Raw genomic sequence first — 129,111 nt, 5'->3', positions numbered from 1 at the left:
GGAGCCTCCCTGTGACGGGTTGGCCCTTTAAAGTCAATAACTAATGGTCAGTAGACCCATTGTCTTAGTGTACCTTGTTCTCTCTACTTAGGTACAGAAAAGAGAATATTTTTGGATATTCATCAGGCATCCTGTATAGAAATTCAGCATTTTTCTGATTTAACATACTGATGAAAAAGATATTTACTAACTTGTATTTTACTGACATAGACCTATTAACTTTTTTCAGAAAGTTTGTGTCTCCTCAGTAAAATTGCACATTTATTATGCATTCTTTTTTCCACACTGAGACTATTTTAATGTTTTAATTTAAATGCTCTTAAAATTAGTACAGAAATCGTGTGGATTTTTACCAAAGCCTGCTTTGTAATAGTTATATTCAAAAGGAGCCCTTATTAGCAATTATCTAATTCCATAAAGAATGGGATCATGGCTTTTACTGATCCCTGAAAAAGTCTGTGATCTATAGTCAGAAAGATTCTGGGTTTAGAGACTTACTGTCCTGATAATTCTCAGATTTTATGAAGAGTAGGTGAAGATTGGAAATGGATTACAGAAATTAAAGTTCACACTTCCTCATAGACCAGTTGTTTAATAGAATGGCACAGATAAACAATCCCAATGCAAAAATCTTCTTGTTGAAAGCAAAGCGAGGAGAAACAGTACTGATATAATTTAAACTTTCAGTAACATGATGGTCAGAATGATCCCTGGCATGCTATTTGCTCCCTTGGGATGCAAGCACAGTATTTAAGCCATTGGAAACGGTAATTGATCAGGTTTCTTTTCAATTTTTGGTTAATAATTAGCAGAATTCACGCTCATGCAAACAATATAAAATGCTGGGTCTGATACAAAGAAATTCCATTGTGCACATAACCTGTGGTGAAACAGAGCCATCTAAATGGTCATGTAAAATTATGTTATCTACCACTTACCTAATTATTTCAAAGTTATTTGCGGTGTTTTGGCTAGGACAAAAATAACTTTCAACCAGTACTAGAGAGGCACCATTTCCTCTGCACCAGTTGGTGAAACGGTACTAGTAGAGAGAGATAAAAAAGTACATAAAGTAGATTTCAAGATGGCTGTTGTAGACTGTTCAGCAACATTGGAATTTACAGCAACTATATTTTTCTACCCTAAATGTAGTTAAAAGTCCCACCATGGTTAAATAATTGGCAGCTTGGATGCAAGTTGTTTGCCAAGTAATAGGAAAAAATCCCAGCTCTTTGATAAAATAGACTGGGCAGCTGGTTTGGCTGCTGCTTTGCAGATTCATTCTCTTTGTGAAGGTTGTTGCTTTAATGACTTCTTAGAATATTTTCTCTTTCTATGAGTAAGTCTTCTAGTCTTCTCTTTTTTCTTTTCCTTAATCCCTTTTGTGATATGTCAGGAGATTGAGTGTTTGGCTCCAGAAAAATTTAGATTAAACTGCATTTTTATACAGTCTTTATTTTTTACTGAGGTTTGTTTGCATTTAGCAGTCTCTCATGGGGAGCTGTATTCTCTAAAAAGTAGTGTTTTCATTATGTTATTTTTTTCTAAAAAATAAAGAGCTTTCAAAAGTGCTTGAACTGCTTCACCAGAATAATTTCACATTTGGAAATCAGCTTTTTTTGGTCTCTTCACAGGCACTGGCTGTATTGTAACTACTTGTAAATACAGCATGGAGCTTGTGATACAGTGAGTGCAATTTTAGGTGTCTGGTATATCAGGAGAATGTGTGACCAGTATTAGGAAAGTGTCTTAAATTGGGAAATTTTCAAATGTCTGTTTTCCAGGTATGAATTTGCAGCACAATCCCTAAGCGTCTGGGACCACGGGTCTGGTTCTGGACCAGATGGTACCTCACAGCCCACCTCCCATCTACAAAACTGTATGTACTCAATTCCTTACCATGTTTCCCTGCAGCAACAGGCCTACAAAGGACCTGGATCACCTGGCTGTATTGCCAGAATATTTTTTTCTGGTGAGAAATACACAAGATTGCTGCAACAGGGAGTTAAAAAATCAGGAGCACTTTGGTTGGAGGAAAGCAAGCTCTGAGTAGCCATGAGGAAAGCACTGTGGCAGCTCTTGCCTTGTCAGTAACTAGTTTTGATTTTCCAAGTTTCTCAGGTGTGTGAAAACTACATATCGTGAGATTGCTTTGCTTTAAATTCAGTGAAATACAGTAATTCAGACAACTCTGGAGGTGTAGGTACTTTGAGTTATTTCCTCTGAATGACTGTAACAAACTAGGACTTGGAATGTTAATATTGGGTTTGCAAAAAACTTTGGAAGGGCCTCTTTGTAATGTGCTAGCCTATGTTTTTCTCTTAGAAGAATCATAGTTTTGAAGATTAAAAAAAAAAACCAACAAACCTTTACAAAATTGTCATGTTAACTAACAGAGCTTTATTCTCTGTACTGATGCAGAGCAGCCTCTTAGGACAAAGAAATGCCACTGACAGACAGTAGGAGCTGTCCAAGAGGTATCAAGTTTTTTTTCTCTGGAGATTCACATTCTACTAAGAAATCAAAAAGTACTTGAAATTTATTTGACTCACTTAAGTTATTTGCAAGTGTATTTGTAGATGTTACAGACGTTCTCAGAGAAGGATGATAGCTTTAAAATGTCACAAAACTAATGGCAAAAAGGCGTCGCTGCAGCAAAGGTTGTGTGTAGCCCTAGGTTCTTCACCTTTCATTGGTAAACAGCAGTGAAATAGGCGAGGGCTAGGTGCTTGTATACATCTGTCCACCAATCCCTGCTACCAGTTTCCTTCTGAGCAGATTTCTCAGTACAGGCACAGATTTCTTCCACAGCTTTTCTTAATCTGCCTACCCAGGTCCAATCTTGATAGTTCAAGAGGTGAATTCAGAACAATTTTCATTAAAGTTGCTCTAATTTGAATTAATTAGATGTGTTCAACAGCCTCCTTCCTGGCTCTTCAGTCTGGTGGGTAACCTGTTAGTATTAAAACAGTTAACATCATTTGATACACTTTTTGTTTTTCCATAGGTGAGGAGACCTGGCTACCACTTGTTAATGGTTTGGCTTTCAGCAGTTTGGTTCTGTCAAGCAGCTGACAGCCATTGAGATGTATCTGTGGTCTCTTGGTATTATTCATGATTTCATATATATTGCCACTTTTAATTCTTTGTATCACAACATTTTGTTTGACACCAATTATTTTGGAACATACACGTTCTCACTTGTAAGCTTCATGCATTGGAAACATCAAAATTATATTCTTCATTTTCAGTGGGGCAACAAATGATGACATTTAGAATAAATGTTGTCTTGAATTTAAGGCAATGAGTATTATCTTTTATGAAGACATTTTATTAGGAAATCCTACTTAATTAAATGTCTACTTAATTAAATTGCACTTATTACCTATTCTTCTTTTTCCACCCCTAGCCAGCAACTAATTATATTAAGCAAAGAAATAAAAGAACTCTTGATTGAGGTTAGTAAACTGCTAAGGCATCTTCTTTGCTAGTTTTCCTTTTGCCATTATGATCTGAAAGCATGAAATACAGCATTGCACTAATTTAACATTGTTAATTTACAAGATGAAAATAACTTGGCTATAACATGAATATTTTTTTAAATTCTATAAACGCAGCTCTTAAAAGTTCAGTGTTTCTTTATTTTTCCATTTGTGATTTAAATGCAAATGTGTTCTGAATATCTTGTTTTGCTTTTAGACAGACCCTTTTAGCACAGAAGTGGACTTCAGTGAAGTATTTATTACATGTAAAAGGAAAGGCTTTATTGGAGCATTTGGAAACTAAAATCTGCTGGCATGCTGATGAGCTTTTGGTCTTCCTGGTAGCAGCTGGAGTGGTATTGCTGTTGTTACTCTGTTTGAACCATCGAAGGATTCCTGGTAAATCTTGATGCAAAACATGTCTTTGCTTTTTGCCTTAATTTTCCCTGCTCTGGATTGCAGAGGAGGGTATATTCACCCTACTGCATTTTGTGAAATCTTAAAGCAAGTTGTGAGCATTTATAACAAATCCATTTTTACCTTTCAGGGTACTTGAAACTTCCCTGGTATTAACTTAATATCTTTAATTTGGATGAAGACGATAATCTCTTGTCAACAATTAATCCTGAGCAAACATTATGAAAACATTATAAAAAGCTCTGCCAGACCATTTTAAAAGTGATGGTGATAATCTGCTGTCTCTGGCTCGCTGCCACGCTTTCCTCTGGAGACGTGCTAGGACTTTTCTCTGATAAGGACAAAATGGCTTCACATGCAGTGGTTGCCTGCTGACAAACTCATTTTTCTCTTTACTCTGAGTGTTAAACTGATGATCTCTACCTAGGAAGTAAGATAAGTTCTTGTTGATACTTGACAGTGTTACAGATACAGCTGCCTGTTTGGGTAAAAGCAATCCCAGTATGCAAGGCTGGAGAGGGCAGGTGCTGATCTCCCCAGACAGCACAGAGTGGCAGATACGATGCCTCACTGCAGGGAAACTGGTGTTATCTGGGGATCTCAGATTTTTCTTTTCCTGTTTCCTGTAAAATTATCCTAAGGTCTTTTTCCAGAGAGAAGTTCCATATATGCTTATATTTCCTCTGTTAAAATGCAGGAGGATTTGGGGTTTCTTACTAAAATGCAATCCAAAGATGAGTATCTGCAACATTATTTATTAGGATATGGTACTGGGGGTGATTGTGACACTTTCAGTTAAATTACTGCTCTGACTTGTTATAACGGCTTTACTCATCCAAAAATGCTAAAGCTTGAAAAAAACCTACCCTTAACTGATCAAGAAATAGTTCAGAGGGTTTGCTATAACAAGAAAGGAAACAAAATCTGTAACCTTAGTTCTTCTTTTTTTAAATTCTAATTCATTTTCTAAGAGAAAATGGAAAAGAAAAATTTATATTGTAAGGACTGATGAAAATATGAACATTTTTCCACCTTGGGTCAAGTAAGTGAGAGGTGATATTTCAACCTTAAGCTGTTGAGGCAGTCAAAAGTACACTTTCTGCTGGTCTTTGAGCTTTTTAGCCTATGCATGGTGAAGACTACAAATCACCAAATTTAATGATTAAAAGATTTTTATCGAAATCATAAGGTGTTGCTTTAATGGTGGGCTGGGTGAAGCCTGTGTTACAATGGTATCATTGCAGTTCTTTTTTCAATAAGGTGTCTGTGCTTCAAGAGAAATTAAAGAGCTTTATCACCTTGACCTCACCTGGAAACCTCACAGTGGATACTCAACACGGAGTGAAAAGACAGCTACTCCAGAGATACAGTTGCAGCTGTAAACCTCTTATTCCCTTGGATTCTTAAGATAAAATGTGCGGGATTTAAGTGTAATGATGTAATAATGACAGGCAGAGGAATAAAAGTCCTTTAGATGCCCCAGTGCATTGTTTTATATTCCCAGAACAAAACACTTAATGTATTTGCATAATAAGAAGCCACCAGTTTACTCAGGATAATCATGAGTTGTGAAAGCTTGTGAGTTAGTAAGTTAATAGTTTTCTTGGAATTGCCATTGCAAGCAATAGATGATCTTGTGGGATTCCCTTCTCTGTTTGGATTCACACTGGCCCTGAGAGCTGTGCTGCTGTTTATCAGCGGGGAGATATTTCCAGCTCATCTGTGTTCTCACTGTCAGGGCCCTGGATGCGGGAATAGACCTTAATAGTCCTGAGCAGACACTGTGAGACCTTCACCCACTGCTGCCAGGTGCTGTTCCCGAGCTCACAAGGCTGTGCTCAGGCCGGAGAGGTCCCTGCCCTGCTGCCTGTGTCGCTGTGTTGAGCTCCCAGCTCCCTCCTCCAGGGACCTCATGCTCCGTGCCCCTTGTTGCTCGAGTCTAATTCACTGGCTGCTGTCATTGTCCAGAGGGTCTGTTTGCCTCCGCTTGCGTATCTGTGGTGAAGCTCTCCTCGCGTCTTTGGACTAGCTTTGCAGGGATATGTTAAGTCCCAAGCTGAATGCCTTGTGCATTACCACAACAGGCAGTAGAAATTGGTCAAAACCAGTAAACTTAAGTAACTTTTATTGAACTCATTCCCCTTCATAAAAGTTATATTTAAAAATAATATCCAGTGTAATCTGGGAAATCTCTTAGCTGAACACAGCTTCGTGATCCAATTAAAACACTCCCTGAATCCACACATCCCATTGCAAAAAATTTCTTGTGCTTTAAACCTTTGTACATCACGTAACAATTTGTCTTCAGTTGCATCTTCTATTTGTACTTCTGAAATAGGTGTAAGCTTGCCTGATGTTTTTTTAATCAGGAAATGGTGTAAATTGACAGCCTTAAGCTGTTACTGCACACAGAAACACTGAGACATGTATCTATTAATTCTACAGAAGGAGCACCTTAAATTCCCACTGTTCATAATCTCCTTTTGGAACCAATATTGGCTAATGACTTTAATGGTATCACACTTGGCAAAAATTAAACACATCTTTCATTCTTTCCTAAAGCTATTTCTGTTTTAAAGCATTGCAGAAGAGGAGACAAATTGGACAAAGAGTGATATTTTGTGTTGAATTTAAGACAATACAGTAAAAATGAATGAGCTTACGCTGGCAAATCTGATGGAGATTGTCCAGTGTTTCTTCACTGGCAAAAAGTCATTCACTCAAGTCTGACAACCTAATGGTTTTGATGATACCATGATAGTTTTTTGAGCTTGGGCACAATAAGGGGTGCTGAAAAGCTGTTGTTCTTATACTGTTGACCATGAAAATTTGCTGGATTTTAAGGCCAGTGCAACTTTGCCAACAAATGAAGCCTTATATCTTCAGAGGTAGAAGCAATTCTGTGTTTTTTTTCCCAGACAAATGACTACTTTGCATGGAGGTATGGATAACAGGCAGTATGCCATCAGACTTTCTTTACAGAAATGATGGAACTCCTGGCCTTCAGAGTCATTGCACTTGCTTCCTCTTTCTGACAATCCTCCCAGCCTAAGGCAGAGGTTCTGATTTAGGAAAGCTAGCTTTCTGTAATGTCTGAGTTAGGTAGATCCTTTTGGGCAAGGGCAAATCATTTGAATGCCATTTAGTAGACAGGGGGTTGGTTTAATTGTCTGTGTCTCTATCTGAAGCAAGAAGCAGCTTAGCCTTGCTATGGGGTAAGTGGTGCCATCTCACAGAGAGACAGAAATAGAAACAGCTACTGAGGATGTGCATGGGTGAGAGGCCTCTGCTCTCTGGACTGGCTGCTCACGAGGAGACAGGGCAATACTTAGATTCCCCAGCTGCACAGTTTCAACTTGCTCTCTTAAGTGTGTCCAGTGTGCTGAAATGTCCCTGAAATTTAGGCTTTCTATCTTGCTAACCTCAGTATTCCCTTGTGATAGTGTAGAAGAGCGCTAATGGTGGTGGTTTATTGTGGCTTCTTCAAGCCACAAGCAAACACAAGGTATGAACTATCTTATAAAGAAAGAATATTTTTTGCCTTTATGCTTTAAGAATATGCATACAGTAAATATTACTATTTATCCATAAATAGGATTTATGTTCTGGAAAATTTCCTTCCGTAAGTGGCCTGCCTGCGCAGGTCCTGTTTGCCAGTGTTCTGTAGCTGTGCCTCAAGGCTGCTGTTTTTCATGCTTTGAAGTTGTCCCCTCCCATTTCAGTTTGCTGAAGATTCTCAAAAACATCTTGCCAAGTCTGGAAAAAGCAACAAGTTTGGGCAGCCACCAATTGATTCAATGCTCAGGAAAATACATTCTTGGTCCTTTAACACGCTGATCTGCATACAGTCTCTGATTTGTTGTTCTGTTTGTGAGTGGAACTCTGCTGGATGAAAGCAGCAAGTCCAAAGAAGCCTCTAAGTACTTCTTTACTTCTGGTTGTGTGCATTCTGCTTGGCTGCTGACACTTACGGCTGGTCCAGCTTGTTCCATTTAAAGTAGTACCCTATCCTGGATTTCTAATGAATACCTCAAAGCTCAGTTCTAACTGAACCTGACAGCTCTTTCAAAATGCAGTTCTTCAAGGTCTTTCATCATCTGAACACTAGAACTTTCAAGACTGAAGTTTTACAGCTTTTAGCCCTTTGCTAGTAATGAGTTTTACACCTTAATAAATGCTTCAGCAAAGTAAGTTCTATCTGCAGTTTCTGTAAAGTCACTGAAGAGTCTCTGATTTCATTTGGGCATTGTCAGCAGCACAAAAGCATCTTCTCAACATTCTCAACATTCTAGTATAAATGACCTGTTACCTTAAGAAACAGCTTCCCATTACTTGTTCTTACATAGCTACTTTTCTGTCCAATCCTCCCACAACCAAAATATAACTTGAACTCTATCAGCACACTGCTCTGCTGTTCTCAAATGCTGCTGGTCAGAGTGATTTGCAAGTGCCTTTAGAAATCTGTGTTATGGCTTAAGTTTTAATTTATATTCATTACAATTTTTATCTGGGCACAGTTTAGCCTAGCATTGTAAATGTTATTAGCTGCTGGATTTAATTGTCAGGATTTGTACAAAAATGTTGCTGTGTCACTAATTAAACTCTGTCCAAGTGCACAGCATCAAGCTTTGGGCACTTCTGCTAACTGCACTGAGCTTTCTACCTGTTTGTTTATTTGGATAAATATTACCAAAAGGCTTTGATTGCAACTGTTCACAAAATGTGCTTGTCACATTACATACATATACTCTCAGATTGCATGTTTTCTGACCAAGAGGTTGAAGTGTTATTCCTTATAACAGCATATTAACATGATAAGCAGGGCAACTGAAAGAGGGAAAAATGAAGCTGAAGATTTTGGAACTCTAGAAGTAAAGCAGAATCATGGCATAGCCAGAGCACTGGGCTGGCTCTGGGTGGAAGTGTGTTCAGATCTCAGCTCTTCAGCCATGTCCTTATGTGATGTATGGATCACTTTGGTTCTGTGTAAGAAAAATCAAGGTAGTTTCACTTCTTTGCTTTGTTCAGTGGTGCAGAACCAAGGGCTTAAGGGCAGTGTGTTTTTTCTGAAACCTTTGAGCATAGCTCAGAGGTGACAAGAAAGAAAAGCTTGAAGTGAGACCAAGAGAGATAGTAGTGTGATGCTGGGGTGTAATGTATGGTTGCAGATTGCTACTCTCAACTCTGAGGTCATATATTTGTTTTACTGTGCAATGAGGTTAAAAACTCTAGACTGCACTGGAATGCAGGTACAATCCTACACCGAGGTGTCTGCACCCCTGTTGTGTGATTACAACATTCTCTATACACAGCGTTTGACAAGAAATGCACTTCATGTAGTGCAGATGGGGACTGAGCTTTCCCAGTGCCAGAGATTCTGTATTAAGACTTCTCTAACCTTTTCTAGAGCTTAGCTTACCCAATTTCCAGCTGTATCCTACCACTAAAATTGCCTTTGGACTTACTTTTAAATAGATTAAATGCTTGGCTTTTGAAATCTGAACAGTAAACGGACATAATATGGCACAGCAGTTTTCTTTGGTTCTGCATCTTAAATACCCTCACACAGATAAGGAGATAAGTTTATACTTTGATTAACAAAACAAGCTCAGTGATGATGGATGAAGAAACTTTTCCTGCCTGATTCCTTCTGATCTCTGTGTGCCTTTTCTTCTTCCCAACATCACAAGTGCTGAAGGCTTCCTTGACTGATGGGTTCATTCAGGACATCTCGGAGATAGGTAGGGAAGATAACTATTGACTTAAGAGATTATGGTGGTTGATGTGAACCAAAAAGATGAATGCATAGCTAAAAATGACATCTCAGGTCTTGAAACGTGGAGTTTTGGGGGCTGTAAATAGTGTCTATTTAAAAAAAAAAAGTGAAAGCTGAGCCTTAGTAATCATTCTTTCTTCAGCAGCAATCGGTCCGTGCTGGGATATTTTTATAATCCTACCTCTTGATCTTTTGAAGAGCTGTTGTGTTTGAAATAATTATTTCAAAGAAAGATGGAAGAAAAAAAGCAAGATCATCTTTGCACAGGAGTTTTTTTTTTTGTCACCTAAATATATTCATTGTAGAAACATCTCCTTCAAAAGAGGTAAACATCATACCCAGCATCCCAGGCTGCTATTTTTCTAGTCCATCTGCCAGAAGTTTTGCAGCTGGCACAATTCATTAATTCTGTTCAACTTGTGTTCTCTCAAACCAGCAATGAATTTGATAATCAGCAGGCTGGGCTTTAAACATATGGTTTTCTTTTTATTCTAAGCTACTCACTGAGGAACACAACAGCTTTTTCCAGGGCTTTCTCTGGAGAGACACAGCTGCATATGGATGGTGTGATGGAATCTCCATCTCCTTGGTAGTAAACTGGTTAGTGCTTGGAGCTTGTTGGAATATGGCTCAGCATTTAGCCATTATTATGAACATCAGCACAATATCTCTGCTTGTACCCCAAACTTTTCCACTAGGAAAGTCAGCATGAGCAACTGTGCTCTGTTTTTGCAGACTCTTGAGTCATAAGAAGCCTGTTAACATCCAGAAAGCTGATACTGGGAGGTAGTAGCCCTAAGTGGTGGTAAGAGGAGGTGGTGCCGTGCTTGAGACACCTTTTGAGCAATGAATTTGAGTGTTCCAGCTCTGTTCTTGGCTACTCAGTTTTAATTCTGTTGATCAAGTAGCACTAAGAACCTTCTTGAAGGGAAAACCCTACACTTGCCAAAATAGCCCAGAGCAGACAGGGAAAGAGATCAAAAGGAGGGAGGAATTTGTAACAGACAGATAGGGGTGTGTCGCTGTTGAGCAGGACGGGAACAGAGAACTCCAGATCAGAAGGCAAAGAGAATGAGCTCTGATTTATTTCAAATGTACCGCTCTAGATATAGAGAACATCGAGAAGACTAATTTCATTGGTCTTAGAGTGAAAACATGTCACACCATTGGTGTGCAGTGAATGACGCACAGTAGCAGAACATATCTATAAACAATGTGAATAACAAGATAGATTAGAGAATTATTTACATTCTTTCTCAACTGTTTCCCAGGCTCTTGCCTGGTTAGAAAACCTTTCTCTTTCTCTCTGACTGAGCTGAGAATATCCACAAGGGGTGCAGCGATGAGAAGAAGTTACAGGGACAGTGGGATCAGGAACAGGGAAACTTGAGACATCCAAGGAGAAAAAAAGCATTGCTAGGGAAAAGCTTGCATAAATTTTCATGGATGCAAGAGTGGATGTGTATAAACAAGAAAATAAAGGCAGTCATGACTATCCCCATAGCACTTTATACCGTTGTTACAACCTTCAAAAGCTTACTGCCTGCCTGTTCTTATTCTCATGAAAGTTAACTGTTTTCTGACAAAGCTCTTTGTATACATGATTCATGTAAGTCCAGGAGTCTGTGCTTATTTTACTCTTGCAGACCTTACTGGAACGCTCCAGGGACATCCATTTATCAGGTCCAAAGCAGAGCTTTGTTTTTCCCTCTCCTCCGTGATGAAAACTTGTCAGTAGGTGCCAGTCTGCAGAATCTGATGTTCTCAGGACCCCATTGTTCTGTCACATTCCTGACAGCTTTCAGTGAGCGGCAAACGGCTGCCACCTTCATCTCCACACATATGTGATATTAACAGCCGATCTGATGACCCTCATATCTTCTTTCAATGTGTCTCTCTATAATTGAAGCAATATACACATTTTTTTCCAGGAGAGATAACAGATGAGTGACTCAATGGAGAAATTCACCCACTCCCCTGTACAAATACTTCTGTAGGTGCTGGTAAATTCACATAGGCTGATGAACTGAGAGCAGTGTGCCAGGACAGAAGCCTGATTCAGTGGTTTAAGCATTCTCCAAATGCTTCTATCTGAGCAAAGCCAAAGACAAAACCAGTGCCCCTCTCGGTGCTTGCTGTGACCTGGCACACCTGGCACATTCCTGGCTGCTGGAGGCCACCTGAGCAGTTCAAGTGCCTTTTTATCACACTTTCTTTTCTTGTAAAGGAGATGACATCTGACTCTTTCTCAGTAATAAAATCCCCTCCAGAGCTCCAGGGATTCACTGAAATTGCTGGCGGGTTTTCATGAGACCAAAATGCTTGGAGAGTGGTAGCTGGTGGTGATGTGACTGCAGTCCCTGCTGGCCTACCCAGTAACATCCATCACAACATTTGTGTTGAGGCCCAGAGAGAGATACTGATGGAGGGCAGGGAGGGAGCAAAGTTCCCAGCTCTTTTTCTGCAAGTATTTTGCACCAGGAACGGTTGGGTTTCTTTCTGTATTACGAGATTTGGGGTGTGTAGGAGAGAAATCAAGGGATGGTGATGCTCATAGGCAACTCTGCTGCTCGTGCCAGCAGTCAGAGCTGAGCTAAGGGACTTGGCGTGGCATGGGGGCAAGGAGACTGAGTGGATGTGCAGTCAAGCCCAGTGTGTGAAGGCAGGGAGGGGAACTGTGGTGGTGCCTAATGGATTGTCGCTCAGAAACGCAGCGTTTGCCTCTGGGAATGACACTTGCACAGCTGAGCCAGGGGTGCTTGAAGTGAATTAGGCTGTATAATTTCAGGTTGCCTGTGAGTCAAAGAAAGTTTTTGGAAATTCATTCTTTATTGATTGCTTCAGAGACAGAAAAGGAAATTCCCTGCAAGATGGAAAAAGAAAAACCAGCTACTTTCCATCTTGCCTGCAAAAAGTGCCTCAAGATTTTTATGAATTCTTTGTTACAGATTGCCAGCAAAGTTAATTGAAAGACTGGACAAAAACCCAGACTTTTTTCTTTATCTGAATTCTTGCCTGTGCTTTGCCTAAGAGCACTCAGTGCCTGCACTATTGAATGTGTCCACGTGCAAAATGAAAATGGATTGCTGCTGGAAAGTTGAAGAAAAAAGCAACAAAAACTAACCTTGAATTGCTCAAAATAATTCTTGCACGATATCTTGTTGGCTTAAGGCTGACAGTACCTCAGATGTACAAAACCAACAATGCACTCCTTCTTTCTCTGGTAAATCAGAGAAGTAAGTGAAGAGAAGCTTTTGTTGCGCCCTCAGCCCCGGCTGGCACTGAACATGCCCAATGTTCTGTACTTTCCTGTTGCTAATTGGGGTGGCCTCTTCCTGCTGGGGATCTGTTCCACACCAGCAACAGGAAGTCCTGAAGCCTTTAAGAGCCTTTGATGCTAGTTTGTGCCTGCATCTCCTCATGGCAGAGTTGTAAATTTATGAAACACCTCTGCTGGGAAACCACTGGCTTTTCTTTTGGTCTGGCTCTCGCAGTGCTGGAAGGAGCAATGATCCATGTTGAGAACAAACGTGAGGGAACAGCTTCCAACATGCTTCACTGCATGGGAATGACAATGGCACAGCAGCTGTTATTCACTGAAGGCACAGAGGCTGGCTCTGTGGGGGGATACTGCTGAGGTGAAATCTGCTCCATTATTTTCAATAAGAGATGTGCAGAGCATAAACAGGTCGGTATCTTTGACATGATCGGCAAAACAGCACTGGATTAACTCCTGTGTAATGCTCTGCTTTATTTACAGCAGCTCTGGATGTGTGCTCGTGTAATAGATGTCCCCATGTTTAACAGGTGTCCCCACCTGCAGCATGGCCAGTGGCCCTGACCTGCTCACACGGCGGCAGGAGAATTGCAGGTTCGGCAGTAAATCAGCATCATTCCTCAGGCTTCTCTCTTGGCTCACCTCAAGGTTTGTGCAATTGATGTCATCCTTTGTCAAACAGCTTCCACACTGATAAACCAGAGCAAAAATAACTCCTGTCTCCTGCCTGCTACCTGATTACAGTTTTTAAGGTCAGGATTCTTTCTTAGTAGCTGTCCTGTAACTGCGATGGTACACTCTGGTCTCAGTCAAGCTCTTTCAGGGCTGTTTTTGTACCAGTGAGTACAATCCAGGTTGCTTTGGGGCTGGATGCTACCATTACATCCCAGTCACACTCCTGAATGGCAGCCAAGGTTCCCTGCCTGGTAAAGAAAATATATAGCAGCAAGTTTTATGACTTACTGAGGCTACAGATAGAATGCAAGGTGGCACATCTTTCTTAAGGTACATTCATTTTCATCAGAGTGAACTGCATTTTGAAGTAAAAATGTTGTCAATTTTCCTTACGTGCTGGAAAGCACAGAGAATCAGAGGATATCTGCATTGGAAGGGACCCATCAGGATCATTGAGTCCTACTCCTGGGCTTACATAGGATACCTCAAAAATCCCACCATGTGCCTGAGACCATTGTCCAAATGCTTCTTAAACTCAGGCTTGGTGCTTTGACCACTTATCTGGAGACCCTGTTCCAGAGGCTTTACCTCCCAGAGAGGCTGTGTTTTGTAGCATGAGGGGACTCTCTCATCTGCTGCTGTGTCACTGCTGGGCCTGACAGCTCACTGACTCAGACCTGAGTTCAGTAGCCAGACCCTGTTAATGTACCCAGCACACCCCAAGCTGCTCCTGCTCCCCCCCAGGCAGCAATGCTGCCGGCAGGGCCTGGATGGAAGCGTGGGACTCTCATGGGAAAACACATTTGGAGAGAGGGGCAGAAAAGGAGGCGGACACATGGAAGGTGGAGGGCTCAGTATCACAGTCTAGCAGCCACAGGATTAATGCTCAGCTGCTTTTTGTCTTGCATGAAATACCCAAGAGATGGGAGTTAAGGGAACTGAACTGTGACTGTGAGTGAGTGGTACTGGCACAGTGAAATCAGTTGTATCAGTGGTTTTTGGGCACGACTGGAGCCATCAGCTGGGCACTGGGGAAAGGGAAGGAGAAGAAACATGGGTCTGATCATGCTCCTGGGGACACTGCCCTGAGCCCTGTGCTGATGTGCAGGGGACAGGGAGGCAGTGGGATGGGCACAGCCTGCCAGCACAGTGTCTTCAGAGCATAGGGACACCAGTGTGCAAGGGCTGAAAGCCAGCCTGCATCCTGCCCAGTCTGGAGAGAGCAGATACCACTGTCTTCTGTTACGGATCTGCTCCTTTACCTCTGGACTCATGGATTGGCCTGGACTGGACACACCACATGAGATGAAGTGCCTTGTTTGATATTAACACAGTTGGGTCTTGGAATAACTTCAGACATTTATCATCTGTGTGCTGATTGCTGTTACCTCCCTTAGACCCAAGCAAGGTACAAGAAGCCTGTAATCCTTTTCTCTCAGCACATTAGTGTAAAGCCTCATGAATCTCTATTAAATTTGAGAGAGAACATGAAGCTAGGTTGCAGCTGCCTTGTTGATTTTATACTTCCTCTCATTTCAGTGCCTTGCCATGAAGCTGAGAATTAAATGGCTAATAAGGCATCTGCTCCAAGCAGGAGTCTCAAGATTGTGACAAAAGCATCTTACATCAAGGCTTGGGTTATTGGTTTTTCTTGCCATCACATATCACATTATTGAAATAATTAGGGATATCTGATTAGGGCTAGTGACTGTCAAGGGCAGCCTAGCTGGCAGAGTAGGTAAGTAGGTGTTTCCTGGACTTAGCTGGGTGCTGGAGCTGTATCTGGGAGGTGGCTGGAGCTGTGGGGCTGGGCAGCATCCATGGGAAGAGGACTGTGGAGGTACAGGGGCCGGGCTGGCTGCTGGTCTCTGCACAACCTGTGATGGATAAGCTGAAATCCTTGAGGAAATGGACTCTGAAACAAACACGAGTGTGCTCTGTTTTGGGGTGGCAGATGGAAAATGCACTAAAACATCTCCCAGTCTCCATCTGGAAGAGCGGTGCCCAAAGGGAAAGGAACCCTCTCTGGGAGCAGGAGGTAGGGTCAGGGTCAGACTTACTGTCAGACAGGGAGTTGGCTGTGGGCCTGGGAAGTGGCAGTAGTCCTGTGACATTCTTCACTCATCCCATAAGAACCCCTAAGCTCTGCACAGGCCTGAGCCTGTCTGCTCATGGGCAGAAGATAAGGCTGAGCCAGCTGATCTGGGGACAGAGAGACTTGTTGGCAAAACAGAGCTGATGGAGCAGGAACTACAAAGCCGCAGAGACTGCTCCAGTGATGGGCCTAAGAAAAACAAAACTTTTTTCTTACTAATTAAATACTGAATATTTTCATTAAAATATTATTTTTTTTTTCTTTATGGAAATTTGTTATAGGCCAGTGAGACACATTTTTAAAGATGAGGTGCAGGCACTGACACACTCAACTGCCGTTACAGGCCAAATGGACCTTGGCTCATGGCTGTCAGAAATGAGGATGCTTTGGCTCTCTGTGTTGAAAAACCCATTAGCAACAGAGCAACGATCATCCCATATATGAAGCACAGCTGGTTCCATTCTGCACTGTAAGTGGTTTTGTACAAAGACCTGTCTGCTGGGGATTTCCAAATTTGGATGTTCCTTGTCACGTTCAACTCTCTTCCCAATTTCTTGGCTGCGGTACCCAGAGATGCAGAAATGTCCCTGCTGCTGCAGAGGCCCTGCAGACAAAGAACTTCACAGTCATTCTAGTGATTAAACCTTCATTAAAGTTCACCTTTACCAATCTTCAGCCCCTATGTTTTTCAGTACTGTTATAATTAACTTTTAAATGAAGACTTATCTTTAATAAGTAACTGTGTTTGCTGGGTCTTTGGCTGAATTGAAATCAAATTGAAGCATATGGATATTTATATTCTTTGCTTTCCCACCTCCTCAGGCTTAGCAGGCAGGCTCATTTCAAGTGTAATGTCACCAGTTTCAGGGATTAATTAGACTCACATTTTGTGGTATAGTTAAAATATTATTAAAAAAAAAAAAAAAACAACAAAACAACCAAAACAAAAAAACTCCGCAAGAGATTTTCTGCTCTGCTCTAAACCTCTAGCACTGTATGAATGAGAGAGACACATTTGTACCAGCAAAGACAATTATGACTGATGGATTGGTGTGATTTGGCGCTTACTTGCTTTTTTTTTTTCTTCCCTGTAGATGAAGTTCACAGTTAAAATTGGGATTTGCTGTGTTAAGAAATCATTCCAAGGCACCTGGAAGTCATTAGCCCCTGCTTTTGAATTTTTCCATGTGAACAGCAATAGAAGGAGACTGGTGGTGACTGATTTTGGGGAGGACTTGCCTGCCTTCTGGGTCCTGCAGAAGGGTTCAATGCCTTCTTCTCTGTAAGTTCCTACTCCTCCTTCTCCCCCCTAGCAGTTACCACAGACTGATGTAAGTGCTGTCCAGCCTTGGGTGCATTATACAGATACATTTCACCCCTATAAAATGCTCAGGATGGAAAAAAAAAGTGTGCTTGTCCTCTCTCAGCCACTCAAACACTTCTGCCTCTGTTTGCTGAATGCTCCAGCTCTTCCTCTGGACTTTTCTTCCCCCTCTCCTTGGAAAGGGAGATCCTTGTTTCCAAGATGTAGGACATTGTAGGATCATTTTCAGCACACTTCAGAGCACGAGCTTCAGGTGAATTTGTTTGTTTCAAGCCCCTTGGCATCAGCACCAGGCTGAGAACTTCTACATGCAGGGCTGGTCCACCCTTCATCTTCATTTGAGGCAGTCCTGCCATAACCTGACCCTCAAATGCTGCTTATGCAAATCCTCCTTTGCATAGCTAGTGGCTGTTTATTGATGCTAACCTGGCCAAAATAAGTCATTGCTTATTAAAACTGCCTTCCCCTGGCCTTGAATTTATCCTTGAAGTCTAACTTTAAAACATGCTAAGAGTCCCTGAGTGACTGTTGCCTTGACTCAAAGTGGCTACAAAGAGTTTTCCCAGTGACCTGACAGTACTGTGCAAGCTGCCTTTGCTGGGTTTTTACTCTGAATCTCCCACTTTTACCCATGTGAACATGTTGTCATGTTTCTCAGGCTGCTGTTAATTCCTCCTGACCAGTGGCTGTCTGTGTGTTCTCAGTCAAGTCTTTGTTGTATCCCAGTTGTGTTCTGGGATATGGAGGCAGGTACCACATGTCTAAGACAGGTACTCACTTCACTTCCATTTTAAATATCTAATTCTACCTTCAGTGAGGTTGGTCTTCACCCCTTCTCCTTTGCTCCCATCAAGTTAGCGTTAAACACCTTCCATGTCTTGTCCCTTTTAGTTTTAACATGCTCAGATTAGCAATGACCATGTTCAGTGGGTGAGAAAGAATATATATATTCCACTTGACTTTGCTAGTGCTCTTCAGGTCAATAGGAAGAAATTTTTCTGGTGATAAAGGGCAAGGCCATTTAAAAATAAAGCTGTGACAGCCTGTGCTGCTAGTACATGAACTGAAAGGATGAGTTCATTTGGGGAATGTTACCTCCCCTCCTGAAATACTTTGCTATCTCTTTCTAGTCACAGCAGGTACATTTGGCCCCAGCAAGCCTCAGAGAGCAGGGTGATGTTGATGGCCAAGATGAAGAGCAATGGAGAGGCTCTAAAGATCAGGAGAACTCAGTTTCCAGCTCTGCTACACAACCCTGGGCTGATACCTCACTTTGAATGAGTCTTGTGTTCTGCAGGCAATGGCCCCAGGAAGAGAACATCTGGTTCAGAGGAACACAGAGACTTCCAGAGCTGACTCTGCTGTGTGGGCAGCCAAGACAAGTCTGGGGCTGCAAAGGCTACAGGACACCTGTGGTGGGGCAAAGAGCTGAGCTGCTTTACATTGGTAAAGATACAGCTTCTTCTTCTAAATCTGCCAAATCTTCTTCTAAAACTGCCATAAAGACAGGTGACAGATGATCTCCTCACAGAGTTTGGGATCCCTCCCTTGCTGCTCCTTGTAGACATTTCTCTTTCCTCTTCCCCTCCCCACACTTATATTTTTGTGGGATAGGATGCTAATTAGGGAGAAAAAAATCATGATGTGGCTGGAGCAGGGGTAGCGACATCAGGACAAAGCTCCAACAAAGGGCTGAAACCAGTGCAATTCTGCCTGCTGGCCTTATGAGAACATCCTGACAGCATCAGGTGAGGGGAGAGAATGGAGTGAGGTGTGAAATCCATGTCTGGCATGGCCAAGAGCCAGAGGTGGGGCTGACTTGAACTGGGACAAAATGCTGTGTGACTGTCTGGGGGGTGGTAAAATCAGGAGCCCTCTGCTCCACTGTATCCCTGGGATCTGCTCTCAGGTGTGCTGGAGAAAACAGGAGAAAAGGCACAATTCAACCCTACTCCATATCACCGGAACAATGATAAAATGCCTGTCAGGAACACTTCTCCCAGTGTTGGGGCTCAGGAGAGCAGCTGGATGCTGCAGTCTGCTGTCGTGCTGGGATAGGGACCGATTCCGCTCCCTGCTGCACTGCAGAGTTGTTTGCTCAGGCTCTGCAAGGTGGCGATTGCTGGAACTCTGGGGTGTTGCAGGAGCTTGTAAAGGTCAAGACGAAATCTCTCAGCCGTGTGTTTGGTTTGCTTGTCGCTGCCTGGGCTGCCAGGGCTGCCCTGCATGGGGCATGGGGGCCTCTGTGTAAACTCCCAGGGTGATGTCCTGGCTGTGCTGCATTGCTGTTTGAGAGGGCAGAGGCTGAGACATTTTTTTCAGAGGTACAAAACACAGCTCTTAAAACCCACAGAGTCACCCTAAATCCCTACTAAGCCCATAAAGCAAGACTAGAAGAACCCCCAATACAGTTAAGCTCCACTTTTGCCTCACTGCCAGTGCTCAAGTTTAGCACAGTACCCACAGCTCCACGCCCGTTGCTCACATCGGAAGCAGAGATATTGCAGTACCTGGAAGATGCTCAGGATAACTGAAGATAGAAGAAGGTACTTCAGTATGGGGCCAGCTGAGTCCTGTAGTCATCATACAATTAAATGAGACTTGTACCTTAAGCACCTGAAAGTCTCATCAAACAGAACCTGCTCATGAAGGATTTGCAATTTATGTTGAAGTCTCTGAATGTAGCCCTTAAACTTTTGGGGATCAGCCTGATGTGCCCACTCTAAGGCTATCTAAATGACATGTCACATACCAGCTTTACTCACTGCATTACAATAGCATTCAACAGGATTTAAATTAGCTTCAGCACTCTAATCGTGTTGCTACTATAACAGCAGCAAGATAACTCCCACGCGTTGGTTATGTAGCCTCTGAGGGAAAGAGATTTCAGATGTGTTCAGCAGAAATGCACCGTGTGAGCCATGGTTATAATTTCATTAACAGGATGCTACTCGGCTCCTACTGGGAGTTGGAGGAGATTAGCATTATAATGGGGATCAGGCACCTTTCCTTGTATTCACACCGCTCTCCAGCCTGCAGGAGGATGAGCTGTCAGAAGGCGGCGTGATCCTCAGACCTTTAGCCCTGTATTTGATACAAACTTGAAGCTTCTTAGAACATGCTGGGCTCTGCATAGCCCCTGCCTGGGGAGGCAGTGCTGCTGGGGGTTGGGACATTTGCTGTGCTACCCTACAGACTCTGGCATCCCATGCTCCATAAAGCTCCTCCTTCTTCTCTGGCAGCATCTGGCCCTGCTGCGACTTGCTCCTCTGGGACACTGCCAGCTTCAAATCCTGCCTTTTCAGCCCACCTACATGGATTTCTTGGAGTTCAAGTATGGGAATAACCTGGATTTGAGAGAGTTCTGGGGCAGATTTGAGCATCCAACACAGACTGGCACAACCAAAATGTACTTTTCACCTGGGCTAAGCTTGGGGAGAATGGGTGTGTTAACCATGTCAAATGTGTGATCACCTGCCTAACTCCAAAATGTTATATTAATGCTGCAAAGGTACTCAGCTTGTCATCTTATCTAGATTTCCTCCTTGTGGCAGAAATGTGTTACCTGAAGCTCTAGAGCTGCTCTCACCACCTTGTGCTTGGGTCATCTGGTGGTGTATTCCCACCTGTCACTGACTGGGAAGGGCAGCAGCCCCTTTCCAGCAGGGTGAGGGGCATGTTTTTTGACTTGTGCTGCCTGAGGAGCACACTCCGCTGTGTCTGTTGTGTGCACCTCTCTTCCCTTGGTGCAGTGTTTGAGAACAGAAAATGTATTGTGCTCAGTGAGGGTTTGGTACCAAATAACCACACTACCCCTGAGCAGATAAGGAAGTGCCCCTGTCCTCAAGCCATAGGAGCTGTGGGGTGCTTTTGGGGGCATTACCTGGCGAACGCCAGCCCTGTGGCATTTGGGAAGGCACAAAACCTTTGCCCAAAGTGCCTGGCTGTAACCCAGCTGTACTCCCATTGCTGAGACAGGCTGTCCCTTCCCTTTCCTCAGTGACACTGTTCATCCTGTCTTCTGGTCACATGCTGGCTAAAGGCACAGTATTGATATTTTGGGGTGTGATAATGCCTCTGCTCCTAGTTAGCTGGTGTAAGTTTTTCCAAGTGTTTCACTTGCTGTCCAGATGGAACAGGCTGATGAGACTCAGCCAGGTCCCTGGGAGCTCCTGGGCTCAGGTGTGCAAAAAAAACCAACCCCTGCAAATCTGCGGCACACCGCATGTGTGCCAGGGAGTGATTCAAGATGGAGAAGAGGAAAATTAGCACCAAAGGCTAATATTTAGGCAAACTGTATGGGTTTCGTTGCTGGATATCTAAATTTACCCACCTAGCACTGCCTAAGGAGGCCAAAGCTTGTACTGGTGTCAGCTTCCATTATAGGGCTAATCAGTGTGACTGTGGTGTCTATAAAACAGCACTTCGACTTATCTGTTCCTCTAAAGCATCTTTAGGGCTCCAGTGAGCCTCCTACTTCGTATTTTGCTACCTAAGGGAAATATTCTTGCTTTTTAGTTGGCTGCAGTCAGTCACTTCAGTTTATGGCCCATTTGCGAAGGTGAATGTCTTCTAGCTCTCCCCTTTAAACTCTCTTCAGTCTCTTGGCTGATGGCACATTCAGCAGCTCTTCCCACTGCCTACTGGCAATTACTGATGAAATTACAGATATAACAATCTAACAACAATATAGGTTGTTACTACAACCTTTTGAAATAAATGGGTCTGTTGTAACTTTTAAATCTTCATGGCTGTCCTTTAAGAATCAGAATGAAAGTGTTTTGTTTTGGTAAGATAATTTAAATGGAGGGGAAATGTAATTTATTTTTTTATTTTCTCTAATTATTGTGGATGGTGGGTTGTTTGGGGTTATTTTTGCTAGTTTCTACAAATAAAACACTGTCTTATTCTCTGTAGATGCCTTTCTCCCTTCAAGGGACCACTTGCATCTAGGCACTAAAGGGGTCTTTTAAAGTCTCTGCAGATTCCCCTATGATCCATGGCTCTTGAAGCAAATATCAGCGTAAAAGAGGCAGGACATGACTAAGTTTGAGAATATTTTTATATGTTCTGCGTTACCTGTCTTTAGGCATGTCTCTGGATCAGGAAGTGTGATGGTGTGCTGCATTTCAAATCAGCCCTCCACGTCTCCTGTTTGGCGAATAGTTTGGGGTGGGGTTTTTTGAAGCCTAAGGAAATAGTGTAACTTTTTCCATACTAAAAGCTTGTGAGAGGGATATAATGTTATCTGTGTGCAGAGCCAGGAATGTCAGGAGATCTTATTTAGTCAAGAACTGGTACCTAAGATGTTCCTGATCCCACAAGGCATATAAAGAGTCACCTCAGTCTTGTAGGCCAGCAAACCTCCTGGGTAGGGGCCCCTGGGCTGGTTGCCATGGTGTTGTCCGTGTCAGGCTTCTTTTGGCAGCTTTTCCCATTTTTTTTTTTTTTAATTCCTTTGGCTTTTCTCCAGTCTCTTGTGCCACCCACCTCTAACTAGCCCTTGCCTCTGCCCTTGGAGCAAGAGCAACCAGAGGGCTCCTGGCTGTGACCTCAGATGCCAGGCAGGGTCATGACAGAGCTGGCTGATCCCAAATGTCCTGCCTTGCCCAATATCCTGAACAGATTCCCCCAGGGCAGGGCTGGGCATGTCCCGGTTCCTGGTGCCCTTGGAGCAGTGTTCCAGGAGGGATGAGACAGACCCCTGTCACTGCCATTGTCTGAGTGTCTACAAAGTGCCACTCGTGGAAGGAGACACAAACACAGGTGAATTCCTGTGCTGAGCCAGCAGTCCCATATAAATCGTATTACAAGTAGGAATAAGCCTAATTGTCCCAGACAGCAATTAGTATGTTTTACTGTCAGGAGACAGTCCACTTGTCCTGGGCAGGGAAAGTTGCTCCTGTCCCAAGTGAGGACTTGTGCTCACTGAGAGCTCCTGAGGGATGGCTCTGTCAAGGGTGAGGGGTTGGTATTTGGTACAATGTGCATGGGGCAGAGGGTGGGTGTTGAGGTGCTGGAAGCAGCACACCCCTCACTGAGCCCCCCACACCCCTGTCCATGCACACTCTGGCTGCTCTCACACTCAGGCCAGCTGAGCAGAGCACAATCATCGTGCTCTGGGGTGGTCAGTTCTAGGGTGTTTCCTGAAAGCTGGTGGATCTGGGACCCCAGACCTTTGCTGTAGCAGCCTCCTTCCTTCCCACAGACACAGGACCACGTCAACCAAACATCTTGAGCTCTGTCCTATACCTTCCTCAGGGAGCCCCTTAGAGACACGATGCTGCTATCAGACTGGGGTGATTGGGCACTGCTGGTTCTGCCCAATCTCCAGGCCAAAGTGCCTGGAGACATGACATCTCTAGGCCAAAGTACCACCTGCTAACCCACCTTCTTCATCCTGCTCCCAAATCATGTAGCTGTCCATGCCCAGGACAAAATAGGGTTAATAATGAGCAGAGCAGGGAAGTTTTGACTCCACTGGCTGTTCAGATGTGATGAGTTCAGGTCTGGATCATTCAGCACTGAGGCTTTAGAAATCCCAAACTCAATTGACTGAGGATTTGCAGAAGCTAGACCCTAGTCTCCTTGTTCAAGCTTTAATAGCACAGGGAATTAGTGGGTAAAGTATTAGATTACTTAAAAATAATAAAACAGTTCTCTAGTGAACCTTTAATATTAAAAAGGCATTTTGTTGTGCTTTGATTAAGAGAGAGGCTGTATAAAAACCATCCCTTAGAACACCTTGTGTTCAAATAATAATAAAAGTTTGGTTTATGTAACAGCTTTTATTGTATATGATGCACTTTAGTCTGTGGTGTAGACACAGAGCTGAGCTGTGCTGTGAGTGATGGGAGCTGTGGTAATCTGTTTTTCTTAGGACACAGGGGGCAAATAAGAGCTTTTCTGTAAAACTTTTCAGTAAGACCTTTAATAGAGCAGAGAGATTTTGTGCTGTATATAACTGGCCATCATTGCAAACAGGGATATTTACTGGTAGCTTCAAGCCAGAAGGTTCCTGAGCAATTTACTTCCAAAGCAAAGCACTGTGCTACCACACATTTGTTCTTGGGAAAACCATTCAGAGGTTTATTTTTATTTTTATTTTTTTCTCTTGTCGTGCTGCCATTCTGCCTGCTGCAACTTCAGCTTCTAATGCAACACGACACCAGTAGCTGCTTAAAATCCATGGAATAGAGAGGAGTCATTAAAATTGTATCCTGAGAAATAATTAAGTTCCCATGGTTGCTCCACAAATTATGATGTTTATTTCACATGACTTTGACATACAGAAGCATAATCCTTCCAGTCCAAATGGAGCTTGGACTGGAAGCTCCTCACATTCAACTGGAATGTTCCTCACATTCATTAGTCCAGGGGAGAGCAAAGTAAGAGAAGGATGTTCTTCCTGGGACTTGGTCTCGAATTTCCAGTGGTGAATCCTTCCTCTTCCAAGAGAATCCACTTAACTTTCAAGCTTAGTGGAAACTGCCATGGCTGAAAATAGCTGCAAAGGCAAAATGAGTTTTGCCACCGAGAACAGTTTTCATAGTAAGGATTTAACTGATGTTCTTCCTTCAGGCTTCAAGCAGGGAGGACTGACTAAGGGTGTGAAACTTTCCTTTGGTTGTAGCTTTGCTGAGAAGGCAGGCAATGATTTGTCTGGATTTGATGCATTGAAATATCTTTGTCTGAGAAATGCAGGGTTTTCCCATTAGGGCATTATCACAGAAGCTGGACAGCGCTAGCAGCTGTCCTTAGGCTGTGCTTAGATTTGCTAAGGGCCACATTAACTTCATGGGCACTGTATTTCCAATACATTAATTGTTTATAGCAAGAAAGAGCCCTGAATTTGCAACACTAGCTCCAAAATATCCCTGGGTTTTTGCTGATGTTTCAAAACAGGTTCCATGGTTGCCAACTGGGCTTTATAAGCAACTGGTCTGGGAAAAACACGTGGACATGTCATTTGGTAAGTGTTTAGCTCTGAATCCAGACCTGTGGCTCAAACATATCTTAAATGTTGTTTGCTTACTGAAGAAAAGGTTGAATTTATAAACTCAGACTCCAAAATCCCATTATATGGGGGAAGCAGCTTGGACTGTATCTGTGTGAGTGCAGTAATGGCTTTAGGCTAATGGCTGATTTTCCTCACCTTTTGAACTTCTTCATGAAAATCTTAAAGGCAAGAAGATCCAGGTCAGGTGAGGAACATAAGAAATTAAATGTAAAACAAGATTAGGAAGGCCATCAGGAGACTGTTCTCCATTCTCCTGCATCAGATTTGCCCGAGATGGTCCTGAGAGCCTCTTGGTCTGGTGGTGGGGATCACACAGCCCTTCCAGGAAATTTGGTTAAATACTTTACTATTTTTAGCTTTTTTGGCTTTCTATATGTTAGCTTTCCATAACATTTATCTCACATCTTCTGTTTTGATCTCCTCTCTGCCTCCCATCTTCATGAATGATTTCTGCCCTTTTTCTGGTAACATTTTCCCTAAGAATGCTAGGTATGGTCAGTCTGAAGTTCTTGCCCATGACATGTCTGAATGCTTTTTGTTGCTGTCTGTTAACCCCAAGTAATCCTTGCCTCAGGGAGATTCACAGAACTGGAAGGGGAAGGACACCAGAATTTATCCAGAGCTCAAACCCAGGGATCTCAGCACCCTAAAGTGTTGTTGCCTCCAAAAAAATGAACTCAGTGGGCAGCAGGGTATGGTCAAAAACCATTTAAGAAGAACTTCACAGATCTGGTAGGATATATATAAGAAGGACTGAGCACAGGAAGATTTTGGAGGTAAAGCAGGAAGAGCAGAGCAAGGAGCTAAGGCCAGGGGTGTGCTGTTTGCAGGAGGGTCCCACAGCACAGAGTGCAGGTGAGGTCTGTTAACGTGTCCCCCAGGGCTCCATGATGGAAATTGCATTGCAGAAGCTTTCCTGACCTTGCTGGCAAAATCCCCTAGTTGTCTGGGCTAGGCCTCCAGATAGGCTGTCAATCAACATGTCACAAGCCAAAAAAAGATATATGGCCAGATTTAATTGACAAGCCATTCTGACATTGCTAAAGTGGGTATCTGCCTCTGTAGGGTACAGAGTACGTGTGCACGTAACAGATTCCTGGCTTTTGATGTAGGCCACATAATTTGGTGTCTTCCTGACTGACAGAAAGCACAAACATGTATTAATGCATTATTAAAAAACAGGTCAGAGGACTTGTGGTTCTCCCTGGCCAAAGGACAGTCTGTAGTGTCTAAATAGTGTTAAAATTAGTACTGTTTTCTACTGGAAAAGGCAATCTAATGATATAGCTTTAAAAATTTTTGTTTGTTTTTTTCTTGGACTTTTTCTCAGTAAAGTGACTGTGTTCTACTTCTCATTAATTAACCTCTGAACTTATGATCATTGCTTAAACAAGACATCAACATCCTTTCACAGAGTGTTATTGAAAAGCAATGGGAACAAGGATAGGAATGCTGCTAGTGAAGAGAAAATTACGCTTTGGTTTGCATTTAACATGGCAGTTCTGACCCATCCTTCTGCCTGGCTCATTATTACAAGACCTTGATGGAGGCTTTTCTGTATTGGGGACACTGCAGCAAAGCTAAGCCTGCAGAACATGAGCTTCTTTTGTATTGTTTTATAATTCATGGGTGTTAATGCCTTAAACACTGTTCTGTGAGAAAAACATGATGCAGCAGGGAGGCAGAAGTGGCCAGTGTTGTTCCAGATGGTCTGTGCTGATGTCTACTCAGTAGCAACATGGCCTTGAGCTGAGGCTGTGGGTGTTGTTGGGCTGCCACCAACGTTCCTGTAGTGCCAAGGGATTCCAGCAGCAGAGTGAGATGACCTTGTGCTGGGTGCATCACAAACCTGGAATAAAGAGAAGATGGAAAACGAGACATGTTACAAGCACGGGAGATAGAGGAAATTACAGAAAAATATAATTCATATTCTTGGAGTACAGTTGTACTGGAAAAAATATACTGGGATTGGATGGTGGTGTCCTGGTGTACAGTGTATTTATAAGAGGCAAAGGGAGGATAGCATGGCTGCCTTGAGCTTGCTTAGAAGGAAATATTCCCATGCAGAAAGGGCAGCATGGAAGAATGGGAACACGGGTGTTTGAGCAAAGGAAGAAAGAGGTGGATTTCATGGCCAGGTGGACAAAGGAGCTGATTTCTTAGTGCTAAATGAGCAACAAAAGACAAAGCAGGGTTGTCTGTGAAAATCTTTGAAATAAAGAGGTTTTATCTGTTTTATCTGATATAAAGAATTCCACAGAGAACTGCTTGAGAGCAGTGCTGACGGATTTCCAAGTGTTAGACTTGGGAAAAGACCTCTGAAACAGGATTTGCTATGGGTACCTGCAGGAATGTAGCTGGCAGGGGGATAAAAGAGTTTTCCAGAAGAGGAGAAGCAGGCCAGGAAGAGCTGCAGCTTCAGGGGAAGCCAAGAAGGCTGCATTTTTCAGGTGTTATGGGAGAGAAATCGGCAAGATTTAGACATTAGAGTGAGTTAGAGAGGACTAAGATGTGCTGATAGTGGGTGCTGGTAGAATAACAGTTAGTGCTGTCTCAGCCCATGAAGCTGGAGCTGGCAGACGGGCATCCATGAGATGCTGGAGGTTCTTTGCGCCAGTGTGTGATTATTCAAGAACAAAAGTCCTATGGCCAAGAGCACTGTGAGCATCTCTGCAGCATCACTCCAGAGCCCCAGCCTGCAGGAAAATACTGGTTTCCATACCCCTTCCAACTTTGGTTTCCCTCCTTTAGTATAAGCTATGAAAAAATGTCAGGTTGATTTTTCAATTGGAGGACAAGGAAGTAAAAATAGTGTATACTCCATAAGCCATCTCTAAATGCCCTGAACCACTTTGGCTTTACTCAGGGAAAACAAAAATTTCTAAACTTCCCATGAGTAGTACTTAACATAGTAGTACTTAACTGGGTGTCTACCACTGGTCTCAGAAAAATAATTGCTTGCTTTTCCAATTTCATTGGTCACCCATCAATCTTAAAAGTTGGAACGCAAATAAATAGTTTCTGGATTATATTAATTACAAGTAAGCAAATTATACTCCAGCAACTGTTTTATCCCATGGCCACCAAATCTTCTAGAGAACAGCAGGATAATATCACAAATGTCCTCATTCTCAGACTTTGCAGGGTCTGAGATTCACCACTTGGACTCGGGAGGAAGTCCTTGTTGCCCCTTGAGAATTCTGCGTGTGTTGTTGGAGCAGCTGCTCAGAGAGGGACAATGGCAGCAGCCTGACTCCCACTCTGCACAGCAGTTTCTGTCTCCCTGGTTGATATGGCAGAAATTTCTCATTTCTGAACCTGCTAAAATACAAGCATCTGCAGTGATGTAACAGGGCAGAAAAAGTTGTATAGTATCTACTGATAAGAACTCCTGCATATTTAATGCAAAAGATATTTTCCGTATAACTGTGTAATTGGGAAATTAAATTGTCTGGATGTTGTCATACATTCTAATTATGCTAAAGACACTAAGAAAAAATCTTCATCTTCTGCATGGCATGTATCGCTAGAAGATAACGACATTTTAGATTCATACTCGTCATCTTGGTGCACAAAGGTGAAAATATTTTATGTGCATTTGGCTGGAATGTATGTGGAAGGAAAACAAACTGTGTACTTGTTTACAGGTTTTTCCAAACACTGACAATAATGGGCAGATCAGGGAAATGTGAACATGCAAATCAGCTTTACTAGCATTTCTTGTTTAGCATGGAAGTTTTGTGCTAAAACAGACCATAGGCATCACTACTAATAGCTCTCTGCTCTGGGTGCCTATTTGCTTGCTCTTACTTACAGCTACTTGCAGTTATCTCTATTGTATTGTTATGCGAAGCAAATATTTTGGCTAAAGTGTCTTGAAATGCTGTTTTAACTGAGTCATTCATTTGCAATAAATGAAATATAAAGAATGTGTTTTGGAAACTGTGCTTAACAGAATTAAAATCATCATGCTGTTCCCTCCTTAAATAAATTCTATTCAGCAACTCACCTGGGTAATGAATGGCAAGAAAACTCCATCTACCCTCATATAGCTCTTATGACATATATGCAGAGTGAAACCTGTGCCATTGAAGCAGGGTTTTTTTGTTTACTGAAAAGGAAAGAGAGGAAGAATATTCACAGCTCAGTTTGTTACAACCAGGTCCTTTTTATTGCCCAGCTCTGCTCTCTGTAGCTGTAAGGAGCTGATGGCATTCACACAATGTGTTGCATTATGTTGGGCACAGCTTCCACTTTCCCAGGGAGAGTTGCTCTTCTATTACATTTGTTATGGTAAAGTGAAGTTAGCATGATTACTTAACATCTTAAATTTGATGCTTAACTTTGAGTATTTATACTATATACATTCAAATACAGTGTTTAGAGCCTCTCTGATATTTCTTTGGGTCTTGATGGTCAAGCAGTGTTTTATTAAAAGAGGAAGACTCATGCAATGAAATTAAACTATTAAAGATTCTCTCCCGGCTCTTTGCACCTGACATGGCTGTGGACTCTTTTGGTCTTGTATTTTATGGCAGAAATCTGCCATCTTGCCTCTTGTAAGTGCTTGCTAAAGATGTTTATAAATATGTTGGGAATTACTTTCAACGGAGTAGGGACAAAGCAACTACTCATCCACTGTAAGTAATCCTTCACATTGCAGGTTCTTGTGGTGCAAAACTGATTGAGCTGCTGACACAGCACAGGTGCCAATAACTAATACCTGAGCAGACAGGGAAACAGGGCATTGAGATCAACAGAGGTCAGAGGTTGGGAAATTCATTGACATTTGGCCCCCTAACAACTCTGAGGCTTTTGTGGGGTGAGAAACACATGTGGAAATAATATTCTCTTGCAATATGCAAGTTCAGCACATTCTACATTTGTTGAAAATGGATATGCTATTGCATTTAATGCCACAGGAAATAATCTAAAAAGATTAAAGCACATTTGACATGGACCAGCATCTTCCGTTTGGCCTGCTGTGAATCGGCTTAAAACAACTACTCGGACAGAAACTGAAGATTTTTGTCCCTGATGTGCTGCTGGAAGAGAATGACTTAGAAGGGGAACATAAAATGGTAGCATGTGCCCTAAACTTGTGACTCCTTGAAGTTAAGAGCAAAACTCTTCCAGCTGGAGTGGGCTCAAGCCTTTATCTTTGGTCCATCAGCTCAGCCACTGCCCATGATGAACATGTATTCTTCATTGCCTGCTTTTGAAAAATGGGATGAAAGGTCAGTGTGGATCATGCAGCATCTTTCAGAACTGCAAGGAAGGCAGCTGAGGTAACCTTGCAGCTACAGCCTGATGGGGCCAGCACAAGAGAGGGGGCACTGTGGATGTGGGATAGGGCCAAGCCCTGGAGCTGCAGGCTGCCTAGCACAAGGGCCCGTCTGCCAGACAAACTGTGCCCTGCAGAGTGGCAGAGTGTTCTGAGTTTGTGCTGAGCGGTTCTCAGAGGACCCAAAATCCCTGGAAAGCATTTTAAGGTGCTGCTGAAGCCTTTGTCAGCAATAACTGCAAGCCCATTACATGTCAGCGAATTTGTGCTGTCAGTTTTCACCCTGCCAAGACTGCCAGCACAGAAGCTGCCCATCCCGAGGGGAGAGCTGCAGATTTGTCCCAAACTCGAGGATTCTGCCACACTGCTGCGCACTCCTCCCAGCCCTGTCCGGCTATGCTCCCTCTGCCTTCCTCCCGAGGATGGCTCTGATCTGCCCACAGTCATGTCAACTCTTGAAAGAAGTGGTTCCTAATAAGAAGAGATTCCAGAGCTGCTTAGCAGGAAATTACAACATGTGATGTTGCTAAGCAATCTCAGACCGGCTTGACTGTCTGGAAAAACGCTTCTCTGTTGGAAAACCCGGAAAAAGTTGAGGGGTGGTCGGTGGCTGCTGCTTTCCCTGCTCAGAGTAGAGGAGTCGAGAATAGAGCAAATAACGGTCGCGACTAGTGTGATGGTTATTGAAAGTGAGAAGGAGCTCTCCCTCGAGAGCAGCAGCAGCTGCGGGCTGCAGGGGAGGAGGCGATGCACAGGTTGGATCGAGTCCTGCAGACTGGAGGGGGATGTACAGAGATGGAGAACCATTCCCTAGAGACACGGGCTTTGTATCAAAGTTGCCATGAACATCCTTCCACAGTGAATTTAAATGGTTGTTGGAAATGATACCAAGTTTAATTATTTTACATAACTTTAGTCAGGGGTTTTGTTCGCCTTTGTCCAGGGTGGAAGGAATTGAAGTTTCTTTTCAAAGGACTGTTTCACCAGTCGAGGTCTGATGACCTGAACATCACAACAAGACTGGGAATAGTATGCATAAAAGATAACGACCATTAACAAACACCAACTCCAAACATCAAACACACACACCCACACACCCCATCCCCGCCCTGCCTCCAGCATGGTCGGAAACACCTGGTCTGGGAAAAGAGAGATAAGAGAACAAAGAAGGAGGACCTAATGAATATCGAAGGCAAAGGGATCAATAACCAGTAGGAAACAAAATACTAAGAACTCTGTAACTTGGGACCAATGAACATTGAACCAATAATTTCTCTGGGTTTTGACTGTATGTGAAAAATCTATTAAAGATCATGCGTGGCAGAATGATTTTCTCAGAATTACAGATCACAGAATAACTAAGTTGGAAGAGACCTTCAAGATCATCAAGTCCAACCCATGCCCTAAACCCCTTCCTTAATTAAACCATGGCACCAAGTGCCATATCCAGTCTTTTTTGAACACATCCAGGGATGGTGACTCCACCACCTCCCTAGGCAGGCTGTTCCAATATTTTATCACTATTTCTGTGAAAAATTTCTTCCTAATATCCAACTTATATTTCCCCTGTCACAGCTTGAGACTGTGTCCTCTCATTCTGACATTTGTTTCTCTTCCCAACCAGGGCAATATATGGATGAAATTATTTCTGTTGCACATCTTGGCCAGACTAAAGTAATGCCTTAATTCTCTACCACTGAAATTGCTGTTGGAGAGTTTCTGGTTTTCCCACAGTTTTGGTGACACGGTGAGTGGGAGCTATCAACCCTGCCGTTTAGAAACCCTCTCTCTGTGCCTGTGAAAGCTGGTCTAAGAAACTCACTGAACTTTGTTTTAGTATGGAGCAAAGCTCTCGAGATAACAGCTCTTGAGCTCAGGCAGCTGTTGGTGGGGCTCCGAGCCCTTTAATTCAGGTGTTTCCCCTCTGATTTCTCTGGTGCTGGAGCAGTAACTTCAGTCCGGTTCACAGGGACACAGGGTAGTGCAAACTCACTCAGAGGAAGTGAGTTTTTCCTGACAATTCTCTTTAACCAATTTCTTTCAGACAAAGATTTCTTCTTCCCTTACCCACTGGTTTTCTCCAGTCCTGTCTGATATGAAATATCTCCAGGAGCAGCTATGGTTCATTGCTGGATTAATCTATTTGTGCAGAAGATGTCATACCAATGAGCATTACAATTTTGCCTGATCAGCACCTAGAAGCAATTTTTCATCTCTGTCCATTCTTCATTATCTCCACATATTATTTATCTTAAAACAGGAACTCAAATTTTATTTTAAAAAACCCCAAATTTAAAAATCATTTGCAAAGCTGTTGAATGTATTAACATGCCAGTAGGAACTGGGGAAGGCAGATGCTGAGTAGGAAGTACATGTTCATCCTGAACTAGCAGGAACTGGAGCTGTCAGGGTGTCCCCTGCCATCTGGCCTGTCGGAGCATGTAGCAGATTCACAGCTCTCGAGGGAGGACACGCTGTAGAGGCCATAGGATCCCATTATGCTGCTTATGGGGACAAGCCAGACATTTGTCTCGCTGAGACAGGATGTCAGTGGGGGATGCTACAACCACGCGGTCTTTCCCATAGCCCCTTAAAAACTCGAAGATGAAGCTGGTACTTACAGAAGTGTTGATGTTTAAAAAAAAAAAAACGTGTCGGAACCCTGAGGGATTTCAGCCAGACACAGATACTAAAACGGGAGGGGACTGAGCCCGCTCCTGCCCGTGCGGCGCAGAGGGAGCGGGCGGGGATCGTAACCAGGGCTCGGCGCCGCGGCCACACCGCGCTTGCGAGCACGCTCCAACCCCGGCGGAGCTCTGACACCGCCTCCCTCATTAGCATCCCCTCCTCCTCCGCCTCCTCCGCCGACCGGCCGCAGAGGGGTGCATGGCAGCGGCGCTGGAGCCGCGGCGGCTCTCGGCAGCTGCAGCTACCGAGCCGCGCTCTGCTCCGTGCCAGCGCCTGCAGCAACTTTGCCGCTCCGAAGGCTGCGGAAGCGAGGCGATGTAACGGCGCACCCGGCGGCGGAGCCTCCCCGGCAGCGCGAAACAGCGCAGAGCAGAGCCCCCCCCCCCCCCAGCCTCTCTTCCCGGTGGGGCGGAGCGGAGCCCCCCTCCTCCATCCTCGGCGGAGCGGCGCGGAACGGAGTGGAGCTCCCCCCCTCCTTCCCTCCCCGGCGGCGCAGCCCGGGGCGGGAGCGCGGATGCGGCGCGGAGCCCGGCGGAGCCCATCGCGGGGCCGGGGCTGGGCGCCGCGAAGAGCGGGGGGATGTTGAGCCCCGCCGCCCGGCACCGCGCCCGCCTTCGGGAGATGCTCCTCGTGCTCGCTCTGTGGCTGGCGTGGCAAGAAGTGCCCGCGGCGCCGACCCCCGCGGCGGAGGACATCACCCGGGGAGTTGTGAGTTACCCGCGCCCCCCTGCTCCTCTCCGCTCCCCCCGCCACCCGACTCGCCGGGTACTCCCCCACCTTCGGGCATCGCGGGCCCACGCGGCGCTGGGCGAGCTTCGGCGCTCCCTGGCGCGCCCCGCTGCTCAGTACCCCCTTTGCCGCCAGCGCCCTCCGTCCTGCTCCCGCTGATCAGGCCCTTTTACACCCGGTGTCCTCTCCAGCATTGTCTACGTGGTGCCGCTCGTTGCAGCTGGTGCCCCCCGCGCAGACGGAAGGGTCTGTTTTTCCCCCCCGCACCCAGTGCCCCCCACCCCATACCCTCTGCACCGAGCCCTCTGGAAGCCAGAGTCCCCCTCCTTAGCACCCAGTGCATGGTGCCTCTCCTGCATCCCAGCCTGGTGACCCAACTTTCCCCCAGCCGAGGGTCGTGGGGTGATGGCCTCACCAGCTTTCACGTGATTTCTCGGGCTATTTCTGAATAGTGATTTCTCGGGCGCTGGGAAAGGGCTGGCCTGTGTCGAGGGCTCCCTGCCTGCCGTGGAGCCACACAAACCCCAGCAGCAAGCAGGGTAAAACGGCACGTTTGGAGACAGAGCGATCCCCTAGGATTTAGACATGCCTCGGGGATGTGTGAAGGGCTGCTCTGTGCCGGCAGCAGGTGGAGGATTGGCTTCATTGCGGGGGTCTGCACAGCGTGGGCATCTTGTGGTCCTGCTTCTCCCCTCACAGGTGCCTGCTTAGTCTGCAGGTACATAACAGGTTTCAGTAGGCACAGAGAGCTTAGGTCACGTCTCTGCCAGGTCACGGTGCCAGCAAGTCTATACAGCTTCACCCTTCTGAGAGCAAAGAAATTAAGGGTTTTCTCCTGAAGGAGGAGAAGTTTCTTGTAGCTTATACCAGTTGTAGCTCAGAGATGCCCCGTGACTATATCAAACCTGCGTGTCAGAAAGCCAGCTGTGGCTGGGTGTGGGCCGGCAGTCCTGGGGCTGGATCCGCCAGTTTGGAGAAATTCCCTGAAATTTAGTGCATTTCGAAATGCTGCCAGTGCACTGCTGTGAAGGCGGGAGGGAGGAAGTGTTTGCTGCATGGTAGGGTTATCTGATGAGCAGGGCTCGCTTAGAGCAGTGCACCAGGACGCTGCCTCCACCACCCAGGCTCCGGCTTCAAGCGTGTGCTTCGGTTCACAGGCTCTGGCTCAGACACCTGCCAGGGAAGACAAAGCCTATCGTTCCCCATCTGTTCCTAGGAGAATAGAAAATGTGGTGAATATAAAGTATACCTGCATCCTTATGGTGCATTCACTTTCCTCTGTAACCAGATGTTAAAGCTGGAATTAATATTTCATGCAAACAGCACACAGATTGATGTATTCTGCCCAGTCAATTTAACTCAAACTTTGTCTTTGACCTGCTTTTACCCTCGCTAACGAATAAGCTGCACTCAGCTTTTACAGGGTAAATGCTAATACTCGAGGGGCTTATTAGTTACTGATGACAAATTTTAGGCATTAAGGTACTTTTTTTAGTCCTGGAATAGATTTGAGCACTCTCTCCAAACCCTGCTGAAGACCTGGGGCTGCCTGGCAAAGCAGGTGCTGGGGATGGTGGTAATAGAGCAGAAGTGAACTGCAGGAGAAGGAGGTTACATTAAACTAAGACTTATTTAGGCTGGGAATCCGACATTTAGGATGTATGGTTGATGTCAGAGTGCTGTCTGCCTTCTGTTGATGCTCTTGCTGGGGCAAAGAATCTCTCCAGCTTGAGACAGCATTGGTGGGTTTCCAAAGGGACTGAATATCAATCAGGTTTATGCTTATGCCCTCTACTGAGCAGCAGGGAGCACACAAGCCAGATATTTTCAGAGGTTTTCTTAGAATACTACCACTCTCAGGGAAGTGAGAGCCTCAAGAATGATTTGACATCCACTTTATGAAGCAACTACGAAATTAAAGATCTGTGAGGCATTTCAATCAAATATTTGAAATCTAGGAAACATGACACCATGCCAATAGAAAGCTCTGCTAACCTTGGAAAATTATATCCAGCACTGTTTACTCTGCAGTAAACAGAACACAGTGTCAACAGAGCTTTTATATCCCAAATGCTCACCCCTTGTAACCTAGAGGTTTTCAGTGTTGAGCTGGACTGTGCCTCTGAGCTCTGTCTTTCTGCTCCACTCCTGCTTGGAGTTTGTTTTAAATGAAACAGTGGTGGTGGTGGGCCAAATTAAAGTTCAGCAAAATGAAAGGGGGCTGTAATTCAAAGGCAGTTCTTGTTAGCATGCTGCCCAAAGCCACATAACATGGAATGATTCTCCAGATTTCATTACTAGTGGAATATCCTGCCCAGTTTATAAATCTAATTCGATTCTCAATGTTTTTATTGTTCTCCATTAGCTGCCCTGACAAAGAGAACATAAAATAGCTGACGGAACAGAGTTTGACTTGAGTGATTCCACTGAATTTTAGTACACCACTTTTGAGATTTATGACTTTGCATTTTGCGCTGCTGCCTTTACAGTAAACCCCAACCCCTCCTCACCACAGCATTCGCAAATTGCATCTTTTTTATGGCTGTTGAGCTCGGATGTCTCAGGGGTGCAGGCAGCAAAAACTTCCTATACACTAGTAGTAACTTGGTAATGAGAGCTCTCATTTCACTGGGCTTTGTACCAGGTCTGGGAGGAGGTCTACCTGCAAGCTGTGCTTTTCAGAATAGCTGGCATGTGAAGCCTGAACACTGAAGGTGCTGACCTGGAGATTGGCTGGTTTGTAATGGAGCTGGCTGTTCCTGCAGGTAGCTCCTGCCCACTGGGCTGCATTGCTGCTGTTGTGGGACATGGCTGTGCAGGGCAAAACCTGTGGCTTGGCCATGGACTGATGCCTGAGGCTGTGCAAGCTTGGCCCCGACGGAGATGTTTTGCCTTAGGGAGTTGCTTTGCCTGGCACAGACGTTGCCAGAGAGGAGTTGATAGTGGGGTGATAGTGGTGGCATCACTGAGATCACCCTGTGTGGACATGGGCTCTGGCATCAGCGGCTGAGGGATGCAGGCGTGCCAGGAAAGTTTTAGTTTGGTTACAAGAGCGTGGGTGAAAAAAAGAAGACTGTGACTGGTTTTTTCTTGACTTTGTGCCCAGGGGTGAGAGGGAAGGTCTATGTGTGCCCCCAAGGCGTTTCTCCAGCTGGGGATTGCTGGGCATTCTAGGGGGCTTTCGTATGCACAGCCTCCTGCTCACAAAGCCCTGTCTGTGTTGTTCCCAGAGAAGTTGCTTCCAGGGTTTGGAGGCATTTGCATTCATCGGTGGAGACCAGGACCCGCGTCCTTCTCCGCCGTTATCCCAAGAGGCTCTTTGTTTAGGGCAGGGCCCTCGCCTTTGTGGCCGCTTCTCATTTGAATGACAAGGATGCATTTGTGGGCAGAGCTTGGTGGCACAGAGCCCTTCGAGGCTGTGCCCTCGTCCCCCCCACCTCCCCCTTCCTCCCGCTTGGCTGTGGTGGGCCAGGGGAGAGACAGAGGTTCCTCTGTGTCCCCATGTCAGGGAGCAGCAGGACAGGAGGATCAGCAGTTTCCTATGAGTGTGTGCCCTGCATCTCCCAAGTGCCAAATTTCAGAGTAGAAGCCAGCCCAAAACTCATCCTTGCTGTTTCTGGGGTGCTTTCCCAACCCTGAGTAGGGGTAAGACCATCCTGCTACCCATGTGGTGCATCCTAGTTCAGCTGCCCTCGTGCTCCCATCTGCCCGGAGTCAGCCAAGAGCTCCCCTAAACTCCTGCATTTAAGTACCGAGTGGGGCATGTCCCTGAGACATGGCTTAGCTCCTGATTCAAGGCTTGGGGTAATCAGCCTCTCAGAGTAAAATCTTTGTACAAATGTAGGCTGTTCCCTATATCAGGAGAAAGTACTGTACTTCTGTTTCTGCTAATGGGGAAATTAAAAATGGATAATTTCAGTTGGAGCTTCATTCAGCCTTCTAAAATGGTGAGGCTTTAAGGACAGAATACTTAATAGAGTCCCTAAACAGCCTTGGAGAGAGGAGCTTTGCTTGGCCCCTCTGCCATTAAAGCACTTCATGCCTTCCCACATGGAGCAGTGCCCATCCCGGGTCCATGAATTCCCTTCAAGAAAGCTGAGCTACCATATTAAAAAAATAATAAAATTTGGTTGCATTTTAAAGTACCTCTTGAAGCCAAAGTACAATGCAAACCAAATTGACAAAAGGCTGTCTGGAAGCTTTCAAACAGCCGGGTTGCTGTGAAAGCATTTAATCTGGTATTAAAGGCCTAGTTGGTGTGAGCTGCTACTTCCCTTTCAGATTTGAGACCTCCATGTACAGTAATGCAATTTCCTCCTGGGCTTGGCTGCTATTGTGGTCCCAGCCGTGGGAACTAGACAGGGTAGTCAGGCTAAATTACCCACTTCAGTGAAATTCGGGAAGTGTTCAGAGCCAGTGGATGAAACCTTGCTGCCACCAGGGACTTCCCTACAGTTGGTGCTGGGGATGGAGCAGTGAGCTCCTGCACTGGCATAACTCTTCATCCTTGGTGCTGTGTTGGGAGTAGAAGTTCCTGGCTAGTAGGCACCCCCTTCCCTGGGGGCAGCATGTAGTGGGGCTGTACCTCCATCTTCTCCTTTTGCCCCTAAAATCTCCTTGGGTGAAGGGAGATAGCTGCCTGTGTGACTCAGCCTGGATATTTAGTTATTCTTCTTCCTTAAATTAAACGTGCAGAGGCAACACCAAATGCAATGCGTTCCCATCCCTGCCCGGCATTGGCCAGGGCTCTCCTGTTTTGGTGTTGGGTGTGACTCACCAGTGGGAGCATGTGTGTTGGCTCTGTGGAGGACAAGGGGTGACATGGGTGATGTACCCATGAGACTGGAGGACAGAGCTGTCTGTGACATCCTGTTTGTCCTGGCAGGTTCGTAACTGCCAGTGGCGGCTCACTGTGACTCATCATCAGGGCCATGCACTAATTTCTCATTATTTACTCATTGTCAAAAGTGCTGCAGGAATGGGGCTCTGTGGCTCCAGGAAGGGTCATGCTGTGGTTGAGGGAACCTTTATTTCTGGACGCTGTGGCAGCAGCTGTGTACCCTGTGTGGATCTCATGTCCTGGCTGGCCCTGTGGAGGTGACAACATGGAAGGGAAAAGCCATCACATCTCAGCTGCTGATGAACACGGGCCACCACATTGTCACTTTTTAAAGGGTCTCGTTCAGACTAGAGCATCACTTGAAAGCTGAGGATTTGCTTTCAAAATAACCTGTGATCTGACAGCAACAGCTCTCAAAATTCTTTCTTTTATCAAAATCACTTTAAATGGGTAGATTTGGGAGTTTCGGAATCTCTTGCTGCTGCACACGTGCCAGCTCCATCTTCTTTGTCCCAGATTTTTATGAGGATTGTCTCTGTTTTCTGGGTCAGAGAATTAAGAGATTTGATGTTATATTAAAAAAACCTGCACCAAGCCACATATGCAAAGTTAAATCCAATGCAAAACAAAGCAGACATGCCAGGGGCGAGGGGAAGGAGCTGCTGGAGGACCAGAGAATTTTAGATCAGAATGAGAAGCCACGTTTGACAACAGGTTTGTTTCGAGGGAAGACCTGACATGGAGTAATTGTCAACATTCACCGAGGAGTGTGGTCTTCAGACGGGATTCTGGCTTTTTAATTAGCCATGATGATTTAATAGAAAATAACCCAATTAAATCTGAGGAATTTCCTGCATCAGAATACACCATGTGCACAGAAAATTGTTCCTCCAAGAAATCTAGAGATGACCTACAGCTCCTGGTAACAACAGTCCAAGTACAGTGACTTGGGAAATGGCAGTATATTCAGGATTTTTTTTCATACTGTTTTTATAAGAGGGAGTTTCTGCCTGTTTCTGATGGTCTATGATCAGGCAGAGTTCTTCACACCAGCTCACACTCTGTTTCATTCTGACAATATTGATCTTTCGAGTGAACAAAAGCAATTTTACCTGTGTCACAGGGCCCTTGCTCCAAGGTGATGAACATGTTTAGATTATGTTTTCTTGTCATATAACAAACACCAACTGGCATCTCTGTGGTTCAGCTCCCCGCTGCCAAAGATCATCCAACAGCGCCGGTGCTGCCGTTACATCTGGGTTTGCTCTCAAATCCAAGTGTGTTCTACACAGCCTGCTATACACATCCTTCTTTAAGGATACAGGACAAAAGTCTTCCTCATCCAAAACAGAAGTGGGAGATAAGTGGACTGCTTTACTCACAAGTTTGTCTTTGTTTGTGGAGGTTGCCTGTCATGCACCTTGGTGGGGGCACTTAACCTCCATGCAGCTTCCACGGGGCTTGCATCCAAAACCACCCGGCTCTGGATTTTCCACCAAATGCCTCTGGCTGGAGATGGCAGACTACCAAGAGATCAAAAGAAACTTTAGGGGCTGCCTGCAGGCTTGGGGAGATTTCAGTGTCCAAGGGCTGAAGAAGCAGGTCTGAGGATGGTGTTGGGACCAAGGGAGCAGCTGAACCCTGGAGGGGTCCCAGGTGGGATAAAAAGATGAAAAAGACTAGTGTGTGAGGAAAGGGTTCCCACGGAATCTCTTTTGGGAGGAAAACCTGGAAACACTCTTCTGAGGAAGCATCCACTTGATTGGTACCTGTAGACTTTCCAAAATACTGAAAGTTCTAGGCCATAGTGCTTGTTCTTGACTGTCTACATATCAGTTAACCCTTCATGAAGATTTTCTTTTCTCAGTGAGATACTGTCATGCAAAAGTGCTACTGCTGATAGTGTGGTTGAAGTACATCTCAGGAGACAGATTCTCCTGCTTTCCTCAAAATGGAAGCCATGACTTCACTGAGCTGCTGGGTGACTCTGCTGGGCTTCTCCACAGCTATAATTACCAAAAACTTGGATGACTGCTGGGATTAAAGGTGTAACACAAGAAAATGATCCTTTAGTCTTTCTGTAGCTATTGGGAAGTTTAGTTACGGGATCCCAACAGAAGCACAAGGAGCAAAATGATACCATGACTGCTAAGAGACAATCTCACCATGACTCCAGACCTAATTACCTGCAGCACTGGAGGTTGATGTATTTGGTCTTTGGGAAAGGGTGTCAGGTCTCATTTATCACCGAGCAAGAAGAAAACAGCAGTCTCTCATGTTTTTCTTGAGTCCACCACATGCTATCTCCTCTGGAGATAGTACGTCCATTCCACATTAGTCATGTCCTGGCTGGTGCTTGGTCAAGGCTGTGTCTTTGACAAGGCTTGTGGTGGGGAGCATGGGAGCTTCCACCCGCCCTTAGGCTTGTTCCCACCTTGTTGCTTCTGTTTACTTTGTCATTTTTGTCTTGCTGTCGTGCTCACAGTGTCCCTCTGGCGCATCTGCCACAGCAGGACAATCAGTGACGATGCTCAAGAAGCATTTTTCTCCTTTGATAAACTCTCTGCATTAATCTGGCTTTTATTTTTCTTGTTTGTTCTCCATTTGATGCTGCTAGGCAAATTCCCCATTGCTCTGTACCGAGCCATGCTTTCTCTTCCTTTGCATCTTTCACGTCAGAGATACATTTTCGTTCAAATTGAGAGGATATTGGATTCACAAATGGGAAATTCCTCACAGACACACCTGTGAAATGGCAACGTGTTTTATATGAAGGCACAGCTAAAGAGAGGTAGATGGTTTGGGACTTTTGCCACATTTATTTTATGCTGCAGCACTGTAATCCTCCAGGTCTGATCAATGAGACTCCAAAATGAGGAATCTTGCCTGGCCTCAGCCGGCTCTCAAGTGTACAGCAATCCAGTCCTTCCTCTCGGGCGGGATGCATGTCACATTTCATGACGGAATGACAGGCCTGTCAGACAATCTGTTGCTGTTTTGGCATTTCTGATACACCTCGTGCTTTGGTACACACTCAGTGTCCAGAAAGATCAAGATAATCTAGAGGAAATCAACTGTCATGCTCCAGAGTCCTGTATGGGCAGTGAAGAGGCCAGCACTGATTTGAGCAGTCTTCTACCTGCTCACCTGGGTTAAAAACTCACCCAAGAAGACATTGAAATTGTCTTTCTCCACCTAAAGCCCACAGCATCAAGGGCCTGGTTTGCCAGGTTCTGTGGCATGAGGTGTAGTTCCTGACCAAGTGGCTTCATCACTCCCTGAAAGGTGACCTGGGCTCTGAGCTCCATGTCTCAGAGCCAAAAGCTTCCTTTGTGAAGGGTATCCAGTCCAGACTGGATTTGGGTGGCTTTCTTGTGTTTCTCATTCACATTTTTATTACTGGGGGAGGGAACAGGGGGTTACTTTCGCTGGTTCATCTCTTGCCAGCAAAGTCTTTCCATGCATCAGGGTTTGCCAGGAGCCCAGCACACCCTTCAGACTAAGTTCTTTCCCCAGAGGAACAGCTCCCGAAGGTTCATGCTCCCTGCCTGGTGTGTGCAAAGGGATGTGGAGGTAGGAGAAAAGAGGTGCCAGTGGGAGCCCCTTCACAACCCCTGAGGAACGCCTGTTCCCTTCCCTGCAGCCCCTTGGTATTGGCAGAGCTATTCCATAAACACGCTTTTTTGAGCAAAAGGAGTTTATTTCTGAAATAGCAAACGTCGTGGTGAGTCACGGCACCAGAGTCGAGATCTCCTGGGAGATCTGCATCAGCCGCTATCCTTCTTCAGACAAAACCCTGGGCGAGACCCCGGCCCCGGCTCCCGCCGCCACAGGGCCCGGGCCGGGCGGCGCCGCTCGGGGGGAACATAGAAGCGTCTCGTCGGTGTCTTGCCGATGCCCTCTCGTGGAAACTGGGAAAATAGCCGAGAAAATATGCTGGTGCTGGGCAGTGAGCTGGGAGTGGTTAGAAGGCCACCCGTGGGAGCAGGGAGAAGTGCTGGGTGGTCCCTTGGGGCTGCACCGTGCTCCCTTCAGCTGCAGCCGGAGAGCCTTTGTCACTGCTGTCAATGGCGTTGACACTGTGGGAGATGCTATTAACTGAGCATGGGGGCAGGCTCAAATCCTCCCAGGTCTCAAATCCTGCATCTTGTGTACACCTTTGGTAGCTGAATCCCTGTATGGTGACAGCTGTCTGTGCTTTAAATGGGTGAAGTTCCCCAAGTGCCTCTGCACTTCCTTGCTGTTGTTCTGCAGTAATTCCCATCTCCCTCATAGCAAACACCTTTATTAACAGCAGTACAAACTTTCTTCTTGATACAAGCACTGAGCCTGCCAGGTGTCCCCTGTTAGCCAACTGCAGCAGCTCTGCTGCTTTTCTTGAGAAAACATCACACTGCTTTGGTCATCTTCCAAAAAGGTCAGTGGGGGAATGTGCCCAGGGGACCACAGGACCCACGTGCTGTGACGTGCTTCACAAACCCCAGCCCTGAGTCATACGCAGCAGCTCTGGCTGCAAAGGGTGGTGATCAACAGTGGCCCTGGAGCAAAACTGCGGGTGCCAAGTGGCTCCTGAGTCTGCCACCCACCTTGCTCCCGAGCCTCTTTGTAAGAGCTGGCAGAAATGGTGCTGTGCTGGGTAGGAAATGCCAGCCCAGCACTGTCAGTGTTTTCCATCCCATCCTCTGTTCTGGTTTTCCAGCCCTGTGGGGCACTGCTGAGCCACATGCTGCTCTCCCATCGCTGCTGCAGAACAGCCCTGGCAGTAGATCTGACTCTGCTGCCCAGGAGCCCCATTCCCACAGCTCCCCCAAGTTCAAGTTCTCCTTATCTTCTCCATGTTTTTTCTTCTATTTAATTTATTAATATCCTTTAAATTCTGTTTCTTTTAAATGTCTAAAGAATTTCAACTGTTAAAACCAACTTGTCTCCTGTATTTTCCAGACTTGGCAGCTCCTCTCCCTTCTATGCTTTCCTGGAAAGCAGTATCTATAAAAGCCCATCTGTGTTGGGTAGGCCACCAGTACCAGCGCAGGATCATCAGAGGTGAAAGGAAGCCAGAGTTCTGGGAACTTTGTGTGCAATTTATCCAGAATCCTTGTGGTGACTTGCTGTCCCTCCTGCATCGTGCCTGTCTGTGTGATCACAGATACTCATTTTGCTTGTGTGTTTAGAGGAATCAGTTCTTTGGGTAAGGACATCTGCTACTTTTTTGTAGATCTGCGATCATCTCTCAGCTTGTAGGTTATCTAGACCAATACTGTGTCTGAACTCTGACAGTCCTGAATTAATTTCCTTTTGTGGAGGAACAGTAATATATTTCTAATGTTCTGTTGAGGGAATTCAGTGTTGGGAGCCAGACTTGTTCAGAGCCAGGCCTGAATGGGGACAAGGAGCTGAGCTGACCTGCTCAGAGAGGTTCTGATCTTATTCAGAGCCAAGAGATGCAACTGCAAAAATTTAATCAGCATTGCAAACCCCTTCAAAAAAGAGTTTTTGGCAAAATTGCCAGCTCTGCTGTGCAGCACATAGGATGCCTGATTGGCCCCACAGGGGTCTGTTACAGAATAGCAAATGTTTCTTTACCTGGATGGTTGCAAGAACAGCAAACAGAGAAAATCAATATGGCATGCTCCCCTTCCCCATGGTAACCTTGAACCCTAAAGAGCAAACTAATTGGCATCCAGGTGCCCAGCACGTCACCTTGGGGTGCTCCAAACAACTGGAAGTTGCTGGATAGCAGTGGGGAGTGGGGTGACGTGTTGGCTTGGACAAGACAACCTGGGGAAGGGTTCGGTGTCTCATTGCTATCTGTGGGTGATGAAGCTGGGCTGGTGGAGAGCCCTGAGTATGGGCTGGTGCAGAGGAGGACATCTCAGTTTGTAAATTGGACATAGATTGTTTATAGCAAAAAAAAAAAAAAAAAAAAAAAAAAAAAAAAAAAAAAAAAGTGACTGCTGTAGCCATGACTGAGCCTGGAGAAATTGTAGTAATAAAGGCAGTGGCAGCTGGAGTAAAATATGACCCAGCTGGTATCCCCTATGAGGATGAGGGCAGGGAGAATTGCTCTGTTGAGAAAATCCCAATACCTCAATTTTTCGAGGGCTTCAGGTCTCCATCCACATTGTTCTGGAGAAGGAACTCATTCCTGGGGCACTCCATTGTGGGAGCATCAGCACTTTCTGCTGTCATTGTATTATCACAGTCCAGACAGGACATGCTCAAACCATCCTAAAAGTAGGTGACCAGAATTGGCCAATCTTTGGTGACTGTGCAGAAACAGAGCTGCTCAGCTGAGGAACCACTGCTGGTTCTCAGCTTACCTTATTTTTCTAGGGCATAAGGGCCTATTGACCAGTGAAAAGGGTGATTCTGCTCCTAATTAAGAAACATAAGGCAAATTAGTTGTTTCCATAACGTCAAAACAGCAGAGGGAAGCTGGTGGGCTCCAGTCTCCCCAAGCCTGACTTGCTGGTAGTGCAGCAGGGCAGACAGTAACCTCAGCACGAGCAGCAACTGAGGCAACAGCGAACAAATCCTTTAAGGACTCTCCTGACATAAATAAGCATGGAAAATAAATCACTCCCAATTTCTTTGGCCTTCATTACTGGAAGAGCAGAGAGTGGCAATGACAGAAAGTCAAGCTGAAGTGGAACTCATGAGACAGAGAAGCTGTGATAGGGAGAGCATCAGTGCTTGAGAAACAATTGTGTGTTGGAAACGGTTCACTGCTTAATAATAAAAATTATTATTTTCATTAATTATTTATTATTATTATTATTATTATTATTATTAATATTAATATTATTTTCTCTCCTCACTATTCCTTTATATGATTGGGCATTTTCCAAATCATTCCCATGTGACTGGAGAGCTCAGGGGACTGTATTTCACATTTCATAATCTGTGTGACTTGATTCAGTTGGCCGTATGTTCAAACCTCATGAAATTGGCCAATTTTGCTGATGTTTATAATAGATTATATCCATCTCCTACCATCAGTTTTGCAAATAACCATTTGTTGGCTTCTTAAAGTGTTACAGATAGAGAATAGGCTGTGGACTGCCAAGGAGAAGTCATATTTAAAAGAGATAATATGTCTTCTGTGTGAGCTCAAATGAGGAAATGGATGTTTGTTAAGCTCTTTAAAGCATGGTTATGTCAAGAGCAAGAAGATCACTTTTGTTTTTCATTTGTATGCAAGGTGAAGAAAGGACGAGACTTATTCTCCTCCTCTGAACTCTTACAATCTTCCACCATAGAAATTGGTGATAATTGCTGCAAAATGACCTAACTGGGTCAAGGTGTAATTTTTATTCTTGAGTATCTTTCACTCTGTGAGCAATTTGAATGATTTGACTTTAACACCTTGGCAACCCATCACTGGAACAAATAGAAATCTGACGAGCAGATGCTAGTGCAGAGCAGCATCGATCAAGGCTGTGGGAAAGGCCAGCTGCTGCCTTCCTCCACATCCAAGGGCCTTTTGCATTGATTCACCTCTGTTTTGGGTAATTGGCTTTTGCACATCAGACTGAGAAGTGCTCTACAAGCTGCTCCTTTTCTTCCCTCACTTCTTCTTTCTGGGAGATTTTCTTAGGTTTGAAGAAAGAAAGGGTGAGTTTTGATTTGCAGGGTGAAGATGAACTTTGAACAGCAGCGTGAGGGTCCTCAGACTGCACTGGTACATAGGAGTGGGACAGGGCTCAGCAGCCTGGTGACCCTGCTCCTGGCACCAGCCACAGCCCTGGGGCTGGGACAGTGTGCTGTGGAGTGGGTTGAGATTTCCTGCTGTATGTATGCAGTCCCTAGTGTCCCTGCTCACAACTACAGCTCTGCCAACCACCTCCCCGGGACAGAAGAAATGCCTGTTTAATTACTGCGGCTTTGATTTTGACAGCACAAATTTCCCTTGCTGCCTTCTAACCTTCACAGTTTCCTGCCAGCAAAGATAAAGTCCCTTTGCAGAGGCTGTTTGCTCCTGTTTGCTGCCACACTAGATAAAAGCAGGGAGAGGAGCAGAGAGCAATGCCTGCCACAGCCATGGGACCTTTGCCTGAAAGTCCTGAGGATTCCAAAACCAGGAGTTAACCCTGCAGCAACACCTCTTAGTTGTGTATAAATGGGGCTGGAAAGATGGGGGCTGTGATTTGGGATATCCTTGGCAAAACCAGCGAGCCCTTTGTTTTTTGGGGCCGGGAAGTTTTCAGCAGGTAAGGACAGAGCCTGCCCACAGCACCTAGAGCAGGATCCTGCCTGCAGGATGTAGAATTGAGTCATCATGGAGCAGGCTGGCACCCGCAGTCCCAGGGTGATCCAGAGCATTTCCCCTTACTGACATTAGCAAATGCTCTGGGTTTGTCTGTGGGAGGGATTCAGAGGAAACTCATCATCCAGGTGGTCATTCAGATGAAGTTTTGCCTGCAGCTCATTTGACACCACTAGCTGCAAATGTTTTGTCACCATGTTGCAGTACCAGTTTAGACTGTTTTCCACACTCTATTTAATGCCAGCTGTGGTTTCATTAGCATCACTGGCAAAACCCGTGGTACTTTGGAATATGTCCTAATTTCTCATCGTACTGTAGAGCAGAAGGCTTGCCCATGCTCCTTGCACCACACACGTGGAAAAGCAGCAAATCCAGAGTGACCCCATAGCAGGTGGATGCACTTACCTCCCATTACCTCCCATTACAGAGCTGTCTCAGCAGCTCCTTTTACATCTTCCCCTGAGCCCAAGACAGAGCACTGGGGTCTAGGGGAAGGGTTGGTGGAAGCAGGGGCTCAGGGAAGCTCTCTACATCTCTCTCCTTCCACTGAGCAATGCAAAAATTATCAGTTTAAGGAGGTCTCGCCTCAGTGATGGAGAAGCAAAAAGGTTCTTTGTGACGGCAATTGGGCTGATCCAATTTGGCAGCTTGATTCAGCAATCAGTAAAATATGCACTTTATTTGATAACAGCTAATTTAGTCACATGCATAAAACTTAAGCACCTGCTTATTCCCATTGACCTCACTGGGCTTTAGAGACAAATGCTCACTGTAGCAGGACCAAGAGAAAGGAAAATAACCCAAGAAAACACAGCACAGGCTTCCATCTCCAGGTATGTATTGCTTTAACTGATACATTTTTAATACATCTTCACTGGGAGGAATAAATGCAATGAAAAAGTAAAACGTAAAAGCCCAGCTGTGTGGATACCTGTGGTGAAAGTCTGACTTCCACTGAGGTAGAGGCTATATGGATGAATTTGGTTTTAATTTCATTCTATTGGAAGGAAAAACAAGGAGGCAGATACATGAAAAATTAAGATGTTGTGCTTCATATCTTGTGTAATTAGCAAAGCTGACAAACATAATTAGAAAAATTTGTCTGTTAAGCAAACACTGATTGTGGGTGAGGATGACTAGCAGTATTTCCTCCAAGAACAGCTGGAGGTGAGGGTCTCCTGAGTTTCAGCTCTCCTGAGTTTATTTTGCAGGGATCCTGGTACTAAGCAGCTGCTCTCTGTACTCGAGAACTACTTTGGTTGGTGTCGTTTGATGTACTGTAACAACTTCTCCATCCTAAAAATACGATGTTGTGGTGCCAAAGGGCTTTGACAGGGGAATGTTCCTGCCCAGCCCAATCTTTGTAGCTGGTTATGGGTCTCCAGGGCAGAGAGGACTCTGCAGCTGGAGGTTTCTTTCCTTTCTCTTTGTGCAGCTCGCAAGCTCGTGTTGCAAACTCAGTGGCAGGCTCTCCTTGCCTTGGTGCATGCCAAAGACTTCTCTTTTATTTTGATAATCACCAAGAGATGTTTTTCTTGCACAAGCTCCTCAGCTGCAGCTTCTAAATGAGCCTGTATAGCGTGGAGGACCTGTATATTGCTACCCTCTGGGTGCAATACTGGTGGTGTGACATTAAAATAATCAGATGCTGAGTTTTCAGTGGCCTCATTCCAGGACTGCTGCTTTTAGAAGAATTGGTGCCTTGTTGTGCATTAAATTATTTATAGTTTTTCTGTTGGTGACTGGATTTGAGAATAAAAATGTATATGTGAGAAAAGGTTTTCAATAATGAAATAAGGTAACAAAAGGATAAAGCCATTATATGCATAATTAAAATTATACATAACTGTATCTTCTTTATGTAGTTGCTTCAGCATCTCAACTAACTTGTTAGGCTGAGTAATCAGCCCCCTAGTCTTCCCCCTGCCTGAGTTTGTCTCCTGCTGTTGCTAAGGTTGCTGCAGAGCTGCCCTGGGTAGGGCCCTGGCTGGTCCCTTGGGGACAGTGGTCCCATCTTCCCCCTTTTCCCCAATTTCTGGGCTTGGAGAGTGGGACATCATATGACAAGGCAGAAAGAGTCTTCAGTTTGCTCAATAAGCTGTTTTTATCATATCACTTCAGTAGTCTGTTCCTGTTTCAGGTGTCAAGATGCTCAGAGCCTTCTGAGGGTGCACTAAGCGGTTCAGACATCCCCTTATGAGAAGCAGTAAATCTTTTCTCCTTGTCTATTTCTTGGCATGATGTAGAGCTCAGACACTGAACTGCAGGAGGCTAGACTGGGAGTAATTTTCTTAGGATAGGGAGCTCTCCCTGCAGGCATGTAGTTGATGTGCAGACAGTGGCTGTTGGAAGAAGCTGAACCAAAAACCTCCTTAAACACTACTCTGGAGCATCCTGTACCTGTAATGGAAAATGCAATGTCCTGCTCCTGTGGGGCAGGTTTTCTGTGAGTGGTGAGGGAGGGATCATGGCCCCACAGGTGCCTTCCTTGGGTACAGAGCCCCGGGGAGCATCCGGCCACACTGGACCTGCTCAGTCACTCCTAACAAACCAAGGGGACAGGGAAGGGCAGTGCCTGAGAATGCTGCTTTGATTTGCTCTGGGGTGCCTTGGAGACTCATGGCCAGAAAAGCCACAAAATGAGCTTGAATAACAGCATAGTCAGCTCGCTCTTTAATTTAAAAAATGTGGTTTCACCACTTCTCTAGCTGGTCCCAGCTGGAGCCAGCACTGCGGTAAGTGTGCAAATACAAAGAAATATAATTTCCTGCAAAGTTTCAATTTTCCCTCGAAGCCCAAAGTCCTGCCAGTGCCAGACCCCATGAAGGGCTGCACGTCCGGCTTCCAGTACGTCAAGATACATAAAAGACTTGTGAACCTTTGCGTTGACAGAGAATAATTTAAGCCTTAACCTTCCAAGTTGTGTGTCTGAGGGAGCCTTGCTGCAAAGTTCACCCCTGCGTAACATTAAAACGCACTTACTCACTGGGGCTCTCAGGAGGGCTTCTGTCCCTGGATGCTCCTCATTTACCCACTGCATCATTCCCTGCAGCTTCACCTGCCCAAGTAGTAAGGAATTTTGGCTTTACCTCTGCTGTCCTCAGGTCCCTGGTGTTGTGATGCCTGATGCCTGCCCAGATCCTGCCTGCATTGGCCAGGAGGGTGCTCAGTCCTGTTTGCTGGGGCTGTGTGCGGGGGGCGAGTGGAGGCTCCAGCAGCAAAAGGAGGCTGAAGCCACACACTTAAATTATTTTTCTTGCTGTTCAGATCAAATACGTCTTGAATTTACTCTGCCTAAAGTTGTTTGAGCTTTTCTTGTCCAAAGACTTTGCTTGCTTTCCCCTAATAGTTTCAGTTTGCTATAGTGGAGGATTTATTGTTGGAGATGCTTTGCTCAGGATGCTCAAGTTGGCAGGGATCATCTGTAGTCTTCTGGGCACAGGCAAGAGGATGGGTGTGGCAGATGCAAAGGCAAGGGAGCAAGGAACCACATGCCTGTGTGACAGTATCTGATCCTCAGGGGGAATCATTGTGGCTTTGTGGGCAGCGTCGCCCTGGAGCACTTGGGTAGCCAAGTGGGATGCGAATGCTTCATATGGGCTGTTGCTGGTGGGGATATAACTGCACCAGTGATGATCCTGGACGGCACAGCACACCATGGGAAGATCCCAGGCTCTTGCAATGTGCCTGCCCCTGCCCGCTGAAGGCCCGGGGTGTTGGAAGACATCAGGAGGTGGTGGGCTTACACCGGCTTGGTAGCTAGCATCCACGGGGATGAGGCTTATCCCAGCACCAGTTCCTTCTTGGACCTGTCTTGGGTTTAGTAATCCCTGGAATGCAGGTGACTGCTGCAGCTTTCTATTCAGCCAGATCTGCACTGGGGTCTCTTTGGTTTTGGCTGACACTTGCCTTCTCTTACCAAGTAGTCTGTGATGTCTTTATGAGGGTAAGCCATGCTTTCTTCCTGCCTTCTTGCATTTCCTAACCCACCTTGCAGGCTGCCTTTCCACATGCCAGGCTTTGCCGGCGACCTGGTGGTGCCTGGCCACCCCAGCATCCCACTGCATGGCTGCCCAAGCTGTTATGTGTGTTGTTTATGCCCTGAGAGCTGGGAAGCTGCTTTAATGCTTCTTCTAGTACAAGATGATGGCATACAATGTGCTCACTTAGAGCAAACAAAAAGTCCATTATAGCGGGCCCTGCTGGGGTTACTGTGGGCATCTGCCTGCTGCTGCCTTTGTGGTTGTAGCTTTTAGTCAGATTAAATTGTGTCAGAGCAATCTGAATAGATTTTCTTCTGTTCGTCCCTCTTCATCCATCCATCTATCAAAGGATGCCTTTTGCAGACATGTTTGTACTCGCACATGGTGTGAGCTGTGGCCATGGTTGAAGTTGGGTGTGACTGGGATAATGGAGAAGGAAAGTGACTCCTCAGACCTGGGTGGTCACATGTGGGGGAGAAATCCTGACTGCTTTTGAGCTGTGGGAGTTTTGCACTGGTCTCAGAGGAGCTGAGATTTCACCCTTTCTTTGCCTGCCCTGTTTCTCCCTAAAACTCCCAGCCCCTGAAGCGAAGGTTGTGGCAGTGGAAGTGCTGGATTGTGTTCAGTGCTGGCCTGCCAGAGAAAGACGGGATGGGAGGAATGATGGGATTGAGAGAGAAATACAATCTTCTAGCATTTTTCTGTTCCTGACATGGTGATATCTCGCTGGAGGAAGGATGAGTTCTGTGTACCCTGTGGGACAGCAGTCTCAGAGCCAGTGATACTATCGCTCATTGAGGCATATTATTTATCCCGTTGCTAGAAGAATGTTCATTTTCATGCTGCTAGATTAGCAATGACAAATATGTGATGGGCAATCAATGTGAAAGCCTAAATTTGCATTAACTTTGGGGCGTATGTTTTGATTTCATTGGTTATTTTACCAAGAACAAGGCTAACTTGGTTTAATGGCTTGATCACTCAACTTGTCCTAATTAAGCTTTGAAAGTTGCATCCCTTTGAGGAAGGGGTCACGTCCTACCTTGATGGCTGCTGGTGGGGCCCTGCTTGGGGACAGCTGTCTGCCAAAGTGGTTTAGTTGCACCACAGCATCAGGAGATCTGCTCACACCAAGATGCCTGTGCCCTTGCTATGGAAGAAAATAAACAAAACAAAGCTAATTGATTATCACAGCTAGACAGGTCTCATTATCTAACCTACTTAATGCTGTTTGAAAGCTCTCTGTGGTACCCTTGCTGGATGTACCCCAAAACATCTTCTGAAAGGCAGGGCTGGAGCTATAGAAAGCAGCAGGTGGAAATACCAAATTGTCTCATTCCTGTGGTAAAGAGGGGAGTAGCATGTACTGATATTTTTATGGCTCTCCTGTGCCAGCTGCCATTTGAGCACAGCAGCATCCTTCCTTTGGCAAGCAAAGCAGGAAGAAGGACAGGATTCACCCTGCTCTCAAGGAGGAAAAAACTAATTACCTGCATTTCTGAACAAGATCATTGGTGGTCAAAGCAAAACCCTATGCCATGCAGTCAGCAGAACCTGGTGCTTTGCTTTGGTGTCTCCAAGGACATGCACATTCTGTTATCCTCAACCTTTCTGGCAGATTTTGCTGGTCTTTCTGTTGTAGTATCACCATTCTAAGTCCTTGAGTCCCAGGGTGCAGCAGCCATGGCCACACATGGGTCCTCACCCCTGTGTCTTTCCCAGCTTTCAAAATTGGTATGTCAGCAAATTGTGGGCAGTTTGTGTAGTCCAACTGGAAGTACCTATAGACTCTGCAGTGGCAGGGTGATGCTGACTGCATTTCTGAACAAGGTTTAGTAGGAGATGAGATTGTTCTTGTGGTATTTAGGGAAGTAGACAGCAAGTCTGGGCAGTTGTCTCCCATATAGTTAATAAATGGTACTTGATAGATATAGCCAAAGAGAGCAGTGGCCCACTCAACATGCCATGGCATGTCTCTGCTCCTGATGAAGAGCTGTCCTGGTGTTGCAAGGAGAAGGAGTCTGCTTGTGACGTGATACAGATGGCCACTTTGACATTTTCAATCAAATGTCTTGACAGACCTTGTGTCATGAAGCTGTAGAAGTAAAAATATATGGTCCTTTAAAAAAAAAAAAAAAGAAAAAGGGCAAAACAAACCTGACGTGATTAAGTGTATCCAATTTACCAGATGGATTTCTGCTCTGCCATGCAGGATGCTCTCTTCCAGGAGTCTCTCAGCATTTCATATTCTGCTTATGTAGGAATGTGAATTCTCTCAATTTAATGAGTTTGATTGGTATCAAAAGATAGTCTAGAATGGTTCTTGCTGGAATGGATCTTTGGAAGGGACCAGAATTTTTGCATAAATCTTCCAAGCACAGAGTAGTGGCTGGCCATAACTGCAGCTATCTGCCTCATCCTGCCGTCACTACCAACACATACAGCCCTTACAGAGGGGGAAATGTACTTGTAGCAAGGATTCAGCAAGATAAAAACATTCATCTTCCTTTACTGTTTATGCTATACAGGTTATGATGCAACAGTCAAACCAAGCCAGGGAAGGGTTTGGGAGACCAGCAATGCTGGGGCAGTCAGATGGGATCCTTTTACCTGGCTGCCAAAACAGAGACTTACACGACTGGAGGGATTCCCAGGTCCTTGATGAGGAGAGGGGCTGGGACCCGTGTCCTTGGCTCTAACTCTCTTGTGGGAGCGGCTGTTGCTGTTTGCCCAGCTTTGATGGTCTGGTACATACATGACTGGTGCTGCATAGTTCAGCATGACTTTTAATACCTAATGAAATAACACTGTTTACAGATGGGCAAATTTATTATTCCTTAAATTAGCATTTGGGGCGAGGGAAGTGCCAGTAAAAGCAAGTCCTGTATTGAATGTTTCAGCTCATATGCCAAAGTCAGGCACTATATAATTTGAATCCTTCTGGGGAGAAGTGTAATCTTGAGGATTTGTTTTGTCTCTGCTCTGTTCTGGTTGTTTTCTACAAACAACCTGAGTTTGGTCGTGGGTTATCATCAACAGCAGTTCTCACTGAAAGCAGAATCATCTGGTAGCCACAGGAAAATGCTCTGGACAGGTCATAACGGGTTAAATTATTAATTACAGTTAGTTTGTTTTAACAATTAAAGATTTTTTTTTTTTTTTAGTCACATTTTGAAAATTGTCCAACACATTGTGGTGATGCAGGGCTCTTTTTGTCTATCTGTGGGTAATTTCTTCCAGCTTATGCAGCCTGTGGGGTGCTCCTGAAGTACTTCTGCAGAGTTCTTGGTACTTCCATCTGAGGGTGGTTCACCTGAGAATTGTGATATTATTGCTTCCTCTGGTTTAATAGCCTTGCTTGTGAAGCCAGAAGGATCCCTTTTGTTCTGTTTACCAGTTGCCCACAGCATCGATAATTGTTTGAGACACTTGTACAGCTAATAGAAAGAACCTGTCAACAAGAAAAGCTCATTGTAAATACCACTACTGAACAAGGTTTAATGCTTTAAAGAGACCAGGGAAAGCAACAAAGCCGACCAGAAAGTAAATGTGTTGTTCCTGTAGATCTGGGGATAGGAGACATAAGTAGAGCTTAATTCACTCCCAAATGGATGTTCTATTTCACACCCCAGCAGAGCTTCTGATTTATGGATTTCTTAACATCACAATATTTTCATTGCTAAAAACTAAATGGGAAGATGCATCAAAGTCCTGATCTAAAAGCCTGATGTAAATACAGGGACAGTACCTGCTGGGATCAGTCCTAGCACCAAGTGTGGTGATAACAGCATTTGAATTCCCAGTTTTCAGAGGACCAGAGAATTTCTACAACCTCTTGAAAGGGATATTGAGCCAATGTGCAGGCAAATTTAAACAGGCAGCCTATGTCCTGAGGTTATCTTGGGCTAGGCTACCAAGCTTAGCTGGCTGAAGAGAAGCGGGATACTAGGAGGGCAAGAAAGGAAGGCACTGATATGCGAACTAATGAGGGGAAGAAAAATGTGCAGCTGAGCTGATTCATTGAGGTAAAATGTTGTTGGCTGCTGTAGATGGGGAATAAGTTAAGCCATGCTGGAGGTGCAACTCTAAAGGCTGGGATGGAGACTGAGAGCTCTGAACAAGGACATGAACAGGCCACGGCAAACTCTGGTGTTCCTGGTCATACTGCAGGGAGACGGGTGTGGAGTCTCTCCTGGAGAAGACACTGTCCTAACAAAGGATCTGGTAAATAGAGTTAGCAAGGATTTGTTTTGATGTATAGCAGTCTGTTCGGTTTGCTACCAGATATGCTTTGTTTAGTGACTGAAACCAAAGGAGTAGGAGCTCATGTCTGTGCGACGGGGAGGGAGTATAGATTAACTGCATTGTGCTCTCTGTGTGACGTTGACTTTCCCTACATACGATGAGCCATGTGCTGTTAAGGTCTGGTGAGATGGCCAGGCTTCATTAAACTTATTAAGCAAAATGAGGACCTCTCGTGTCACCCCTTAAGAGACCCTCCATGTGTATTCTCATTTTGGTAAAGTGCAATTTGTACTTCTTTTAAAAGAATGCATCATTCTCTTGCTCATCTTGGTCTCAATCCAGCAGGAAGATAGGAGTGTTCAGAAGTTCTCTGCGCAGTCTTTTTGGGTGATGTCAATAGCCCTATGTCAGATACTTGGGAGGCTTGGAGATTTTAAGTCTGAACATCTGTGTGCTGACAGAGCCTCCCCACTGTGTGCAGGGCAGGTGTCCTCACTCCAGTGATTGAGAGGGTTCAGGGAGCCTCCTGATACTGGAATTCCCTTGGACGTGGGCCACAGCAGCTGCCCTCCCTGCTGTATGGATGGGACAGGGTGGAGGAGCATGGGGAGAGGAAGGTCAAGGCATGTTCTGTTCCCTCAGTCCATCTTCAGCAGATGTGTCCTGAGGAGCACTGTCCAGCTGGCTCTGCTCACAGCAGCCCCCAGGCAGCTTTGGACTCTGATGACCTTTGCGCAAAATTCTCAAGGAAACCACGAGTAGTCCTGTCCTGTACCCAGAAAACCCCGAATTTACAGAGTCTTGGCTTTCATTTTTGTCATACAGAGAGGATGTGGCAATCACGATGGACGAGGCAATCACTCACTGTGATTTATTGTGCCGTGTCAGGCAGGGAAACCTCTTCCCTGGCTGCAGCTGGGCACGTGCGGAGAGGAATTCTGGGCTTACAAAATGCTGTCAGAACTGAATCTGGTAACATTTAATATAGCCCTGTCACAGCAGATCTGAGGTTAGATTTGATCCTGTCATACCTGCTCAGAGCACAACAGCGGGTAGAGATGGGGGGATGCCAGGGAAAAGGATTTCCCAGATGTGGGCACATGGCCTCTGTGCCCACCAGAGGACTAGAACTCATTGTGGTTTTATTTTCCATGCAAGTCCTGGCATTTTCCTTTGTAGTGAGTAGTGCTGAGGGTACTTGGGGAGAGCCAAGGTCCCAGGGTTGCTGTTCAGCACAGGATCTGACCATAGGCATCTGTCACCGAGACATGGCGCTGCCAGGTGAGAGCCTCCTGTGCCTGCCACAGGCAGCCTCCAACTGCACCTGTTCAGTGTAGCAGGGCTATTTTCATAAACCCAGCCATGAGTTATGTGGTTTAGAGCTATTTCTGTAACAAGATAAAAGGATGCTAATTTGGTCACTTACCTAACTTCCCATCACAGTTCAAGAGACCATTATACACCAGGCATTTCTTCTTTTCCTTCCTAGATAACTCAGTGTTGACATGTTGACCACGATAGGCAGCATAGTGCAAAACTAGGACTGATGTAGAAACAGAAAACTATTACTGTTGAGACCGCTTTTTGATGTTCATAGGGGATTTCAGTTACATGCAGGGTTTTTTTTGGGTTTTGTTTGTTTGTGGATTTTTTGTTTGTTTTTTGTTTGTTTGTTTGTTTGCTTTTTTTTTTTTGTTTTGTTTTTTTTGCATTGTTCATTGACTTCAAGTGGAAATTTTTAGGATGTGCTGGAAAACATCTCTAAAGCCCTGGTGTATTAAATCTCCACCAAGAAAAATACACATTTATGTTGAAAATGCAGAGTAAACTGTATCTTGTTTATATATTTTGTCACTCTCTGGTACTCTGAAAAGAAATCTAAGCCATCTGTAGTAAATACTGTGTTGTGCTGCACTGCTCTGCCCCCATTTATGGGTGGGAATTGGTTCTTTGGTCTTCAGTTCAAAGGGGTTGATAAGGCTGTTTCTGTGGTCTGCAGAGAATTTCCTTCTGCTTCTGCAACATCTCCTGATTAAGTCTGTGTTTCTGGGAAGGCTCTGGTTATCCATCCAACCAAAGAGATGCTTACACCTTGTGTAACAGCTCTTGCATGGTGGATGAAGCTTGTCTCCAAGTCACCACAGCTCTCTTCTGTGCCCACCTTGCCAGGTGAAGGACATCCTCCCCCCGACACCCAGGAGAATGGTTACATGAGCAGAGCTGTTCTAATGAGCATTAAGTTATATTCTAGACCTGACCACGTCTGGCAGGACCCACAGGCAGCCACGTTAGCATCCAGTTGCTGGCTGTTCCATTAATGGAACATTTAAAGCAAGGGTTAGGGAGAGGAAGTCATTAGCAGCTGCATTAACTTCCACCCTGGATTCCATGCACAACCGTTGCTCAAATTAAAGAGAGCTGTTTGGATTCAAGCAACTCCTCTGATGGCAGCTAATGAAACTGGTCCCGCAGTTCAGCAGTGGCATCAGCCAAAATCCTGGTTGTAATCCAAACTGCAGGTTTTTTTCTCCTAATGAATTAATCAGCTGATTGCGTGCCTGCGATAGCTCATTAGAGAGGTGTGTGGCAACCTTTGGAAGGGAAGTGCTGGCTCTGTGGGGCCCAGAGGCCGTTGCATTGCAGGAACGTGGTCCTCTGAGTATTGCAGCACCATATGTGTTGCTCTAATTAACGGGTGTTGTTCCTGGGGTCTTTTGATCTCAGGAAAATGACTGTAAAAATTGTAATACTGTAAGCCTTCGATAACTTGGAATAAAACCTCAAACAGCTCAAAGCAATTTCCTTTAATCTAGCTTGTGGTGTTGGGGATTTTTTAAAATTATTATTATTATTATTATTATTATTATTATTATTATTATTATTATTTTAAAAGCTTCCACCCTATTTAATGGTAGCTGCAGAGATAAAGCAAAGTGTAATTTGGAAATTAGTTCCAGATGTTTGAGTTGTAGCTTTAGTTTACTAATCTGGGTCATTAATTTTGTTGAATACTACGTTTGGATTTTCTTCCCTTGCGTGTGTGGTTGCAGGGTATAATGGGACTTCTGTCAGGAAAGGGAACTTTCAAAATCCTCTTTCCCCTGGGCGACTCCACCGAAACAAAGCCTGTTTCTCTGTGGTTATCCAGCATGGAAGGCAGGAGATGAGCTGTGAAGAAGAGTGGTGGGGTGGTTTGTGCTCCTGCTGCAGCCCGGGGCATGGGGCATGGTGGGTAGGGAGAGGGGTGCCCCTGCCAGAAAGCCAAGGGCCATATTCAGGTCAGGGTAAGGGTTTAACCTCCCAGCCATAACAACACCCTTTTTAAATTAATAAACCCAACTTGTCACTTGATTAATGAGAAAAGGTGTAGTTTGGTAAAGCCTATTAATAAAAGGGATCTTTTCAATGGAAAACAACTTGCTTCTGCTCAAGCCTTACCCCAAAGATTTGGAAATTGTGACATAGTAGGATCTTCTCAGTGCATGTTGCACATCCAGATTGTCTCTGAAGTCAGTGTTAGTCACTGGCTGCAAAGAGATGCCTGGAGAAATACTGGTGGCCATGACATGGTCAGAGCACTGAGGGTGCTGCTTGTACCCCTGCCAGCAATGTCCTCAATTTAACCCCAGTTACCCCAGTTTCTTTGTTCAGCTTTGATGGGATGGGTATGGAGACAGTCTGGGATAGTGGTGCAAAGCTCAGGGTCCAGTTCACGAATCTGCCAAGGAGCGAGGGACTGTGGTAAAGCTCTGCTCTTCTCTCGGCTTGGCAACAGGCTGGGTACACTGAGGATAACCATCTCCATCCCCAAGCAAAGGGAATGTTATGACCTCTACAGGATTAAGGCTGTTTTTCTCCAAGAGAAAAAAACATCCTGATTGTTTGGGGCTAAGCTTTAGATAGATGGTCATTTTAATACTACAGGAGCAGGCAGAATTGTGGAGCTGGCTTGAGTATAATTTTCTTCCTTATCCCGATTTCTGTTTTGCTGTTTATCCTGTTTATCCTCTCCTTGTTATCCTGAACTGGTTTGTCTTCTTGTAAATTCCAACCTACCACCCTTAAAAAGAAATGATCAGGAAGAAAACTTGCTGACTTAGTCTTTCCTTTGCCTCTGGCAATTGAATAAGCCCATCATCTTATATAATATTAATATTTGTAAAAGCAGACCTACAGAGCTCATAAATCTTCCATAAAAGAAGGGCAGTATCTATGTCTATTTTAAAATGGAGCAGGTAAGTAGGTTCTAGAACAAAAGGATATTGATACAAAGGAAGTGGAGAGATGAAAGAAATAAAATTGCCATTTTAATCTGAAAATTGTCTCTGCATAAGCAACACCAGAGGCCTCACTACTGCGGGAGCCAACAGTTTGCTCTGGGTGATCACTTGACCCTGGAAAACTCCAGTCCCTGGCTGCTACCTGGTATTCCATTCAAGTGGCTTTAGGAGCAAAAAAAAGTCCAAAATTGAAACAGCTTGTTTGCAGAGGGGAGGACTGCGTTACCATTTTTCTTTGTGCTTCTCCAAATGGGAAAAATAAAAGTGAAAAATATCTGTAGTTTTGAATTCTGTTAAACATTTTTTTTAAGGCAAGAAGCAGGCTTTTCCCCATTACGGATGAGAACCCAGATGAGAAAAAACAAATACAGTTTATTTTTAGCCAGCCGAGTGAGTAATCTGTCTCCAAACACACATGTGGAGCTGTTTCGTGAAGGAACGACACTGTGGCACTGCTAACAGGGTCCCTTTGCAAAGGCAGACTGGTTTGGAGCAGTTGGTTTAAGACTTTATAAATCTTTCATTGCATATCACCCTTGGTAGGATGGTAAAATGAAACCATGAAACCAAGGGGAAATGGAAAAATTTCTCTTTTTTTCATTTTTTTCACTTTTCCTAGTACCACTATCCTGAGACAGTTGCAGCGTTTTTTTCCCACTGCTGAGGATATGGTGCAAGTCCCATGATCTGGAATGGGGCAAGGAGGCCCTCCAGCCCCCAGAAGGGACATTGTTTTGTCCATAAACATCCCAGCTGTGGTTTGTAGGCAGTGTGTTGATGCTGCTCTGTTCTGAGCAGCACCAGGGCTCTTGCTGAGAGCCATGTTTAGCTGGCAGAGAGGAGGGGCAGATGGGTGGGTGGTTTTGGACCTTTCTGCCAGGCATGCAGTTCTTCCTTTGTGCTGCTTTTTTTTTTTTTTTTTTTTTTTTTTCCTGGACCTGAGCCAGTGTGGTGCCTTTCATTCTGTATTGCTTAGTGGTGGAGCTGGATCAGAAGATTCATTCTGGACTTGGCTCCCAGACCCATCTTTGCTGGTGATGATTCCCACAAAAATTGAGCTGGGATCATGTGAGCCTCAGACCAAGGTACCTACCTGGGCATAGCATGAGCCATGTAGTGCAGCCTCACTTGTTCTCAGCTCCTCTCAGAGCTGGAAGATAGTTAGACATTGGGTTAATCTGATTTTTTTTTATGAAGCAATTTTTTTACTTTTGAAATAGTTGTTGAAGCTGAATCTTCTCATGGGAATAGGTCAATTCATTCAGCACAGCACACTTTTAAGGAAAAGTTTATATAGTGCCAGCTCAGGCAAGAAATATGTTCATAGAATTTTAGCTTTCAGCTGAAATCACTATTTCATTTAAACATTTTAAGCTAATGAGAGTTGGCAAATAAAGTTCTTTTTTATTAAGGTGGAAACAAGAAGGGGATGTGTTGAAGTTATCTCAGTGGAAAATGTTTTCATATTCTTATTTATGGAAGTATGTAAATTTAGCCTTTGTCATTATTAAGGACAAGAAAATATCTGAGAAGCGTTCATGGGGCACACAGATAATTAGCCAGACAATTTCTGCTGTTCTTTCTCATCTCCAAGCCAACTTTGATCTCTCTCATGAAATTTTCTGCCACAGCAAAGGTGGAATGTTAAAATTCAATGTTATGAATCAGCTTTGCTTACAAGGAGAGAGGAAACCCGTCAAAACCCCTACATGGAAAAGAGCTGAATTGAGAGCAGGATCACAGAGGTCTATAAAACTAAGGAGGGTCTGAGTAAAGCAGCATAAACTTGATGGTCTAGATGAAAAATCATGTGAAGGGAAATCGTAGATCAGGTGAAGGATTTGTCATCTCTGACCACTCATTCCATCTTTTATGTAGAGAGCCCCTGATTTGCTTTGGGGTGTCTGTTCATGTTTGTGCTTTCTCTGTCCCTTGGGGTTAGGAAGGAAAGAAGACCCGCACAACTTCTGTTGGATATCCGTCTTCTGTTGCTTTCCCCAGCCTTTTGCTGCCACCTCCATCCCCAGGAGCCCCCAGGGACAGCCGAGTTGTGCCTATCTCCGGTGTGGCAGTGTCTCCACTGTCATTAGAGGATAAATGACACTGTCTCCGTGGCCAGGGAAGAAAGCAAATTAAACTCCACAATCCTCAGCAATTGATGGGCCAGCTGCCGACCTCCATGTCACAGGCAATTTCTCACAAAGAATCAAAGAGGAATTGTATCTCTGTCACAAATGGCTTGGCTATGCAAAGGGACAAATAGTAGCAGGGGAATAGAGGGGGCATCAGCCCGATGGCAGGGAAGGGCTGTGATGATGCTCACACATTCCCAGCAAGGTGGTGGCTAATGGAGTTGCATTAATCAACAGGAAATGGCCAGATAGACTGTTTCCTGAGCACACCATCCCACAGAAACAAGGCAACTGTGAAGGAGGGTTGGGAGGGAAGTGAAATGCTAGTGAGAAACCCAGCACAGCGGGCCATGCTCCCCAGTGGAGAGTCACACCAAGCCTGTGTCACAACAAGCCTGGGGACATCTGTCATAAAGCTTTGTAAGTGTGAATCTGTTTAACTGGACTTTGCAGAGAGGGGCTGGGGGTTCTGTGGCATTCAGGGTGGCAGCTGTAGGCGACACCAAACTATGAGACATTCAGAATGTAGCGATAAGTAGCTACTGGCTTCTAGGACTAATCTGGCTACCATCAATTTGTGGTGTATTGGCTGCAGTGGATCAATATCAGTCTTCAAGAGGCTCAACAGATCACTGTTTGATACAGATAAAGAAAATAGAGAGCAGGTGTTTGTGGCATCCCCTGCGTGCAGTATTACTATTCCTTGCTCATCCTTCTGCCAAGGGAAGGGAAGGAGAGAGAAGGCAGGTAAGAAAGGATTTAGAAAGGCAATTCACTTTGAAAAGCAGTTGTAAGAAGGATATGTATAGCATTTTTTTCCCATCAATTTTAGCCTGAGAAGAGAAAGAGAAAAATCTTCATAAAGATATATTGTCCTTTGAGAGACAAATTCAGATTGAACAGTAGGTTTGGGTTTAATGAGATGCCTGTGGCAAGGGGATCACTGGCACATGGCTGTGCTTGCCTAGGCTTTGGGAAAGAGGAACGTCCAGGGGTTCCACAGGTCCCTGCTGCTTTCTGGTGGTAGAGAGACCCACACCTGGCTGTAAATACTTTAGGTCAGCTGTCAGGAAGATGATTAAACCAGGGAGTGTGGAAATGCTGGAGAAAAGGGCTGTTTTGTGTCACTGCTGAGGTCATCTGCCTCAGATCTTGGATGACTGTGAGGCACAAAGTGGGCTCGGAGACTTCATGGCTGAGTTTATTTCCAGACAAAATCCTGGTGTTGTGAAGGTCAAATGCCTTCAGTTGCAAATGCAAGACGTGGTTGGGGGTGTGTGTTCTGTTGCTATCTGTTAGAGGTAGGGCAGTTATCTTCTGTTAATTAGGCGACCTGTTAAAACCAGGTGGAGCAGGTTTCTTTATCTCTTCCACTAATGGGCCATTGAGTCTCACTGCATGGCTGATAAAATTACATCATCCCATTGTGAGATGCTCCGCCCGGGGGGGATGAGCCAAGCAAGGTAAAACGAGCCACCCCCACAGAATCATTTAAGTTGGAAAAGATCCTTGAGATCATCAAATCTAATCATTAAGCTAACGCCCTCAAACTATCAGGATGCATTGAGGGGAGAGGACCTTCAGAGCGTCATTCCCTGTGTCTGTATTTCCTTCCTTTCCTTTTCTCATTTCCCCTTCGCCTTGTTTCACAGGACTGGCTGACAAAATTTGGGTATCTGCCTCCTCCGGACCCAGTCACGGGGCAGCTGCAGACGCAGGAGGAGCTCACCAAGGCCATCACTGCCATGCAGAGGTTCGGGGGGCTTGAGGCCACAGGAGTCCTAGGTCAGTGGCTCATGACTCCTCCTCTCTTTGGTGCAGAGCGAGGCAGGGATGGCTTCTTGCAGGTCCGTGAGGGAGAAGGGACTTGGTGTTGTGTTCTGCAGCAGCAGCAGGAAAAGCTCCACCGTGGGTGGAGCATATGGCCCAGTTTGCAGCTGTAAGAGTAATTACATGGCTCAGGTGTTCTGTTGCCTTGTGTTTTCAAGAACCTGAGGCAAGCAATTATTTCAACAGACCCACAGACCCTTGGGGTGCTTAGTGTGATTAAAATAGCTCTTGGTGTATTAAAAAAAAAAAAAAAAAAAAAGTAAACCAACAAAAATAATTTAAAAAGACAAGGGGAAAAAAAGGGAGAAAGTTGTCCTCTTCAAAGCTTTACTTGCAGCATCAAATTGAATTGATCAAAAATCCTGATTAAGCCTCCCAATTTGTATGCATAGATATTTTGGGTTCCTTGCTGCTGGGGCGCAGGCAGGGAAGGGAGAAGGATGGTGTTGCATCACCCCAACTCTGTTTCCTCCTGCCCACAGTGTATAGAGCCTGGAGGCTCTTTGGGGCTCTCCTGGGATCTCACTGAGCCACAGCTGTTCCAGGTACTCCCCAGTCATGCCCAGCCAGCTGGGAGCCCATCACCTGCTCCAGCAGCTCGGTTGGCCAGCAGAGGCAGGCAGTGGCATCTGTGTGGTGGGGGCATTTGCCTGGGAGGATGCAGCCCGAGGGCAGGCTGAAGCAGTACGAGTTCACCAGCGTGGTTGGGGTCATTCCTCTCAAAGCCTTCATTGAGGGAAGGAGAAAGCCAGCATTATCCCGGCCTGCAGAAGGACGCCCCTCTGCTCTCCTCCCCTCTGTAACCCTCCTGCCACAGGGCCAGTATGCTTCTGCTGCTCGGGACACAATTAAGGACTAGCAGCTAATTAGCAGGCGGGTCTCTATCCATCCCAACACCCCAGCATCCCTCTGCTGGTCCCCTGAAGCCACAGCTGCATCCCAACACGGGGACTTCCTTTCTCTGGTCTTAAGTGAGCACATGCAATAATTTCTCTTCCACTGCATCACAAGCTGCAGGAGACCCTGGAACAGGAGTGGCCATTCGAGTTACGTTTTCAGAGGGGGTGTTTGAAACTGTCTGGGGGTGGGAGGGATGGCTGCCCTGGGCAGGTCATAGTTATGAGTTTGTTCATGAAAACAGAGTTTAAGAGGTAAAGTCAGCAGGGAAATGAGTGAATGAAACAACTTTTCTGCATTTCAGCTGGTGAGGATAAGACACTTCAAGCTTTCGTTATTTAAAAAAAACTAATAAGAAGGAACATGGACATTCTTCAAATAAGCTCCTAGCTGAACAGAGATGGAGTTTATTTATACGTGAATATTTCTCCTTGACAGAGGAATACTCGGAAATTCATCAAGAGAGAACAAAACAGAATATCTGAAAAAATATATTTTAAAACATAATCAAAGCTGGCCACAGGTGGGCTTCCAGCAGGAATTGCTGTCCAGTGGTGGGAGCAGCAGTAGAACATAGGGGGCTCAGTGGGTGTCTCCATGACATGCTGAGGCTGGTGCCATGCCCCAGTGGGCTCCTGAGTATCCACTTTTGCTCTTCTGGTTCATTCTTAGCACTTCATTTCCTATCTCTTTGTCCCCTTGGGATTTCTTAACCCACCATTCCCATGATTTCTTGTTTTTTCTCTAACCCTAGATGAAGCCACCCTGGAGCTGATGAAGACCCCTCGCTGCTCTCTGCCCGACCTCACCACTGAAGAGCCCAGGAGGAAGCGATTTGCTCAGGCTGTCACCAAGTGGAGCAAAAGGAACTTGTCCTGGAGGTAGGAATTCATCTATCCCTGCTGAAATCTTGCAGCAAAAGACCAATTCCACAGTCACCTTTGTTAAATATGGCTTTGAGATGAGTTTTAGGGTGATGGTTAAAACATGTCCCTCTGACCTCCCAAGACCTCATAGACTATTTATTTTAACTCTTCTCCTGACAGTCTCAGCAGTGACTTCTTGGACCCACTTGGCAGCGCCTAAGAATGATGCAGATTTGGCTGGTGATTTAGCTGGGAGCTTTTTGCTGGGTTGCAATGGTTGTTAGAGCATCTTTTTTTCTTGAGTTCATTAGTTCTGTGCTTTCTCAGGCAGCTGCCAAGCCTGGAGCTTCTTCTCGTGCCTCACCCGAGTCCAAGGGTAGGAGCATTTTCTGAGTAATAAAGTCACTTTTTTTTCTCCTAATCCTTGCCACAGGTGAGTATTTATCCCTCAGTGTCAGGATCCCTCTGCACCTGTGACAAACAAAAGTTCAGGTCCAGCTTTCAGAAATATGCTGCGGGTCAGGGTTGGCAAGCAAGCTGATCCCTGTCCCCCCAAGATTTGTGCTTTTTGGGACTCATTTTTCCTCTCTCAAATAGCAAGTGCTGCAGTGATTTTTCCTCTTAAGAACAGTGTGCAGCATGAGGTGCTTGTACCATCCTGAAAACACATGTGGATCTTATGAAAAGTTCTCTTATTAATAATAATTTTTTCTTGATCCTGGCATAGCCCCTAGAGAGAGTCCTCGTCCCACTGCAGTAGCAAATCTCAGCTTGGCTGTTGCTGTTGACACATGTTGAAACTTAGCAGAGATTTGGTCTATGTTCCAGCAGATTCCTTTGAGATGTTATTTTGAGAAAAGATAAACATCATTCAGCTTCAGTAAGAAACAACTTTGGTTCATAGATGGCTTCATGTCATGAAGTGACCCATGTTATAAAAACTCAGCCTGCCTCCCCGTTGCCCAGCCCTGACTTTATGAGGAAAGACTAAGAACTTCACATTTCAGAAAGAAGAAAATCCTTTGGGGGTAAAAAGAAAACCTGTCCTGGTGTTCTGGGAGCTGCCAGTGCAAGAGCGTGGCTTGTGCACAGCCTGACCCCAGCAGCTCCTGACAAACCTGAATGACATCTCGTGACTGGGCAGCACGGTCAGGGGACTGGCACTGCAGGACTTGGGATGTGCTGACACAGTATTCCCAAGTCCAGGCTGGAGAGAAATGTGGAGGTGAAATGGTCTCCGGCTGTTCTGGTGGATGCAGCCCTGGGATAACCCCGCCTCCCACCCCCTGGGAAACTTATGCTGCAGCAAGGATTGCCATAAAAAGGGGTTTAGGTCTGAGACAATATTATATGTTAGACAATATTATATTTAAAAGGCATAAAAGAAATCCATCTCCTGACAAAGTAATTTCTGCTTTTTATTCTTTGATCCTTTCAAAAATCTTGTATTTTGTCCAAGAAAGGCCTGTACTTTACAATGGTAGGTTGTAGCCAGCAGAACGCTATAGCATTACAGAAACTCCAATGTAGTATTTATATCCAACACTTGAGATTAAGCTGTTTTTTTTGAAACTGCCCTGAAAGTCGGCCAGTAGAGACATAAAAGTTTTAGTTGCTTACCTTTTACACGTTGTTTGAAGATTTTAAATGGGGAAAACAAAACTAAATGCTACTTTGGCACGGATTTAAAAGTTGAAGAAAAATGTGAACAATTGAAAGACTGAAATAAGCAGGTAAGCAGAACTGTAGGAAAGGAGGACCTTAAAACAGGCACATGCACTGATTGAGAAGGCAGTTTTGGGCAAACAAAATTTTATAGGTATACAGGTCATTCAGGTTTCTTCTTTTTACCTTTGAGTACAACCAACCCGTGGGACTGGAGGGCCCAAGGAGCAAAACAATACAGGCTGCATCCTGCACAGCTCACAGTACAGCCTTGTAACATCCCATTACTGCATCACAAATAGATGGTTTTCTGTGTCTCATCTCTATGTAGAGTTTCCAGGATATTACAGCATATAAATTTTCTTTTCACAGGATTGTTTTTGTTATTATTTTATTTTCCCTGCACTCTCCCCACGTGCCAAGGCAGCTGCTGAGAGAGTGGCGTGCTGTGGATGCCCTCTGCCGGCATCAGCGCCGGAGCTGCCCGCAGCCACTTCCCCCTCATGTTTGCAGCCTTGTTTTTCACTTGCTGATTTTGCTTTATTGCTTCTGGTTATGCCCCACAGAAGGGGAGTTCATAGCTGGTATATGTCCATTTCTTCCCAGTGCTTGCTGTTTCCCCACAGTCCTGGGGAGTGCAGCAGCAGGGCCATGCCCCGTCTCTGCATGCTTTGAGCTCCCTGGGGAAGGGGGAGCCACGGAAGCTCAGCTTTTAAAATTGCCCAGCTTTTTCCTTTCAGTGCTGAACTGAGCTGGCTTTCATCTGTCTGTAGTTAAGGACTACTCCCTTCTGCCGTCTCATCAGAGCTGCAGTCTTTGACACTGATGCTCAGGCCATGGGCTGCCAGAGCGGGAGCAGAGCCCGCTGGCAGAGGAGCAGTGACACCAGTCAGTCAGTGCCCACCATTGCTGTGAGTGTCCTGAGCCAGCCCCCGAGGGGAGGTGCCAGTGCCTGAGCCCAGGTGTGGATTTACTCAGGCGTAGAGGGGTGGCAGTCAAGAGGAAGGCATTGCAACCCCCAGTTCTGTGCTCCCATTCCCACAATGGTCCTGATCCTCCTGCTTTCCTCCTTTAATCGATGACATCCTGCCATGGGGACCTCCCATCCAAAGCCCAGACTGCTTTGTCCCCCGTGTCTGGGGCTGACAGGTGCCCCCCTTGGGCTTCCTGTCAGTGTCAGGCTTCCTTAGGTTATTGTAATGCCCCTGTCACAGGCGACTGAGACCCCCATAGGAAATTTCCCAAGCAGCTGAGGCAGAGAGCAGGCAGGTGTGTGGAGACACAGTGGCTTGGGGGTGACTTGGTGTTCTATGTGTGATAAAGGGCAGGAGAATGAAAAAACTGAACATTTCTGCTGATAGTCTAAGTGCTGGGAGAGGGATGATGGAGGGTTCCAACACCCGCTGCTTTCCTCCTGCAGACAATGGCAGTGTTGCAGCACTGCCGGGGTAGCACTGGATCAGAGCTGCTGTGCCATAGATGGCTCTGGGCAGCTGGAAAAGCACCTTTGCCAAGGCAGCAAGCATCTACCCTTTCAACTATCCCCTCTTCCTTCCTCTTCCAAGAAAAATCAGTGTGGGTTTATCAAGCACTCCTTAGCTTGCCTTGTTTGGTAGTTCTCTGCATTTATTTTATTTGTCTGTGGTTTCAGGGCTGGGAAAGTGAAAGAGTGCTTTCATTAATGAGCTATTGATTTCTCATCCATCACTGATACTCTTGCACTTTTGTCTTTTGGAGGACAAAAAACAATAAGGAACCCAGAAATCAAAATAGCTGTGGGTGCCCCTCAATGGCAAACAGAGGCAGATCAGTCCTCTCTAGTCTCTACTTATTAACCTTTCTAGATACAAAGTTTGTTTGGGATGGGTCAAGCAAAGGAGGTGACTCAGAGGACACGTGAAGGACTGGCAGCACTGTGTGAGAGACAGCATTCATTTGTCTGCATGGCAATGCTGCTGCCTGGCTGAGCACTAAACACAGAGGGGGGATTTTCTCCTTGGTATCCAGTTGTGTCTCTCAACACCACATCCTGCTTGGCAGCTGCCAGTTCCAGTGTTGTGGCTGATGCTCCCTCCTGCAGCCCCACCCGCCACAGGGATGGACACTCCTCAGGACGTGCCGGAGTGTGATTTGCAGAGGGATGTGACTGACCCTACAGCTTAGGGCAGTGTTGGTGGGGTGGCTGGAGGGACTGAGCAGTTCAGTCCTCATCACCGTCCCTCTAGCTGGCAGAGGCTGTCTGGAGCAGAGACCTTTCTCTCCAATTACTCACATCAAGCTTTTGCCCAAGATCCGAGTTCTGTAAGAGGAGTCTCAGAAGGGATTTACATCCAAGAAGAAGGAGTGCTTCTCTTTGCTGGAAACCTAAGCACCATTCACTACTACTACTACCAATAATAATTTAAGGTAGGAGGAAGCTTTTTTATCTGCATGCTATTAGAAATGTGCCTCCTTTTCAGTGGAATTGCGTGATGCAAGGCCAACAAACATCCTATCAGCATAATAGTCTTTTCCTACTCTCATTGAAAACAATTAGCAGAGCTCCAGCAATCAAATCAGATGCTGAATTGAAAAACCCTGATGGGATTCTCTTGAAAAATGACAGTGATAATGAATAAAGGATAAGGGACTTTTCACTTACACCTGCAGCATATGAATAAAATGTGGATCAGCTCAGAGGTGTAGGACTTTTTAGAAGTAAAATAGGTATTGATTCTGTTTCTGCCTTAATCTAATGCTTCTGGAGTCAGATCTTGGGATGAATATTAATAATATTTGCTTCTTTAGACAGGGCTTTTTATCCACCATCCTTGTACAAGGGAGATCTGATTTATTATCCTCATTCTACAGCTGGAAAGGAAAGGAAAATAGCTCACATGGTGAGCAGGGCTTGGGGAGGAAAGAGCAGATAATGTCCCTAAATGTAACTCTGTGCCTTAGGCACCATGATCCTGGAGAAAGGTCATAATTCCTGGCCTAAATATGGTGTGTGTTACATGTATAATGACTTACTCAGTAGAAATTAAAGCAGCAAAGGGTTTACCTCAGTTCCAAGGAGTGTTATGAAAGATGAAGACAGCTAGTTAATGAATATCTGGGATCCAGGTGGCCTTTTTCTCTGTACTGTAGAGGATTATATCCGGACACAATCTCTTCTATGAATTAAAAATTGCCTGAAAATTGTCTTTTCTAATCCCATGCTAATACTGTTTGTACCTCTGTGCTGTCTCCTTTACAAATGTGTTTTCTTTGAAGTCCTACAATCATCTGGTGTTACATGCATGTAACTCATTTAGATTAGTCAATAAGGTTTTTCTTTGCCCAAAGAGTCAAGGGATAGCAAAGGCAAAGATATTAATGATTTTTTCTCATTTGGCTATGATGTGTTTTTCCTGATTCACCCACTCATTCCCACTGTCTCTAGGATGAGCTTCCCAAGTGCTTCAGAGGAACTGTTAGTGAGATTTCTGCTTAGTTTCATCAGTCTTTTTTTTGCTCTATCAGAGATTCAACCCTGACTAGTTTTGCCCTAGCCCAAAGGTGGTGTCTGCTTTGGGCTGCCTGTCTCTTGAGGGTGTGGGATGCGTTCCCAACCTCAGCATGCAAGTTGCTCCTACTCCCCTTTTCACATCCATGCTGTCTCCCAGCACTCAAATCGCTATTCGGGAAGGGCTTGAGTGGTGTGACACTCTGACGCTTGTAATTACCTCGGGAAGTGTAGTCAGGTCATCGCTGCCCATTGGTGATGGGAAGTGGTGTGGTACCAAGTGATGCTGTCACAGCCATGTTATGCAGCAGGGTAAGTGATGTGGTCATAATGGCTGCTTCAGCCTTGAAAAATCTGTCAGACGATGAAAACACTTTGGCTGGTGTGTCCAACTTGAAAAAGAAAGTATCACCTGTTATTACTGGGTTAGAGCTGGCCAGAAGTTATCCATCCGAACAGGCTTTTGTCAATAATTACTCAATCAACAGTACATTTGCTTGGAAAGCGTGTATATTTTTGTGAAAATTGTCAACAAAGGATTATCTAAATATATTCCTTTAGAAGCCAAGGTGCCTTGTTGCATCTTTGTCTTTTCGTCTCCTTTATTAAATCAACAATATTAGCAATTCTTTTTCAAAGTTGGGTTATACAGGAAACATCGACTTTTCTTCCAGCTCAGCCCAAAAAATGCAAAAAGCTCTGAAGGCCTCACTGTGGCTCTGAGGCACCAGGCAGCTGCAGATCCAGTTCTGGTTGTTCTTGGAGATCTTTCATGCTACTGACCCATCCTCTTTTTTGCCCTCTTTGTTTCAGAGTTCGCACCTTCCCAAAAGAGTCCGACCTGGGCCACGACACTGTCCGAGCCCTAATGTACTATGCCCTGAAGGTCTGGAGTGACATCACTCCGCTGAATTTCCATGAAGTGGCCGGAAACAATGCTGACATCCAGATAGACTTCTCCAAGGCAGATCACAATGATGGCTATCCCTTTGATGGGCCTGGTGGGACGGTGGCACATGCTTTCTTCCCCGGTGACCATCACACAGCAGGGGACACTCATTTTGACGATGACGAATATTGGACCTTCCGGTCATCAGGTAGGTCAGGGTGGGAGAGCTGCAGCCAAGCACATGGGCTCACAATTTCCCTCTTCTGCTCTGGTGGCTGGAGCAGTTTAGCCTCTGCCACACCTTCACCCCAGACTTCAGGATCCCTGAAGTCATCTGATTCCTCTTGCTAGCAAAATCAACCCAGGCAGTGTTGAGGACACTCTTATGTTCCTGGAAGCCTCAATGGCATCTCCAAATGTCTCCTTATCCTGCCAGCAATTCCAGAGCTCCCGATCGCCCAACCAACAGTCTCCATCTCTTCTGAGACCTGGAAGGTTGCAAGTTGGGTATGCGGCTGCTGGAGCTCTTGGATGGAGAATGTATTCTCTGACTTCGACATCTTTTGGGTGCCTTCACTGCCGCATGTCCCCGTTTCCTATTTTTAAAGTATACTGTTAGCTGACCTACATATAAAGGGCTCTCTGTTGTGCTGGGAAAAAGGCCTAGTTTTTTCCTGCTATCTCCTGTCTATTACCTAACATCAGGATGGTTACAAGCTGCAATTCTTTTCTTTTTTATCTTTATCTCATCTGGCCAAAGCAGAATTTTAATTAGCAGAGGGAGTACAAGAGGCAAGTGTTCCTCAGCTGCAAAACCATCTGTGGGGATCAGGTCCCCAGCCTTTGTGTCAGGCATGTTTTGACAGAATGTCTTCTCTGCAGCCACCAGCTGCTAATTTACTTGTCATGCCACCTCCTCCACCAGCCTCCTAGTGGGATCTTGCTGCTTCAGCTTAATGACTTTGTTTAAACCTAACTGTCTTCTCTGAAACAAGCTAATACCTTCTTCCTGCCCACCGGTTGACCTGCATCCATCCCCCTGCATGTTCATGGGCAAGAGTGTTCATTCACCAGGGGTGCTGGAGGAGGTCTTGAGATGAAGGTTAAAGGTCCAGACAGGCTGATCCTTGAGAATTACCCCTACTCCTTGTTTCATGTTTCCAGCCCCAACTGATGGCTCTTATCAGGAAGGGAAAAAAAAAAAAAGCAGTGGTTTTGATCTGCAGATGTACAGGGCAGAGGCAAGCACTTTGGTCAGTAGCTTGCCACAGCAAATGTGTTAGCGATTGAGTCAGTTTTGCAGCTAGCGGTTGGGAGTGCTCATTGTGAAACAAACTCCAGTGAAGGAGCTCAGAGCCAGCGCTCCCGCAGGGAGTGCCCCTCCAAGCTCCACCAAGGGATGAGGGGATGAGCCTGCCAGCGAAAAGCTGCCCTCTCTTTTGAAGATCTTGGAGCTATCCGAGCTTCATCTTTTATTTATTTCGTTCTCTCTACTGATTCAAAAACAACAACTTGGTAGGTGATATAAAAATATCCCCAAGGTTGTCAGTCTGGCATTAAAATGTCAGAGAGCATATGTCTTGTTCTCTCTTAGTGCCAGGGAAAACAGCACAGGTTATAAAAATTTCGCCCAGTTACAGACACTGTAAATAATAGTCATGAAGGAAAAGGCAAAATTCAGCAAAGGCTATCTCCATGCTCCAGCACCCTGAGCCTGGTGAGGACCGCTAAGGACTGGGCAGGATCAGCCATAGCTACTTTTGTGCAAAAAAGTAGCTACCTCAGATGGCAAAGAAGCCACCTCTTTCCTCTCCAATCATTCCCAGGGAATGTGACGCTCCCCTGATCTCCACAGGGATCTTTCCAACCTCACTGCTTCTCTATTACAATACTTGACATCATGATCTTTATAAGAAACACACTTAAAATCACTACTGCCCCCTAGTATTGCTCTGCAGGACATTGCTGTGCAGAGAGGGGCAGAAAAATTGTATGGACGTGTGGCCCAGCCTGTCTGGAGTTGGGCAGTGGGAATGCATCAAGCAGGCTCAGTCCCATACAGCTCCTGGGAGCAGCTCCTCCTTTGCTTTGGTAGCAGTGGTGTATGGAAATGAGCATTAACCCCTTACATGAGTGTCTCAGGCTCTGGAGAGGATAGGATTGGTCTGTATGTGGGTGTGGTGTGAGGCACTGGGGCTTGGATTGCAAATAAGGAAATTTGGGGAAAGAGAATTGTTGTGGGTTGATAAGGAAGTGAGTTTTTTCAGGAAGTTGGGGTCAAACCAATCAGTGCTCAGATTTGAATATTGACACCTGGTGTGACCACTGAAGACATGGACGTGCCTCTGAGAACACAGGGGGTTAAAAGCAGAAAACTCCCAGGGGAACTCTCTCTTGTTCAGGTCATTGAAGAGTTCAGACCCGCAGAGCGCCGCACTGACGGCACTCCCCAGCTCCTCGGCACATGGCTTGGCTCATTGTCACAGGATGTGACGAGCTCCTGGCTGGTGGCTGCAGAAATTTGGTATTCTGGGCAATGCAAAGGCTGTGTCAGCAGCTGCAGCAGGCACGAGACGCAGGGAGTGACTGCTCTGGCCCAGCTTCAGCAGCGCCGCTCAGCAGACGGTTGTGACGTGGTTGCTGTCTCAGCCCTTTATCCAGCTTTTTCTCAGGTGCCGACAGCGATCTGGAAATAAGAGGGGTGATACCTAGGCTGGTGTAGGCTGAAGTCTGGCTTGCTTTCCCTTTTCATATGATCCACCCCAGTCTCTAACTGGGAAAAAAATGTCTTTTTCAAACTTTACCTATTCCAAAGCTCTTCTTTCCAGTTTATTCAACATAAACCTAGAGTTTCTCTTACTGCCCCTGCAGCCCACCCAAATCCTCCAATTACTTTCAGCACTTAGTGACTTTTATTTCAATTTTATCCTTATCTCCAGACACTCATGGGATGGACCTTTTTGCTGTAGCTGTCCATGAGTTTGGCCATGCCATCGGCTTGACCCACATCTCTACCATAGAGTCTATCATGAGACCCTACTACCAAGGTCCAGTGGGGGATCCTCTAAAGTATGACCTGCCTTACGAGGACAAAGTCCGGATCTGGCAACTCTATGGTAAGTTTGTGTCCCTCATGTGGCTACAGTCTGTTCCTGCCATGGTAGGATGCACTGGAATAGCTGTTTTCTGTGGTGAGTGGAGCTGGTAGGGAGGATGGTGTTCCCCATTATTGCTTCTTTTCTACACAGGAGTCAGGGAATCTGTGTCCCCCACAGCCAAACCTGAAGTAAGCAAAACAGATGACCATCCAATCCTGCCGGAGCTGCCAGAGAACCGCTCCACTGTCCCGTAAGTCAAATTTCTTCCTTTCCTGCAAAGGATGTGTAGTAGTGAAGCTCTGCTTCATCCATATCTTGCCTGCTCGCTCTGGCTTTGGTGTTCCTCTCTGGAGGAAAAAGTCAAATTTTTTACTTATATTAGTGGAAAGTTGTCACCATCACCCTTAGGTAAATTCATCCTTGCTGGAATTTTAAATGAACTTCCTCAGCAGTATCCTGAATTGCACAAGCATAACTTACCTAAATTGTTCCACAGTGAGCAGCTGCCTAATGTACCTGAGGGAGTGAATATTGGAACAAGTGGACCAATAGCCTGACTCCAATGCAGGTTAGCATTGGCAAAGGGCTGCTTACACTGAGTGTCATCAAGCAACCAGCATGGCCTCATTAAGGGAAGTACAGGACATAGATCATTAATAAATGTTGACCAAGACAGCAGGACAGATAAGAGAAGAAGGGACACAGAACAAAAAGGCAGGAGGTAATGGTCACACACGTTTTTGCCAGACACCAAAAGCGCCCCAGTTGAGAGTGGCAGAGATAGAGCAGGTCACCTTCACCTCGTGCTCCTTTTGTTTGAACATGCTGAATGCCATTAGTTACGTTTCTCCGCTCATAGCTCCTAAAGGCGCTTGTCCACCAGGCTCCTTATGGCCGTGTTTGGACCTAGATATACGAGAGCCTTTCTCCCTGCTGTTGTAAGAGGCCACCACCTCATACTAGCAGCAAGAGCAGCAGGAAACTTGCTCATGCCATCCCCTTGTTTCTGCCTTGTATGCTAGGAGAGTGGATGGGGTTTGCCTCCACATCGGTCAGATGTGGCTCTCTCAGTCCTTCATACTCTGTGCCTTCCCCACCCACCTTGTTAAAGCAGCTCAGTATCTCAGCTGCCACTTGCCAGGTGGCTTTCACCAGGTAGATTTCACTAGATGTCACATGGCTCCTCTAGGTCCTCTGTTTAAGCTCAGCTGCTTTCTGCTTTGCATCTCTGTCACCTCTCACTGGCACTTTGGAGCTCAGCCCTGGAGCAGCAGCATCCTGAGCTGCTGGAGCAAGAGGCTGCTTGGCTGTTCTCCATGTCCTGCTGTCCTGGGGCAGCTGGCCAAGCCACGCTGTGCCACCGGGAATGGGAAGCCAGCTCAGCCCTCACCAGCTACACGAGCTGGTGGATGTAGAGCATGTCCTCGCTCGACTCCCAGCAATGGCGTCCAGTGGCTCAGGGTTGTCAGCCCAAGCTGTCTTCAGGCCGAGGTTTGCCTGAGCTCGCCTTGGAAATCCTTGTGCACGTGGCTGGGCTTGAGCATGAGGAGTGACAGATGGGCACAGCCTGTAGTCTCCAGGAGCAGGGGTGAATCAATCCGTGGGATAGGAGGCATTGGAGGGGACACAGCCCCTCACTGTCTGCCTGGGCTCACCTGGGCATCTCTCCACAGGCTCAGGCGGGACATGCCCAACAGGTGTAACACGCACTTCGATGCAGTGGCCCAGATCCGGGGAGAGGCTTTCTTCTTCAAAGGTGAGCACCAGGGGTCTGTGCCTGTGCCACCCTGTGGTGGCTTTGATGTGGCAGCACCAGAGGCAGCACAGTGTGGGACGGGCTGGAGTGGGTGGTGAGGATGAGCTGTCTGGCGTTTGTGGGCTGTTCCCAGAGACCCAGGGAGGCATCTCACATACCTGAGTGTGTGGCCAGACTGGTGCCAATCCAGCACAGCAGTTTTTACTCTGATCCGTTGCACTGGACTGCCCGGTGAAGAACTAAAATCTGATATTTGTGCTACCAAAAAGTCAAAATCAAGGTCGAACCAAGGTTGAGCAGAGCAGCAACAACACTCCACTGCTTTCTTCCTGGATACCTCCAGCCTTCCTTTCCTCCCATGCTTCACCTTCTCTAATTCTTCTTTCCGTACATCTCTCAAAGTCAGTCTGTACACAATTGAGGACCATCTGGTTTTGTGCCAGTGAACACTTGCTTGCACTGTGTTCCCGGGATGCCCAGCTGTTGATGAGGATCCCATCGGTGCCTTCTCAGCTGAGCAGAGCCTGTCTAGGCTGGACTCTCTGGGCTTGCTTTCTCATCTTTCAAGATGTAAAAATGCCCATGGGTGTTTCCTTGCATCCCTGGCCACTATTTGGCCACCCCAAAGCCATCCACCAGGTAAGCAGAAGCATTTTCTCCAGGGATGAGCAATGGCATCCCGGCATCTGGGGTATCACAGCGTGAGCCTTGGGTCACAGGCAAGAACAGCAAAAGGGCTCCACAGAATTTGGTGTTGCCTGTGCCCTGAGGGAAGTACAATATGGAGACTGTTCCACAACATTATTTGTTCAGATGCCAGCTCCAAAAAGCCACAGTGAAGAAGGGAAACTCAAAGACAGGAACTGGTGTCAGGATAAATGGCTGTCTGTCCCTCGGAGGGGAAGAATTGATGAAGTAAAGAGAAATCCATCTCGGTGTCTATTTTTGGATATATTTTTTGCAGGCCAAAAAGCAGATGTAAAGAGCACAGGGTCAGTGGATGCCAGCTGCATGTCTGCCTCCAGACCCTTTACTGGGTCCAGACACTTTACTTGCAGCCCCCATTGTTGCCCCCCGAACCAAGCACAAGAACGAGAATATGATATAAATCCTTATAATTAGAATAAAACTCCCTCTCTGCAGATGTTAAAGTGTTAGAGTTTTGCGTCCTGCATTATTAGGCTAAGACGCAATTTCCATAAAGTTTTAAAAGCTGGTGTCACAATCTGCCCTCTCTGGAGAAAGAACTGAGTGTGTGGGGCATTCAAATCTGAAGATGCATCTTTGGTTTCTATTGCTTATCTCCCCTCAGAAATTCATGCAAGACCAGATGCAAATAATGTGCAATAATTTCTAACGGGCAATAACAAATACAAGACAAAGTTGAGAGTTGCCTCCCAAACATCTTGCTCCGGCTCACGTCGCTCCGTGGAGCTCTCTGGAGAAAACACAGCGTGAAATGTGCTGCAAAAAGGCTGAGAATCCCGGAGCCAACAGAGCTGGGTTTGGAGTTGCCCCTGAAAACCATTAAGACTCCTCAGGAAATCCCATATAAGTCTCTTTTAGCAGGAAAAAGTTTGTCGTCCTTCCCACAAAGGATAAATCGGTTTTCTTTTACACTATCCAAAATACTAGCTGGGGCAGTGCTGCTGCAGGTGTTGAAGTGCATTTGCTGGCACCACCAGTACATTCATCCTGGAAGCTGCACAGGACTGCAGTCTCTGCTTAGTATCCAGCACCTCTAGATGGCACCAAAGTCCTTAACTGCTTCCTTCCCCACCTCAAACCTTCCAGATCTATTCAGATGTTTTCCTCCTCCTTTATTTTCTCACTCCTTTTCTTCATTACAGAACAACCCGTCTGGTATTTCTGTGTTTCATTGTAACATCCTAGACATTTCGAAACATGAAAGCAGCTGGTCATCCTGTGTGCAGGAAGCTGTGGCTGCTCCAGGAGAGGAGGAACAGGGATGTTTTTTTGGAAGCTCTTGCTTAAGGCTGTTGGTGCCTGGTCCCACCAGCTCGCAGGAGGTCCCAAGCAGAGAAGGGAGGGAGGGGACGAAAGGCTCCTCTCTCCTGCCCCGGCTCAGCGGCACAGCCTCACACTGTGGCCAGGAGTATAACAGCTCCAGCGCAATGTCCAGAGGATTACTTTAATCCAAAAAAGAAAGGGATTTCTTCTAATGGCTGCCAGAAATAGAAAGCAGTCGCAGCTGCTGCTGGAAAGCAGGATGGCTCTAAATCACGGCTCCCCATCTCACATGCTTTGCTTCCTGCTGCTGCCACCCACCCAGCACTCACCCCCCAGGGAAGGTGGGTTGAGTGTGGTTCAATAATGTCCAGTCTGTCCCTCCAGGCAAGTACTTCTGGAGACTGACTCGCAATAAGCACTTGGTCTCCCTCCAGCCGGCTCAGATTCACCGTTTCTGGCGGGGCTTGCCACTCAACCTGGACAGCCTGGACGCAGTCTACGAGAGAACCAGCGACCACAAGATTGTCTTCTTCAAAGGTGAGAGCAAACATGATGCTGGAGGTATAGAATGTGGTGCTAGGCAGGAGACACCGGTGCCACATGTTAAGCATCTCAAGTGCTGGTCTGAATCCTGTTGTCCATGAGGAGAAATGAGCTGGCAGGGAGGGCAAGCAAAAGGTAACGGTCACATTCCCCAGAAAATGAGGGAAATGTCATTGAAGATAAAGTTCAGACAAATGTAACAAAAATCTGAGCTTTTCAAGAATGAAACACAAGCAGGAACCTACGCACACTCATAGGTAGTGTGTTCCTCCTTTGACCTTTTCTCTTTTTAGTATTTGTTGCTGAGAAAAGAAAAAGAGAGGAAATAAAAATGAAACGGAAGACCTTCAGTTTTAATAATTATATTTCTGTTACTGTGGGTTTTTAAATTAAAATTAGTAGTATAATTCTCTTATTTTATTTAAAAACACCAGCAAGCTTTTATTTCAGAAGAGCTGGAGGAACAGGTTAGCTCTCTGTTTCTATACAAATGTCCGAGTCCCCCACAGACCATCCACCTGTGCTGGTTAGATGCCACCCATGCACTCAATGTCACCCAAGACCCTGGCAAGCACTGACTCTTGTTTCACCAAGGTTGTGCGCTTGAAGTGCTAAACACATCCCAGCCCTCCATTCTTCCTGTTTGGAAATTGCTTTTTGTCTCTCGACCGTCCTGCTTGAAACACGGTGCAATTATTGGTTTCAGAAGTGCTGAGCCAAGCACTTCTGGAAGCAATAATTTGCTTTCAGTTCCCCCAGCCAGGCCAGAGAGATGGCTCATGTCCCACGCCATGCTATGGGCTTTCAGAAGCCCATATGCTTTCAGAAGGCCTTTCCGAGTGCAGCTGATGCCCTCCTGGACTGCCGGCACACTGAGCCCCGCAGAGCCACACTGAGCCCCACATCTCTCCATGGAGCAGGATATGGAAGGCTTTGCCATGTGTGTCCAGCTGCCTCAGGCAGTCTGCCCTGCCCTGCTTTCCCAGAGGTAATGGGGCCAGCTTAAGGAGCGTACCACCCCTTATGCCTGGGTCTAGACCCTCCCTGTCAGATCTGCAGACCACAGCGGTCCTCCAGTCACTTCCTTCCCTCCCTCCCTTCTCACCCTGCTGGGGATGAACAGACAACCGACCAGGAGCCAGGTCCAGGGGCTCCTCCCAGCTGCTCAGGAGGCTGGAATTCCAGATGTGCCACGGCTGGGATCTTGTTCCAAGACATGCACTCTCTGTGTTAGTCCTGCCTAGCTCCCAATATAAACTCAGAATTTTCTTTCCAGCTATAAAATACCGCTCATTCTCTCCCTCCAGTGCTATTTCATTGATCCCTGGACAGAAACCAAAGAACACAAATTACCTTGGTCTCTAAGGTCCTGCTGCTGATACATGGGCATGCCTTTAAGGGCCTCTTCAGATATTCTAGAAAACTAAGGGAGGAAAAACTCTGATCCTTAAAATAGGCTATGCAATACCCAAAAGGGCACTGCAGGTTCCCAAATAGGTGTTGTAAAAGAAGAAAGACTGTCCAAGTCATTAGAGAACTATGAAGAAATTGAGACATCTGGGTTCTTTTGCTTGCTCTCTCCTGCCCAAGGTCAGGCCGAGGGAGCAGCTGTGTAAGACCCTTGAAGAGCAGTGAGCTGCTCATATGGGATGTATCCAGTCCCTGTGCATCCTCATAATGCACAGGTTTTTTGGCCCATCTGGCCCTAGAAAGTGGTGAGTTCTCTTCCAAAGTGGACGACACTTGGCTTCTCAGGAGCCAAATAGCCTGCAGAAAGTGCCCAGTTTGCCCATAAAAGCTGCTTTGTTTCTTTGGATATCAGGCAGAAATCCAAATGCTTCCATCAAATACATAAAAGTAACAGCTGTCCTGACACTGTCAGTGTGTTTGTGTCCTGGGGACGGTCATGCTTTCAGCAGCAAAGTGGGGCTATGGCCATGGACAGCCTGACACAAAGAAGCAGCTATTCAAAGACAGAGGTTCCCCCATGGGCTGACCCCTTCCTATTCCCATCCTTAAATGCCCAGAGCTCAACCCTGAGGCTTTGTCACCACAGTAGATAACAAAACATTAGCTCAGCTCATCTCTGGGGAAATACTGGTTTAGGCTGTGAAACAAATGTGGTTTTATTCTGTGCTTGTTTCCATTCTACAGGAGACAGATATTGGGTCTTCAAAGACAACAATGTGGAGGAAGGGTACCCACGGCCCATTTCAGACTTTGGCCTGCCCCTGAGAGGAATCGACGCTGCTTTCTCCTGGGCTCACAATGACAAGACTTATTTCTTTAAGGACAATCTCTACTGGCGCTATGATGACCACGAGCGGAGGATGGATCCCGGCTATCCTTCAGAGGCCATCCCGTGGAAGGGAATACCCAGCCCTTTAGATGACGCCATGAGGTGGTCAGACGGTGAGTGCGTATGGCAGTTTAAAAAAGCACAGCAAAGAAAATCAGTGCTCTGTTGGGCTGTAGCCCCTTCTACCCTGCGTGCCAACACAAACGCTGAGCCCCTGATGACATGTTCCTGGTGACTGGAAGCTGAAGAGAGAGGTGTGATTCCAGCCAGAGCTCCCCATACCGCTCACTAGAGGAGTTTGTAATTTTAAACAGGCAACAAAAATATCGTGGGCGGATAATTATTGCACTTTATTAAAAGAACACAGTTGATGTGTGATGTCACTGTTTTGCAGTGATTTTTTCCTAGTATGGGCTGATTTGTTCCTCATTGGTCTTGTTGTCATTGGATTTTTAGCAGCATATATGAGGGTGCAGACAGAAAATACTTTTAAAGATGTTTTCCCAGAGTTACAACTTATTTTCTGATGAGATTTCTCGGTGGTTTCTTTCCCCTGAAAAGACCACAAAAATTTTGTCACATGAGATATTTACAATCAGCTATTCACTCACAACAAAGTGGCAATTCCAGGGTTTATTTACTGGCGACCTAACAGTGTAATAGCAACCATTAAACCAGGCAGAGGGGAAGGCCACTTCCAGAAACTTTTCAAGCTGAATTTCCAAAGCTATTGAGAGTGACATTCTCATAGGCAGGAGTCCTCCTGAGCATGGGGCCTGCTTAGAGAATTCACAGCCTCCCAGTTCACAGTGGAAAATGCACACCTGAGAGCAGGAGGTTCTCAGGGTCCTGTCAGGCTCAGGTTATTTTTCTGAGCCCAGGGTCAGCAGCACACACCCCAAGTCATTAATGGATAGTGGTGTCTCCAGCTTTACCATGCCCTATTACAAAAAGGAGAGTCATGGCTCCTGGCTGATGTGAGAGATCCTGGGCAGGCACTGCATTACCTTCCCTTCTGGAGCACCCCTCCTGCAGCAAGAGGGGATATTGACAACAAGCGGTGATATCTCATGCACCTCCGCTCCCTGTGCCTCAGCTGGGGTGGGAACGCTCCTCTGGTGCTCCAAGTGCTCCTTTGACCTTCCTCTGGGACGGCATCCACTGCCACTCACCTCGTGTTTGGGTTTTGGTCTCTTTGCAGGTGCAAGTTACTTCTTCAAGGGCAAGGAGTACTGGAAGGTGCTGGACAGTGAGCTGGAGGTGCAGCCTGGGTACCCACAGTCCATCGCCAGGGACTGGCTGGTGTGCAGTGACATGCAGGCCGACGCCCCCGCGGCAGCTGGGAGCAGCAGGACTGGGGTACACTCCAGGCCGGGACAGCACGATGAGAGCCGCTCGAAGAACGGCTACGAGGTCTGCTCCTGCACCTCAGGCACCCCATCCCTGGACCCTCACGCCATACCCAGACTGACTGCCAGCCCCGTGCTGGCTGTGTGGACAGCAGCACTGGTCTGTGTGGCCCTCTGACGGCTCATCTCGCCGGCAGGACAACACCATGGTGCTCCGGGATACAGCTCCACGATTGCTAACTGTTGCAAGCAGAAAAAAAAAACATTCCTAGGAACATGCCAGTGAAGGTTTTGAATTCTCCATGAGAAATGAACAGTGCTTTTGTTTTGGAATTTTCTTTCTTCTTAAGTTTAGTTTAAAGGTCTAATAACAGAGTTGAGTTCTGTATCTTCTTATTCCCCCATCCAGTTAAAGATGAGAGCAGCCTCATGTTGAATTTAGAAATACTTCATAGAGGTGTGTTGCTCTGGATGTTTAAACGCAGCAAACGAGGGAGGGGAGAGCTCCCGGGATGGAGCAGGGACAGAACAGATGCTGCTGAGATAGATGGCGACAGAAAGGCAGCCAGCAGGAGGTAGTAGTTATGTGCTGACACAATGTACACATCCCATTGGATGTACTAGGTAGAAGAAACTGTGACTCCACTAAGATTAACTGCAAGGTGATCATTATTTACTGTCAAGCCTGCTGTAGTCACTGGTGTCTGGGTAACCTGTATCAGTTTCTATGGGTCAGAAACACCTTTGCATTTCAGAAGGCGCTGCAGCTTATCTTTGTATACGAGTCATTGTAATTTAACAATTTCTCTAATAAACCTTGGCCGCCTACATGGAGATCTCCCGGTCCTGTGCCACATCAAGCCTGATACCTGCAGCAAGGTACTGTCTGCTGAGGCTCTTAGCAGCCTCACCTCTGGATGAGGAGCAGTGCAGCCAAGTGAGATGCAGTTACAGCCACTGCCCCAGACTAATCTTGTGCACACAAACTCCTGGTCTCACAGAATTCCTGTGTCAGGCTGGCATATGTTTTGGGAGGAATCAAGATGTATTGCATTTTTTTTTGTGACTCTGCCATACCTGGCTGTGCTGCAGAGGATGGGCTGGAGCAGAGAAGACACTGTGCGGTCAGCTCAAATTCTTTTTGATGCCTCTGACAGAAATTTGTAGTGGCAGAAGCCAAGGTCAAGCATTGCATTAGGATGTTCCTGTTTGGGTTTATTCCTCACCGTTTATCAATTTTCTGTGGTATGATTTGGGCATCTGAGTCTCCTTGAAAATAGTGAGCGAGAACTTGGATGAGATGTCAAAGAAGCCAGGGTCCTCAAGTCTGCTGTTGTCAGGGTGCTGTTGTCATGGGCAGAGGCCGCTGGGACACAGTCTTCTTCTCTGTCTTTTTCACAAGTGTCTTTTTCTGCCGTGCCGAAGCCAGCTTCTCAGGGAGACATGGAGCAGACAGTGTCACTGCGGGACCCAAGGCTGCTCCAGTGGCCCTGGTGCCAGGTGTAACACAAAGCTCTCTGTGGCACAGCGGGAAAGGCAAAAAAGTTACACAGTTGCATCCTGACAGAAAAAGGGGCTCACCTTGAGTTCCCCCTCTGCTATTTGGATTTTTAAATAGTCCCACGCACTCACAGGTGTGCTACAACATGATTTTATGGGTCATGAGTCAATGAAGCATTCCATTAAACCACTAAATAGCCTTTAAAAACATACAAGCAAAAAAATCTCAGGCATAGCAGCTCCCTCTGCTGAGTGAAGCTGCCTCTGTTGTTCAGAGCAGCTCCCCGTCCCACCTCTTGTCAGTCGGGCCAAGCAGAGGCTGCTGGGCTGTGAGAGATGTGAGGTTCCTCCGATTGATTCCCATTGCATTTCTTTCTCTTTGGTCACGAAGACACAGCTTTTAGTCTTTTAGTCTAAGCAGCAGCACGTTACAGATTCCTCTTGGAACTGCAGCCAGGTAGCAGAAGACGCCCTCTCTCCAGTCCTGAAGTACTTGTTTGTTCATCTGTTGAGCTTGGAAGAGACACACTGGACATGAGATTGCAGGGAAGCTGCACTTGCAGTAGCAGCTGGAACGAAAAGCAGTGGAAGCTGTTCACTGTCTGCTCGTTCCCCATGTTTACCTCAATCCTCTGGAGCTCCAGGTCACCAGCTTTGCTTTTCCAGCATTTTTGCTGAAGGGTTTCTAAATGTGATCTGGGAGATATGGGGTGCCCGCTCCTAACCTCTATGTCCTCCCCTCAGCCCTCTTCTGCCGTGCCCTCTTCTCTGCCCCTCACCCCTACTCGAATTTCCCTGCCCCATCCCTCTCTCCACCCTTCACCCCTCCCCATCCCGCCCCTGCCCCATCCCTCACTCCTCCCATCCCCCAGGTGTGACTCCCTGCAGCAGGACATGGGAGCCCGGACTCGTGGGGATAGTGCGGCCCTCGCAGCAGGACAACACCCAAAGGAAACAGGCAGGGACGGCGTCTGTGGGCTGCGCGGTGTCACAAAGGCACCTGGGGCTGAGGGGAGGGGGCTGGAGGGTGACAGAGGACGTGGGGGCACCTGAGAGGCAGAAGGGGTCTTTAGGAGTTAAAAAGGGGGGCTCCAGGGTGGCACAGAGACGCTGAGAGGCTGCGGTGGGAACTTGAGGGTGACACAAGGAGGCTGAGAGGCAGGGGCTGCCTTGAGGGACAAAGTGGGGGGTGCCTGAGGGTGACCGGTGAACCAGCCCTCACAGCACCCTTAACCTCACCCTAAAACCACCCTACCCAGGTGGAGAGTGCACAGTGGAGGTTAGGGGTCCACGGGACAGTGTCGGGGGGCTTGGGGTGACACACAGACATTGCGGGCTGAGGGGCAAAGATGGGGGGGCTTGACAGGTGGAGAGCTGACCCTGAGGGTTAGGGGTACAAAGGACAGGACACAGGGTACCAGGAAGGGTTAGGGTACAGCAGTAGCCCTCACCCCAACCCTAAGCAGCACCCCTAGAACACCAGTTTTCCTCAACAGCAGCTGCAGGCAGTGACCCTACTGCTGGGACAGCCCCAGAACCCTCCCAGCAGCTGCAGGCAGTGACCCTAATGAAAAGGTAGGGATGATGTTGGCTGGCTAGAGAGTGACTGGTAGAGGTTGGGGACTGAGCACTTTTTTAGTTTTTTTTTCAGGGCTTTTAAAGGATATTTTAGGGTTATTTTCACAGGAGCATTTTAGGAATTTTCTGTGACTATTTAGGATACTTTTAGGCCTTTTTCGGGGCTTTTAAAAGATTTTTTTTTTTTTAGGGTATTTTAAGGGCTTTCTTACTACTAATTAGAATTTTTTGGGTTTTTTTTTTGGGGTGTTCTTGGGGCTTTTTTAGGACTATTGAGGGTATGTGGAGGACTCTTAGGACTAGGGTATTTTTAGGTCTTTTGAGGGAACTTTAGGGTTTTTTTTAGGGTATTATCAGGGCATTTTAAGTATTTTTGGGGTATTTTTAGAGCTCTTTTAGGAATATTGAGGGATTTTTAAAGGCTTTTTAGGGATATTTAGGTGTGTTTTAGGTTTTTTTTTTAAAGTAGGATATTTTTATTGTATTTTAAGGGTATTCTGAGGCTATTTTTATGTTTTTGTGGGGCTTCTAGGACATTTTGAAGATGAGGATTTTTTAGGGAATTTTTATGGTTTTTCATGGCACGGCACATAGAGGCTGAGGGGCAGCTTGAGGGGCACTGTGGGGGCTTGAGAGTGACAGAGGCTGGGAGCTGAGGGAGGCACAGGGAGAGGGGACAGTGGGTGACAGAGAGATGCTGAGGGGGGCAGGGGCAGCTGGAGCATGACACAGAGAAGCTGGGGGCTGAGGGGCAAAGGAGAGGGGGTTTGAGGGGCAAAGGGGGGGCTCGAGGGTGACACACAGAGCCTGAGGGCTGGAGGGCAGAGGGAGAGGTTGGGGGGTAAAGGGCGAGGGCTTGAGGGCTGGACAGTGCAGTGGAGATCAGGGCTACAGGGTACAGCTTAGGAGGAGGCAAGTTAGGGTACAGGTGCACCACCTCTCCCCCCAGCCCTAACCTCAGCCTAAGCAGCCCCCCTAACAAGAGCCTTTTCCCTTTTCACCCTGACAGCAGCAACACCACACGGCAACCCTAACAACGAGAGCACACCGGAACGCTCCCGCTAGGACAAGGCAGCGACCCTCACACCAGGACAACGACAGAACCCTCAGAGGACAACGGGACACCCTGGAGAAAGGTAGGGATGACATCTGTGGGCTAGAGAGCACCAGGAAGGGTTTGGAGGCTGAGCAGGTTTCCTTGAGTTTTTTTGCAGGACTATTAGGAATAATTAGGGGATTTTGGAAGGCTTTTTAAGACTTTTCTGGTGTCTTTTAGGGTATTGTTACACCTTCCTAAGGGCTGTTTTAGAATTCCTTAGTGCATTTTTAGGGTCAGGATGAGGGTCAGACAGGCTGCCCACTGGAAATGCAGAGTATTACTGGAATGTAGTGCAATGCTTTGGAAAGGTGCCAGTGGAGGGGCAGTGGGCAAGGTCCCACGCTGCTGGTCTGAAGGTTGTGATTTCTGGGCCCGGCGAAGTGGTTCGTGTAAGGGTTACATGCTGGCAGCATTCTCGAGGAGGAATCCAGCTGAGAAAAAAAAAAAAAAAAAAAAAAAAGCGCCAAGTTTCATACAGTCAGTTTCCAAGAGGCATTTGGAAAAAAAACCAAAAACCTGAGTATTTGGAGATGGTAGATGGGGTCTCGGAAAAATCCTGCACGGTTTCAAAATGGAGGAGGCAACAGCACACGCGGAGCCTGATGCCCCAGAGGGAGTGCTGGGCCCTGGTCACAAACAAGAGATATCAACCTTGTGAAAGAAAAATCATGCAGCCCAGGTTCCTGATGTCAGTTTGTAGGGTTCCCATGGGACTGTCAGGGCAGCACAGGTTTGAGGTGGGGCAGCTGGGGTCTGCGACACATCTTCGATCGTTTGGATTTTTGGAGGTGTCCGGCCACTCAGGGCCACAGGCCCCTGGAGGCAAAGATCAGCCTTTTTCCTTAGGAAAGAAAAGTGGCCAGCCCAGGTTCCTGATGTCAGTTTGTAGGGTTCCCTTGGGACTGTCAGGGCAGCACAGGTTTGAGGTGGGGGCAGCTTGGGTCTGCGACACATCTTCGATCGTTTGGATTTTTGGAGGTGTCCGGCCACTTCAGGGCCACAGGTCCCTGGAGACACAGACCGGTCCTTTTCCCTGGGAAAGAAAAATGGCCAGCCCAGGTTCCTGATGTCAGTTTGTAGGGTTCCCTTGGGACTGTCAGGGCAGCACAGGTTTGAGGTGGGGGCAGCTTGGGTCTGCGACACATCTTCGATCGTTTGGATTTTTGGAGGTGTCCGGCCACTTCAGGGCCACAGGCCCCTGGAGGCAAAGATCAGCCTTTTTCCTTGGAAAGAAAAGTGGCCAGCCCAGGTTCCTGATGTCAGTTTGTAGGGTTCCCTTGGGACTGTCAGGGCAGCACAGGTTTGAGGTGGGGGCAGCTTGGGTCTGCGACACATCTTCGATCGTTTGGATTTTTGGAGGTGTCCGGCCACTCAGGGCCACAGGCCCCTGGAGACAAAGACCGGTCCTTTTCCTGGGAAAGAAAAGTGGCCAGCCCAGGTTCCTGATGTCAGTTTGTAGGGTTCCCTTGGGACTGTCAGGGCAGCACAGGTTTGAGGTGGGGGCAGCTTGGGTCTGCGAGACATCTTCGATCGTTTGGATTTTTGGAGGTGTCCGGCCACTTCAGGGCCACAGGCCCCTGGAGACACAGACCGGTCCTTTTCCCTGGGAAAGAAAAGTGGCCAGCCCAGGTTCCTGATGTCAGTTTGTAGGGTTCCCTTGGGACTGTCAGGGCAGCACAGGTTTGAGGTGGGGGCAGCTTGGGTCTGCGACACATCTTCGATCGTTTGGATTTTTGGAGGTGTCCGGCCACTTCAGGGCCACAGGCCCCTGGAGACACAGACCGGTCCTTTTCCCTGGGAAAGAAAAGTGGCCAGCCCAGGTTCCTGATGTCAGTTTGTAGGGTTCCCTTGGGACTGTCAGGGCAGCACAGGTTTGAGGTGGGGGCAGCTTGGGTCTGCGACACGTCTTCGATCGTTTGGATTTTCAGAGGTGTCCGGCCACTTCAGGGCCACAGGCCCCTGGAGACAAAGACCGGTCCTTTTCCCTGGGAAAGAAAAGCGGCCAGCCCAGGTTCCTGATGTCAGTTCGTAGGGTTCCCTTGGGACTGTCAGGGCAGCACAGGTTTGAGGTGGGGGCAGCTTGGGTCTGCGACACATCTTCGATCGTTTGGATTTTTGGAGGTGTCCGGCCACTCAGTGCCACAGGCCCCTGGAGACACAGACCGGTCCTTTTTCCTGGGAAAGAAAAATGGCCAGCCCAGGTTCCTGATGTCAGTTTGTAGGGTTCCCTTGGGACTGTCAGGGCAGCACAGGTTTGAGGTGGGGGCAGCTTGGGTCTGCGACACATCTTCGATCGTTTGGATTTTTGGAGGTGTCCGGCCACTTCAGGGCCACAGGCCCCTGGAGACAAAGATCAGCTATTTTCCCAGGGAAAGAAAAGTGGCCAGCCCAGGTTCCTGATGTCAGTTTGTAGGGTTCCCTTGGGACTGTCAGGGCAGCACAGGTTTGAGGTGGGGGCAGCTTGGGTCTGCGACACATCTTCGATCGTTTGGATTTTTGGAGGTGTCCGGCCACTTCAGGGCCACAGGCCCCTGGAGTCACAGACCGGTCCTTTTCACTGGGAAAGAAAAGTGGCCAGACCAGGTTCCTGATGTCAGTTTGTAGGGTTCCCTTGGGACTGTCAGGGCAGCACAGCTTTGAGGTGGGGGCAGCTTGGGTCGGCGACACATCTTCGATCGTTTGGATTTTTGGAGGTGTCTGGCCACTTCAGGGCCACAGGTCCCTGGAGACACAGACCGGTCCTTTTCCCTGGGAAAGAAAAGTGGCCAGCCCAGGTTCCTGATGTCAGTTTGTAGGGTTCCCTTGGGACTGTCAGGGCAGCACAGGTTTGAGGTGGGGGCAGCTTGGGTCTGCGACACATCTTCGATCGTTTGGATTTTTGGAGGTGTCCGGCCACTTCAGGGCCACAGGCCCCTGGAGACACAGACCGGTCCTTTTCCCTGGGAAAGAAAAGTGGCCAGCCCAGGTTCCTGATGTCAGTTTGTAGGGTTCCCTTGGGACTGTCAGGGCAGCACAGGTTTGAGGTGGGGGCAGCTTGGGTCTGCGAGACATCTTCGATCGTTTGGATTTTTGGAGGTGTCCGGCCACTTCAGGGCCACAGGTCCCTGGAGACACAGACCGGTCCTTTTCCCTGGGAAAGAAAAGTGGCCAGCCCAGCTTCCTGATGTCAGTTTGTAGGGTTCCCTTGGGACTGTCAGGGCAGCACAGGTTTGAGGTGGGGGCAGCTTGGGTCTGCGACACATCTTCGATCGTTTGGATTTTTGGAGGTGTCCGGCCACTTCAGGGCCACAGGCCCCTGGAGTCACAGACCGGTCCTTTTCACTGGGAAAGAAAAGTGGCCAGCCCAGGTTCCTGATGTCAGTTTGTAGGGTTCCCTTGGGACTGTCAGGGCAGCACAGGTTTGAGGTGGGGGCAGCTTGGGTCGGCGACACATCTTCGATCGTTTGGATTTTTGGAGGTGTCCGGCCACTTCAGGGCCACAGGCCCCTGGAGGCAAAGATCAGCCTTTTTCCTTGGAAAGAAAAGTGGCCAGCCCAGGTTCCTGATGTCAGTTTGTAGGGTTCCCTTGGGACTGTCAGGGCAGCACAGGTTTGAGGTGGGGGCAGCTTGGGTCTGCGACACATCTTCCATCGTTTGGATTTTTGGAGGTGTCTGGCCACTTTAGGGCCACAGGCCCCTGGAGACACAGATCAGTCCTTTTTCCTGGGAAAGAAAAGTGGCCAGCCCAGGTTCCTGATGTCAGTTTGTAGGGTTCCCTTGGGACTGTCAGGGCAGCACAGGTTTGAGGTGGGGGCAGCTTGGGTCTGCGACACATCTTCGATCATTTGGATTTTTGGAGGTGTCCGGCTACTTCAGGGCCACAGGCCCCTGGAGGCAAAGATCAGCCTTTTTCCTTGGGAAAGAAAAATGGCCAGCCCAGGTTCCTGATGTCAGTTTGTAGGGTTCCCTTGGGACTGTCAGGGCAGCACAGGTTTGAGGTGGGGGCAGCTTGGGTCTGCGACACATCTTCCATCGTTTGGATTTTCAGAGGTGTCCGGCCACTCAGGGCCACAGGCCCCTGGAGACACAGACCGGTCCTTTTCCCTGGGAAAGAAAAGTGGCCAGCCCAGGTTCCTGATGTCAGTTTGTAGGGTTCCCTTGGGACTGTCAGGGCAGCACAGGTTTGAGGTGGGGGCAGCTTGGGTCTGCGACACATCTTCGATCGTTTGGATTTTTGGAGGTGTCCGGCCACTTCAGGGCCACAGGCCCCTGGAGACACAGACCGGTCCTTTTCCCTGGGAAAGAAAAGTGGCCAGCCCAGGTTCCTGATGTCAGTTTGTAGGGTTCCCTTGGGACTGTCAGGGCAGCACAGGTTTGAGGTGGGGGCAGCTTGGGTCTGCGACACATCTTCGATCGTTTGGATTTTTGGAGGTGTCCGGCCACTTCAGGGCCACAGGCCCCTGGAGACACAGACCGGTCCTTTTCCCTGGGAAAGAAAAGTGGCCAGCCCAGGTTCCTGATGTCAGTTTGTAGGGTTCCCTTGGGACTGTCAGGGCAGCACAGGTTTGAGGTGGGGGCAGCTTGGGTCTGCGACACATCTTCGATCGTTTGGATTTTCAGGGGTGTCCGGCCACTTCAGGGCCACAGGCCCCTGGAGACACAGACCGGTCCTTTTCCCTGGGAAAGAAAAGTGGCCAGCCCAGGTTCCTGATGTCAGTTTGTAGGGTTCCCTTGGGACTGTCAGGGCAGCACAGGTTTGAGGTGGGGGCAGCTTGGGTCTGCGACACATCTTCCATCGTTTGGAATTTTGGAGGTGTCCGGCCACTTCAGGGCCACAGGCCCCTGGAGACACAGACCGGTCCTTTTCCCTGGGAAAGAAAAGTGGCCAGCCCAGGTTCCTGATGTCAGTTTGTAGGGTTCCCTTGGGACTGTCAGGGCAGCACAGGTTTGAGGTGGGGGCAGCTTGGGTCTGCGACACACCTTCGATCGTTTGGATTTTTGGAGGTGTCCGGCCACTCAGGGCCACAGGCCCCTGGAGACACAGACTGGTCCTTTTCCCTGGGAAAGAAAAGTGGCCAGCCCAGGTTCCTGATGTCAGTTTGTAGGGTTCCCTTGGGACTGTCAGGGCAGCACAGGTTTGAGGTGGGGGCAGCTTGGGTCTGCGACACATCTTCGATCGTTTGGATTTTTGGAGGTGTCCGGCCACTTCAGGTCCACAGGCCCCTGGAGACAAAGACCGGTCCTTTTCCCTGGGAAAGAAAAGTGGCCAGCCCAGGTTCCTGATGTCAGTTTGTAGGGTTCCCTTGGGACTGTCAGGGCAGCACAGGTTTGAGGTGGGGGCAGCTTGGGTCTGCGACACATCTTCGATCGTTTGGATTTTTGGAGGTGTCCGGCCACTTCAGGGCCACAGGCCCCTGGAGACACAGACCGGTCCTTTTCCCTGGGAAAGAAAAGTGGCCAGCCCAGGTTCCTGATGTCAGTTTGTAGGGTTCCCTTGGGACTGTCAGGGCAGCACAGGTTTGAGGTGGGGGCAGCTTGGGTCTGCGACACATCTTCGATCGTTTGGAATTTTGGAGGTGTCCGGCCACTTCAGGGCCACAGGTCCCTGGAGACACAGACCGGTCCTTTTCCCTGGAAAGAAAAGTGGCCAGCCCAGGTTCCTGATGTCAGTTTGTAGGGTTCCCTTGGGACTGTCAGGGCAGCACAGGTTTGAGGTGGGGGCAGCTTGGGTCTGCGACACACCTTCGATCGTTTGGATTTTTGGAGGTGTCCGGCCACTCAGGGCCACAGGCCCCTGGAGACAAAGACCGGTCCTTTTCCTGGGAAAGAAAAGTGGCCAGCCCAGGTTCCTGATGTCAGTTTGTAGGGTTCCCTTGGGACTGTCAGGGCAGCACAGGTTTGAGGTGGGGGCAGCTTGGTTCTGCGACACATCTTCGATCGTTTGGATTTTTGGAGGTGTCCGGCCACTTCAGGGCCACAGGCCCCTGGAGACACAGACTGGTCCTTTTCCCTGGGAAAGAAAAGTGGCCAGCCCAGGTTCCTGATGTCAGTTTGTAGGGTTCCCTTGGGACTGTCAGGGCAGCACAGGTTTGAGGTGGGGGCAGCTTGGGTCTGCGACACATCTTCGATCGTTTGGATTTTTGGAGGTGTCCGGCCACTTCAGGGCCACAGGCCCCTGGAGACACAGACCGGTCCTTTTCCCTGGGAAAGAAAAAGTGGCCAGCCCAGGTTCCTGATGTCAGTTTGTAGGGTTCCCTTGGGACTGTCAGGGCAGCACAGGTTTGAGGTGGGGGCAGCTTGGGTCTGCGACACATCTTCGATCGTTTGGATTTTTGGAGGTGTCCGGCCACTTCAGGGCCACAGGCCCCTGGAGACAAAGACCGGTCCTTTTCACTGGGAAAGAAAAGTGGCCAGCCCAGGTTCCTGATGTCAGTTTGTAGGGTTCCCTTGGGACTGTCAGGGCAGCACAGGTTTGAGGTGGGGGCAGCTTGGGTCTGCGACACATCTTCGATCGTTTGGATTTTTGGAGGTGTCCGGCCACTCAGGGCCACAGGTCCCTGGAGACACAGACCGGTCCTTTTCCCTGGGAAAGAAAAGTGGCCAGCCCAGGTTCCTGATGTCAGTTTGTAGGGTTCCCTTGGGACTGTCAGGGCAGCACAGGTTTGAGGTGGGGGCAGCTTGGGTCTGCGACACATCTTCGATCGTTTGGATTTTTGGAGGTGTCCGGCCACTTCAGGGCCACAGGCCCCTGGAGACACAGACCGGTCCTTTTCCCTGGGAAAGAAAAGTGGCCAGCCCAGGTTCCTGATGTCAGTTTGTAGGGTTCCCTTGGGACTGTCAGGGCAGCACAGGTTTGAGGTGGGGACAGCTTGGGTCTGCGACACATCTTCGATCGTTTGGATTTTTGGAGGTGTCCGGCCACTCAGGGCCACAGGCCCCTGGAGACACAGACCGGTCCTTTTCCCTGGGAAAGAAAACTGGCCAGCCCAGGTTCCTGATGTCAGTTTGTAGGGTTCCCTTGGGACTGTCAGGGCAGCACAGGTTTGAGGTGGGGGCAGCTTGGGTCTGCGACACATCTTCGATCGTTTGGATTTTCAGAGGTGTCCGGCCACTTCAGGGCCACAGGCCCCTGGAGACACAGACGGGTCCTTTTCCCTGGGAAAGAAAAGTGGCCAGCCCAGGTTCCTGATGTCAGTTTGTAGGGTTCCCTTGGGACTGTCAGGGCAGCACAGGTTTGAGGTGGGGGCAGCTTGGGTCTGCGACACATCTTCGATCGTTTGGATTTTTGGAGGTGTCCGGCCACTTCAGGGCCACAGGCCCCTGGAGACACAGACCGGTCCTTTTCCCTGGGAAAGAAAAGTGGCCAGCCCAGGTTCCTGATGTCAGTTTGTAGGGTTCCCTTGGGACTGTCAGGGCAGCACAGGTTTGAGGTGGGGGCAGCTTGGGTCTGCGACACATCTTCGATCGTTTGGATTTTGGAGGTGTCCGGCCACTCAGGGCCACAGGCCCCTGGAGACACAGACCGGTCCTTTTCCCTGGGAAAGAAAAGTGGCCAGCCCAGGTTCCTGATGTCAGTTTGTAGGGTTCCCTTGGGACTGTCAGGGCAGCACAGGTTTGAGGTGGGGGCAGCTTGGGTCTGCGACACATCTTCGATCGTTTGGATTTTCGGAGGTGTCCGGCCACTTCAGGGCCACAGGCCCCTGGAGACACAGACCGGTCCTTTTCCCTGGGAAAGAAAAGTGGCCAGCCCAGGTTCCTGATGTCAGTTTGTAGGGTTCCCTTGGGACTGTCAGGGCAGCACAGGTTTGAGGTGGGGGCAGCTTGGGTCTGCGACACATCTTCGATCGTTTGGATTTTTGGAGGTGTCCGGCCACTTCAGGGCCACAGGCCCCTGGAGACACAGACCGGTCCTTTTCCCTGGGAAAGAAAAGTGGCCAGCCCAGGTTCCTGATGTCAGTTTGTAGGGTTCCCTTGGGACTGTCAGGGCAGCACAGGTTTGAGGTGGGGGCAGCTTGGGTCTGCGACACATCCTCGATCGTTTGGATTTTTGGAGGTGTCCGGCCACTCAGGGCCACAGGCCCCTGGAGACAAAGACCGGTCCTTTTCCCTGGGAAAGAAAAGTGGCCAGCCCAGGTTCCTGATGTCAGTTTGTAGGGTTCCCTTGGGACTGTCAGGGCAGCACAGGTTTGAGGTGGGGGCAGCTTGGGTCTGCGACACATCTTCGATCGTTTGGATTTTTGGAGGTGTCCGGCCACTTCAGGTCCACAGGTCCCTGGAGACAAAGACCGGTCCTTTTCCCTGGGAAAGAAAATTGGCCAGCCCAGGTTCCTGATGTCAGTTTGTAGGGTTCCCTTGGGACTGTCAGGGCAGCACAGCTTTGAGGTGGGGGCAGCTTGGGTCTGCGACACATCTTCGATCGTTTGGATTTTTGGAGGTGTCCGGCCACTCAGGGCCACAGGTCCCTGGAGACAAAGACCGGTCCTTTTCCCTGGGAAAGAAAAGTGGCCAGCCCAGGTTCCTGATGTCAGTTTGTAGGGTTCCCTTGGGACTGTCAGGGCAGCACAGGTTTGAGGTGGGGGCAGCTTGGGTCTGCGACACATCTTCGATCGTTTGGATTTTTGGAGGTGTCCGGCCACTTCAGGGCCACAGGCCCCTGGAGACACAGACCGGTCCTTTTCCCTGGGAAAGAAAAGTGGCCAGCCCAGGTTCCTGATGTCAGTTTGTAGGGTTCCCTTGGGACTGTCAGGGCAGCACAGGTTTGAGGTGGGGGCAGCTTGGGTCTGCGACACATCTTCGATCGTTTGGATTTTTGGAGGTGTCCGGCCACTCAGGGCCACAGGTCCCTGGAGACACAGACCGGTCCTTTTCCCTGGGAAAGAAAAGTGGCCAGCCCAGCTTCCTGATGTCAGTTTGTAGGGTTCCCTTGGGACTGTCAGGGCAGCACAGGTTTGAGGTGGGGGCAGCTTGGGTCTGCGACACATCTTCGATCGTTTGGATTTTTGGAGGTGTCCGGCCACTCAGGGCCACAGGCCCCTGGAGTCAAAGACCGGTCCTTTTACCTTGAGAAAGAAAAGTGGCCAGCCCAGGTTCCTGATGTCAGTTTGTAGGGTTCCCTTGGGACTGTCAGGGCAGCACAGGTTTGAGGTGGGGGCAGCTTGGGTCTGCGACACATCTTCGATCGTTTGGATTTTTGGAGGTGTCCGGCCACTCAGGGCCACAGGCCCCTGGAGACAAAGATCGGCCTTTTTCCTGGGAAAGAAAAGTGGCCAGCCCAGGTTCCTGATGTCAGTTTGTAGGGTTCCCTTGGGACTGTCAGGGCAGCACAGGTTTGAGGTGGGGGCAGCTTGGGTCTGCGACACATCTTCCATCGTTTGGATTTTTGGAGGTGTCTGGCCACTCAGGGCCACAGGCCCCTGGAGACAAAGATCGGCCTTTTTCCTGGGAAAGAAAAGTGGCCAGCCCAGGTTCCTGATGTCAGTTTGTAGGGTTCCTTGGGACTGTCAGGGCAGCACAGGTTGAGGTGGGGGCAGCTTGGGTCTGCGACACATCTTCGATCATTTGGATTTTTGGAGGTGTCCGGCTACTCAGGGCCACAGGCCCCTGGAGGCAAAGATCAGTCCTTTTCCTTGGGAAAGAAAAGTGGCCAGCCCAGGTTCCTGATGTCAGTTTGTAGGGTTCCCTTGGGACTGTCAGGGCAGCACAGGTTTGAGGTGGGGGCAGCTTGGGTCTGCGACACATCTTCCATCGTTTGGATTTTTAGAGGTGTCCGGCCACTCAGGGCCACAGGCCCCTGGAGACACAGACCGGTCCTTTTCCCTGGGAAAGAAAAGTGGCCAGCCCAGGTTCCTGATGTCAGTTTGTAGGGTTCCCTTGGGACTGTCAGGGCAGCACAGGTTTGAGGTGGGGGCAGCTTGGGTCTGCGACACATCTTCGATCGTTTGGATTTTGGAGGTGTCCGGCCACTCAGGGCCACAGGCCCCTGGAGACAAAGACCGGTCCTTTTCCCTGGGAAAGAAAAGTGGCCAGCCCAGGTTCCTGATGTCAGTTTGTAGGGTTCCCTTGGGACTGTCAGGGCAGCACAGGTTTGAGGTGGGGGCAGCTTGGGTCTGCGACACATCTTCCATCGTTTGGATTTTTGGAGGTGTCCGGCCACTCAGGGCCACAGGCCCCTGGAGACAAAGACCGGTCCTTTTCCCTGGGAAAGAAAAGTGGCCAGCCCAGGTTCCTGATGTCAGTTTGTAGGGTTCCCTTGGGACTGTCAGGGCAGCACAGGTTTGAGGTGGGGGCAGCTTGGGTCTGCGACACATCTTCGATCGTTTGGATTTTTGGAGGTGTCCGGCCACTCAGGGCCACAGGCCCCTGGAGACAAAGACCGGTCCTTTTCCCTGGGAAAGAAAAGTGGCCAGCCCAGGTTCCTGATGTCAGTTTGTAGGGTTCCCTTGGGACTGTCAGGGCAGCACAGGTTTGAGGTGGGGGCAGCTTGGGTCTGCGACACATCTTCGATCGTTTGGATTTTTGGAGGTGTCCGGCCACTCAGGGCCACAGGCCCCTGGAGACAAAGACCGGTCCTTTTCCCTGGGAAAGAAAAGTGGCCAGCCCAGGTTCCTGATGTCAGTTTGTAGGGTTCCCTTGGGACTGTCAGGGCAGCACAGGTTTGAGGTGGGGGCAGCTTGGGTCTGCGACACATCTTCGATCGTTTGGATTTTTGGAGGTGTCCGGCCACTCAGGGCCACAGGCCCCTGGAGACAAAGACCGGTCCTTTTCCCTGGGAAAGAAAAGTGGCCAGCCCAGGTTCCTGATGTCAGTTTGTAGGGTTCCCTTGGGACTGTCAGGGCAGCACAGGTTTGAGGTGGGGGCAGCTTGGGTCTGCGACACATCTTCGATCGTTTGGATTTTTGGAGGTGTCCGGCCACTCAGGGCCACAGGCCCCTGGAGACAAAGACCGGTCCTTTTCCCTGGGAAAGAAAAGTGGCCAGCCCAGGTTCCTGATGTCAGTTTGTAGGGTTCCCTTGGGACTGTCAGGGCAGCACAGGTTTGAGGTGGGGGCAGCTTGGGTCTGCGACACATCTTCGATCGTTTGGATTTTTGGAGGTGTCCGGCCACTCAGGGCCACAGGCCCCTGGAGACAAAGACCGGTCCTTTTCCCTGGGAAAGAAAAGTGGCCAGCCCAGGTTCCTGATGTCAGTTTGTAGGGTTCCCTTGGGACTGTCAGGGCAGCACAGGTTTGAGGTGGGGGCAGCTTGGGTCTGCGACACATCTTCGATCGTTTGGATTTTTGGAGGTGTCCGGCCACTCAGGGCCACAGGCCCCTGGAGACAAAGACCGGTCCTTTTCCCTGGGAAAGAAAAGTGGCCAGCCCAGGTTCCTGATGTCAGTTTGTAGGGTTCCCTTGGGACTGTCAGGGCAGCACAGGTTTGAGGTGGGGGCAGCTTGGGTCTGCGACACATCTTCGATCGTTTGGATTTTTGGAGGTGTCCGGCCACTCAGGGCCACAGGCCCCTGGAGACAAAGACCGGTCCTTTTTCCTGGGAAAGAAAAGTGGCCAGCCCAGGTTCCTGATGTCAGTTTGTAGGGTTCCCTTGGGACTGTCAGGGCAGCACAGGTTTGAGGTGGGGGCAGCTTGGGTCTGCGACACATCTTCGATCGTTTGGATTTTTGGAGGTGTCCGGCCACTCAGGGCCACAGGCCCCTGGAGACAAAGATCGGTCCTTTTCCCTGGGAAAGAAAAGTGGCCAGCCCAGGTTCCTGATGTCAGTTTGTAGGGTTCCCTTGGGACTGTCAGGGCAGCACAGGTTTGAGGTGGGGGCAGCTTGGGTCTGCGACACATCTTCGATCGTTTGGATTTTTGGAGGTGTCCGGCCACTCAGGGCCACAGGCCCCTGGAGACAAAGATCGGTCCTTTTTCCTGGGAAAGAAAAGTGGCCAGCCCAGGTTCCTGATGTCAGTTTGTAGGGTTCCCTTGGGACTGTCAGGGCAGCACAGGTTTGAGGTGGGGGCAGCTTGGGTCTGCGACACATCTTCGATCGTTTGGATTTTTGGAGGTGTCCGGCCACTCAGGGCCACAGGCCCCTGGAGACAAAGATCAGCCTTTTCCTTGGGAAAGAAAAGTGGCCAGCCCAGGTTCCTGATGTCAGTTTGTAGGGTTCCCTTGGGACTGTCAGGGCAGCACAGGTTTGAGGTGGGGGCAGCTTGGGTCTGCGACACATCTTCGATCGTTTGGATTTTTGGAGGTGTCCGGCCACTCAGGGCCACAGGCCCCTGGAGACAAAGACCGGTCCTTTTCCCTGGGAAAGAAAAGTGGCCAGCCCAGGTTCCTGATGTCAGTTTGTAGGGTTCCCTTGGGACTGTCAGGGCAGCACAGGTTTGAGGTGGGGGCAGCTTGGGTCTGCGACACATCTTCGATCGTTTGGATTTTTGGAGGTGTCCGGCCACTCAGGGCCACAGGCCCCTGGAGACAAAGACCGGTCCTTTTCCCTGGGAAAGAAAAGTGGCCAGCCCAGGTTCCTGATGTCAGTTTGTAGGGTTCCCTTGGGACTGTCAGGGCAGCACAGGTTTGAGGTGGGGGCAGCTTGGGTCTGCGACACATCTTCGATCGTTTGGATTTTTGGAGGTGTCCGGCCACTCAGGGCCACAGGCCCCTGGAGACAAAGACCGGTCCTTTTCCCTGGGAAAGAAAAGTGGCCAGCCCAGGTTCCTGATGTCAGTTTGTAGGGTTCCCTTGGGACTGTCAGGGCAGCACAGGTTTGAGGTGGGGGCAGCTTGGGTCTGCGACACATCTTCGATCGTTTGGATTTTTGGAGGTGTCCGGCCACTCAGGGCCACAGGCCCCTGGAGACAAAGACCGGTCCTTTTCCCTGGGAAAGAAAAGTGGCCAGCCCAGGTTCCTGATGTCAGTTTGTAGGGTTCCCTTGGGACTGTCAGGGCAGCACAGGTTTGAGGTGGGGGCAGCTTGGGTCTGCGACACATCTTCGATCGTTTGGATTTTTGGAGGTGTCCGGCCACTCAGGGCCACAGGCCCCTGGAGACAAAGACCGGTCCTTTTCCCTGGGAAAGAAAAGTGGCCAGCCCAGGTTCCTGATGTCAGTTTGTAGGGTTCCCTTGGGACTGTCAGGGCAGCACAGGTTTGAGGTGGGGGCAGCTTGGGTCTGCGACACATCTTCGATCGTTTGGATTTTTGGAGGTGTCCGGCCACTCAGGGCCACAGGCCCCTGGAGACAAAGACCGGTCCTTTTCCCTGGGAAAGAAAAGTGGCCAGCCCAGGTTCCTGATGTCAGTTTGTAGGGTTCCCTTGGGACTGTCAGGGCAGCACAGGTTTGAGGTGGGGGCAGCTTGGGTCTGCGACACATCTTCGATCGTTTGGATTTTTGGAGGTGTCCGGCCACTCAGGGCCACAGGCCCCTGGAGACAAAGACCGGTCCTTTTCCCTGGGAAAGAAAAGTGGCCAGCCCAGGTTCCTGATGTCAGTTTGTAGGGTTCCCTTGGGACTGTCAGGGCAGCACAGGTTTGAGGTGGGGGCAGCTTGGGTCTGCGACACATCTTCGATCGTTTGGATTTTTGGAGGTGTCCGGCCACTCAGGGCCACAGGCCCCTGGAGACAAAGACCGGTCCTTTTCCCTGGGAAAGAAAAGTGGCCAGCCCAGGTTCCTGATGTCAGTTTGTAGGGTTCCCTTGGGACTGTCAGGGCAGCACAGGTTTGAGGTGGGGGCAGCTTGGGTCTGCGACACATCTTCGATCGTTTGGATTTTTGGAGGTGTCCGGCCACTCAGGGCCACAGGCCCCTGGAGACAAAGACCGGTCCTTTTCCCTGGGAAAGAAAAGTGGCCAGCCCAGGTTCCTGATGTCAGTTTGTAGGGTTCCCTTGGGACTGTCAGGGCAGCACAGGTTTGAGGTGGGGGCAGCTTGGGTCTGCGACACATCTTCGATCGTTTGGATTTTTGGAGGTGTCCGGCCACTCAGGGCCACAGGCCCCTGGAGACAAAGACCGGTCCTTTTCCCTGGGAAAGAAAAGTGGCCAGCCCAGGTTCCTGATGTCAGTTTGTAGGGTTCCCTTGGGACTGTCAGGGCAGCACAGGTTTGAGGTGGGGGCAGCTTGGGTCTGCGACACATCTTCGATCGTTTGGATTTTTGGAGGTGTCCGGCCACTCAGGGCCACAGGCCCCTGGAGACAAAGACCGGTCCTTTTCCCTGGGAAAGAAAAGTGGCCAGCCCAGGTTCCTGATGTCAGTTTGTAGGGTTCCCTTGGGACTGTCAGGGCAGCACAGGTTTGAGGTGGGGGCAGCTTGGGTCTGCGACACATCTTCGATCGTTTGGATTTTTGGAGGTGTCCGGCCACTCAGGGCCACAGGCCCCTGGAGACAAAGATCAGCTATTTTCCTTGGGAAAGAAAAGTGGCCAGCCCAGGTTCCTGATGTCAGTTTGTAGGGTTCCCTTGGGACTGTCAGGGCAGCACAGGTTTGAGGTGGGGGCAGCTTGGGTCTGCGACACATCTTCGATCGTTTGGATTTTTGGAGGTGTCCGGACACTCAGGGCCACAGGCCCCTGGAGACAAAGACCGGTCCTTTTCCCTGGGAAAGAAAAGTGGCCAGCCCAGGTTCCTGATGTCAGTTTGTAGGGTTCCCTTGGGACTGTCAGGGCAGCACAGGTTTGAGGTGGGGGCAGCTTGGCTCTGCGACACATCTTCGATCGTTTGGATTTTTGGAGGTGTCCGGCCACTCAGGGCCACAGGCCCCAGGAGACAAAGACCGGTCCTTTTCCCTGGGAAAGAAAAGTGGCCAGCCCAGGTTCCTGATGTCAGTTTGTAGGGTTCCCTTGGGACTGTCAGGGCAGCACAGGTTTGAGGTGGGGGCAGCTTGGGTCTGCGACACATCTTCGATCGTTTGGATTTTTGGAGGTGTCCGGCCACTCAGGGCCACAGGCCCCTGGAGACAAAGACCGGTCCTTTTCCCTGGGAAAGAAAAGTGGCCAGCCCAGGTTCCTGATGTCAGTTTGTAGGGTTCCCTTGGGACTGTCAGGGCAGCACAGGTTTGAGGTGGGGGCAGCTTGGGTCTGCGACACATCTTCGATCGTTTGGATTTTTGGAGGTGTCCGGCCACTCAGGGCCACAGGCCCCTGGAGACAAAGACCGGTCCTTTTCCCTGGGAAAGAAAAGTGGCCAGCCCAGGTTCCTGATGTCAGTTTGTAGGGTTCCCTTGGGACTGTCAGGGCAGCACAGGTTTGAGGTGGGGGCAGCTTGGGTCTGCGACACATCTTCGATCGTTTGGATTTTTGGAGGTGTCCGGCCACTCAGGGCCACAGGCCCCTGGAGACAAAGACCGGTCCTTTTCCCTGGGAAAGAAAAGTGGCCAGCCCAGGTTCCTGATGTCAGTTTGTAGGGTTCCCTTGGGACTGTCAGGGCAGCACAGGTTTGAGGTGGGGGCAGCTTGGGTCTGCGACACATCTTCGATCGTTTGGATTTTTGGAGGTGTCCGGCCACTCAGGGCCACAGGCCCCTGGAGACAAAGACCGGTCCTTTTCCCTGGGAAAGAAAAGTGGCCAGCCCAGGTTCCTGATGTCAGTTTGTAGGGTTCCCTTGGGACTGTCAGGGCAGCACAGGTTTGAGGTGGGGGCAGCTTGGGTCTGCGACACATCTTCGATCGTTTGGATTTTTGGAGGTGTCCGGCCACTCAGGGCCACAGGCCCCTGGAGACAAAGACCGGTCCTTTTCCCTGGGAAAGAAAAGTGGCCAGCCCAGGTTCCTGATGTCAGTTTGTAGGGTTCCCTTGGGACTGTCAGGGCAGCACAGGTTTGAGGTGGGGGCAGCTTGGGTCTGCGACACATCTTCGATCGTTTGGATTTTTGGAGGTGTCCGGCCACTCAGGGCCACAGGCCCCTGGAGACAAAGACCGGTCCTTTTCCCTGGGAAAGAAAAGTGGCCAGCCCAGGTTCCTGATGTCAGTTTGTAGGGTTCCCTTGGGACTGTCAGGGCAGCACAGGTTTGAGGTGGGGGCAGCTTGGGTCTGCGACACATCTTCGATCGTTTGGATTTTTGGAGGTGTCCGGCCACTCAGGGCCACAGGCCCCTGGAGACAAAGACCGGTCCTTTTCCCTGGGAAAGAAAAGTGGCCAGCCCAGGTTCCTGATGTCAGTTTGTAGGGTTCCCTTGGGACTGTCAGGGCAGCACAGGTTTGAGGTGGGGGCAGCTTGGGTCTGCGACACATCTTCGATCGTTTGGATTTTTGGAGGTGTCCGGCCACTCAGGGCCACAGGCCCCTGGAGACAAAGACCGGTCCTTTTCCCTGGGAAAGAAAAGTGGCCAGCCCAGGTTCCTGATGTCAGTTTGTAGGGTTCCCTTGGGACTGTCAGGGCAGCACAGGTTTGAGGTGGGGGCAGCTTGGGTCTGCGACACATCTTCGATCGTTTGGATTTTTGGAGGTGTCCGGCCACTCAGGGCCACAGGCCCCTGGAGACAAAGATCGGTCCTTTTTCCTGGGAAAGAAAAGTGGCCAGCCCAGGTTCCTGATGTCAGTTTGTAGGGTTCCCTTGGGACTGTCAGGGCAGCACAGGTTTGAGGTGGGGGCAGCTTGGGTCTGCGACACATCTTCGATCGTTTGGATTTTTGGAGGTGTCCGGCCACTCAGGGCCACAGGCCCCTGGAGACAAAGATCGGTCCTTTTCCCTGGGAAAGAAAAGTGGCCAGCCCAGGTTCCTGATGTCAGTTTGTAGGGTTCCCTTGGGACTGTCAGGGCAGCACAGGTTTGAGGTGGGGGCAGCTTGGGTCTGCGACACATCTTCGATCGTTTGGATTTTTGGAGGTGTCCGGCCACTCAGGGCCACAGGCCCCTGGAGACAAAGACCGGTCCTTTTCCCTGGGAAAGAAAAGTGGCCAGCCCAGGTTCCTGATGTCAGTTTGTAGGGTTCCCTTGGGACTGTCAGGGCAGCACAGGTTTGAGGTGGGGGCAGCTTGGGTCTGCGACACATCTTCGATCGTTTGGATTTTTGGAGGTGTCCGGCCACTCAGGGCCACAGGCCCCTGGAGACAAAGACCGGTCCTTTTCCCTGGGAAAGAAAAGTGGCCAGCCCAGGTTCCTGATGTCAGTTTGTAGGGTTCCCTTGGGACTGTCAGGGCAGCACAGGTTTGAGGTGGGGGCAGCTTGGGTCTGCGACACATCTTCGATCGTTTGGATTTTTGGAGGTGTCCGGCCACTCAGGGCCACAGGCCCCTGGAGACAAAGACCGGTCCTTTTCCCTGGGAAAGAAAAGTGGCCAGCCCAGGTTCCTGATGTCAGTTTGTAGGGTTCCCTTGGGACTGTCAGGGCAGCACAGGTTTGAGGTGGGGGCAGCTTGGGTCTGCGACACATCTTCGATCGTTTGGATTTTTGGAGGTGTCCGGCCACTCAGGGCCACAGGCCCCTGGAGACAAAGACCGGTCCTTTTCCCTGGGAAAGAAAAGTGGCCAGCCCAGGTTCCTGATGTCAGTTTGTAGGGTTCCCTTGGGACTGTCAGGGCAGCACAGGTTTGAGGTGGGGGCAGCTTGGGTCTGCGACACATCTTCGATCGTTTGGATTTTTGGAGGTGTCCGGCCACTCAGGGCCACAGGCCCCTGGAGACAAAGACCGGTCCTTTTCCCTGGGAAAGAAAAGTGGCCAGCCCAGGTTCCTGATGTCAGTTTGTAGGGTTCCCTTGGGACTGTCAGGGCAGCACAGGTTTGAGGTGGGGGCAGCTTGGGTCTGCGACACATCTTCGATCGTTTGGATTTTTGGAGGTGTCCGGCCACTCAGGGCCACAGGCCCCTGGAGACAAAGACCGGTCCTTTTCCCTGGGAAAGAAAAGTGGCCAGCCCAGGTTCCTGATGTCAGTTTGTAGGGTTCCCTTGGGACTGTCAGGGCAGCACAGGTTTGAGGTGGGGGCAGCTTGGGTCTGCGACACATCTTCGATCGTTTGGATTTTTGGAGGTGTCCGGCCACTCAGGGCCACAGGCCCCTGGAGACAAAGACCGGTCCTTTTCCCTGGGAAAGAAAAGTGGCCAGCCCAGGTTCCTGATGTCAGTTTGTAGGGTTCCCTTGGGACTGTCAGGGCAGCACAGGTTTGAGGTGGGGGCAGCTTGGGTCTGCGACACATCTTCGATCGTTTGGATTTTTGGAGGTGTCCGGCCACTCAGGGCCACAGGCCCCTGGAGACAAAGACCGGTCCTTTTCCCTGGGAAAGAAAAGTGGCCAGCCCAGGTTCCTGATGTCAGTTTGTAGGGTTCCCTTGGGACTGTCAGGGCAGCACAGGTTTGAGGTGGGGGCAGCTTGGGTCTGCGACACATCTTCGATCGTTTGGATTTTTGGAGGTGTCCGGCCACTCAGGGCCACAGGCCCCTGGAGACAAAGACCGGTCCTTTTCCCTGGGAAAGAAAAGTGGCCAGCCCAGGTTCCTGATGTCAGTTTGTAGGGTTCCCTTGGGACTGTCAGGGCAGCACAGGTTTGAGGTGGGGGCAGCTTGGGTCTGCGACACATCTTCGATCGTTTGGATTTTTGGAGGTGTCCGGCCACTCAGGGCCACAGGCCCCTGGAGACAAAGACCGGTCCTTTTCCCTGGGAAAGAAAAGTGGCCAGCCCAGGTTCCTGATGTCAGTTTGTAGGGTTCCCTTGGGACTGTCAGGGCAGCACAGGTTTGAGGTGGGGGCAGCTTGGGTCTGCGACACATCTTCGATCGTTTGGATTTTTGGAGGTGTCCGGCCACTCAGGGCCACAGGCCCCTGGAGACAAAGACCGGTCCTTTTCCTGGGAAAGAAAAGTGGCCAGCCCAGGTTCCTGATGTCAGTTTGTAGGGTTCCCTTGGGACTGTCAGGGCAGCACAGGTTTGAGGTGGGGGCAGCTTGGGTCTGCGACACATCTTCGATCGTTTGGATTTTTGGAGGTGTCCGGCCACTCAGGGCCACAGGCCCCTGGAGACAAAGACCGGTCCTTTTCCCTGGGAAAGAAAAGTGGCCAGCCCAGGTTCCTGATGTCAGTTTGTAGGGTTCCCTTGGGACTGTCAGGGCAGCACAGGTTTGAGGTGGGGGCAGCTTGGGTCTGCGACACATCTTCGATCGTTTGGATTTTTGGAGGTGTCCGGCCACTCAGGGCCACAGGCCCCTGGAGACAAAGACCGGTCCTTTTCCCTGGGAAAGAAAAGTGGCCAGCCCAGGTTCCTGATGTCAGTTTGTAGGGTTCCCTTGGGACTGTCAGGGCAGCACAGGTTTGAGGTGGGGGCAGCTTGGGTCTGCGACACATCTTCGATCGTTTGGATTTTTGGAGGTGTCCGGCCACTCAGGGCCACAGGCCCCTGGAGACAAAGACCGGTCCTTTTCCCTGGGAAAGAAAAGTGGCCAGCCCAGGTTCCTGATGTCAGTTTGTAGGGTTCCCTTGGGACTGTCAGGGCAGCACAGGTTTGAGGTGGGGGCAGCTTGGGTCTGCGACACATCTTCGATCGTTTGGATTTTTGGAGGTGTCCGGCCACTCAGGGCCACAGGCCCCTGGAGACAAAGACCGGTCCTTTTCCCTGGGAAAGAAAAGTGGCCAGCCCAGGTTCCTGATGTCAGTTTGTAGGGTTCCCTTGGGACTGTCAGGGCAGCACAGGTTTGAGGTGGGGGCAGCTTGGGTCTGCGACACATCTTCGATCGTTTGGATTTTTGGAGGTGTCCGGCCACTCAGGGCCACAGGCCCCTGGAGACAAAGACCGGTCCTTTTCCCTGGGAAAGAAAAGTGGCCAGCCCAGGTTCCTGATGTCAGTTTGTAGGGTTCCCTTGGGACTGTCAGGGCAGCACAGGTTTGAGGTGGGGGCAGCTTGGGTCTGCGACACATCTTCGATCGTTTGGATTTTTGGAGGTGTCCGGCCACTCAGGGCCACAGGCCCCTGGAGACAAAGACCGGTCCTTTTCCCTGGGAAAGAAAAGTGGCCAGCCCAGGTTCCTGATGTCAGTTTGTAGGGTTCCCTTGGGACTGTCAGGGCAGCACAGGTTTGAGGTGGGGGCAGCTTGGGTCTGCGACACATCTTCGATCGTTTGGATTTTTGGAGGTGTCCGGCCACTCAGGGCCACAGGCCCCTGGAGACAAAGACCGGTCCTTTTCCCTGGGAAAGAAAAGTGGCCAGCCCAGGTTCCTGATGTCAGTTTGTAGGGTTCCCTTGGGACTGTCAGGGCAGCACAGGTTTGAGGTGGGGGCAGCTTGGGTCTGCGACACATCTTCGATCGTTTGGATTTTTGGAGGTGTCCGGCCACTCAGGGCCACAGGCCCCTGGAGACAAAGACCGGTCCTTTTCCCTGGGAAAGAAAAGTGGCCAGCCCAGGTTCCTGATGTCAGTTTGTAGGGTTCCCTTGGGACTGTCAGGGCAGCACAGGTTTGAGGTGGGGGCAGCTTGGGTCTGCGACACATCTTCGATCGTTTGGAGTTCTGGAAGTATCCGGCCACTCAGGGCCACAGGCCCCTGGAGACAAAGATCAGTCCTTTTCCCTGGGAAAGAAAAGTGGCCAGCCCAGGTTCCTGATGTCAGTTTGTAGGGTTCCCTTGGGACTGTCAGGGCAGCACAGCTTTGAGGTGGGGGCAGCTTGGGTCTGCGACACATCTTCGATCGTTTGGATTTTTGGAGGTGTCCGGCCACTCAGGGCCACAGGCCCCTGGAGACAAAGACCGGTCCTTTTCCCTGGGAAAGAAAAGTGGCCAGCCCAGGTTCCTGATGTCAGTTTGTAGGGTTCCCTTGGGACTGTCAGGGCAGCACAGGTTTGAGGTGGGGGCAGCTTGGGTCTGCGACACATCTTCGATCGTTTGGATTTTTGGAGGTGTCCGGCCACTCAGGGCCACAGGCCCCTGGAGACAAAGACCGGTCCTTTTCCCTGGGAAAGAAAAGTGGCCAGCCCAGGTTCCTGATGTCAGTTTGTAGGGTTCCCTTGGGACTGTCAGGGCAGCACAGGTTTGAGGTGGGGGCAGCTTGGGTCTGCGACACATCTTCGATCGTTTGGATTTTTGGAGGTGTCCGGCCACTCAGGGCCACAGGCCCCTGGAGACAAAGACCGGTCCTTTTCCCTGGGAAAGAAAAGTGGCCAGCCCAGGTTCCTGATGTCAGTTTGTAGGGTTCCCTTGGGACTGTCAGGGCAGCACAGGTTTGAGGTGGGGGCAGCTTGGGTCTGCGACACATCTTCGATCGTTTGGATTTTTGGAGGTGTCCGGCCACTCAGGGCCACAGGCCCCTGGAGACAAAGACCGGTCCTTTTCCCTGGGAAAGAAAAGTGGCCAGCCCAGGTTCCTGATGTCAGTTTGTAGGGTTCCCTTGGGACTGTCAGGGCAGCACAGGTTTGAGGTGGGGGCAGCTTGGGTCTGCGACACATCTTCGATCGTTTGGATTTTTGGAGGTGTCCGGCCACTCAGGGCCACAGGCCCCTGGAGACAAAGACCGGTCCTTTTCCCTGGGAAAGAAAAGTGGCCAGCCCAGGTTCCTGATGTCAGTTTGTAGGGTTCCCTTGGGACTGTCAGGGCAGCACAGGTTTGAGGTGGGGGCAGCTTGGGTCTGCGACACATCTTCGATCGTTTGGATTTTTGGAGGTGTCCGGCCACTCAGGGCCACAGGCCCCTGGAGACAAAGATCAGTCCTTTTCCTGGGAAAGAAAAGTGGCCAGCCCAGGTTCCTGATGTCAGTTTGTAGGGTTCCCTTGGGACTGTCAGGGCAGCACAGGTTTGAGGTGGGGGCAGCTTGGGTCTGCGACACATCTTCGATCGTTTGGATTTTTGGAGGTGTCCGGCCACTCAGGGCCACAGGCCCCTGGAGACAAAGACCGGTCCTTTTCCCTGGGAAAGAAAAGTGGCCAGCCCAGGTTCCTGATGTCAGTTTGTAGGGTTCCCTTGGGACTGTCAGGGCAGCACAGGTTTGAGGTGGGGGCAGCTTGGGTCTGCGACACATCTTCGATCGTTTGGATTTTTGGAGGTGTCCGGCCACTCAGGGCCACAGGCCCCTGGAGACAAAGACCGGTCCTTTTCCCTGGGAAAGAAAAGTGGCCAGCCCAGGTTCCTGATGTCAGTTTGTAGGGTTCCCTTGGGACTGTCAGGGCAGCACAGGTTTGAGGTGGGGGCAGCTTGGGTCTGCGACACATCTTCGATCGTTTGGATTTTTGGAGGTGTCCGGCCACTCAGGGCCACAGGCCCCTGGAGACAAAGACCGGTCCTTTTCCCTGGGAAAGAAAAGTGGCCAGCCCAGGTTCCTGATGTCAGTTTGTAGGGTTCCCTTGGGACTGTCAGGGCAGCACAGGTTTGAGGTGGGGGCAGCTTGGGTCTGCGACACATCTTCGATCGTTTGGATTTTTGGAGGTGTCCGGCCACTCAGGGCCACAGGCCCCTGGAGACAAAGACCGGTCCTTTTCCCTGGGAAAGAAAAGTGGCCAGCCCAGGTTCCTGATGTCAGTTTGTAGGGTTCCCTTGGGACTGTCAGGGCAGCACAGGTTTGAGGTGGGGGCAGCTTGGGTCTGCGACACATCTTCGATCGTTTGGATTTTTGGAGGTGTCCGGCCACTCAGGGCCACAGGCCCCTGGAGACAAAGACCGGTCCTTTTCCCTGGGAAAGAAAAGTGGCCAGCCCAGGTTCCTGATGTCAGTTTGTAGGGTTCCCTTGGGACTGTCAGGGCAGCACAGGTTTGAGGTGGGGGCAGCTTGGGTCTGCGACACATCTTCGATCGTTTGGATTTTTGGAGGTGTCCGGCCACTCAGGGCCACAGGCCCCTGGAGACAAAGACCGGTCCTTTTCCCTGGGAAAGAAAAGTGGCCAGCCCAGGTTCCTGATGTCAGTTTGTAGGGTTCCCTTGGGACTGTCAGGGCAGCACAGGTTTGAGGTGGGGGCAGCTTGGGTCTGCGACACATCTTCGATCGTTTGGATTTTTGGAGGTGTCCGGCCACTCAGGGCCACAGGCCCCTGGAGACAAAGACCGGTCCTTTTCCCTGGGAAAGAAAAGTGGCCAGCCCAGGTTCCTGATGTCAGTTTGTAGGGTTCCCTTGGGACTGTCAGGGCAGCACAGGTTTGAGGTGGGGGCAGCTTGGGTCTGCGACACATCTTCGATCGTTTGGATTTTTGGAGGTGTCCGGCCACTCCGGGCCACAGGCCCCTGGAGACCCAGACCGGTCCTTTTTCCTGGGAAAGAAAAGTGGCCAGCCCAGGTTCCTGATGTCAGTTTGTAGGGTTCCCTTGGGACTGTCAGGGCAGCACAGGTTTGAGGTGGGGGCAGCTTGGGTCGGCGACACATCTTCGATCGTTTGGATTTTTGGAGGTGTCCGGCCACTCAGGGCCACAGGCCCCTGGAGACAAAGACCGGTCCTTTTCCCTGGGAAAGAAAAGTGGCCAGCCCAGGTTCCTGATGTCAGTTTGTAGGGTTCCCTTGGGACTGTCAGGGCAGCACAGGTTTGAGGTGGGGGCAGCTTGGGTCTGCGACACATCTTCGATCGTTTGGATTTTTGGAGGTGTCCGGCCACTCAGGGCCACAGGCCCCTGGAGACAAAGACCGGTCCTTTTCCCTGGGAAAGAAAAGTGGCCAGCCCAGGTTCCTGATGTCAGTTTGTAGGGTTCCCTTGGGACTGTCAGGGCAGCACAGGTTTGAGGTGGGGGCAGCTTGGGTCTGCGACACATCTTCGATCGTTTGGATTTTTGGAGGTGTCCGGCCACTCAGGGCCACAGGCCCCTGGAGACAAAGACCGGTCCTTTTCCCTGGGAAAGAAAAGTGGCCAGCCCAGGTTCCTGATGTCAGTTTGTAGGGTTCCCTTGGGACTGTCAGGGCAGCACAGGTTTGAGGTGGGGGCAGCTTGGGTCTGCGACACATCTTCGATCGTTTGGATTTTTGGAGGTGTCCGGCCACTCAGGGCCACAGGCCCCTGGAGACAAAGACCGGTCCTTTTTCCTGGGAAAGAAAAGTGGCCAGCCCAGGTTCCTGATGTCAGTTTGTAGGGTTCCCTTGGGACTGTCAGGGCAGCACAGGTTTGAGGTGGGGGCAGCTTGGGTCAGCGACACATCTTCGATCGTTTCGATTTTTGGAGGTGTCCGGCCACTCAGGGCCACAGGCCCCTGGAGACAAAAATTATCCTTTTCCCTGGGAAAGAAAAGTGGCCAGCCCAGGTTCCTGATGTCAGTTTGTAGGGTTCCCTTGGGACTGTCAGGGCAGCACAGGTTTGAGGTGGGGACAGCTTGGGTCTGCGACACATCTTCGATCGTTTGGATTTTTGGAGGTGTCCGGCCACTCAGGGCCACAGGCCCCTGGAGACAAAGACCGGTCCTTTTCCCTGGGAAAGAAAAGTGGCCAGCCCAGGTTCCTGATGTCAGTTTGTAGGGTTCCCTTGGGACTGTCAGGGCAGCACAGGTTTGAGGTGGGGGCAGCTTGGGTCTGCGACACATCTTCGATCGTTTGGATTTTTGGAGGTGTCCGGCCACTCAGGGCCACAGGCCCCTGGAGACAAAGACCGGTCCTTTTCCCTGGGAAAGAAAAGTGGCCAGCCCAGGTTCCTGATGTCAGTTTGTAGGGTTCCCTTGGGACTGTCAGGGCAGCACAGGTTTGAGGTGGGGGCAGCTTGGGTCTGCGACACATCTTCGATCGTTTGGATTTTTGGAGGTGTCCGGCCACTCAGGGCCACAGGCCCCTGGAGACAAAGACCGGTCCTTTTCCCTGGGAAAGAAAAGTGGCCAGCCCAGGTTCCTGATGTCAGTTTGTAGGGTTCCCTTGGGACTGTCAGGGCAGCACAGGTTTGAGGTGGGGGCAGCTTGGGTCTGCGACACATCTTCGATCGTTTGGATTTTTGGAGGTGTCCGGCCACTCAGGGCCACAGGCCCCTGGAGACAAAGACCGGTCCTTTTCCCTGGGAAAGAAAAGTGGCCAGCCCAGGTTCCTGATGTCAGTTTGTAGGGTTCCCTTGGGACTGTCAGGGCAGCACAGGTTTGAGGTGGGGGCAGCTTGGGTCTGCGACACATCTTCGATCGTTTGGATTTTTGGAGGTGTCCGGCCACTCAGGGCCACAGGCCCCTGGAGACAAAGACCGGTCCTTTTCCCTGGGAAAGAAAAGTGGCCAGCCCAGGTTCCTGATGTCAGTTTGTAGGGTTCCCTTGGGACTGTCAGGGCAGCACAGGTTTGAGGTGGGGGCAGCTTGGGTCTGCGACACATCTTCGATCGTTTGGATTTTTGGAGGTGTCCGGCCACTCAGGGCCACAGGCCCCTGGAGACAAAGACCGGTCCTTTTCCCTGGGAAAGAAAAGTGGCCAGCCCAGGTTCCTGATGTCAGTTTGTAGGGTTCCCTTGGGACTGTCAGGGCAGCACAGGTTTGAGGTGGGGGCAGCTTGGGTCTGCGACACATCTTCGATCGTTTGGATTTTTGGAGGTGTCCGGCCACTCAGGGCCACAGGCCCCTGGAGACAAAGATCGGTCCTTTTCCCTGGGAAAGAAAAGTGGCCAGCCCAGGTTCCTGATGTCAGTTTGTAGGGTTCCCTTGGGACTGTCAGGGCAGCACAGGTTTGAGGTGGGGGCAGCTTGGGTCTGCGACACATCTTCGATTGTTTGGATTTTTGGAGGTGTCCGGCCACTCAGGGCCACAGGCCCCTGGAGACAAAGATCAGTCCTTTTCCCTGGGAAAGAAAAGTGGCCAGCCCAGGTTCCTGATGTCAGTTTGTAGGGTTCCCTTGGGACTGTCAGGGCAGCACAGGTTTGAGGTGGGGGCAGCTTGGGTCTGCGACACATCTTCGATCGTTTGGATTTTTGGAGGTGTCCGGCCACTCAGGGCCACAGGCCCCTGGAGACAAAGACCGGTCCTTTTCCCTGGGAAAGAAAAGTGGCCAGCCCAGGTTCCTGATGTCAGTTTGTAGGGTTCCCTTGGGACTGTCAGGGCAGCACAGGTTTGAGGTGGGGGCAGCTTGGGTCTGCGACACATCTTCGATCGTTTGGATTTTTGGAGGTGTCCGGCCACTCAGGGCCACAGGCCCCTGGAGACAAAGACCGGTCCTTTTCCCTGGGAAAGAAAAGTGGCCAGCCCAGGTTCCTGATGTCAGTTTGTAGGGTTCCCTTGGGACTGTCAGGGCAGCACAGGTTTGAGGTGGGGGCAGCTTGGGTCTGCGACACATCTTCGATCGTTTGGATTTTTGGAGGTGTCCGGCCACTCAGGGCCACAGGCCCCTGGAGACAAAGACCGGTCCTTTTCCCTGGGAAAGAAAAGTGGCCAGCCCAGGTTCCTGATGTCAGTTTGTAGGGTTCCCTTGGGACTGTCAGGGCAGCACAGGTTTGAGGTGGGGGCAGCTTGGGTCTGCGACACATCTTCGATCGTTTGGATTTTTGGAGGTGTCCGGCCACTCAGGGCCACAGGCCCCTGGAGACAAAGACCGGTCCTTTTCCCTGGGAAAGAAAAGTGGCCAGCCCAGGTTCCTGATGTCAGTTTGTAGGGTTCCCTTGGGACTGTCAGGGCAGCACAGGTTTGAGGTGGGGGCAGCTTGGGTCTGCGACACATCTTCGATCGTTTGGATTTTTGGAGGTGTCCGGCCACTCAGGGCCACAGGCCCCTGGAGACAAAGACCGGTCCTTTTCCCTGGGAAAGAAAAGTGGCCAGCCCAGGTTCCTGATGTCAGTTTGTAGGGTTCCCTTGGGACTGTCAGGGCAGCACAGGTTTGAGGTGGGGGCAGCTTGGGTCTGCGACACATCTTCGATCGTTTGGATTTTTGGAGGTGTCCGGCCACTCAGGGCCACAGGCCCCTGGAGACAAAGACCGGTCCTTTTCCCTGGGAAAGAAAAGTGGCCAGCCCAGGTTCCTGATGTCAGTTTGTAGGGTTCCCTTGGGACTGTCAGGGCAGCACAGGTTTGAGGTGGGGGCAGCTTGGGTCTGCGACACATCTTCGATCGTTTGGATTTTTGGAGGTGTCCGGCCACTCAGGGCCACAGGCCCCTGGAGACAAAGACCGGTCCTTTTCCCTGGGAAAGAAAAGTGGCCAGCCCAGGTTCCTGATGTCAGTTTGTAGGGTTCCCTTGGGACTGTCAGGGCAGCACAGGTTTGAGGTGGGGGCAGCTTGGGTCTGCGACACATCTTCGATCGTTTGGATTTTTGGAGGTGTCCGGCCACTTCAGGGCCACAGGCCCCTGGAGACACAGACCGGTCCTTTTCCCTGGGAAAGAAAAGTGGCCAGCCCAGGTTCCTGATGTCAGTTTGTAGGGTTCCCTTGGGACTGTCAGGGCAGCACAGGTTTGAGGTGGGGGCAGCTTGGGTCTGCGACACATCCTCGATCGTTTGGATTTTTGGAGGTGTCCGGCCACTCAGGGCCACAGGCCCCTGGAGACAAAGACCGGTCCTTTTCCCTGGGAAAGAAAAGTGGCCAGCCCAGGTTCCTGATGTCAGTTTGTAGGGTTCCCTTGGGACTGTCAGGGCAGCACAGGTTTGAGGTGGGGGCAGCTTGGGTCTGCGACACATCTTCGATCGTTTGGAATTTTGGAGGTGTCCGGCCACTCAGGGCCACAGGCCCCTGGAGACACAGACCGGTCCTTTTCCCTGGGAAAGAAAAGTGGCCAGCCCAGGTTCCTGATGTCAGTTTGTAGGGTTCCCTTGGGACTGTCAGGGCAGCACAGGTTTGAGGTGGGGGCAGCTTGGGTCTGCGACACATCTTCGATCGTTTTGGATTTTTGGAGGTGTCCGGCCACTCATGGCCACAGGTCCCTGGAGACACAGACCGGTCCTTTTCCCTGGAAAGAAAAGTGGCCAGCCCAGCTTCCTGATGTCAGTTTGTAGGGTTCCCTTGGGACTGTCAGGGCAGCACAGGTTTGAGGTGGGGGCAGCTTGGGTCTGCGACACATCTTCGATCGTTTGGATTTTTGGAGGTGTCCGGCCACTTCAGGGCCACAGGCCCCTGGAGACAAGACCGGTCCTTTTCCCTGGGAAAGAAAAGTGGCCAGCCCAGGTTCCTGATGTCAGTTTGTAGGGTTCCCTTGGGACTGTCAGGGCAGCACAGGTTTGAGGTGGGGGCAGCTTGGGTCTGCGACACATCCTTCGATCGTTTGGATTTTTGGAGGTGTCCGGCCACTTCAGGGCCACAGGCCCCTGGAGGCAAAGATCAGCCCTTTTCCTTGGGAAAGAAAAGTGGCCAGCCCAGGTTCCTGATGTCAGTTTGTAGGGTTCCCTTGGGACTGTCAGGGCAGCACAGGTTTGAGGTGGGGGCAGCTTGGGTCTGCGACACATCCTTCGATCGTTTGGATTTTCTGGAGGTGTCCGGCCACTCAGGGCCACAGGCCCCTGGAGACAAAGACCGGTCCTTTTCCCTGGGAAAGAAAAGTGGCCAGCCCAGGTTCCTGATGTCAGTTTGTAGGGTTCCCTTGGGACTGTCAGGGCAGCACAGGTTTGAGGTGGGGGCAGCTTTGGTCTGCGACACATCTTCGATCGTTTGGATTTTTGGAGGTGTCCGGCCACTCAGGGCCACAGGCCCCTGGAGACACAGACCGGTCCTTTTCCCTGGGAAAGAAAAGTGGCCAGCCCAGGTTCCTGATGTCAGTTTGTAGGGTTCCCTTGGGACTGTCAGGGCAGCACAGGTTTGAGGTGGGGGCAGCTTGGGTCTGCGACACATCTTCGATCGTTTGGATTTTTGGAGGTGTCCGGCCACTTCAGGGCCACAGGCCCCTGGAGACACAGACCGGTCCTTTTCCCTGGGAAAGAAAAGTGGCCAGCCCAGGTTCCTGATGTCAGTTTGTAGGGTTCCCTTGGGACTGTCAGGGCAGCACAGGTTTGAGGTGGGGGCAGCTTGGGTCTGCGACACATCTTCGATCGTTTGGATTTTTGGAGGTGTCCGGCCACTCAGGGCCACAGGTCCCTGGAGACACAGACCGGTCCTTTTTCCCTGGGAAAGAAAATTGGCCAGCCCAGGTTCCTGATGTCAGTTTGTAGGGTTCCCTTGGGACTGTCAGGGCAGCACAGGTTTGAGGTGGGGGCAGCTTGAGTCTGCGACACATCTTCGATCGTTTGGATTTTTGGAGGTGTCCGGCCACTTCAGGGCCACAGGCCCCTGGAGACACAGACCGGTCCTTTTCCCTGGGAAAGAAAAGTGGCCAGCCCAGGTTCCTGATGTCAGTTTGTAGGGTTCCCTTGGGACTGTCAGGGCAGCACAGGTTTGAGGTGGGGGCAGCTTGGGTCTGCGACACATCTTCGATCGTTTGGATTTTTGGAGGTGTCCGGCCACTTCAGGGCCACAGGCCCCTGGAGACACAGACCGGTCCTTTTCCCTGGGAAAGAAAAGTGGCCAGCCCAGGTTCCTGATGTCAGTTTGTAGGGTTCCCTTGGGACTGTCAGGGCAGCACAGGTTTGAGGTGGGGGCAGCTTGGGTCTGCGACACATCTTCGATCGTTTGGATTTTTGGAGGTGTCCGGCCACTTCAGGGCCACAGGCCCCTGGAGACAAAGATCAGTCCTTTTTCCTTGGGAAAGAAAAGTGGCCAGCCCAGGTTCCTGATGTCAGTTTGTAGGGTTCCCTTGGGACTGTCAGGGCAGCACAGGTTTGAGGTGGGGGCAGCTTGGGTCTGCGACACATCTTCGATCGTTTGGATTTTTGGAGGTGTCCGGCCACTTCAGGGCCACAGGCCCCTGGAGACACAGACCGGTCCTTTTCCCTGGGAAAGAAAAGTGGCCAGCCCAGGTTCCTGATGTCAGTTTGTAGGGTTCCCTTGGGACTGTCAGGGCAGCACAGGTTTGAGGTGGGGGCAGCTTGGGTCTGCGACACATCTTCGATCGTTTGGATTTTTGGAGGTGTCCGGCCACTTCAGGGCCACAGGCCCCTGGAGACACAGACCGGTCCTTTTCCCTGGGAAAGAAAAGTGGCCAGCCCAGGTTCCTGATGTCAGTTTGTAGGGTTCCCTTGGGACTGTCAGGGCAGCACAGGTTTGAGGTGGGGGCAGCTTGGGTCTGCGACACATCCTTCGATCGTTTGGATTTTTGGAGGTGTCCGGCCACTTCAGGGCCACAGGCCCCTGGAGACAAGACCGGTCCTTTTCCCTGGGAAAGAAAAGTGGCCAGCCCAGGTTCCTGATGTCAGTTTGTAGGGTTCCCTTGGGACTGTCAGGGCAGCACAGGTTTGAGGTGGGGGCAGCTTGGGTCTGCGACACATCCTTCGATCGTTTGGATTTTTGGAGGTGTCCGGCCACTTCAGGGCCACAGGCCCCTGGAGACACAGACCGGTCCTTTTCCCTGGGAAAGAAAAGTGGCCAGCCCAGGTTCCTGATGTCAGTTTGTAGGGTTCCCTTGGGACTGTCAGGGCAGCACAGGTTTGAGGTGGGGGCAGCTTGGGTCTGCGACACATCTTCGATCGTTTGGATTTTTGGAGGTGTCCGGCCACTTCAGGGCCACAGGCCCCTGGAGACACAGACCGGTCCTTTTCCCTGGGAAAGAAAAGTGGCCAGCCCAGGTTCCTGATGTCAGTTTGTAGGGTTCCCTTGGGACTGTCAGGGCAGCACAGGTTTGAGGTGGGGGCAGCTTGGGTCTGCGACACATCTTCGATCGTTTGGATTTTTGGAGGTGTCCGGCCACTTCAGGGCCACAGGCCCCTGGAGACACAGACCGGTCCTTTTCCCTGGGAAAGAAAAGTGGCCAGCCCAGGTTCCTGATGTCAGTTTGTAGGGTTCCCTTGGGACTGTCAGGGCAGCACAGGTTTGAGGTGGGGGCAGCTTGGGTCTGCGACACATCTTCGATCGTTTGGATTTTTGGAGGTGTCCGGCCACTTCAGGGCCACAGGCCCCTGGAGACACAGACCGGTCCTTTTCCCTGGGAAAGAAAAGTGGCCAGCCCAGGTTCCTGATGTCAGTTTGTAGGGTTCCCTTGGGACTGTCAGGGCAGCACAGGTTTGAGGTGGGGGCAGCTTGGGTCTGCGACACATCTTCGATCGTTTGGATTTTTGGAGGTGTCCGGCCACTTCAGGGCCACAGGCCCCTGGAGACAAAGATCAGTCCTTTTTCCTTGGGAAAGAAAAGTGGCCAGCCCAGGTTCCTGATGTCAGTTTGTAGGGTTCCCTTGGGACTGTCAGGGCAGCACAGGTTTGAGGTGGGGGCAGCTTGGGTCTGCGACACATCTTCGATCGTTTGGATTTTTGGAGGTGTCCGGCCACTTCAGGGCCACAGGCCCCTGGAGACACAGACCGGTCCTTTTCCCTGGGAAAGAAAAGTGGCCAGCCCAGGTTCCTGATGTCAGTTTGTAGGGTTCCCTTGGGACTGTCAGGGCAGCACAGGTTTGAGGTGGGGGCAGCTTGGGTCTGCGACACATCCTCGATCGTTTGGATTTTTGGAGGTGTCCGGCCACTTCAGGGCCACAGGCCCCTGGAGACACAGACCGGTCCTTTTCCCTGGGAAAGAAAAGTGGCCAGCCCAGGTTCCTGATGTCAGTTTGTAGGGTTCCCTTGGGACTGTCAGGGCAGCACAGGTTTGAGGTGGGGGCAGCTTGGGTCTGCGACACATCCTTCGATCGTTTGGATTTTTGGAGGTGTCCGGCCACTTCAGGGCCACAGGCCCCTGGAGACACAGACCGGTCCTTTTCCCTGGGAAAGAAAAGTGGCCAGCCCAGGTTCCTGATGTCAGTTTGTAGGGTTCCCTTGGGACTGTCAGGGCAGCACAGGTTTGAGGTGGGGGCAGCTTGGGTCTGCGACACATCTTCGATCGTTTGGATTTTTGGAGGTGTCCGGCCACTTCAGGGCCACAGGCCCCTGGAGACACAGACCGGTCCTTTTCCCTGGGAAAGAAAAGTGGCCAGCCCAGGTTCCTGATGTCAGTTTGTAGGGTTCCCTTGGGACTGTCAGGGCAGCACAGGTTTGAGGTGGGGGCAGCTTGGGTCTGCGACACATCTTCGATCGTTTGGATTTTTGGAGGTGTCCGGCCACTTCAGGGCCACAGGCCCCTGGAGACACAGACCGGTCCTTTTTCCTGGGAAAGAAAAGTGGCCAGCCCAGGTTCCTGATGTCAGTTTGTAGGGTTCCCTTGGGACTGTCAGGGCAGCACAGGTTTGAGGTGGGGGCAGCTTGGGTCTGCGACACATCCTCGATCGTTTGGATTTTTGGAGGTGTCTGGCCACTTCAGGGCCACAGGCCCCTGGAGACACAGACCGGTCCTTTTCCCTGGGAAAGAAAAGTGGCCAGCCCAGGTTCCTGATGTCAGTTTGTAGGGTTCCCTTGGGACTGTCAGGGCAGCACAGGTTTGAGGTGGGGGCAGCTTGGGTCTGCGACACATCTTCGATCGTTTGGATTTTTGGAGGTGTCCGGCCACTTCAGGGCCACAGGCCCCTGGAGACACAGACCGGTCCTTTTCCCTGGGAAAGAAAAGTGGCCAGCCCAGGTTCCTGATGTCAGTTTGTAGGGTTCCCTTGGGACTGTCAGGGCAGCACAGGTTTGAGGTGGGGGCAGCTTGGGTCTGCGACACATCTTCGATCGTTTGGATTTTTGGAGGTGTCCGGCCACTTCAGGGCCACAGGCCCCTGGGGACACAGACCGGTCCTTTTCCCTGGGAAAGAAAAGTGGCCAGCCCAGGTTCCTGATGTCAGTTTGTAGGGTTGCCTTGGGACTGTCAGGGCAGCACAGGTTTGAGGTGGGGGCAGCTTGGGTCTGCGACACATCTTCGGTCGTTTGGATTTTTGGAGGTGTCCGGCCACTTCAGGGCCACAGGCCCCTGGAGAAAATATCAGCCTTTTTCCTTGGGAAAGAAAAGTGGCCAGCCCAGGTTCCTGATGTCAGTTTGTAGGGTTCCCTTGGGACTGTCAGGGCAGCACAGGTTTGAGGTGGGGGCAGCTTGGGTCTGCGACACATCTTCGATCGTTTGGATTTTTGGAGGTGTCCGGCCACTTCAGGGCCACAGGCCCCTGGAGACACAGACCGGTCCTTTTCCCTGGGAAAGAAAAGTGGCCAGCCCAGGTTCCTGATGTCAGTTTGTAGGGTTCCCTTGGGACTGTCAGGGCAGCACAGGTTTGAGGTGGGGGCAGCTTGGGTCTGCGACACATCTTCGATCGTTTGGATTTTTGGAGGTGTCCGGCCACTTCAGGGCCACAGGCCCCTGGAGACACAGACCGGTCCTTTTCCCTGGGAAAGAAAAGTGGCCAGCCCAGGTTCCTGATGTCAGTTTGTAGGGTTCCCTTGGGACTGTCAGGGCAGCACAGGTTTGAGGTGGGGGCAGCTTGGGTCTGCGACACATCCTTCGATCGTTTGGATTTTTGGAGGTGTCCGGCCACTTCAGGGCCACAGGCCCCTGGAGACACAGACCGGTCCTTTTCCCTGGGAAAGAAAAGTGGCCAGCCCAGGTTCCTGATGTCAGTTTGTAGGGTTCCCTTGGGACTGTCAGGGCAGCACAGGTTTGAGGTGGGGGCAGCTTGGGTCTGCGACACATCTTTGAGAATTTGGATTTTTGGAGGTGTCCGGCCACTTCAGGGCCACAGGCCCCTGGAGGCAAAGACCGGTCCTTTTCCCTGGGAAAGAAAAGTGGCCAGCCCAGGTTCCTGATGTCAGTTTGTAGGGTTCCCTTGGGACTGTCAGGGCAGCACAGGTTTGAGGTGGGGGCAGCTTGGGTCTGCGACACATCTTCGATCGTTTGGATTTTTGGAGGTGTCCGGCCACTTCAGGGCCACAGGCCCCTGGAGACACAGACCGGTCCTTTTCCCTGGGAAAGAAAAGTGGCCAGCCCAGGTTCCTGATGTCAGTTTGTAGGGTTCCCTTGGGACTGTCAGGGCAGCACAGGTTTGAGGTGGGGGCAGCTTGGGTCTGCGACACATCTTCGATCGTTTGGATTTTTGGAGGTGTCCGGCCACTTCAGGGCCACAGGTCCCTGGAGACACAGACCGGTCCTTTTCCCTGGGAAAGAAAAGTGGCCAGCCCAGGTTCCTGATGTCAGTTTGTAGGGTTCCCTTGGGACTGTCAGGGCAGCAGAAATTCTCGGTGGTTACAATTTGGGTGTGGGACTCAGCCTGCCTTATTCATATTTGTGGAGGGAACCGCCCATTCAGGGCCACAGGCCCCTTGAACTTGATCCCCAGCCCTTTTCCCTGTGAAACAAAAACCACCACTCCCGATTTTTATGCTAGTTTGCAGGAGGTTCTTGTCACTGCCAGGGCAGCCCGAATTTTCGGTGGGGGCAGTTTTGCTCCCTTGTAAATCTTGCACCGTTCGGACCTTGAGGTTGCATAATGTCATTTGGGGCCACTGACCTCTGGACCCAATCGCTGGTCCTTTTCCCTGTAAAACCAAACTCTCTCTCACCGTGTATTGATGTCTGTTCACTGGTGGTGTGCTTCACCCCGAGGGCAGCAAGAGTTCTTGGTGTTGGCATCTGTTGTCTGTGAGAAATCGTTCGCTGTCTGCAATTTTGGATGCAATTCCTGTTTGGCTAGGGGCACACAGAGAGGAAAGACTGTTAATTTCCTTGGAAAGTAAAGTCTGACACCCCATTGTTTAAGGGGCAGACAAAGGGCTGCGTAGGGGAGGGAACTCCCCACAGGACCTTTCTTCACCTCATCCCCCACTCCAAAGTGTCGCAGCCCCCCGTGTGACAAGCCGCTTTCAGAGGGTTACCTGGGCACACCTGCACAGGGAGCTGCTAGTCCAGAGGGCCTAACAGGGCTATTCCAAGCGTTCCTCCAGGAACTATGGTTGGAACATCCAGCAGGGACTGGGGAGCAGCGGGACCCACCTGGGCACGGAGCATCCCTTTGAGAAAATGCCAAGGGAAGAGCCCTCTTGCCAAGGGGCAGCACCTGAGCAGGCCAGGCAGCATGTGGGGTTCCATGTGTCACATGTGTGTTTATGTGACACAATAAAAGCCCCAGCATGTGGGCTTTTATTGTGTCAGCCCTTCCCTAGAACCCCCAGACCTTCCACAGCAGTCCCAGAAAAGAGAGGGCTTAGTAGGAGAAAAGGAGTTTAAATTGAGAGAAAAAGCTTCCTTTTCCATTATTTCTTGTGTTCAAATCGTGAGGGAATCCACTTTCCCTGCAATTTTAATGGTCTCAGTGGAAAGAATCCCTGCCTTTTCTATGCTGTTAGGGGTGTTAATTGACAGGGAATCCCCATTTTCCATTATTTTCCAGATTAAATAGAAGGGGAAAACCTTGATAATGTTTTTTATGGGTTTGAATTAAGGGTAACTGCATTTGAATTAAGGGTAACCCTTTGTGTTGTCCTAAGGCTTAAATTGAGGGGAAAGCCCAGCTGTCCCTCCTTCTTAAGGGTTTGGATTGAGGGGAAAATCCCTCTTTCTTCATCACTGGAGAGATTTAAAGGGAGGAAAACCCCTCTTTTCCCAATATTCTCGGGGATTGAATTAAAGGGCAGAAGACATTCATTTGCCATTGTATCAGTTTCAGCGGAGGTAACTGCCCCATTTCCTCCTGTTAAAGGCTTCACTTGAAGGAGGCTCTGTCTTTTTCAGCATTTTAAGGGTTTAAAACTACCTTTCAGGGCACTTCTTTCTGCACCCTAGGACTAAATATCTCAGAGCAGGGCAAGCCTGGCATGTACTTAATCTTTATGCTGCCCGGGAGGCTATTATTTTTCTTATTTTTATTTATAATGTAGATAGCCCTAGGTAGTAGTCCCAAGGAGACAGACTGTTCATATAATTAGTATTCTTCTCCACCCTACTTAGTTACAAGTGGAGTACTACTTAGTAGTCACTGAGGAATAATTATATAAGTTAACAGCAAATTCCCCAACTTATCTAGCTATGCTGCCTAAAAACAAAGTTTTATTTCTTTTTTATTTTCAAATAAACAAAGTTTATTTCTTACCAGCTTTCTGCCCTTTTGTTCCAAGTAGTTGTAGCAAAAAAGAAAGTGCTGTCATTTCCCTGGAGAGTTTTCTTCTGTATCAAGCCCTTTACTCCCCTCAAATTCAAGTCAGAGGAGCCAAACAGCTGCAGCCACTCTGAGGGCTTTTATACCCGGTGGGATTTGCCCCTCTCCTTTCCCAGGCATTGTGGGAACGAGAGGCGGGCCCAATCAGGGGTATATTAACCCCAGCCTTTTCCAGGGGGCTTCATTCCCTCTCTGGAATCTGCTGGGGTAAGAGCTCTCCTCTCATTTTGGTGAAGAGGCTCTTTCAGCTTATCTCAGCTTGTTTTCAGCAGGTGCTTTTGGGCATCTAAAGCAACAGAGGCTTTGAAGAGACTGTGAAGAAAACAACGTTGAATACAGGGAGTATTTAAGTTCATGATTTGGGTTTTGCATTCAGGGGTGGTAAGGTGGTTTTGTAATTTATGATTTTTTTTTTTTTTTTTTTTTTTTTTTTTTTTTTAGGAGGAGTCCAACTTCCTGCAACTCCAGGTTGTGTCAAGTACAACATTTTTTCAGCAGATTCATTGCGTCACAAAAGGTATCTGCCCTGTGTCAAAGATGATGTTTGAGATTGAGGCTTCAGATGAGTTGAGGATTGTGACTAGGAGAGGGAGAGTGAGCAGGGTGCCCGGTTAGGAGTTATTGTGGGGGGTTTTGAAGGCAGCAGGGTGAGAAATGGTGTCTATTTGAGGACCCCCCCAAGGCTTTTCACAAGCATAGCAGAGGCATTCGTGCGTCGTACAGCACACGAGCTCATCCACTGCACTCACAGAAATGCCATGTAACTTTGCCTCTCTCTAATCCAGGTGCCACTCATAATAACAGCCATAGCCTTGGACTCAGGATGAAGCTGGAGACTTGAGGACCCAGGCACGCTCAGAAGAGGATAAGTAGCTGACTTGCTGGGATTTGGCCCACGTAACACTAAACTCATGCATTGATTTTGCTGTTCTTTATTGTAACCAAGAGGCTAACAGGCGATCACACGGCCCTCCGAGGTAGACTCATTTCAGGTCCAACCTGGATTCACATCACCGATCACCCAAAAGATAAGTCGGGGCCACAGCCTGGAGATGGGAGTAGTGGATTGGAAATTCCTGGGATAGATTTGAAAACTAGCAGAGGATAAAGGGATATCTTCTAAGGGACCTCTTAGGACAGCTAAAGGGAGAGGCTCTACTTTTGATTGCAGCTGTAGGGTGTGCAGTGCAGAACAGTTCCGGTCCGTGTTGTGTTGTCCCATGTACCGTGTTATCTGGTGTGTCTTTGGGGTCCCTTGGATCAGATATCCCTGCCTTTTCCCCTCAAGGGCCTTAACACAAGCATCAGCCAGCATCTCTGGGTTCTCGAACGCTCGCACTTCTCGGCACGATGCCGATATCGTTCGTTCTTTTACCGGCAGGCTCGGCCGTCTCTCTCGGTCGCATCTCCGAAGCATCGAGTCGGCCGTCTTTTGAGGCCTCCTTCCCGGCCGTATCACCATCCATCCTTTCCAGCCACGAGCTGTAACATCCTGGGGCTTACCAGATTGTATGGATATGGAAAGCATTCTAAACGTAGCATTGTCTCACAGCCATCCTGATCATTGTGACCAACAGTTCTTTTAACGGGTCACTCTGTTCCAGTCTTCTCCAGGAGCTCTTCTGCTCCTTAGAGCCTCCTCCATCCACCACTGCCAGAGCATCGGTCATCTCTTTTGGCATCCTCTCACTCCTCGCCATTATTCTTCTTGCCAGGAAGTTATCATCCTTGTGTCACGCCGTTCGTATCATAACGTGTTGTTTGTGTCATAACGTGTTGTTTGTGTTTAGCGTCCCCTTGTTTGTCCCGTCCTGTGTCACGGGTGTCTGCACATATTTGTCCCAGAGCTGTTCTGCCCTGCTTCATAGCCTGGTGTAATAGGATAAGTTCTGGGGACTTGAAATTTGCAGTGCAGGGTGTAGTTGGACTCTAGATGGTATTCCTAGATTGGCATAAGGTGTTTGCAGCTGTTAAGTTATCTTGCAACCATTTGACTTTTGTCCTAACTCTCTTTCAGATGCAGGTGGATTAAATCTGTGGCAGAGCCCCCCCAGTCCCTGGAGAGGGGGTTCCCCTGAGCAGGTCAGTCACCGTTTGTCTCTGCAGTGGAAGTATAAATGGTGACTGTGTGTTACAGTACTGTTTTCTGTCTTTATTTTTAGGCATTAAATCTGGATCTCTGCAGTCAAGGTGAGCAGTGACCGGTTGCAGAAACAGGTGTTCTCAGTCAGGTCTCAATTTCTGGTGCAACTCTAAAGCCTCCATTCTTGTTTGTGTGCTTTAGGCAATCCACTCGGAGTATGCCAAGCCCCCGTCACCAACCAGCCGATGGACCGGGTTTCCTGTGCTTGTGAGTCCTCTGGAAGTATTTCAGGGCCGTGATGAAGCCTTGAAATTTTGTATTTCAAGGTCCCATCCGGGTAGCCTTTGGCAAGGGCCGAGGAGTTGCGGCGAGTCGCCGAGGTAGGGAGGGGGAGCCAGGGTCCACTTAGGTTTCAGCAATGCCGAGTCATTTTGTCTCTTCTCAACCCAGGCATACCCTGCGATGACGTCGTCAGCCTCCGAGCACGGCCAAAGCGTGCGGCCCAAGGAGCCGGGCATTCTGAGGAGAACGGTGAGTAGCAGAATTGCTGGGTTTTGTCCGTTGTACAGCTAAGATCACGCAGTGATGTTTGGTGTTCTCGATTGTAGTTGAGCAAGGGACTACAGCCCGGTGATCGTAAGAAAATTCCCAGCAGGCGAGGCGGCCTCCGTTCGCACGCGACGTGGATTCTCATCCCCGGATGTCCGAGAGATAAGTCGAGGGCTACGACCTTGAGAGGGGATGAAAGCGAGGCGCTGGGAGGGCTTTTTGAATCAGCTTTGGTGGCAGGGATGTGCAAGAAGTATCCACTTAGGCCACCTAAAGGGAAAGGGTTTCTTTTGATCACAGTGCTGAGGTGCTCAGGGCAGAGCAGTTCCGGTGTGTGTTGTGTCACTTGTCTATTGTGCATTCTGTGTGTTTGGGTATTTCGTGTCACATGTCTTTTTTACCTTAGCCCTTTGAGGGCCCTATCGGAAACCCTGGCCTCATTTTTGGCATCTGTGATCTCCGCATTCCTTGGACGGGCACCAGTGCAATAGGACTCTTGATTCCGGAGGTCAGACAGGCATCTGAATTGCATCTCTCTTTAGAAGCATCCAGTCAGATGTCTTTTAAGGTCTTGCTCTGAGCTGTGTCAACAGCCACACACCGCAATGATCCCTTATAGCCGATTAGGACCGATAAGAATGCAAAGCTAGCTAGAGCCTTCGGACCGTAAAACATTCCTCTCTGCAGTTCTCTTAAGAAATCATTCTGTTAGCATCTTGTTCCTGCAGGGTTCTCTGAGCCTCATCGGCTCCGAGCCGTCCGTCTCACCTAGGTCATCTCGTTCCGCATTCTCCCGGCGCTCGCCGGCATTCTTCTCACCGAGAGCTCTCTCTCCCTGTCACGTCCCCTCGTTTGTCACGTTCTGTTCTGTGTCACGGGTGTCTGCACGTATTTGTCCCGGAGCTGCTCTGCCCTGATGCATAGCCTGTAACGGGACAAGTCCCAGGAGTTGAAATTTCTGATGCGGGGTGTAGTTGGGCTCTAGATTGTATTCGTAGATTGACATGTTTGGTGCTGTTAAGTTATCCTGCAGCCATTTGACATTACTCCTACCTTTCTTTCAGATGCAGGCGGATTAAATCTGTAGCAGAGCCCCCAATCCCGGGTCAAGGGGTTTTCCCTGAGAAGGTCAGTCGCTGTTTGTGTTTGCAGGGGAAGCATAAATGGTGACTATGTTACAGCACTGTTCTTTGTCTTTATTATTAGGAAGTCCAGGCAGATAGCTGCAGTCAAGGCCAAGTGTGCCAGGTGAGCAGTGGACAGAAGCAGTTGTTCTCACACAGGTCGCAATTTCTGGTGCACCTCTAAGCATCCGTTCTCATTTGCGTGCTTTAGGCCATCCACTCGGCGTACGCTAAGCCCCTGTCATCAGGTGGCGGACGGACCGGGTTTCCTGCACTCGTGAGCCCTCCGGAAGTATGACGGGACCCCGTGATGAAGCCCACACATCTTGTATTTCAAGGTCCCGTCTGGGTAGCTCACGGGAACGGCCGAGGAGCTGCGGTGAGTCGGGGAGGTAGGGAGGAGGAGAGGGGGTCCACTCCAGTTTCAGCCGTGCCCAGTCACCTTGTCTCCACTTAACCTAGGCGTACCTCGTGACGGCAGCGTCGGCCTCGGAGCACGGCCGAAGCGTGCGGCCCGAACGCCAGGGCCCTCTTAGGAGAAGGTGAGTAGCAGAATTGTCAGGTTTTGGCCCATGTGCTGTTAAGGTTGTGCACTGATGTTTCCTTTTCTTTGTCTTGGCAGACGAAGAGATAAGAGCCTGGTGACAGCTGGAACTTCCCAGACGGGGAGGTGGCCTTCTTTTGCACTCGACAGGGATTTGCACGCCCAGAAGTGTGCAAGATAAGTCGAGGGCTACGACCCACTGAGGGGAGGGAAGCGGGGTGCTGGCTTGGGACTGCCCGGAAGGGATTTTTGAGTCTGCTTTGGAGATGGGGATGTCTAAGAAGTGTCTCATTAGGCCACCTAAAGGGAAAGCGTCTCTTTTGATCTCAGCGCTGAGGTGCGCAGGGCAGAGCAGTTCCGGTGTGGGTCGTGTCACTTGTCTCTTGTGCATTCTGTGTTGTTTGGGTCTGTCACGTCACTTGTCTTTTTTTACCTTAGCTGTCTGAGGGTCATCTTGGCATCTGTGATCTTTGCGTTCCTCGGCCCGGCACCAACGCCACAGGCCTTTTGACTCGGGAGTCCGGACAGGCATCGCAGTCGTATCTGTCTTTAGAAGCATCCGGTCAGATGTCTTTTAAGGTCTCGTTCTGAGCGGTAGCGACAGCCGCGCACCCCAACGATCCATTATAGCGGCTTAGGACTTGTGAGAATGCCAAGCTAGGTAGCTCATTCTTACCGTAGGCTTTTCAGGCATCCGCTTGTGCAGTTCTCGGAAGACATCGTTTTCTTAGCATCTTCTTCCTGCAGGGTTCTTTGAGCCTCATCAGCTCCGAGCCGTCCATCTCACCTAGGTCATCTCGTTCCGCAATCTCTCTGTCCTCGCGGGCATTTTTCTCACCAAGAGATTTTTCTCCTTGTTGCGTCCCCTCGTTTGTCGTGTCCTGTCCTGTGTCACGGGTGTCTGCACATATTTGTCCCGGAGCTGCTCTGTCCTGCTGCATAGCCTGGTGTAATTGCACAAGTCCTGGAGACCTGCAATTTGGAATGGGGGATGTAGTTGTATTCTAGATGGTATTCCTAGATTCACACAGGATGCTTGGACCTGTTAAGTTATCCTACAGTTGTTTGAATTTTCTCCTAACTTTCTTTCAGATGCAGACATTTAAGATCTGTGGCAGAGCGCCCCTCCTGGGTCAGGGGGTTTTCCCTGAGAAGGTCAGTTGCTGTTTGTATTTGCAGGGGAAGCATAAATGGTGACTATGTTACAGCACTGTTCTTTGTCTTTATTATTAGGAAGTCCAGGCAGATAGCTGCAGTCAAGGCCAAGTGTGCCAGGTGAGCAGTGGACAGAAGCAGTTGTTCTCACACAGGTCTCAGTTTCTGGTGCACCTCTAACCATCCGTTCTCATTTGCGTGCTTTAGGCCATCCACTCGGCGTACGCTAAGCCCCTGTCATCAGGTGGCGGACGGACCGGGTTTCCTGCACTCGTGAGCCCTCCGGAAGTATGACGGGACCCCGTGATGAAGCCCACACATCTTGTATTTCAAGGTCCCGTCTGGGTAGCTCACGGGAACGGCCGAGGAGCTGCGGTGAGTCGGGGAGGTAGGGAGGAGGAGAGGGGGTCCACTCCAGTTTCAGCCGTGCCCAGTCACCTTGTCTCCACTTAACCTAGGCGTACCTCGTGACGGCAGCGTCGGCCTCGGAGCACGGCCGAAGCGTGCGGCCCGAACGCCAGGGCCCTCTTAGGAGAAGGTGAGTAGCAGAATTGTCAGGTTTTGGCCCATGTGCTGTTAAGATTGTGCACTGATGTTTCCTTTTCTTTGTCTTGGCAGACGAAGAGATAAGAGCCTGGTGACAGCTGGAACTTCCCAGACGGGGAGGTGGCCTTCTTTTGCACTCGACAGGGATTTGCACGCCCAGAAGTGTGCAAGATAAGTCGAGGGCTACGACCCACTGAGGGGAGGGAAGCGGGGTGCTGGCTTGGGACTGCCCGGAAGGGATTTTTGAGTCTGCTTTGGAGATGGGGATGTCTAAGAAGTGTCTCATTAGGCCACCTAAAGGGAAAGCGTCTCTTTTGATCTCAGCGCTGAGGTGCGCAGGGCAGAGCAGTTCCGGTGTGTGTCGTGTCACTTGTCTCTTGTGCATTCTGTGTTGTTTGGGTCTGTCACGTCACTTGTCTTTTTTTACCTTAGCTGTCTGAGGGTCATCTTGGCATCTGTGATCTTTGCGTTCCTCGGCCCGGCACCAACGCCACAGGCCTTTTGACTCGGGAGTCCGGACAGGCATCGCAGTCGTATCTGTCTTTAGAAGCATCCGGTCAGATGTCTTTTAAGGTCTCGTTCTGAGCGGTAGCGACAGCCGCACACCCCAACGATCCATTATAGCGGCTTAGGACTTGTGAGAATGCCAAGCTAGGTAGCTCATTCTTACCGTAGGCTTTTCAGGCATCCGCTCGTGCAGTTCTCGGAAGACATCGTTTTCTTAGCATCTTCTTCCTGCAGGGTTCTTTGAGCCTCATCAGCTCCGAGCCGTCCGTCTCACCTAGGTCATCTCGTTCCGCAATCTCTCTGTCCTCGCGGGCATTTTTCTCGCCAAGAGATTTTTCTCCTCGTGGCGTCCCCTCGTTTGTCGTGTCCTGTCCTGTGTCACGGGTGTCTGCACATATTTGTCCCGGAGCTGCTCTGTCCTGCTGCATAGCCTGGTGTAATTGCACAAGTCCTGGAGACCTGCAATTTGGAATGGGGGATGTAGTTGTATTCTAGATGG

The 129,111-nt window shown here is 49.1% G+C and overlaps 1 protein-coding gene and 3 long non-coding RNA genes across 9 annotated transcripts in view; 2 read left to right on the top strand and 2 right to left on the bottom strand.

The window, feature by feature from the left end:
* Nucleotides 1-33,471: 33,471 nt before the first annotated feature.
* MMP17 (matrix metallopeptidase 17) lies at nt 33,472-83,133 on the top strand. 2 transcript variants are annotated; one of them, XM_053959866.1, is made up of 10 exons: nt 33,472-33,746; nt 63,166-63,298; nt 64,995-65,121; nt 71,072-71,355; nt 74,087-74,263; nt 74,396-74,495; nt 75,919-76,001; nt 78,357-78,509; nt 80,670-80,927; nt 82,016-83,133. In XM_053959866.1, exons 1-10 carry the CDS (start codon nt 33,618-33,620, stop codon nt 82,339-82,341), a joined length of 1,770 nt encoding a protein of 589 aa, XP_053815841.1. In that variant the 5' UTR covers nt 33,472-33,617; the 3' UTR covers nt 82,342-83,133. The 2 variants fall into 2 exon arrangements, with proteins under 2 accessions (XP_053815841.1, XP_053815842.1); XM_053959867.1 differs by lacking the exon at nt 33,472-33,746 and adding an exon at nt 62,062-62,260.
* Nucleotides 82,319-84,397, bottom strand: LOC128797386 (uncharacterized). Of its 2 annotated transcripts, XR_008434109.1 has the most exons (5): nt 84,287-84,397; nt 83,957-84,176; nt 83,390-83,680; nt 83,241-83,263; nt 82,319-82,403 (listed from the first exon to the last, which is right to left on the bottom strand). It is a non-coding gene; the product is annotated as an uncharacterized LOC128797386 (long non-coding RNA). The 2 variants fall into 2 exon arrangements; XR_008434110.1 differs by lacking the exon at nt 83,241-83,263.
* Nucleotides 84,398-86,514: 2,117 nt separating this feature from the next.
* Nucleotides 86,515-121,019, bottom strand: LOC128797215 (uncharacterized). Its single transcript, XR_008434051.1, has 3 exons — nt 120,943-121,019; nt 120,513-120,639; nt 86,515-86,771 (listed from the first exon to the last, which is right to left on the bottom strand). It is a non-coding gene; the product is annotated as an uncharacterized LOC128797215 (long non-coding RNA).
* Nucleotides 121,020-125,811: 4,792 nt separating this feature from the next.
* The window catches only part of LOC128797301 (uncharacterized), a 9,111-nt gene continuing 5,811 nt past the window's right edge, over nt 125,812-129,111 (top strand). For 2 of the 4 annotated variants that reach the window (XR_008434089.1, XR_008434086.1), the window contains exons 1-7: nt 125,812-125,864; nt 125,943-125,984; nt 126,072-126,402; nt 126,483-127,559; nt 127,638-127,679; nt 127,767-128,097; nt 128,178-129,111. The exon at nt 128,178-129,111 is cut by the window's right edge and continues 143 nt beyond it. This is a non-coding gene — a long non-coding RNA (uncharacterized LOC128797301). The remainder of the gene's footprint in view (nt 125,865-125,942; nt 125,985-126,071; nt 126,403-126,482; nt 127,560-127,637; nt 127,680-127,766; nt 128,098-128,177) is intronic. The other 2 variants (XR_008434088.1, XR_008434087.1) reach the window with 2 other exon arrangements.

The sequence above is a fragment of the Vidua chalybeata genome, chromosome 18 (assembly GCF_026979565.1).
Source record: "Vidua chalybeata isolate OUT-0048 chromosome 18, bVidCha1 merged haplotype, whole genome shotgun sequence".
Lineage (NCBI taxonomy): Eukaryota > Metazoa > Chordata > Aves > Passeriformes > Viduidae > Vidua > Vidua chalybeata.
This window is presented reverse-complemented; position numbering and strand designations above follow the sequence as displayed.

Excerpts from the sequence above, each read along its gene's own strand:
- MMP17 (XM_053959866.1), top strand. The coding sequence starts at position 33,618 with ATGTTGAGCCCCGCCGCCCGGCACCGCGCCCGCCTTCGGGAGATGCTC. Across the intron at positions 71,356-74,086 it reads TTGGACCTTCCGGTCATCAG|ACACTCATGGGATGGACCTT; the intron begins GTAGGTCAGGGT and ends CCTTATCTCCAG. Across the intron at positions 76,002-78,356 it reads AGAGGCTTTCTTCTTCAAAG|GCAAGTACTTCTGGAGACTG; the intron begins GTGAGCACCAGG and ends CTGTCCCTCCAG.